At 44.1% G+C, this 144,179-nt stretch overlaps 2 protein-coding genes across 2 annotated transcripts in view; one reads left to right on the top strand and one right to left on the bottom strand.

The window, feature by feature from the left end:
• The window catches only part of fgd1 (FYVE, RhoGEF and PH domain containing 1), a 121,210-nt gene extending 101,200 nt beyond the window's left edge, over positions 1–20,010 (bottom strand). Inside the window, exon 1 of the mRNA XM_084333909.1 lies at positions 19,681–20,010. Coding sequence (XP_084190035.1) covers positions 19,681–19,843 — 163 coding nt within the window. The 5' untranslated portion in view covers positions 19,844–20,010. The remainder of the gene's footprint in view (positions 1–19,680) is intronic.
• Positions 20,011–76,015: 56,005 nt separating this feature from the next.
• On the top strand, positions 76,016–136,114 carry mecp2 (methyl CpG binding protein 2). Its single transcript, XM_084333404.1, has 6 exons — positions 76,016–76,037; positions 107,567–107,750; positions 110,403–110,650; positions 113,072–113,265; positions 133,113–133,249; positions 133,781–136,114. The coding sequence occupies exons 2-6, from the start codon at positions 107,697–107,699 to the stop codon at positions 136,067–136,069; spliced, it is 2,922 nt and encodes a 973-aa protein (XP_084189530.1). The 5' UTR covers positions 76,016–76,037; positions 107,567–107,696; the 3' UTR covers positions 136,070–136,114.
• Positions 136,115–144,179: the final 8,065 nt, after the last annotated feature.

Below are 144,179 nucleotides of genomic sequence, written 5' to 3'. Positions count from 1 at the left end.
TGAAAGGCGCCTTATAAATAGAATGCATTATTATTATTATTATTATTATTATTATTATTATTATTATTATTATTATTATTATTATTATTATTATTATTATTATTATTATTATTATTATTATTATTATTATTTGACATTACCAACCGCCGCACCAAACACCAGTAGAAATGATTTTTTTCAATAATAATGATGAATCAAGTTTTTACTTTTTCACACAAACACACACAGCCTGTGTTCCCTGTGAATATGAATAATGGTAAATTAGTTTGGTTCTGTGACCTCATCAACACATTGTATTTTAATTTAGCTGCTGCAATAATCCAATACAAGTGTCCAAGTTCAAGTTTCAAGTTTCTTTAATAGTTGTCATACAGAAGTACAGAATACTTTTATACAAAATGCTTCTTACTGTTACGCTCCAGAGACTGTGCAAGACAAGATAAGTATGAAATAAAATAACATAGTATAGCATGTAAATTAGAAGTAAAAAAAAATGAGGTCACAGTGTTCAGTATAGACATATGTACAATGTTCGATGCAGAATAGACGTAACTGAGTTACCATATAATATACAATACTGTGCAGTGTACTAATACAATACTATATAGTGCAAGGCAGAAATGGGATGAGGTGCAATTTAGGTACAATTTACAGTGGGTGTACGAGTTGTAGTGCAAATCCTTTATCAATCAATATAAAGTGTGTTTGTGTGGTTTAAGTGAGTGTGTGCGTGTGGGTGTGTGTGCTGTGTGCATTTGATGGTTGTTGCATAGTGTTTATTGTTCGTTTAGCAGCCTGATGGCCTGGGGATAGAAGCTTCTTCTGAGTCTTTCTGTGCTCGCCTTAAGACTCCGGTATCGCTTGCCTGACCGCAGCAGTTCAAAGAGGCAGTTGTTCGGGTGGCTCGAGTCCTTAATAATTCTCTTAGCCTTCCCCCTGCACCGCTTGTTGTAAATGTTCTGGAGGGTGGGAAGCCCCCCTCCAATTGTGCGTTCGGCTGAACGTGTCACTCTTTGTAGTCTGCTACGGTCTTGTGCAGTGCTATTCCCAAACCAGGAGGTGATGTTGCCAGTCAGGATGCTCTCTATTGTACAGGATGCTCTCTATTGTACATGAGTCCGTGTGCATGTCTGTGTGTGAGTGCATGTGCATATGCGTGTGTGTGTGTGTGTGTGTGTGTGTGTGTGTGTGTGTGTGTGTGTGTGTGTGTGTGTGTGTGTGTGTGTGTGTGTGTGTGTGCGTGCACGTATGTGCGTGCGGGTGTAAACCGTTATGGAGTGTGTGTGTGTGTGGGGGGGGGGGGGGGGGGGGGGGTGTTTTCCTTCAGAGAACAGATGTTTAAAAACCATTACCACACACACACATGGTCTCCCTTTCTCTAGTTCTTTATTCTTGGGAGGATTATTATTTATATCAGTTTATGTCATAATAATATATTCTAATCTAATCCTTTAATGGTCATCTGGAGTCTTTTTCTTACCCCCATCACACACACACATTGACTAAGCCTTCAAACTAATGTAGTAGATAATGGTGGCGATTGTTATTAACAGAGATTATCATCCTGCACTGCTCTGTGTGTGTGCGTGTGCGTGTGTGTGTGTGTGTGTGTGTGTGTGTGTGTGTGTGTGTGTGTGTTTGTTTGTTTGTATTATTGTAAGGTATTAACAGAAGCAGCTTTGAATGGAGCTGATAGTAAACAGATGATACATTTACATTTACATTTAGTTATTTAGCTGGCACTTCCAAAGCCACTTCCAAATTGTGAAAAACAAGTGAGCAGGAGGGGTTCACATCTGGCAGTGTTGAACTTGAGTGTTACACTCTGAGTGCATAGTAGTATAGACATGTTAGCATAGGAGATAGTAGTATAGGTATAGAAGCATAGTAGGTATATACATAATTAGCATAGTAGATAGTAGTATAGACATATTAGCATAGTAGGTAGTAGTATAGGTATAGAAGCATAGTAGGTATAGACATAATTAGCATAGTACATAGTAGATGGTAGTATAGACATATTAGCATAGTGGGTAGTAGTATATGTATAGTAGCATAGTAGGTAGTAGTATAGACATATTTGCATAGTAGGTAGTAATATAGGCATAGTAGCATAGTACATGGTAGATAGTAGTATAGACATAGTAGCATAGTAGGTAGTAGTATATGCATAGTAGCAAAGTACATAGTAGGTAGTAGTATAGACATAGTAGCATAGTACATAGTAGATAGTAGTATAGACATAGTAGCATAGTAGGTAGTAGTATAATGCATAGTAGCAAAGTACATAGTAGGTAGTAGTATAGACATAGTATGGGCTGGTTATTTCCCAGATGTCCACCCATCCCCTTATTAAAATGTCCGAGACACCCTAAACACAGCAGGGTCATTGAACATTGCAAAAGTTGTAACAGTTAAATAATTTTCTTCAGACAAGACAGCTTTTAAATGTACAGTTTTTCAACTAAACTCTTTCAACAAAATTTTGTAACTCAACCACAGAATAGTCTCTCTCTCTCTCTCTCTCTCTCTCTCATTTCTTGCGCTCTCATTGGCTGCAGCTCATTGCCTGATATTTAATAACAGATATTTAACATGCTAGATATCTGTCGGGCGTCTGTAACACATTGGTGAGTCACTCGGTAGTGTCTTGGAACATTTCACACATAGCGATCGAGCGTCAACATGCACACACCGAGCGAACACCGAGTTGCCTCTGATCTGGGGCTTTTTGTCGGTGACCTCCAAAAATCTTCTATAATCGTGTAGTTTGACCTTGGCATTAGTGGCTCCACTTATGTAACCTCCCCCCTCTCTCTCTCTCACACACACATTCAGACAACATAGGCTACATCTGGTATGTCATAAATGTCTAGATGTAACAGTACTGTCTATCCGTATGTCATGTATGTCATATATGTTATGATGAATTGAAAATGGGGGACCCTGATGTAAACAAGACGAAAGTCTTGAGCTGTACAGTATTGTACCCATTATGCAATCTGTTAATACAATTTTCAATCAATCAAACACACAGCAAGCATCCATGATTTAACACTGTTCCTCATTATCACAACAATGCTTGCTAATACATGTTAGCCAACTACAAAAATACAGCACACCTGCATGACAACTGTCATTTACTCAACATTAGTAGCGACACTTGTAAAACTGAGTGAAACTTTCTGAGAACAACACCGCTGCATTCCTCCCAACTGCTCTCTCTCTCTGATGGGAACAAAACAGACTGTTGATGCAGCATAATACTGTTCTCCAAGACTGGTAAACCAGAAGCAATGCCACCAACAAGTGATGCTCTCCAGTTCCATTTGATGCAAGTACACTATCAAGCAATGGTTTGGAGAAATGCTCACTGTGCCGTACCTGAGCGTCCTGCACCTGTGGACTTGGGATGGAAACATGGTGATTCAGGACTACAGCCCATTCTGATGTCATTGAGTCCAATCCCAGAAGGTTGCCTCAAAATTATTTTGACGCATCGTTGCAAATGCCGCAAATCCGGGTTATGATGCACAGTAATGTGTGGGTCAAAAATAGAGTCATGATCTAACTCCTTGCATGAATATGTTATAGTCCAACAAAGTTTATTCTACCAGATATCAGGATGAGGCATTTTGGGAACAAGACCAAGTCATAATTTCAGCTCTGAGTCAGTAAAACTCTTGAGCTCACAGCTCTGCTTATTTGTATTCATTGAACTGTTTACCAATGTGTCTCAAACTATAAATCGCATATAGACTACAACCAACTCTCTTTCATGGTAGTGTTTACTTTTTATCCACTTTTTGAATTAATCAAAACCATGACCTCAATAGTCATTGTGTGTTTCAATAGCCATTTGGAGGGATTGACATAACATATTGCCCTGTCATGTCTGAATAAGCATCAAGGAGTATTTTGGGGGTAAAGTTGGGAACCTGTGCATTGAGCATTGTTACACGGATTGTGTAATTCATTGGTACCTCATTTGCATAATTAAGCATCTGGCTGGCTTATCACTGATCACATCTCAGACCATCAAAACATATAGTGGGTATATATATCTCATGTTTGCTTGTCTAGTTACAGAGATATTGGAGAAAAAATATTTCTTCTGTAATGGGCGGACGCTAGGATTACCACTGATTACTTTAGAAATGTCTTAATCAGGTATTACGTTACCATTGACTGAAGGAGTGGTCGTCGTCGTATCAATGTAACATAATTAGGAAACGGTAGCCAAAGTAACCAAAAGAAGATATTTAATTATATTTACCATGGGTTTTGTAACCAAAAGGAATAATATAAAATAACGACAGACAAAACACAGGACTGTACAAACAGGATCAGCAACTCACACAGGGAGAACAGAACAGTTATACACGAGGGGATGACGAGACAAGACACACCTGGGCTGATTACAAATGGGTACACCTGGGAGGGAAACGATAAGGAACTACAAGACCAGGACAGGGAACTACAACTAGACATTACACATCACACTGGGAACAAACACACCAAACACGTAACACCCCCACACCCAAATGTATGTACATAACCCCAAAGCATAATGGGGGAATGAACATAAAAAAAGATAAAAAAGAAGATAAAAAAAAAATATTATCATCAATATAAATATTAGCCAGGCGGCTGGGTGGCGGCGTAACGGAGATTGCGCTCGTCACCAATGCAAGAGACTCCGGTATCGAATCCCAGTCTCAGCCTTCGACTTGGGCCGGCCGTCGTACTGGCTCATTTGGCAGAGTCAGCAGGGTGGAAGTTGATGGGTGGGGATTGGACGTTGTGGACAGCGACTCCTACAGGCGTCCTATGGGTGACGCCTGCACAGCAGAGACCGGAAGTATCGGGGGCAGCGTGAGCCTCCCACGCGTAACTCCTCGCCACTGAGAGTCCGCGCTGTCTGGTGAAAAGATGCAACAGGCTACCTCCTCGTGTACCGGAGGGGACATGTGATGCAAGGCTTCTATCCTCACTACAACCGACCAGTGGGAGGCATAGTCTAGCAACGACAGGGGAGGGGATGGGAGAAAAAAAAATATTAGGAGAAAAAGTGGATAAAAAAAATATATTAGCCCCTCATAGGATTGCCAATAGCTGCAAACCTACAGCATCTCACACTGTTCATCATCCCAATTATGTGTGTCCGTGTGCAAGCCCTTCCCGGACCCACACGCTGGAGACGCACACGTTCCACAACAAACCCCAAACTCCTTTAACATGAGTTACAGGAGTCTTACAAAAAAAATTAAAAATATGACAGTAAAAAGTAAACAAGGCCATTATCAATCGGAAGTGGGCAGCATCAATCCGAAGTCCAACGGACCCGGAGACTTCCAGATTATTTCTCGCCCAGGCCAAACCATGATCTCTGAAAAATGAATGAATGAAGTTTATTTTACGGTCTTGTTTACAGACAAATCAAACACACCCGTGTGGACTTGCAAAAAAAATTCAATCACAAATGTACATATTCAAGGCAAGCTCACACACAAAATCCAAAATCAACAACCGAAAAAAAGGAATAGGCTGAAGCACATGCTTATTTTTGCCTATCCTTTACAAATTCTTTAAAACTAAATATATCTTAATATAAGAAAGAAAGATATAAAGGCGGCTGGGTGGTGCAGCGGACATTGCGCTCGTCACCAACGCAAGAGACACCGGGTTTGACTCCGGCTGTCGCCGTTGCCTCCGGCTTGGGCCAGCCGTCATACTAACTCAATTGGCAGAGTTGGCGGGTGGAAGTCGATGGTTGGTAATCTGGACGTTGTGGACAGCGACTCCTACAGGTCGGTTGGGGACGCCTGCACAGCAGAGACAGGAAATGGCGGGGGTAGTGTGAGCCTCCCTCACGTTACACCTAGCCAATGAGAGTCCGCGCTGGCAGGTGAAAAGATGTGACAGGCTGCCTCCTCGTGTATCGGAGGGGACACGTGATGCAAGGCTTCTATCCTCCCTACAACCGGCCAGTTATAACCAGCCAGCATATGCGAGCAACATTCAAGACAGGGAGGGAAGAATTGGCACAGTGGAATTGAGATGGGAGAAAAAGAGAAAAATAGAAGAAAAAGTGGAGAAAAAAAAGAAAGAAAGATATAATTTTTTCTTTTTTAGAAAAATACAAATGTTTGATGTTTTACTCAAAACTGTACTCCTGAATTCTTTTATCCTTTAAGGCTTTTTTTTATCTCCCCTGAGAAGTACACAACTTCAACCCGTCACTAAGGCTATTCCATAATTTAACTCCCAAAATTGAAACACATCTACAGTAGCTTTTACATTAGTTCTTACCTTTTTACATGTTTTAAGAATACACAACCCTCTTAAATTATACTTTCCTTCTCTTGGTTGAAAGAGACATTGAATACAAACTGGTAGGCTTTACTCTTAGCACGAAAAATTATTTCCAAGGTTTTTATGTACACCATATCTACACATTTTAATGTGCAGGACTTTATGAATAATGGATTTGTCGATTCAAGGTAACTAGCTTTGTTTATTATTCTAATTATTATTATTCTAATTCTAAGCTCTTTTCTGTAATTTAATAATAGGATCTATATTTGTTTTATAAACATTCCCCCAGACCTCAACACAATATGACATGTATGGCACAACAAGTGAAAAATACAATATATGCAAACATTTCTGATTTAATAGCTCCCTTGTTTTGTACAGAATGCACAGATTTGGCTAATTTACCTTTGATATATTGTATATGTGGCTTCCAACAGAGTTTGTGATCTATAATCACACCTAAGAATTTTGTTTCATATACTCTTTCAATTTCGGTTCCATTTAGATTCAGTTTAATTTCACAGTCGGTAGGAATACCACCAAATACCATACATTTAGTTTTGTTTTCATTAAGAGACAACTTATTCCTATCAAACCATTTCTTTAACTTCATCATATCAATCCCATTTCTACTGTTTTCAATCATTCTTGTATGTCCTCCCCTGAACAAAGTAAATTAGTATCATCAGCAAACTTAACAATTTTCAAAATATTCGATACTGTAAAAATATTATTTAAATAGTATAAATAACTTGGGTCCCAATACGGAACCCTGTGGAACACCACAAGTTACTCTTCTAAGATGTGATTCTGTATTATTAATGTTTACATATTGAAACCGATTATTTAAATAACGTCTTAACCAATGATGAGTGACACCTCTTATTCCATACCCATTCCATTGTGTCAAATGCTTTACGTAAGTCAATAAATACACCTATTGAGGGTTGTTTTTCATTAATTGCTGTTGATATATTTCCCACAAAATCTATCACTGCTAAGGATGTTGATCTATTGCTCCTAAAACCATATTGATCACAAATCAATATTAATATCCAGCAGAATCATTACGGTATATCGCCAAGGCCCCTAAGGACAAAAAACAAACCCCCAAACGTATGCACCCACCCCAGAGTACAATGAAGAACAACACTCTTCTGGGTTCAAGAGAGAAAGACTATATACGTTCTGGGCACTTTAACACATTGACCGCCATAAACGGCTTACGACGGGTTTGCTGGTCATGCAAATTTTGCCAAACCACGCCGTACGACGTTATTGAGATCATATTTCATTTTTTCGCCCTGGTATTCATAATTCCGCCACCCAGCCTCTGCTGAGACAGTGGGACTCTGCACAACAGTGCAACGCTTCAATACCGCCGCTGGATGATCGGGCGAGTTACAACCGGAAATGGATCTGGTGATCTCTGTGCATCTGGGAAATCCGTCCGGCAGTCACATATTGTTGCGGGACTCTAGACACACATCCGTGTATATGGATCGCTACCATAACTCAATAATCGATATGATTTGGGCGTTTATTGCGCCATACAAACCGGAAATGGATCTAGTCGATCGACGTCAAATAAGTGGGATCTTTTTCCTCCAGTCTCATCGGCGAACGGTAAGAGGACAGTAACGTTATTTTCAAGGCGATTGTACATTTCTTTATTTACAAACCATCTGATCAATAAATCAACCCATGACTTCCGGTTTAACGTACTATGGAGTGACACGCAGATTTAAGAGCTCCGGCAGAATTGCCTAATTATATAATCTAAAGGCACCCTTTCAAGAAGACGTTTTTACTAGTATTGAATATAATACACCCGTGAACTAGACAGTTTTTGTTTGGGCTTCAAAATGCCTCCAAAAGTTACTAAAATACCGTGTATAATATCTCAGTCGCAGCAGAAAATAACGCAATGTGGTGCGGCCCCGCTCTCACGTGAGCCTTCGATCCACTCTCTCCCAGTGGATACCAGGGAGTCAGAAGCCGCGGCCTTCAAGTTGGACATTCTTGCAACTGTGCGCAATGATATTGCTGAAATCTTTAAAGCTGAGTTGCACTCGGCTCTGGGAAATGACCTAGTAACCATCAAATCCGAACTACAAGCCATGAACACTGAATGGTCAGCCAAGATAACAACTTTACAATCTGAGGTAACGTTGATAAAAGGCACAGTGGCAGGAGTGGAAGACGCGCTAACCACATGCACCGACGACGTCGCCATTTTGAAGGAGAAAGTTGAACATCTTGTCAAAGAACTGATTAAAACAGAAAATAAATGTGAAGATCTCGAATCTAGGTCTCGTCGCAACAACATACGGATTGTTGGCGTTCCTGAAGGTACAGGCTCCCCCCTCACGACTGCAGCCGTCTCCAGGCTGCTTAAGGAGGCTTTCAACATGGAGAAGGAACCTGTGTTGGACAGGGCGCACCGTACACTCCAGGCCAAACCCCGACCAGGGGAGCGACTCCGACCGGGGGAGCGACCTCGCACGATTGTGGCCAGACTACACTACTTTTCAGACTGTGTCGACATCCTAAAGAAAGCAAGAGAGACGAAGAGGATCATGTACGAGGGGGTGTCCATCTCCGTTTTTCCAGACCACACCGCCAAGATAGCACGGGCGCGTGCAGCGTTTAACGAGGTGAGAAGCCAGCTCCGAGAGGTGGAGGGGCTCCGTTTTGGAATTCGCCATCCAGCCCGCCTCATCGTTACCTATCGCGGCAAAGAGAGTCAGTTCGACACACCTGAGGAGGCTGCAACTTTTGTCAAATCGTTGAACAGAAACGGGGACTAGACTGAATTAAAGATGGGACTGTTTTCTATTAGTTTCCACGGACTGATTGGTGAGTCAACGACATATTCGGGCCGACTATTTAAGTTGTATAAAAGAAGAAAAATGAAAGCCTCAACTTGTGCTCGCTACACATAATAGGATGTCAGTCAACTGCTATTTTATTTTTTAGATTTGAAAATTCCCCACGTTGCATTTTTAGATTTGAGTGGTACAGTGTTTATCATTACTGTGTAGCTGCTGCCACCGCGACCAGGTATGGTGTAGGTCAATACAACAGTCATTTTCTAAACATTAGAGTTGGGTGGTACAGTGTGTATTTTTATTTTTGTTGTTATTATTGTTCTATGGCTGTTCGGGCCGTGGGTGCGCTGTCCTTCGTGTGCGCTCTGGCCGCGGTCCGTCGCGGTCCGCGGGGGGAGACACTCCTCCGCCTGCGGGTGGTGTGGGGCCGTGCCGTACGAGGGCGATCAAGATACCACTTATTCCCTTATATCTGAAAATGTACCACGTTTATTTAAGTTGTAGGGTGTTTTCATCATTACTTTCTGTAGCTGCCGTCCCCACGACACACATAGTGTGATGTCGGTTAGTGCCAGATGTTTTTTGTATCTGGGAACTGACCACGTTTAATTTACATTTATAGCACATGGCCAAGGGGGTCGGGGGTAAACACTAGATTTAAGATGCCCTATAACTGTGAAGGGAACACGTTCTATATCTGAAAATTGACCATGTTTAATTTACATTTATATCATATAGCCATAAAGCCGTAGGTTGAACAATAGAATTAAGTTGTAATAAGATCTTATCATTACTCTTTGTAGCTGTTGTTCCCACTACACATAGGCGAGAGGTTGGTCAATACACCATTTATTCACTATACCTGAAAATTGACCATGTTTGATTTACATTTATATCATATGGCCATAAAGTCATAGGTTAAATACTGGATTTAAGTTGCACTGTACTCTTATCATTGCTCTTAGTAACAGTTGTGCCCCTAATCGTATGGTTTGAGGTTGGTCAATATACCATATATATATATGTATAATTTGTTTTATACCTAATCACGCCTGATTTAAACATCTACCAATTTTCTCCTATTTTTGAAAATTGGCAGGTTCAATCTGCATTTATACCCTATGACCATACATGTTGTAGGTTAAGCACTAGATCTAAGTTGCACTGTATTCTATGTTTAATGAGGTTGACATTGGGAGGGGGGATATTCCAGAGCCTGAATATTCTTTGTAATGGGTGTACCCACTACATATAAGGTCTGGTGTCGGTCAATAACCAGTGGTTTTCTATTTTTGAAAGTTGACCATGTTTAATTTGCATTTACATCCAAGGACCATAAAGTCATAGACTAAACATTAGATAAAATGATCCTTTATTTTGACTCAGGTTGCACTGTATTCTAGGTGCCTAATATTTACATATAACCCTGCTGAGCTCTTTTTTTTTGTTTTTGTTAGCCATGGTTATAGCCGTAAGTATCACTGAAGGGAAAGGCTCCTGTTGGAGTCAGCACGGTTGTTCCCATCATTCGGGGATGGAACACTTGATGTGCGGGGGGAGGGGGGAGGGGGGTGGGAGGGTTTGCTTTTGTTTTTGTTTTATGGTACTCTGTTATTCTTATACACTCTGTCTGTTTGCTGTGATTGACATTTTAGCGTGTGCTCTTCTAGGTCCGATGCACGGCAGTCTAGGTTGGTACCCTTCCCTGGTTGGGATACTATTATACACTCTGCAACTATTATTATGTATGATGTCTGACCCACTAACAACTGACAATGACTAACGCAAAGGTTTCGGTGGGACTGGGGAATACAGTCAGATTCTTCTCATGGAATGTGGGGGGAATAAATGGGCCGGTCAAAAGGGCTAGGGTCTTCTCCCACATAAAAAAATTGAAAGGCGATATTATATTTCTTCAAGAAACACATTTACGTACCACTGACCAGGGGAGACTCGCTAGACCATGGATCGGTCAGATTTTCCACTCTAAATTTGAAATTAAAACACGAGGGACAGCCATACTGATAGGCAAGAAAGTACAGTTCACTCCCGTTAAGACTGTTTCAGACCCCAATGGTCGCTATATAATAGTAACTGGCTCACTATATCAGACCCCAGTGGTCCTTGTGAGTGTGTATGCACCTAACTGGGATGATGTTAACTTTATAAAGAAACTGCTGTCCTCACTTCCCGACTTAGACACACATCACTTAATACTGGGAGGAGATATCAACTGTGTAATGGACCCCCACCTTGATAGATCGAGTACCAGGACTGCTGTGCCCTCAAAGATGTCTCAAACATTGTCCACTTTTATGAATAACAATGGCTACATTGACCCGTGGCGATTTCTGTATCCTACAGATAAACAATTCTCTTTTTTTTCTCATGTGCATCACTCCTACACACGCATAGACTATTTTTTCTTTGATAAGGCCTTATTACCGTCTTTGTCCTCAGCTAGCTATTCTGCTATAACTATTTCAGACCACGCCCCCGTAACCTTTGAACTTATTTTCAAATCTAAACCCAAAGAGGCCCGTTTCTGGAGACTGGACTCTACCCTACTAGCATCTGATGAATTCTGTAACGTGGTATCTCAAGCGATTGACCTATTTCTCGAGACAAATAAAAATGACGAAACCTCACCCTCATTATTATGGGAGACACTAAAGGCAAATGTTAGGGGCACAATTATTTCATACACCGCACATGCTAACAAACAGCGTCTCGAAAGGCAACAACAATTGGAGACTCTGATTACAGATCTTGATCGTCGCTATGCCGTGGCTCCAACTCCGGAACTTTATAAGGACCGGCTTGGCTTTCAGACGGAACATAATCTTTTATCCACCAAAGAGGCAGAACGACTGTTGCTTAGAACAAGGGGTGCCCTATATGAGAGTGGGGACAAGGCGGGTCGACTTCTGGCCCAACAGCTGAAGAGCAGATCAGCCTCACAACTAATACCACAGATTCGCGATAGTTCAGATTCACTAACAACGGATCCTAAACAAATTAATGACGCATTTGTGTCATTCTATTCACAGCTCTACACATCTGAAGCGCCCAAAGACACCTCTGTAATGCTAGATTTCTTTTCAGGCCAAGTTATTCCCAAAATTTCTCCAGAAGATTGTCAGGACTTAGACCGATCGCTACAACTAAGTGAGGTTGCTGCAGCTATTAAAAAGATGCAGAGCGGAAAATCTCCAGGCCCAGATGGCTACCCTGTAGAATTCTTTAAGAAATTTTCAAATCAATTGGCCCCTTTATTATTAGAGATGTTTGATGACTCATTACAGAAGGGTACTCTGCCACCTACTCTCACGCAGGCCTCCATCTCTTTACTCCTTAAGAAGGATAAAGACCCCATAAACTGCTCCTCTTATCGAGCTGTGTCTCTTCTTAATGTGGACAATAAAATATTAGCTAAAGCGTTGGCATGTAGACTAGAGGCTGTTCTCCCCACAGTAATATCTGAGGACCAGACAGGCTTTATAAAGAACCGCCATTCCTTTACAAATATTCGTAGACTGTTGAGCATTATTGGACTACCAAGCTCTCAAATAGTCCCGGAGGTAGTGGTTTCTCTGGACGCGGAAAAAGCCTTCGATAGAGTGGAGTGGGACTATTTGTTCTTTACATTAAAACAGTTTGGATTTGGGGAAGAAATGTTGGCGTGGATACGCTTACTGTACACCGCCCCCCAGGCATGTGTCACAACTAATGGCTTCAGTTCTAAGCCCTTCCCACTCACACGTGGGACACGCCAAGGGTGCCCGCTGTCTCCATTGATTTTTGCGGCGGCCATTGAACCCCTGTCCATAGCTCTTAGAGCTGAATCCTTGTTCTCTGGCATTAGGAGGGGAGGTAGCGAGCATAAAGTATCTCTTTATGCAGACGATCTATTGCTCTACATATCAGACCCAATGGCCGGTATCCCAAATATTTTGTCTCTTCTAAAGGTTTTTGGAAGCTTTTCTGGCTACAAATTAAACGTACAGAAAAGTGAATGCGTCCCAATTAATGATCTCGCCCGGAATATTTCCCATCGCCTTCCATCTTTCCAGATAGCGGATACTGGTTTTAAGTCCCTGGGCATTAACATCTCCCAATCTCTTTGCTCTCTTCGAAAACAAAACTTTACCACATTAACAACAAAGGTAAAGGCTGACTTACAGAGGTGGAATGGCTTACCCCTGTCCTTAGCTGGCAGAGTACATTCCATTAAAATGAATGTATTACCCAGATATTTATACTTATTCCAAAGTCTTCCCTTATTTCTCCCCAAAGCATTTTTTCTTGATCTGGATAAGATGATCTCTTCATTTATCTGGGAGGGCAAAACACCAAGAATAAAATTATCCTTGCTGCAAAGGGATAGGAGTCAGGGAGGAATGGGCCTACCAAATTTCATGTTCTATTACTGGGCCGCCAATCTTCACAAAATTGTCTTGTGGACGAGTGAACCGGACAGCAGCTGGGGTCAACTTGAGGCCAGTTCTTGCCCAACATCTTCCCTTCAAGCTTTAGCTTGTGGTGAAATGCCACTATCACCAACAAAATATAGTAAGAACCCAATTGTTGTTTCCACATTAAAGATATGGGCCCAGATGAGAAAGATATGCGGGTGGACTAAGCTCACTATGTCAGCACCCATCTGTAATAACCACCTTTTCTTACCTGCTACACTGGACTCTGGGTTCGCTAGATGGAAGAAAGAGGGACTAATCACTTTGAGTGACTTATACATAGATGGTGTATTTGCAGAATTTGGGGACCTATGTGACACATATAACTTACCTCACTCTGACCGGTTTAGATATTTCCAGATTCGGCATTTTGTGAGGACCCATTCCCCTACGTTTCCACAGTTGCCCCCTCCATCAGGTGTGGAGCGTTTTCGACACTCGGCTAGTATGGATAGGGGCCATGTTTCATATCTCTATGATACCATACCTAGAAAAGACACAGCCATAAACAGGATTAGGTCGGGGTGGGAGACTGAACTAGGGGTAGCCTTCTCGGATGAATGGTGGGGGGACGCACTAGAGGGAGTTAATACCTCTTCCTCCTGTGCCAGACTTGGCCTTATTCAGTTTAAGGTCCTTCACAGAGTCCATTATAGCAATGCCAGATTGGCTAAAATATATCCCAATGTGACGGACAACTGTAACAGATGTGCACAGTCACCAGGGGATCTAACCCACATGTTCTGGTCCTGCTCGAAATTGATAACATTCTGGAAGTTCTTTTTTGATACCATCTCGGAGGTACTGGAGATTACTATAGTGCCCTGCCCCCAAATTGCTATCTTTGGGATCCCCGAGGAGGATGTGATCTTGACCAAAAAACAATACAATGTAGTGTCCTTTGCCTCACTGATTGCCCGCAGGAGGATACTCTTGCATTGGAAAGCAGAACCTCCCCCATCATCCAGATTATGGCTGAATGATGTGATGTCATTCCTAAAACTGGAAAAAATTAAATTTACAATTCGAGGATCAGCTGATAAATTCTACACACATTGGCAACCGCTAATCTCATATGTAGATAGAATAGATCCGTTTCCTCCTGACTGAAGTTATGTCGAGTGCCATGTAGGGGGGGGGACAGTTTTCACTGAGTGGGCTTACCTGTTGATTGGGGTTGTTGGGGACAGTAGGCGTGTATTTATTTAATCTCCCACCTCACGTATTTAGGGTCATACGACCTGGCTGGTGTATCGGACCTGGAGTTGCACTTATGTTTCATTATATCCATAGCAAATATACTTATCCTTTAAGAGTACCATATTGCTGTTAAAGTGGATCCTAATGTCACATTTTGTATTTGTCTTGTTTTATTTTGTATGTATTTATTTACTTTTGTACTGTCTTTTTTATTTTTCTGGGTGGGGCGGGAGGGAGGGATATTCAGTAAGGAAACAACAAAGGACATGACATCTGTATGCAGGATATGAATGTAAATGTAATCTTTGAATAAAAAACTTTGTTTATAAATAAATCAACCCATACTACATAAAGCATTTACTGACGATCACGGAATTATAAACGACCCCCCCCCCCGTTCATCCGCGCATGATGAGTCATAACATTTAGGATCATGTACAGTTGAAATTTTTAATATAGCGTGTATCTGCAATAAACGGCAGTTGATAATCTATATATGCGTTTATGCCTATAACTCACGTTCAAGGAATTACTGCAGAAAATGTTAAAAACATACTTATATTCTAGACGGTATTTTTGGAAGAATCTATGAATGAAAAAGTATAACGTTCCTACATCCTGAACGATAGATAATCGATGTTGAATGGGCCATAGTAATGTCAATTTAGCAATACAATTTAAAAAGTTATAGCCCTGCAAAGAAGGTGAACATCTCCATAGGCTTAGACTGGTGGCAGTGATCATACATTGATGGATAGAAGCGTGGCAGTCAATGTGTTAGAGCTAATTAATATTAACACTGCGGGAAACTAAGCCCAGACAATTGAGGTTTATTCAAATACTGGGCTAGAAATTATTCAGAACATAAAACATGCTTGTACATGTATTCCAAAATGCCCTGTACAGTGCAGGTGAAACGCTGCCGGCGATCAACTTGGGTCTCTTCAGTTGGCTTGACGGAAAAGTAACATGAGGAAACTGCCCCCCCCCCCCCTTCATCAGTCTAAACTAATGGGGTGCAGTTACACAGGGAAAGACGATAGGGGGAAGTATCTTCCCAATTGAGCTCAGAGAGACTCTGCAACACTAGCGTGAGGCTCGATTGATGAAATATGAATACAAATCGGCAATAAAAAAAAATACGACAAACAAACGCTATATGCCGTTGGCGGCACTCAACTGGAGGCATGAACTAACGACTTATAGCGTCGTTGGCATCCAAAGTGTTAATCACTATTCAACTACAGTACACACTCCCTAAATAACAAAGAGACATTGGTACAACCTTCCTAAGCATCCACATTCCAAAATATTCGCAACCAATTAACAAATATCGTGTGTTTTACTACAAACCTAGAGCCCATCCCTTTAATGTTTCCATCCCTCACTATGAACCCCTATATAACTACCACTGACACACGCCGGCCTAGGAGACGGCTCCTGACAGGGTCTTCTAACACCCTGACCAGCCTCTGGCATGCCTACCGGACGAAGGAAGGAAATTCCTGCTCTGTTCTACTCTGTTCTGTTCTACTCTGTTGTTCTCTACCAAACCATTCTGTAGTTGTAGCTGATTACTCCTTTATCACATTGATCATGAGGTTCATCATATTTTGATCACACACACACACAGCCTCTCCCTGAACGTCAGCAAAACAAAGGAGATGATTGTGGACTTTAGGAGGTCGGGGGTCAGGGACTACAGCCCCCTCAGCATCGACGGGGCACCGGTTGAGAGAGTGAACAGTTTTAAGTACCTTGGACTCTGGAGTCCACATAACCGAGGACTTGACTTGGACCACACACATTGACAGTGTTGTGAGGAAGGCACGGCAACGCCTCTACTTCCTCAGGCGCCTAAGGAAGTTCCAAGTCAGTCAGAAGATCCTTATGAACTTCTACTCATGTACAATAGAGAGCATCCTGACTGGCAATATCACCTCCTGGTTTGGGAATAGCACTGCACAAGACCGTAGCAGACTACAGAGAGTGGCCCGTTCAGCCGAACGCACAATTGGAGGAGGGCTTCCCACTCTCCAAGGCATTTACAACAAGCGGTGCATGGGTAAGGCTAAGAGAATTATCAAAGACTCCAGCCACCCAAACAACTGCCTCTTTGAACTGCTGCGGTCAGGCAAGCGATACCGGAGTCTTAAGGCGAGCACAGAAAGACTCAGAAGAAGCTTCTATCCCCAGGCCATCAGGTTGCTCAACGAACAATAACACTATGTAACAACCATCAGATGCACTCACAGCACACACAACCACTTTAAACAAACAACTCACTGCAGCACCCACTTACACACTTTAGAACACCTAAACACACTTTATATTTATTGGCAAAGAATTTGCACTACAACCCATGCCTCAGTACACCTTACTGTAAATTGTACCTAAATTGTACCTCATCCCATTTCTGCGTTGCACTATATAGTATTGTATATTAGGATATTGCATAGTATATTGTATGGTAACTCAGTTACTTCTACACAGTAAATTTCGCAGAGTAAATCTTACTCAAACTGAGTACATTTGACTCAAACTGAGTAAAATTGTACTCAGTTTGAGTAAAATTGACTCTGCGAAATTTACTGTGTACTTGCATTGAACATTGTACATATGTACATATTGAACACTTGTGTCTATGTACGTGACTTCTATTTTATACTGCTATACTTATTTTATTTTATACTTATCTTTTTTGTCTAGCACAGTCTCTGGAGCGTAACAGAAAGAAGCATTTTGTATAAAAGTATTCTGTACTTCTGTATGACAACTAATAAAGAAACTTGAACTTGAACACACACATCAGTGTTTACATAGAGGGTCTATTGTGGAGTGATTGAAAGATCACACACAACTCATGATGTTTCCAGGTTTAGAAGGAGAGAGAGAAAGAGGAAGAGCAAGAGCCAGCAGAAGAGAGAGGAAGAGAGAAAAACAGAGAAAATAAGAGAGAGACTGAGAGAGAGATAAGAGACACTTGAGTGAGAGCCATAGACAGAGAGAAAGAGTCTCATGATTTATCCATGTTTAGAAGCATGGCCCCTTCTGCAGAATCAATTGGATTGAAAAGGTATGTGTGTGCGTGTGCATGTGTGTGTGTGTGTGTGAGTCTGAGAACCTCATGATCAATGTGATAAAGGAGTAATCAGAATGGTTTTCAGATAGCAGAACAGAACAGAGTATCAACAGAGTATACAACAGAATAGAACAGAACATAGTAGAATATAGAATAGCATAGAACAGAACCGAGTAGAGTAGAGTAGAACAGAACAGAGTAGAACAGAACAGAACGGAGTAGAACAGAACAGAACAGGAAGTTATAACAAGTACTCTAGCGGGATTCCTGAAAAATTATATTTTTGGGGGTAAAAGTTGGGAACCAGACTTTAGCATAATTCAGGCTGAATCCAATAAAGCCAAACTTGAATTTTTGACCTTCAAATTTGCATGACAAAATGGCCACCACATCTCCAATTTTTCCCAATAACTCCAGGAAAGAAAAAATAACAAAGAAAGAAAACATACCTATGTTTTGAGGGTCAGATAACCTGATTAGGACTTTTTTTAAGTAATCAGTGGTAATCCTACTCTTAAAATATGCAAATTAGTGTCCGCCATAATAGAAAACTATTTGTTCTCCAATATCTCTGTAACTATATGTTTTGAGGGTCTGAGATGTGATCAGTGATAAGCCAGATGCTTAATTGTGCAAATTAGCTACCAATGAATTACACAATCCATGTAACAATGCTCAATGCACAGGTTCCCAACTTTACCCCCAAATACTCGTTGGTGCTTTTTATTCAGGCATATTCAGACATGACAGGGCAATATGTTATGTCAATCCCTCCCAATGGCCATTAAAACACACAAGGACTATTAAGGTCATGGTTTTGATTCATTCTAAAAGTGGATCAAAAGTAAACAGTACCATGAAAGAGAGTTGGTTGTAGTCTATATGCGATTTATAGTTTGAGACACATTTTGTAAACAGTTCAATGAATACAAATAAGCAGAGTGAGCTCAAGAGTTTTACTGACACAGAGCTGAAATTATGACTTGGTCTCGTTCCAAAAATGCCTCATCCTGATATCTGGTAGAATAAACTTTGTTGGACTATAACATATTCATGCAAGGAGTTTGATGAATGAATGAATGAATGAATGAAAACTTTATTTAACAGTTTGCAGAATGGGTACAATACAGTACGGCTCAATACACACAATTGTTAAGGGGATGCAGACCAGAGAAAGACGTTTGTCTTGTTTACATCAGGGTCCGCCTGTTTACATCAGGGTCCCCCCTGATCATCACTCTATTTTTGCCCCACACATTACTGTGCCTCATAAGCCGGATTTGCGGCAACAATGTGTCTTGCATTGCTTCTGGCATGCCCACAAAATAATTTTGAGGCAACCTTCTGGGATTGGACTCAATGACATCAGAATGGGCTGTAGTCCTGAATCACCATGTTTCCATCCCATGTCCACAGGTGCAGGACGCTCAGGTACGGCACAGTGAGCATTTCTCCAAACCATTGCTTGATAGTGTACTTGCATCAAACGGAAGTGAGTGATAGAGAGAGGGAGGTCAGGGCTGAGGGAGACAGGCAGACAGGGACGGACACACACACACACAACAGCTGAGATAGGGATGTTTCTGACATTATATGACTGAATCCTGAAGCAATACATCGACTTCACCATCTAGAACAGAATAGAATAGAATGGAATATGAGTTGTCTGGGGGGATGCCTGAACCACATCGACATCCTATCCAGAGAAAAACACCTCGAGAAAGAGTAGAGAGAAGAGAAGAGCAGAGAAAAGAAAAGAAGAGAATAGACAAACCTGTCTTCCTGAGCCCAGGGTGCGGGCTGTTTGGGGGCATCCCAGTGGTGATGTGGTAACTGAACCTCAGGGTCCTGAACTGTGCCGAGAAGCTGGGGGGTTCGGCGGGCAGCGGGGGAGGACTGTAGCTGACCAGGGCGCTCCTCGGCCGGTTGAGCTGCATGCCTGCGCCCGGTGGTCTCCCACAGGCATAGAGGCGGAGCGGGACAGGATGTGGGGCTGAGAGAGAGTCTAATTCCTCAGTATGAAAAAACACTCTGAATTCTCCGACGGATAAATCCACAGATTAGAATAGAGATGGGAGAGTTGGTCCATGTGTCAGTCTGTCAGTCTCTCGGATGACGGCCTGTGTATCGCATGTCATCTCCTCTCCGTCTCATCTCTCCAATATGTCTAATAGCTCAGACAACAAACAGTAGAACTATATGAGAAGCGACAGTGACTCGGGGTGTCCGATCCTTCTCTCTCTCCCTCTCTCTCTCTCTCTCTCCCTCTCTCTCTCACACACAGACGTCAAACGCCATCAAATTACTACTGATCCTATTTCAAATGATTCACTGACAGGCAGAAAACACAGCGGGCGGCGGGTAAAGAGCTGACATGTCTTAGTTAGGATTAGGAGTCACCCACCGTTATCATAATGCTTCTCAAACAGGACTAAGAATGTGACAGAATCACTGGAAATACATATCTACTCCTGTAACCAAAAACATTTATAAAAAAAATACCAACGCAAAAGTAAAGGTCTGAGTAAATACAAAAAAAATACTAAAATACAAAAAGAAATAATAAAATAAATAACGGTATACAATTATACCAGGTACCACGACTGGAGTAGTAATTAGGCCTAGTTACTTTCCACCACTGGTAGGCAAATATGTACAATACTGGAACACTTTAGAAAGGTATTATTGGAATGAAGAAAACATCCTAATAAAGATGTTACATTATTGACCTGGAAGCGTGGAAACGAAAGCAGCCACAAAGTATAGCTGCGGTTCTGTTACTGACCTGCAACTATGTGTATCCAGTTCAGAAAATACAATCAACTCCGTCCTGGCGGCCGTTAGAACGTTTTAAACATCAACGTTGCTCTGTGCTAAAACAATCCCCCCGTTGTGGAAATAATGTCCTTCACATCTGAAAAGTGCATTGAACCATCTCCTCACATTGCCCCCCCCCCCTCTCTCTCTTTCTCTCTCTCTCTCTTTCCTCCCGAAAAACGTTAATCCAAAATATGCAAACTCAGCTTTCTCCTTCAAACTCCTAGACTCCACACTTCTTCAGACCCGTTGTTATTGTGATATTCTGCATCTCAGAATGCCAGTGTCTCGTCTCCTCTTCAGTCTGGATCCGCTTGTTTGGTTTCGGGGGCAGTTATTATTGTCGTCAGTAATCCCAGGTCTGGTTGCTCTCAGAAGAAGGGTCCTGCCCGCGGTGGTCGCTCGGTAGATCTATTCTTTGTGTGAAAACTTTTCGACAACGACGCGTCAGGCTGCGACTCCTAATCTTGGTTGAACTCACAAACCGCCTCCCCTCCGCCTCCTCCTCCTCCTCTCTTCCTCTCTCCCTCTGCTCCTGTGTGTGCAGCGCACTCCTCCGACATCTGAAACCATTCCTTCAACACACCACCACCCTCCCTCCATCCCTCCTCTTCAAGTCTGTTTCTCATTTTCTCTCCGTTTTCTTGAGGCTGAAATTTGAAGCACAGTCAAAACTTTGGGAAGATTCCTGGATTCTTTCCTCCCCCCCCCCCTAGTCACTCCAACAGGTCACCTAGTCACTCCAACAGGTCACCTAGTCACTCCAACAGGTCACCTAGTCACTCCAACAGGTCACCTAGTCACTCCAACAGGTCACCTAGTCACTCCAACAGGTCATCTAGTCACTCCAACAGGTCACCTAGTCACTCCAACAGGTCACTCCAACAGGTCACCTAGTCACTCCAGCAGGTCACCTAGTCACTCCAACAGGTCACCTAGTCACTCCAACAGGTCACTCCAACAGGTCACCTAGTCACTCCAACAGGTCACCTAGTCACTCCAACAGGTCACCTAGTCACTCCAACAGGTCACCTAGTCACTCCAACAGGTCACTCCAACAGGTCATCTAGTCACTCCAACAGGTCATCTAGTCACTCCAGCAGGTCACCTAGTCACTCCAACAGGTCACCTAGTCACTCCAACAGGTCACCTAGTCACTCCAACAGGTCACCTAGTCACTCCAACAGGTCACCTAGTCACTCCAACAGGTCACCTAGTCACTCCAACAGGTCACCTAGTCACTCCAACAGGTCACCTAGTCACTCCAACAGGTCATCTAGTCACTCCAACAGGTCACCTAGTCACTCCAACAGGTCACCTAGTCACTCCAACAGGTCACCTAGTCACTCCAACAGGTCATCTAGTCACTCCAACAGGTCACCTAGTCACTCCAACAGGTCATCTAGTCACTCCAACAGGTCACCTAGTCACTCCAACAGGTCACCTAGTCACTCCAACAGGTCACCTAGTCACTCCAACAGGTCACCTAGTCACTCCAACAGGTCATCTAGTCACTCCAACAGGTCACCTAGTCACTCCAACAGGTCACCTAGTCACTCCAACAGGTCACCTAGTCACTCCAACAGGTCACCTAGTCACTCCAACAGACACCCAGTAAAAGCTCAGGTTCTGTTGATGTAGCAGCTCCTCTTCACATCATGGATATATAGAGATCCTGCTTCTAACCTGTATTACTATTAGTACTACAGTGGTAACCATGGCAACATCACACCATCCTGCATCTAACCTGTATTACTATTAGTACTACAGTGGTAACCATGGCAACATCACACCATCCTGCATCTAACCTGTATTACTATTAGTACTACAGTGGTAACCGTGGCAACATCACACCATCCTGCATCTAACCTGTATTACTATTAGTACTACAGTGGTAACATCACACAATCCTGCATCTAACCTGTATTACTATTAGTACTACAGTGGTAACCATGGCAACATCACACCATCCTGCATCTAACCTGTATTACTATTAGTACTACAGTGGTAACATCACACAATCCTGCATCTAACCTGTATCACTATTAGTACTAGTGGTAACCATGGTAACATCACACAATCCTGCATCTAACCTGTATTTCTATTAGTACTACAGTGGTAACCATGGTAGCTAATATTTTTTCATTGACATTTTTTCTATTCGTGGTAATGCAGTTCCATAATAGTTTCAGTTTAAACTTTATTTGAACAGGGACAGCACACATTAATGAACATAAATGTAAATGTGTTAGACAGTGTTAGCCTAAGCTAATTTTCAACTGTTGTCCCTGGGCCTGGTGGTAAAAAGCAGCTAAAAAATAAAGCATAACATACAGTATGGCATACGGGTAATTAAGAACAGGTTAAAAACACATCATGCTAAATATTTACATCAGACATGTACAGACAATGTACAAACAAACAATAATTCTACATATTAGGTACATGCAAGCATATGGGGTTAGAGTTCTGCAGGGCTGTTATGTTCACATGTGTAGTTATTTCTTATAACCATGTTTTGAAAGTGTGTTTGAATGATCTGTATGTTTCTATATTGCGGATGTAACTTGTCTTGGCAGCTCTCACGGAGAGGGCTGATTTGCTAAATGTACTTGTCCTTAATGGAACAGCCAAGTCACCCGGTACAACAGTTCTGGTGAACCTTCTGCTGGTGGTGAAAAAATCGGAAAGTGGGGGTGGGGCTAGACCATGGAGGATTTTGAAGACCAGAATGGTATCGGTTAGTTTGATGATGTTGTCCCAGCTCAAGAGGGCATGCTTGTTTATATTGCAGTGGTGGTGACGGATACGTTTCTGGTCCAGAAGCTTCAGAGCCTGTTTGTATGCAGATTGAATGGGTGCTAAAGTTGTTTTGCAGGTCTGGGTCCAGCTGGTAATACAGTATGTGATTGATTGATTGATTGAAAAGTTTATTAACAGATTGCAGAATGGGTACAGTACAACACAGCTCAATACATACAATTGTTAAGGGGATGCAGACCAGAGAAAGACTTTCGTCTTGTTTACATCAGGGTCCCCCATTTTCAATTCATCATAACATATATGACATACATGACATAGATAGACAGTACTGCTACATCTATACATTTATGACATATCAGATTTGCAAAAACAGTACCGTTTGTGATACAAAAGTGTCCAGAAAAAGAGTGTATATACATTTGACATAGAAACTGTACATTGGAGGAGGTTGGGTGGGTGGGGTTGGGTGGGTGGGTGTGGGCTGTACATTGGAGGTGGGGGGGGGGGGGTTGGGTAGGGGGGGGGACACTGTACACTGTACATTGGAATACTGACTAAGCCATACTTGGTCATTTACTGTGCAACTGGGTTAGGACATTTGTAGGGGCCAGTTTCGAATTGCAGTCTCCCGTAGGTGTTTTTTGAGAGTGTTTTTGAAAGTGGGTAGTGATTCACATTCCTTTACAGCTTTGGGTAGGGTGTTCCACATTGATGTGGCATAATTGCGAAACGTGTTTAGTCCCTTGTTTGAGCCGAATCTGGGTTCAACATGATTTGTGGAGCTCCCTCTGGTGTTGTGATCGTGGTATTCACTGACCTTTGGGAAGTATTTTGACATGTACATGGGTACCTTGGTCGCGTAGTGTATCTTGTAGACCAGGCCCATTGTAAGGTGTGACATGATGATGGCATTGAAGTACAGTGTTGCTGCTTCAATGTTCAGACAGTTTCTGATGTATCGGAAGTTAGATATATTGAATTTGACTGTTCTCATGACTTTTTTGACCTGTTTTTTGAATGTGAGGTTGCGGTCTAGGATGATTCCAAAGTATTTGCATTCGGTCACCACTTGGAGCTTCTCTCCAGCAGCAAAGACATCTGGATCAGGTGTGTTTGTTGATCTTTTTTCAAAGAACATGCAGATAGTCTTCTTTGCATTTAAGTGGAGGCAACAGTCAGTGAGCCCTTGAGCTACCTGTATCATGGTTGTATTAAGTACTCTTGCCGCTTCCGTTTTGGCATGCCATGTACATAAATGACTGTGTCGTCCGCGTACATCTGGACTAGGGAGCCAGAGCAGACATAAGGCAGGTCATTTATGTACAGGCTGAACAGGAGGGGGCCCAAGTTTGACCCCTGTGGCACACCCACATCGTATTCCAGGGGGAGATAGATCACCATTTAGGCCCAGTCCACACGATCACAGGTATTTTTGACACTGAGGTTTTCAAAAAAATTAAGTCTGTAGTGTTTAAAAAAAAAAAAAAAACGCATACTCACGGCAACTGTAAAACTGATGTAATATACATGTAGTACAATGCCAAAGCAATAGGTGGCGATGTAGTTCAAACATGAAGGCCATTTCAACCAATCAGAAGGGTAGAACGCATCACTACGTTATAACGTCCTGTCCACAAAACAGAAACCTGCCACCTTTAAATTGCTTGCATTAACATTAACATTAATAATTTGTTTGCAGCTAGAACAAAGTGCAATAAACAAAAACGGATACATTCACTGTGTGTTCTGCTCCATTTGTTGATGAAACAAAACCAACATCAACACAATTTACCACCAAGAGCGGAGAGTTTAGTCTCACAAAAAGATCGCCGATTTTGTTAGCTTACGTGCTAATGTGATTTGCCATTATAATAGTTAGCATTGCGCCTAGCGTACATTAGCGTAGTAACGTTACACATGGGAGACTATCTTGCTGGACACAATGTTGATATAGCAGTCTGGTTAATGTTATATCGCTCGCTATTGATTGCACTAGTAATGTTAACGCTAGTAGAATGAATGGATGAAAACTTATTGCAGAATGGGTACAATACTATACGGCTCAATACAAACAATTGTTTTTTTTTTATCCACTTTTTCTCCCATTTTTCTATATTTTTCTCCCATCCCAATTTCGTATCATCCAATTCAACCCTCCCCTGTCACGAACGCCGTTTCTTGCCTCCCACAAGCCGGCTGCAATGTGGACTAAGTCATACATAGCACAAGTCCCCTCCGGTACTTGAGGTAACAGCAGTCGCATCTTTTCACCTGCGCAGCTCGATCCCTCAGTGGCGAGGAGTAACGCGTGGGAGGCTCACGCTGCCCCCGACACTTCCTGATTCTACTGCGCAGGCGCACCAACCGACCTGTAGGAGTCGCTGTCCACAACGCCCGATCCCCACCCATCAGTTTCCCACCCCCTAATACGGCCAATGTGTATTAGTACGGACGACCAGCTAAACTGAAAGCAAATGTGGAGCGCTGGGCTCGAACAGGCGAGCCCAGCGTCTCCAGATTTCGTGGCGAGCGCCTTGCCCACTACGCCACGTAGCCGCCCTAATACAAACAATTGTTAAGGGGATGCAGACCAGAAAAATACTTTCATCTTGTTTACATCAGGGACCCCCGATATCGTTTGTTACAATCATTTTCATATAACGCGACTTGCGACAGCTCTGCCATAAACACTGGAAATAATCTCGGTTACTATGTCCACACGCAACCACTGAAACCGGGATGCGCAAAAAACTTCACCCTGGACTCCAGTTTTAAATGAGCGCGGTTGCAGTGTTCCAAAAACCCGGTTGCGTGTGGATGAACAGTGCAACTGTGCACATTAAATCCCGGTTACATAAAACCCAGCGTTCGTGTGGACAGGGCCTTATTTTGACACATTGTGTCCTACCCTCAAGATAAGATCTCATCCATTTTAGGGCGTGAGAAGAAAAATTAAACATGGATAGCTTAGTGATGAGCACATCGTGGCTGATGGTATCAAAGGCCTTTTTCAGGTCTAAAAACACGGCTCCAGTCATGCCTCCCTTGTTCATCTTCGCTTTTACCGCCTCTAAAAAGAAGTAGTTTGCGGTTTCGGTGGAATGATTGGCTCTGAACCCAAACTGCATGGGGTGAAGTGGATAGGGACTGTTGTTCAGATGGGTAATTCGTTGTTCAGCTATACTCTTCTCAGCAATCTTTGAGATTATCGGGAGGATGCTGATGGGTCTGTAGTTGCTAACCTCATTTACACTTCCTGATATAAAAATTGGTGTGATGATGGCTGACTTCCAGACCTGTGGAAACACAGCCTCTCTAATAGAGGCATTAACCATTTTTGTAATGGGCCCTGAGAGTGACTCCCTAAGAGGAGTCCAACCCAAAAACATCCTTGGCTTTAGAGCTTTTGAGTGAACTTAATATTTTTGTCACTTTGGACTCTGAGATTTCATTTATGGTAAAGACAGGTCTAAAGTATAAGTATGTTTTTATCGTTTTCTGCAGCTTTCTTCAGAACGTGATTTATAGCCCCAAATGCATTATATGCATGATGAAATACAGTTTGATAGCGATCTGTGCCAGATAATAAATTTCAACTGGAGGTACTTCTAGAAGTTACTACGTATCATCTGATGATGACCGGATGGGCGGGGGGTCGTTTATAATTCCGTGGGCAGCGTTAGATGATTCATCCAGTGTGGGTCATATGATCATCATAGCAGTTTATATGGAACACGTTAGAATATAACGCTGCAACTCACCGTGGCTTCCTCGCGCCGCTGGCAGATGAGCGTGGAACAGAATTTTTTCTATTATGGGATGGAGAAATGCCCGATCCATTTCCAGGTTGTATAATAGTATATACGTCCAAATCATGTTGTTTTTTCGAGTTATTTGCACCGATCGATGTTCACTGTGTCAAGACGGAGTCTCTCTAACGATAGCGAGTGCCCGGACGACATATGGATGAGCACTTCCGGTTCGACGAGTCATTTCCTGTTGGCGATCTGCCGATCGGCCACCAGATGGCGCTCTTGAACCGCTAGAGTTGAGTGGAGCTTTGCAGTATATCTCAGGGCCCCGGAGGGGAAATATGATTTCGATCACAGATTTTTGAAATATTGATATCAAAGACGAGTTACGGCGTCTTCGGCAGAATGAGCATGGCTAGGAATGACGTCTAAACACGTCATCGGCGATTAAAGTGTTTTAACAGAGTCCACAAAGTAGCTGTTAAAAGCTGTTGCGACTTGTAGTGGGTCTTGTATTAGGCAGCCGTTTACATTCATTTCCGGTTTGTATGGTGCAATAAACGCCCAAATCATATCGATTATTGAGTTATGGCAGCGATCCATATACGCCGTGGCTTGGCAGAATTCGCATGACCAGCAAACCCGTCGTACAACGTGATTGGCGGTCATTGTGTTAAGGTCAGTCATTGAGAATAGCTTTAAGCTGGTAGAAAAATATGGCTTTTGAGTTAGGTGGTCGGTACAGCCCCAAGACGGTAAAGGACATTTGGGGAGACAAAGTGATTTTCAAACGAATGCAATCCAGTTCATTATCTGAGGACCAGTGAATCTGGGTGCAGTGAATGTGGTCTTTAACATAAAACATCAGACCTCGGGGAGCTCCCGTAGCTCACCGCATATCTCTGCGCTATTTCTGCGTCGGGGAAAACCGTGCTCGTCACGGATCTGGGGTACACGAGTTCGATTCCCGGACCCGCCGTATTTTCTCAGAGTGTCTTCCCCTGCTCTACATCCCATTTCAACCTGTTTCTGTCGGTCATGCTTGACCAGAAAAAGCGATAAACGCAAAAAAATAAAGGTTTAAAAAATAAAAAAAAACATCAGACCTCCCCCTTTCCTTCAGATCTATCAGACATGGGCCCATCCAAGTTCTCCTGTCAGTCTTCGTCAGGGACGCGACAGCGTTAGCGATCTGTTCTGCATATTTTTCCATTGGGTTTATCTTATCGGGAGGGGAAACCCTTGCGAGCACAGGGAGAACATGCAAACTCCACACAGAAAGGCCTGGGAGATACTCCACCTGGGTAACTGGCAACGCGGCAACCTGGTCCTCAAGTGGGAATCGAACCCTGGACTTTCTAGCTGTGAGGCGACAGTGTTAACAACTACACCACCGTGCCGCCGGCTACCCATTAACTTCATATGAACTGATTGTTCTTTGTTTTTTAACTGAAAGATATTTATACAAATAAAATGTGAGGATCAAATTGTAAAGCGCTTTGGATAAAAGTGCTATATAAATGCACCATTTAACATTTCTCAACTTCAACACTGCTAGATGAACAATATCACTTACCCTTAGCTGCCAGAGGTGTACCCATCCTGTTGACTTGTTGTACACAATTTTGGATAAAGGTGTCAGCTAAATTACTAATGTCCTATTCAGTCATGTCTCATTTGCTTACTTCACCTATACCAGTTCAGGGACCTTGATCGCAGGTCTGATGGCTTTAGCAGTCAGATACAACCAGGCTAAAATAGGAACACTTTTATTCATCCAAAACATTCACATTAAAATCTATAAAGTGTAATCATCATATTAGAGAGAGAGCGACACAAAGAGGGGGAGAAAGACAGAAACAGAGAGATACAGAGGGAGAGAGTGTGTTGATTCAGGTGTCTTGGTGTGTTTCAGGCAGAGATATTCTGCTCCTCAAACTGTAACGAGGCTGGAGACCACGACCACGATGAAGACGATGTTGATGACGGTGTTGATGTCCAAACATAAAGAAGTAGAGGAGAATTGTTAAGGGCTGTGAAAACTGTCCTATTCTACAGGACAGAGATAAACTGTCCTATTATATAGGACAGAGATTAACCGTCCTATTCTACAGGACAGAGATAAACTGTCCTATTCTACAGGACAGAGATAAACTGTCCTATTCTACAGGACAGAGTTTTACTTCACATACATACACACCTACCTGTCTGTCCGCTACCAGTATGCAATGGACAAGTGGAGAGGAAGAGGAGGGGAGGAGGGAGGAAGAGGAGCGACGCAGCCGTCTGCCTGGACTCACAGAGGCATGCTGGGTACTGGAGCTGGGCCCCAATGCATTCTGGGATCTAGGAGTCTGGAACACAGAATTATTATATAGTTATTATAGGAAGACTAAAGAACATAGTTATTATAGGAAGACTAGAGTATAGTTATTATAGGAAGACTGGATAAGTTATTATAGGAAGACTAGAGTATAGTTATTATAGGAAGACTAGATAAGTTATTATAGGAAGACTAGAGAACATAGTTATTATAGGAAAAGTAGAAAGTATAGTTATTATAGGAAGACTAGATAATACAGTTATACTATGTACTAAGGTTCTCATCATGGTATATTGGTACTAAGGTTCTCACCATGGTATGATGGGTGTGTGGAGAGAGCAGTATACTGAGGTCTTCTGTAGAAGAGATGACAGTACTGCTCAGAATGCTGTCATCATTCCAATCTGGCAACACAAAGAGAGAAACACAACACTATGTCAGCTTACTGGTGGTTGAAGATATTCTTTCATATAAATAATGAGGTTGTGTCCGTTCATTATCATTATTATTATTATTAAGACCGGTATTAAGGTTACAGTAAGTGATTGCAAGGTGCAATTTGTGGGAGAGGGGATGTTTACTTTTTGTTTTACTGTAGGCCATAACAAATTATATAGTTACATCCACATAAAACTGACACATCTCAAAACAATGCAACACAAAGTAATTTTAACTTGCAAAGAGATTAAATTAACGTAGTCAAGGTTTTATTTTCAAACTGATTAAATATAATGCAATGCTTTTCTGCTCCTTTTCATTTTATAGGGTTGTGAGCAAATGCAGGACAGCATGTCGAGACATAAGACATTATAACTGACCACTGTGTTGAGACATTGTAAGAAATTATAACTGACCACTGGGTTTTAGGGCTGACCCCTATTAATCGATTAGTCGACTAATCGGTCGAAAGGGGCCGTAGTCGACTGGCCAACCTCTTAGTCGAATATAATAATAAAAATTAAAAAAACGCTAATGGCACGCATACCAGAGGCTAACTGCCTACGAAAACAGGCACAGAGGCACTTAAAGAGGATTTCACCCATCTAATGAACACACTATACTAGACAAATATCAAGATGTATCCATCAGTGGACCAATTGCATGCTTATGCAGAGGACAAGAAGCCTTCAGTCGACTCCTTCAGACATTAAGCACCCCCCACAGCCCAAATGGAATGATAAAAAAAATTAAAAAAAAATTACAATTTTTTTTTGTCGACCAATAGTCGACTAACGGCAAATTTTGGCCAATCCTAGTCGACCATCCAAATCCTTAGTCGGGGACAGCCCTACTGTGTTTAAACATTATAACTGACCACGTTGGGTGGTTTTCTCAGATAGCTCTGGAGCCACCATGGAAGGACAAAGAGACATTCTGTCCTCTCCTCCTCCTCTCTTCTTTCTGCTCTGTTGCTCCACTGATCCTCTCTCGTTCTCCTTCCAGAGGGACAGAGACAGAGGTCACAGAAAGAACCCGCTGTTTACATTCATTTTAGGGATGTTCGATATTGGCTTTTTTACCGATATATTTTCAAACTCTTACATTTCAGATACCGATAACGATATATGCTGGGTTTCCCTGCCCAAAGAAATAAATAATTTCAGGTAACTAACATCACATATCTCTTGTCGTGGAATTAACACAACATTATGCAAACTTTTGACAATAGAAGTATGCATTCATTTCACTGGATGCATTCAACAAGGCATTCTAAATGTAAACATTATCTGTGCATCTCCCCTTTTCTTCCCTCTCTCTCCCTCTGGTTCTCTCTCCCTTATTTATTGTAATTTTCCAGCCACTCCATAACCCACCCTTCTCTCAATCCCCCTCTACTTTACTTACTCCCCTCTCTGCCCCCCCCCCTTTCCCTTGTCATGTGTATTCGTTGTTGTCCTTCATTGTCCTTAGTTGTAATTTGTTTGTCAATATCTAGTCTGAGGGCAATGAAATATATATTTTTTAAATATTTTTCGTATTTTACAATACTTTTTATTTAATTTTGTACTGTAAATAATTAAAACGTATAATAAATAATAAAGTTGTCCCCCGAAGAGGGGGGGGGGGGGGGGGGGGGGGGGGGTGGAGTACCCTCAAAAAAGGGCAAAAAAAAAAAAAAAAAAAAAAAAAAAAGGGAATTTTCCTTGTATACTATTTCTACTGTAATTTGCATTTTATTTACTTGTATGCATGTACTTAGCTTTTTGGTCAGGCTGCTTTTGTATATAATTTGTTCTTACTTGCTTGCCTGGGTAAATAAAATGTTAAAAAAAAAAACGATACCGATAATTTCCGATATAAAATTTGAATGCCAATATCGGCCAATAATATTGGACATCTCATGTATTTTCATCTCAAACCACTGAAGTTCCCATTAGTGTTTCAGGGCTCAAATGATTCAACTAACAGAAACAAAAGCAAACAAAACTTGCTTTTCAGCAAACTGTTTCTAGGTTGAGATGACAACCTGCTCATAACAGAATCTCTTAGGATTTTAATTGTGAAGAAAATTCACGTTGAGAATAGAAAGAGAATTCATCAAGGCTCTGAAAAAGGACATTAGCCTACAACACACACCATCAATCAAATTAAATTGTATTTGTCATTAATGTGCACATATGAAAACGGAAGGAGGAGCGTATTTTGGGAGATAGGCGGGCGCTCCTCAGCCTCTTCAAGAAATGCAGGCACTGTTGGGCCTTCTTCACAAGGAAGCGGGTATTAGATGTTCTGGAGAGGTCCTCGCTGATGTGGTCATGCTTAGCTTTTACATCCATCCATTTTAGCCATTTTCTTTGCTCTGGCAATGTTTAAATTCCATCCATTTTAAGTTTAACTTTTGGTTTTGTCCAACCTCCTTTGATTGACAGGCAGTTTGCTTGTTAGATGTTCAAGGAACATCTCTAGACCAATCAAATTGAAGCACAAGGGCACGTTATTGTTGATGAAGGCCTTACATGGAAAAATTATATTGAGCTAGTTTGAAAAAAGGTTATGAAATCATATGGCATTATTAGAAGGATTTCTTCTCTTGTGAATCGCTCCTGTCTTTTGACACTTTATTATAGTTTGATATACCCATATTTATCGTATTGTAATATTATTTGGGCTAGTACTTTTCCTACTTCTCTTCATAAACTTTTTATATTGCAAAGGAAATGCACAAGGCTTGCCACTACTTCTAATAACCTTGAACCACCTGCTGCTCTTTTTAGGCAACTTAAAATACTATCAATCTTTGATATTAATGTATACCAGATATGTATTTTTATGTTTAACTGCACTTTTAATTTAGATTTATTTCCTATTGTTTTCCATAGTTTATGTAAAACTCCAGTATTATTATTCATATCCAACAAGGCAATCAAATAATATTCATTGTCATTTATTCCACACAACATTAGGTCAGTTCAGTATAAGATTTAGAGGTCCTACAATTTGAAATCCAAAAGCCTCTATAATAAATAATTGCTCATCCATTTCATCACTCAAATCCAGGCTTAAATATACATTGTTAAATTAATAGATTCACTCTTATAAAACCATTAATGTCACTTTGTTTTACAGTTTCATGTTCATTTGTTTTGACAAATTATTGATGTTTGTTATTATTATTAACTCATTGGACGCCACTCACAAATAAAGTCAGGTTAACTCGCCGACGCTTGAGCGCCAAACCTGAGAAAAGTCAGGTTTTCTATCGTTATTTCTTTTATTCGATATTCTCATTCATAATCCATCGAGGGAGCCTGTGTTATCATTGGGAATGAGTCTGAGATCGCAAACGTCCAATACCGCCGCCTGCTGCCTTGCGGCCGGTATTGCACATCCTTTGAAACTGTCTGTCTTGGGCTGTGTGTCGATCTAAAGTGTCCGGCGGGGCTTTCCTTGTCGGGCAGGACAAGCGTTTAAAACGCATGGATTGAGGAGAATCAAGCACTCCCGGCTCATGTTCTTTGGTGGATTATGTTGGCAACACGATCAACATCAATACTTGGAATGGCGATCAGATAATTGGAATATTCTTTTTGGAGTACATCCTAGTCAAGGTAAGGGCTATATGGTATCAATCTTGCGTTGATCCAAGAATTCCTTCACTGCGATCCGAGCGTATGTGTGTGTAACGTATTCCGTTGGCGACATTAAAAGCATAGAAAAATGACCCCGCCCCCCCCACCCTTTCATGCATTCATGATGAAACATAATACCGATAATCAGTGTTGGGACTAACACGTTACAAAGTAATCCGTTGATCAACTTGAGTTTCAGTGAACAGTGAACACATTGCACTCACCAAAGTCTGCGGTGGTCGAGATGTAGTAACGTTAGTCCAATTGACTCCAGCAGTGCCTCAAACATGTTCTTTATCTCGTTTCCATGTTGTATATTAATTATCTCTCCAAGTAGTTGCTAAATGGTTTGTTAGTTCGTTACTACTGTTTTGTTTACAATAGAGAGTGTCTATTTCTTTCCGTAGCCCCATTTCTGGTTTTCGCATTTCTGATTGGCCACTGACTGACGTTCTCTGACGTTCTCTGACCAGAGAGCGTCAGTCAGTGGCCACTGGCCAATCAGAAATGCGCAAACCAGAAATGCGGCTACGGAAAGAAATAGACCCTCTCTATTGTAAACAAAACAGTAGTAACGAACTAACAAACCATTTAGCAACTACTTGGAGAGATAATTAATATACAACATGGAAACGAGATAAAGAACATGTTTGAGGCGCTGCTGGAGTCAATTGGACTAACGTTACTACATCTCGACCACCGCAGACTTTGGTGAGTGCAATGTGTTCACTGTTCACTGAAACTCAAGTTGATCAACGGATTTTGACTGTACGAAATCTGCCAGGGAATCTCATAATACTAATCAAACAATATAAATATAGTCCTTTCATGCACAATTGATATCCTAACTATTCTAACGTTGCAATGCTTTGATTGATATCTTAAACAACGTTGCAACTTGCAAGATGGTGAATGAATGAATGAATGAAAACTTTATTTAACAGATTGCAGAATGGGTACAATACAGTACGGCTCAATACATACAATTGTTAAGGGGATGCAGACCAGAGAAAGACGTTTGTCTCGTTTCCATCAGGGTCCCCCATTTTCAATTCATATAGACATTTATGACATACACAACATACATGACATTTATGGCATAGGGACATATAGGTATTTAGTACAGATACATTTGTGACATAAACGGTATTCAAATATACAGTACTGTTACCCCTAGCTTTGGGTAGGGCGTTCCACATTGTTGTGGCATAATTGCGAAACGTGTTTAGTCCCTTGTTTGAGCCGAATCTGGGTTTTACATGATTTGTTGAGCTTCCTCTGGTGTAGTGGTTGTGGTATTCAATGACCTTTGGGAAGTATTTTGACATGTACATGGGTACCTTAGTCGTATAGTGTATCTTGTAGACCAGGCCCATTGCAAGTTGCTGTACTCTGTCGTCTACTCTAAGCCATCCTAGGTTGTCAAAGTGGGCAGGGGTGAGGTGGGTTCTGGGGTTCAGGTCAAGTAGTAGTCTGACCAGTTTGTTTTGTGATGTTTGTAATTTTGTTTTAAGCGCCTTTGAGGTGCTTTGGTACCATGAGGTGCACGCATAGTCGTAGTACCCTTGAATTATAATGGTTATAATGAAACGCTCCGGCGACATCAAGGCTGTTCCTTCAACCGGCGCACTTCTTATTATATCGACTCGGGACAACATTTGTTTGTGTTTTTTTTTTTAAATAACTAAATAGTTACTTTTCACAGTAACTCATTACTTTTGGGTGTAAGTAACTAGTACAGTAACGAAGTTACTTTGAAATGAAGTAACTAGTAAAGTAACTGAGTTACTATTTTTCAGTAACTAGCACAACACTGCCGATAATATAGCGTTGATTTAGAAATAGTAGCGTATACAGGCAAGAAACTGCACGGTTTTTAGTGAAATGCACGTATTGCTGCATAGCGTAGTTTTCTGGGATTAGACAGGATCACTCTAAAACTATACTCATATTCACCACGGTATAAAACGGGAATGTATGGATGAAAAAAAAATCTTTTTCACAAATTGAACGATAGATACTCTATGTCAAATGGGCAATAGTATTATATCCATAGCTATGATATATAATATAGTTTGAGACCTGCAAACACAGCCACGTATTCCTATACTTTAAAGCGGTGGCCTTCTTACCACACAGTACACACACAGCCCTCTGGCGCTGATTGGGTTTATATTACTTTGATTATTATTATCTTACTATTATGAAAATTGTTTTTATTAACTTATTTCACTTTACTTCTATATATATATATATATATATATTTATTTTTATCCAATGATTTAATTCAAGAGTTGAGGCCCTGTATAGGCACATCTGGGTCTCTTGCCTCTAATCAGCACCGTTATATACACTTTCTGTCATGGTCAATGTTTGAATTTTTACTGTTTTGCTGAAATGGTGTGAAATGTTTACACGCCTCCAGTTATTAGCCATCCCCGTGCTCGTGCTGGAAGAACACATGATCCATACATTTCAGGGACCCCTTTCCTCCAACTGTGCTTTATAGCGGCAATTACAACAACTAGTAGTGAAAGACTCAAATAGTAGGATATGAAATACCCCAGACAGGTCAAGTACTATACCTAGGGAACTTGACACAGAAAGAAATTCAGGGAGAAGACAAATATATGATTAAGATACTATTAGTAGCAGCCAAGAAAGTATTGACTAAACTGTGGGTTAGACAGGGTAGAAACACAGACAAAGGAAAAATGGATAGAGATAATAGAGGGGATACAGGAAATGGAGAATCACACATTATGCTGAGGCTACAAGAGGAGACATTTTAGTCAAAATGGGAAAAGTGGGAGGAATATAGGAAGAAAGGAAACGACATCACAGAAGAATGAAAAGGAAACAAGAAAAGAAATTGAAATGTAAATAAACAATGTATGGACCGATGAACCCATGTCACTCCTTTTTTTATTAATTTTTGTCCCCCTTTTATTTGTTTTTTGATATTATGTCTTTATAATTTGGTCTGTAACTGTATTGTCTTTGATGTTTAAAAACTGCAAATACAAATTTAAGTAAAAAAATTTAATCAAAAAAGACTCCATGGGACACCTTTAAATTAGCACTGATCGTCCTCCTCTGAAGCTCCAGGCTCTGAGGCCTACCACGACTCCGCCGTTTGTTCCCTGATGAAGACAGACTCTCTGCATGATCAGACAGACAAACAGACAGTTAGACAGAGACAGTGATGCTAACTAAGATCCTTGGTGCAGACTGAGCTAGAGTTTGGTCCTCTGAAACCACAGCACCAGATCACATCCAGAGTACGGCTCGGTCCACATTGGTTACCTCAGCAGTGTGTGTGCAGCTGTGGAATGTCTTGCTTTACATTTCAGTGCCCATGTTAAGAGGTTAGAGTAGCTACACAGTCTGCATGAGCAGATTCAGTGTCGAGCCTATTTTCTCACGTGAGACGAGAGCTATTCTAATCAATAATCTGTGAAAATGCTCTGTTGACCAGGCCGTCTCTGTGGAGCCATTGCAGGTCAGTGAGGCAGCCATGAGGTGGTGTGTACCAAGAGAAACATGCATCCAGTGAGGCAGCCCTGAGGTAACGGTGTGTACCAAGAGAAACATGCATCCAGTGAGGCAGCCCTGAGGTAACAGTGTGTACCAAGAGAAACATGCATCCAGTGAGGCAGCCCAGAGATAACGGTGTGTACCAAGAGAAACATGCATCCAGTGAGGCAGCCCTGAGGTAACAGTGTGTACCAAGAGAAACATGCATCCAGTGAGGCAGCCCAGAGATAACGGTGTGTACCAAGAGAAACATGCATCCAGTGAGGCAGCCCTGAGGTAACGGTGTGTACCAAGAGAAACATGCATCCAGTGAGGCAGCCCTGAGGTAACGGTGTGTATCAAGAGAAACATGCATCCAGTGAGGCAGCCCAGAGGTAACGGTGTGTACCAAGAGAAACATGCGTCCAACAACACACCTCCAACTAGTAGCTGAAATACACCACCAATAACAACACAACATTTAGTAGTTATAATGAATATTTAGGGCTTACAAGATATTTCTATTTGCTAGGAGTACATTGCTAAAAGATGCAATCTACCAGTGTGTAGGCTGCTCTGCGTCTCTTTCAGTAGGGTTAGGATGTCCAGGGTCTCTTTGGTGAGGTCGCGGTACCTCAGTGCCACACAGACCAGGATCACCAAACCCACAACCACCATGACACGTCTCAGCAGGCTCACATACTGGTTCACTAATTCCTAGAGAGAGTGTGAGAGAGAAAGACAGCGGCATGGTCATGCTGGACCTACAAAAGGCCTTTGACACAACAAATGTATGCAAATGACATGTCGTCAGCTTGTGACTGCAACTTGTTCCTGTTCGAGGACGACTCAGCCCTGCTAGACTCTGACAAGAACAAGTTACAGGTTGAAAAAACCCTCAGCTCGGAACTCGGCAGAATCTGCACCTGGCTCGCTGATAAACTATCATTACACCTGGGTAAAACAGAGTCCATTCTCTTCGGTTCAAAAAACAAACTCAGCAAGACCGACGGCTTCTCAGTCACAGGGTGACAATATTGTCACAAGGAAAGATGAAATTACATACCTGGGTTCCATCCTAGAGACAAATCTTTCCTACAAAATGGCATCCAATGTAATTAAAAAAAAGTCAACCAACAAACTAGATTCTTGTACCGGATCTCCTCTATGGTAAACAAGAATACCCTGAAGACTCTGGCAGGAGCACTCATTCAAGGGTACTATGACTATGCTTGCACCTCATGGTACCAAAGCACCTCAAAGGCGCTAAAAACTAAATTACAAACATCACAAAACAAACTGGTCAGACTACTGCTTGACCTTACTCCTAAAACACACCTCACCCCAGCCCATTTTGACAACCAAGGATGGCTTAGAGTAGACAACCGAGTACAGCAACTTGCAATGGACCTGGTCTACAAGATACAATGCACCACTAAGGTACCCATGTACATGTCGAGGTACTTCCCAAAGGTCAGTGAATACCACAACACCAGAGGGAGCTCCACAAATCATGTTAAACCCAGATTTGGCTCAAACAAGCGACTAAACACGTTTCGCAATTATGCCACATCAATGTGGAACGCCCTACCCACAGCTGTAAAGGAATGTGAATCACTAACCACCTTCAAAATCACTCTCAAAGAGCACCTACGGGAGACTGCAATTTGAAACTGGCCCCTGTAAATGTCCAAACCCAACCCCCTCCAATGTACAGTTCCCCCCGCCCCCCACCTACCCAACCTCCTCCAATGTACAGTTTCTTCCCCCTCAAATGTATATACTCTTTTTAGACTCTTTTTGTACTCACAAACAGTACTGTATATTTGTAGATCTGGTATGTCATAAATGTCTAGATGTAACAGTACTGTCTATCTGTATGTCATATATGTTATGATTAATTGAAAATGGGGGACCCTGATGTAAACAAGACGAAAGTCTCTCTCTGGTCTGCATCCCCTTAACAAGTGTGTATTGAGCTGTACCGTGTTGTACCCATTCTGCAATCTGTTAATAAAATGTTCAATCAATCAATCAAACAGCAACTAGATTACTAGAGCACTAGAGTACCAGCATGTAATTTATCCTATCAGGTGCATTCCACGTGGGGAAATGGGAAGTAGGGACTGGGAGGTGATACATGCACGCAACATGTAAACATTCATTTTGGAATTTAAATGGTAAATTCATTAATCAATCATTTATTTGGGGGAAAAACAATACTTATTCTGCACCTTTCTAAAAAAGGTAAATGTATTGTGAAAAAAATAAAAATATGTTTCCTTATTATTTATAGCACTGTTAAAACATAATTCATCTTATTTTATGGTTGTAATCTCTTAACCCTTTCAGTGCCACGGACGACATATCTCGTTTTATCAGCCCCCCCATTGAGTGCCCACGACGACAAATATCGTTTTATTAGCGATCTGAATTTATTTCATCAACCGAGTCTCCCGTTGGTACACCAGCCCCTACAGGAGCTCAGATTGGAAAAAAGCGCCCCTATCGTCTATCCATGTGTAACTGCAGGTCAGTCGCTTCTTAGACTGACCTGGGATCTGTAGATATGTAGGGGTGGAGCCAACTGGCTCCTTGTGCTGGCGAGCAGTCTGCTCAAGAGGGATCTGATCGTGGGACGGAAATCGGCCTGGAATATATATTTACAGCAGCCAATAATCAATAAGCGTGATCGATATTTGGAATGGCGATCAGGAATTGGAATAATCTTTTTGGAGAACATCTGATCTCAGGTAAGGAATCTATTTTACCAGTCTTAGGATAATCAGACCTGTTTTCACAGAGATTTCATGTGTGATGTGGCTGTTTGGCTGTGATCGCTGATGAGGAAATAAGAGAATCGATTTTTCAGCTCGCGTCTATATCGTGCATACGTACACATATACTATCGATAATCTAGCGTTTATTTGAAAACGATTCATAAATAGGGCGAAAAATGACAACGTTTTTGTGTATTCTAGAATATTCCAGTAAATGTCTTTTATCATGGAATCTTTATATTTTCCTTGAAAACGAGGGCTTTTCAAAATGCTATAAAACGAAAATGAACCGATAAAAAAACAATCCGTTTCGACAATGTTGACTGCAAACGAGTCATTGATAAGCGACAGGCAGATTAGACACATAGCCATAATTTAAAACATAGATTAGGCGTTTTTAAAGCTAATATTGAAGTGGATGGTGGCATTCAACGGGGTAAATCAACGTTAATCAAAGGCACTGAAAGTGTTAACAATCATACTGACTGACAACATACTCAAGCCAGTAGTCTGAACACCCTGTAACGAACAGGTTGAAAACCTGCGATGTCCACATTTAATCTACAAACCACAAATCAACTGGCTGTCATCAGGCTGGATGGAATCATGCTAGAATGTTTACCCATGAATCAACTGGCTAGTAGTAATGAGACCATCTCACCATCTGCACGTATCCAGGTCTGTCAGAGTCCAGCAGCGTCCCGTAGATCCTCCGCTCGAGGTATCCGTTCACAAACACCAGACCAAACAATATTAACCTGGACACACACACAGACGCACAGTAGCCCTAAATATATCTCTGCTACAGAAGACTTGTCCACAGTCTTGAAGGACCACATGGTCCAAGTAGAGATCTAAGGGCCAGATTGATAACTTGGAGAAGCATCTGAGGCCTGAGCAGGCAGTGGTAGGAATTACAACATTTTATCTGCACCCCCCTTTTTAAAAAAAGGGACCAAAAGTAATTGGACTAACAATGCATAAATAAAATGGTAAATTTTAATACTTGGTTGCAAATCCTTTGCAGTCAATGACTGGAGTCTGGAACCCACATCACCAGACATTTAAATTCTGTCATTTAGCTGACGCTTTTATCCAAATCGACTTACACGTTCTGTATGACAAGTCACCAGGAAGGGTACAAGTCTTTCAGCTGAGTAACAATGTTCCATCAAACAGTGTTGAAACTTGGGGTGCTGCAGTGGTGAGTGCATAGTAGTAGAGACATATATTAGTATAGTAGGAAGTAATATAGGCAAGGAAGATTATTTAGTGGAAGAGTGCATGATAGAAGACAGTAAGAACGTTACGTATTTTTTTTCCCCTTCAAATCTCCTCTTTCCAATGGCAGTGATCGATCTGGATTTAGTATCACCAGGCGTGCAGCAAGAACCGTGAATGAAATCTACTGTAAATAGTTACTTTTTTATTATGGAGATTCCTCCATAATTTTGAATAGGATTGCAACAAGGTTTTTTGCTAGACGTTCCCAGAAAGGTAGATAAACTAACTGCGTAATTTATGCCAATAACGTTCAGATTTGTGGTAGATAATCCAGAAAAAGAAAAAGATTTATCCACAAGTAATTTGATTGACAGGAGCTGGCTTGAGCTGGGTTTCTACAATTATTTCCTATAATTTCTCCATCTACTCCAGTGTGCTCCGCAGATTGGGCCGTCAGACAGACACATGCTGCTCGCACGTAATGGAGGATAGAGAAAGGCTTGTGTGGAGAGAGCTATATGATGGAGGGACCTTCTGTGTGTGTGGAGGGGGAGGGTAAATTGCAGGGAGATATTGGTCCAAATATGAAGGCAACATCAAAATGTTTATTCTCTCTCCCCCTCTGTGTGTGAGTTTTTATAGTCGAAACTTACAAGTTCAGTCTAGTTTATTTTATTTAACGTTCTGCCGTGATCCCTTTTTCCTCCAACATAATAATCACCTCTTTTGTCATTGTCAGCTTTTTTGTATATTTTGATTTTTTTTACGATACAAAAGCCTCTGTTCTTCTCCTTCCTTTAACCCCTCCGGTACGAGATTGATATCATGCCATAAATAGATGAATACAGAACGTATCAACTCATTCAACGCCAGTCACAAGTAAAGTCTGGTTAACTCGCCAACCGCTCAGCGCCAATCACGAGTAAAGTCGGGTTTTAATCGTTATTTTTTCTTTTATTACCGGTAGCTATATCCATTCAGTTTCATCCATCCAGCCTGATGTTATCATTGGGAATGGGTCTGAGCTCGCAAAAGGGCAAATACCGCCGCCTACGCCTTCCAGCCCGTATTGCACTCTATTAGAAATGGTGTAGTTTCTTTTCAGGGCCGATCTGAGCCGTGCGGGCAGGTTTAAATACTCCGGCAGGACGAGCGTTTACAACTATACATCTGCGAGGCTGGCCCCCCCGCCCCTTCATAAGCAATGCCGGGCAATGTGAGACGGACTTCCACGAGCAGTATTTGGAATGGCGATCAGATAATTGGATTCTTTCTTTTGCATTACATCAGAGACCAGGTAAGGACTCTATATATAAAATCTTTTTTTGTATCTACTTTTTCTCCGTATTTTTCTCCCATCCCAATTTAGTCGTTATGCCAATTCCCTTCCTGGTCGTTGCACACTTTTGCCCCCTACTGTCGGCCTGGGGAGGGAGAAGACTAACGTCACGGTGACCAATCGCAGCCACTCTTATTGTCTGGGACCAAATACGGCCACGCCCCATTCCCAGTAAAAAGTGGGAATCTCTAGAATGGGTTTCGGGCGACGCTGTATACGGAAGTGACGATAGACAACACTTTCTGTTGTCAGTAGATGGCAGCATTGTTTTAAAATTAAAAGGTGAAAATGTTGAAAACTACATGAATACATTTCCCAAGATCCTTAGCACAGGTCACAGGTCACTGGGATGTGTCTATTCTTCGCCGTGATCTGAACAGCGGTAAACTATTACTGCGACCTCGGTATAGCGACCGCGAATGGTAAACTAATTATCTTAACAAAAGTGCGCTGGTAGCGTTACATATGTTGTCTAAAGGGGGACATATGGTACAATTTAAGATTTTAATGATAATCGGCATATAAAGGACAACATAAAGCATCGTTAATTTGTAAGAAACCTCAATGAAAACGGTAATATTAGCTATTGTTATGAAAATGTGCTAGAATCCTATAAAAATGTGGACGCATTTGGTCTACGTTCCGTTACCACATGTCTTCCTCCGATACATGTGGAGTCAGCCAGCCGCTTCTTTTCACCCGACAGTGAGGACTCTCACCGGGGGAGTGTAACACGTGGGAGGATCACACTCAGATCCCTTCCCTGCTGAACAGGCGCCCGGACCGACCAGTAGGAGTCGCTGTTTACAACTACCAGGATACATACCCCACCGGCTTCCCACCTGCTAACACTGCCAATTGTGTTAGTAGGGACAACTGACCAAGCCGGAGGTACCGCTGACAGCTGGATTCGATCCCAGAGTCTCTGCGGTGGTAGGCGAGCACTTAAGTCTGCTGAGCTACCCAGCCGCGCCCCTCTATATATAAAATCTTGCGTTGATCTGATATTTCTTTCTACCGCGATTGAAGCTATCCGTGTGTGTGTGTGGCTGTTTACCGTTGAGTGCAGGAGGTGGCGGGGGGAGCGCCGCGCTACGAGGGCCATTTCATGTATGCATGAGGAAGGATAATGATAATCTAGCGTTGATTTCAGGAAGATTCGATAATCAGGCGAAAAATTACGTGTTTAGTGTATTCCACTAAAGGGCTATTATCGCGTATTACTAAGAATCACCAAAACTATACTCATATTCAAAACGGTATAAAACAGAAATGTACGGATGAAAAAACAATCCGTTTTGTGCATGTTGACTGGAAGAAACTCACTGACAATCGACAGGTGTATTAGACCCATAATATAAGATATATTTAAGCACTCGCAAATCTCGCAGTCCCCCCATTAATTAAAGCGATGGCGTTCTAGCGCATTAAGCGACACATTTGTTTTACAGTTGGGTTATAAGATCACAATAAGAGAGCTCTCTCTCTCATCATCACATCATAATAACAAAGCCCTGTATAATATATGATCTGCTCCTGCAGATCACCTGGAGGGTGTTATGTGGGCGAGGGGTTATGTGTATTGCAATGGCCCTTGGGTAAAGTATGCATTGTTAATAGAAACAGCTCCAAGCTGGGCGGCTACGTGGCGTAGTGGGCAAGGCGCTCGCCACGAATGACGGAGACGCTGGGCTTGCCTGTTCGAGCCCAGCGCTCCACATTGCTTTCAGTTTAGCTGGTCGTTCATACTAATACACATTGGCCGTATTAGGGGGTGGGAAACTGATGGGTGGGGATCGGGCGTTGTGGACAGCGACTCCTACAGGTCGGTTGGTGCGCCTGCGCAGTAGAATCAGGAAGTGTCGGGGGCAGCGTGAGCCTCCCACGCGTTACTCCTCGCCACTGAGAGATCGAGCTGCGCAGGTGAAAAGATGCGACTGCTGTTACCTCAAGTACCGGAGGGGACTTGTGCTATGTATGACTTAGTCCACATTGCAGCCGGCTTGTGGGAGGCAAGAAACCGCGTTCGTGACAGGGGAGGGTTGAATTGGATGATACGAAATTGGGATGGGAGAAAATATAGAAAATGGGAGAAAAAGTGGATAAAAAAAAAGAAACAGCTCCAAGCTGCGATTGAATTGAATTGATTGATTGAAAACTTAAATGAACAGATTGCAGAATGGGTACAGTACAACTCAATAGTTAAGGGGATGCAGACCAGAGAAAGACTTTAGTCTCGTTTACATCAGGGTCCCCCATTTTCAATTCATAATGACACACAACATACAGAAATCTAATCTAATCATGACATACATGACATACAGATATACAGTACTGTTACATTTGTGACATACAAGATATGCAAATATACAGTACTGTTAAACAGAGATCCTAACAGAAAATATATACATATGAGGGTGAGGGAAATGTACATTAGGAGGGGGTGGGTGGGTCGGAGGATATTCTGACAATTACGGGGGCCAGTTTCGAATTGCAGCCTTTCGTAGGTGCTCTTTGAGAGCAGTTTTGAAGGAGGGTAGGGATTCATTTTTTTACGGCTGTGGGTAGGGCGTTCCACATTGATGTGGCATAATTGCTAAACGTGTTTAGTCCCTTGTTTGAGCCGAATCTGGGTTGCACATGATTTGTGGAACTCCCTCTAGTGTTGTGGTCATGGTATTCACTGACCTTTGGGAAGTACCTCGACATGCACATGGGTATCTTAGTGGTGTAGTGTATCTTGTAGACCAGGCCCATTGCAAGTTGCTGTACTCTGTCGTCTACTATAAGCCATCCTTGGTTGTCAAAATGGGCTGGGGTGAGGTGTGTTTTAGGAGTAAGGTCAAGCAGTAGTCTGATCAGTTTGTTTTGTGATGTTTGTAATCTTTTTTTTAGTGCCTTTGAGGTGCTTTGGTACCATGAGGTGCAAGCATAGTCGTAGTACCCTTGAATGAGTGCTCCTGTTAGAGTCTTCAGGGTATTCTTGTTTACCAGAGAGGAGATCCGGTACAAGAATCTTGTTTGTTGGATGGCGGCTGGGTGGCGCAGCGGACATTGTACTTGTCACCAACGCAAGAGACACCGGGTTCGAATCCGGCTGTCGGCGTTGCCTCCGGCTTGGGCCGGCCGTCATACCAACTCAATTGGCAGAGTTAGCGGGTGGGAAGTCGAAGAGTGGTAGTCTGGTCGTTGTGAACAGCGACTCCTACAGGTCGGTTGGGGCGCCTGCACAGCAAAGTCAGGAAAATGGCGGGGCAGTGTGAGCCTCCTACACGTTACTCCTCGCCAAATTAGTCCGCGCTGGCAGGTGAAAAGATGTGACAGGCTGCCTCCACATGTATCGGAGGGGACATGTGATGCAAGGCTTCTATCCTCCCTACAACCGGCCAGTGGGGGGCATATGCGAGCAACGATCAGGACAGGGGAGGGAGAATTGGCACGAGAGGTAAATTGGTATGGGGAGAAAAAATTTTAATCACAGAAAAAAGGAGGAGAAAAAGTAGATAAAAAAAAAAGTATCTTGTTCATTGGTTGACCTTTGGTTGACCTTTGGTTGACCTTTTTGATTACATTGTTTGCCATTTTGTCACAGGAAAGATTTGCCTCTAGGATGGACCCCAGGTATGTAATTTCATATTTCCTTGTGACAATATTGTCACCCACTGTAACAGAGAAGCCGTTTGTATTGCAGAGTTTGTTATTTGATCCGAAGAGAAAGGACTCTGTTTTACCCAGATGTAATGATAGTTTGTTATCTGCGAGCCAGGTGCAGATTCTGCAGAGTTCCGAGCTGAGGGATTTTTCAACCTGCAACGTGTTCTTGTCAGAGACCAGCAGGGCTGAATCATCCGTGTGAAGGTCTCTGACTCAAAACGAGCTATTGTGATATCATCATGCATCATAAGACATAGATTGAAATATATCTGTACGATTTGTAGAAGTGATGGCTTATTTTGAAGGTATGAACTTTGATATGTAAAAAAGACAAATTTAAGACAAATACCCTCAAATTAAAGCTGTAAGTCTACACTTAAAGCACATCTTGATTATTTCATTTAAAATCCATTGTGGTGGTGTACAGAGCCAAATTGATGAAAAATATTTATGGACTCGACTGTACATAGGCCCTCACAATATCTGATTTTTTTCTGTCACACACACACCTGGCCTTAGCGGTGCGTTGTGTAGCGCTGAGCAGGAAGGCGGCACACAGTGCCAGGCTGTTATAGAACACACAGCCCAGAGTGTGAGACTCCGACAGGATGAAGCTCTGGAGGAAAGCCACACGGTTGAACATCTCCGACAGCGCCACCTGCTGCTCATGAGATGACACGCGCATCTCTGAAAATATATCTCTAAGACCTAGAGACAGAAAGAGAGATATACTGTATATAGAGAGAGATGTAGATAAAGAGAGAGAGACACACATACACACACACACACACACACACAGAGAGAGATAGACAAACAGAACACTCAAAACAGTAGCCTTTCAAAAGCGTGCATTACCCTGTGTAGCATGCCAGCTGGAGTGTGTGTGTGTGTGTGTGTGTATATCACACCCTGTGTAGAGTCTTGTAGTGTGTGTTGGAGTTGCTCTCCGTTGCGCAGTATCTCCTCCTGGGCCAGCAGGGCAGCGCTCTGGGCCTCAACCAGGTCCTCAGCAATGCGGCGCGTCGACTCCAGCTGCTCCGCTACCCCTGCTGAGCTCTCAGTCAGTCTGACACACACACACACACACGTCTCTGTGAGCTCAGACAGATGGATACAGACATTGACATGTCTGGCTTTAGTTTGGAGGTTAAACCATGGTGCGATGACCACCTTCTCATTGGAAACAAGAAAACAGAAGACATGACTTTCACCCAGGTTCATACTACTGGTCCATAATGCTTGTATTACCCAGGTTCATACTACTGGTCCATAATGCTTGTATTACCCAGGTTCATACTACTGGTCCATAATGCTTGTATTACCCAGGTTCATACTACTGGTCCATAATGCTTGTATTACGCAGGTTCATACTACTGGTCCATAATGCTTGTATTACGCAGGTTCATACTACTGGTCCATAATGCTTGTATTACGCAGGTTCATACTACTGGTCCATAATGCTTGTATTACGCAGATTCATACTACTGGTCCATAATGCTTATACCCAGGTCCATACTACTAGTACTACTGCAGTCTGTAAGTCCAGAGAAACAGTTCTAGTTGTTTTGTCTCTGTACTCCAGCACATACCTGTATATATATAGAGAGAGATTATTATACCTGTGTATGGTGTTCTGTGCGTGGTGTTGCCAGGCCTCACTCTGCAGATAGTGGCAGATGGACTGAGCGTGTGTGAAGAACTCTGTGTAGGCGTTAAAAGCCACGTCGTCCATGTTTGTAGTACATTGGCTGACCTCTGACCCTTCAGGGCATGATGGGAAGGTACGGCCTGACCTGGAGACAAACAGAGACAGACGGGTTTTTTTTACTTCAAGATGTCAGCCCCCAGTAAACAGACTCCATTTAAATGACAAATAAATGGTCCGGATTTTATGTTTAGGTAATATAAAATGCTTCCGAGTAAGTCCAATTAAATTACAGTTTACAACAACATGTAGCTAATATATGTACAAATGTACTCCTAAAATGCGTAATAACAACATTAACGTTTATACGATATGCATGGCCATGTTGAAACGATGTCAAATGACAGGCTTGAACCGGGGGTTGAGAAATCATACACGAGTTTGCGACAAGGAACTCCAAGTTTACGTACCGTTTTATTTGAATTTCTGAACTCCTGAGTTATAATCAAATGCAGCAGATGTTAATTTGCCCGGGTAAATATGAAGCAAGCAAAGCATAGCGTACATACTGTATACAGCTGTAATATTAAGCAAGCAAAGTGTAGTGGTACATGTACAGCTGTGATATGAAGCTAGAAAGTGGTACATGTAGTGGTACATGAAGGTATGCTTTGATATGAAGCTAGCAAAGCGTACATATACAGCTTACATACGAGAGAGCCATGTGTAACATACATTATACATTCATAATTGATCAAACAGAGCTTTCTTGTAAACAGCTCTCTTTCGTTTATATTAAAATGTCCACCCTAATAGACAAGAGTTTTCTATTGTTGTTCTATAGTCTACAAGGTGAATACAGTTCCTACGTCATATAACCTTTGCCAAGTTTACTGGAAACGTCTCCTGAGTGTGTGTGTGTGTGTGTAGTGGTAATCCATCAACAAAAATAGCCACTTGAGGAAACTTTAGGGCATTTCCAATGCATGGTGGTACAAAAACTGAGATCTGCCATGACATATGCATTGCACCATTTATTTACATGTAGAGTTAAAAACACTACAAAAGACCGGGTACAAAGAATAAATGTGGACGAGCTTGTATAGAAAAAACATGAAAAATACTAAACACTACATGACCAAACAGCACAAGCACACGAACCATTGAAAAACTGTGTGGCTTCCCAAAATCAAAGGCCCTGATTCCATACATCTGTGATTCCCTTTTGTATGAGACTACTATTGTGATTACCTGCCTACGCCCCCTAGTGTGCAGGTAGAGTAACAACAAAAACACTTACCATACAAACACACAACCTGTATGATGAATTGGCTAGAACAGTGTGTGTGTATTACCTCTCTAGGCGACAAGTGTATAAATCTCAGAGCCATCCTACTCTGTGTATCTGCTGTCAGTGTGTGCATGTGCATGTCTATATTACCTCTCCAGGTAACCTCGTTCCCAGTTTTATCTCCTCCGTGAGATAAAGCCTGGTAATGAACTACGGTCGAAAGTGTGTATGGGGTAGAATTTCCGGTGAATGTACTTCCCCTGGAAGCTGCCTCCGAACGGACCAAACTTTTCCCAAATCCTGTCGGCAAACAAGCTAGAACGTCCCGGTCATGTAGTAAATTCTTCAGGCAAAGCCGTTACAGTCGCTTAAACAGGGAAATATTGTGCACTTACTTCACACGTTTCTATAATTGTTTTATCGAAACGGGAAAGCCTGTAGCCTGTACTTCCGTTTACACACTTTAGGGGGCATATCTTGTCCAGCCTACCTCTCCAGGTGACAGTGTGTGTAGAAGCCTATTGTTGCTGGACAAATACTTACCAATTAGCCATGAGTCTCCTTGCTGCACACCTACAGAGCTGTTTTGTAAAATGTAGGAGTCATGTGCACCTCCCGGGGAGCAGGAGACCACGTTGAGCAGGTGGTTCTGGGCGTCAGATGTTTTGAACATTGATGGAGTGGTATTGCTTTCTGTTGAGATATGGAATCGCATCAGGGGAGGGTGTATTTATGTGCACGTGCGTGCAGTCAATTGTGCCGATGGTGTTGGGCAGACAAGCAATGGCATGGAATACTCTCTTGACTGGGATCGGTTGTTGTTCAATATACAGGAATTGGATATATTGTGTGGCCAGTTGTATGATTCCATCCACGACTCGCTGGAGGCCGCGGCTGATGGATGCCGGCGATATGTCCACCCCGTCTCCTAGCTCCCTCTGGAATGTCCCAGGCAGTGGCTAAAAAGCCCAAGGTGGACAGTAACTGGACGTGTGGTGGCACAGGGTTTGAGCATCTGGTCCTCAGTACTGGCTCCAGGGTATTTCACAGCTCCATTAGGACAGGTCTTGGTAGCCTGAACGAAGCATCCCACGATCAGCGATATCTTCCAGCAGCAGTAGATATGGCATATGTTGTGTGTAGGCCTAGGGTGCAGACTTGGTCCTTTTAAATAGTGCGATTGATCACTGATTATTGGATGGCATGGTTCAATTCACATGAATGATGTTCAAGTCCACATGCAAAATCCAGGTTTTATTTGTCACATGCATCATCATACCAGTAAGATGAGCAGTGTGCACAGTCAGCCCATACATATTTAGATATTGACACAATTGTGGCTCTGTCATTTAGCTGTCTTTAGTTCCTGCTTGTTCTTGGGGCACCCTTCAGTTGTCTTCAGCAAGTTAAATGCATGCTCAACTGGATTCAGGTAAAGTGATTGACATAACATTCCACTTCTTTGCCTTAAAAACTGGTTACTCGCAGTATGCTTCGGGTCATCATTGTCCATCTACACTGAAGCACCGTCCAATGGGTTCTGAAGCATTTAGCTGAATATGAGCAGATATTACCTGAAACACTTCAGAATTCCTCCTGCTGCTTTTGTCAGCAGTCACATCATCAATAAATACAAGGGTATTTTGGTGTTGCTGAGCTCACCAGTGCGTTCACCTAACGTTTTTGCCATCTCTCTGATGGGCTTGCTTCACTGATAGTGACAGCTCTTTGGACCTCATATGGAGAGTTGACGGCAACATATTCCAAATGCAAATACTACTCTTGAAATTAACTCTAGACCTTGTATCTTCTTCTTGTAAATGAAATAATACACACCTGGCCATGGAACAGCTGAACAGCCAAGTGTCGAATTACTTTTGGTAGAGGTAAGGAGGAGGTAAATATATAAATTGTTGTCAGTCCTACACCATTCACCTGATTTGGATGTAAATACCCTCAAATTAAAGGTGAAATATTTATGGACCCGACTGTTGATAATGTCCAAATATTTATGGACCCGACTGTTGATGATGTCCAAATATTTATGGACCCGACGTATAGCTGACAGTGTGTGTGTTGTGTGTGTTAACTTACCTCTCTAGGTGAAGGTGTGTAAACTTCAGTGCCATTCTACTCTGTCTCTGCTGACGGTGTGTGCGCAGTGGCGTCCTTTCAGTAAAAGGCTAGGTATGGTGAGGAGAAGGGGGGGGGGGGTGAAGGAGGGGTTGCCCCCCCTTGGTGGATTTTTTTGTCAAATCAGTTGTGCAATAGTCACTTTTGGTGAGTCGTTTCTATACAATTCAGTTATATGACATTTAGGTATGACACAGAACTACACAAGCATTTTTAGTATAGAAATGTGTCAACAGACTAAAGCAGGGAACCACAATATTTTGCATACGAATTATGCAGAATGTAATATCATAACTGTCTATTACTTTTCTTGCAATTGAGCCAATTTTCCTTAGGTACGGTTTTGAGGTGTGTGTTCTACAGAATGTAGTATCAAAAACACATTCACAAAAAGTATGGGTTACTGAATGCTGAACTGCACTATTATAATCACTAAGCCAGACCTTACCTGTGTCCCTGTATCACTTGTCTCTGCTGCCCTTTGATAAAAAAAACGTCCCTATGTCCATTTTCCTTTTTTTTTGGGCATATTTCAGTTAGTCACAGTAAAAGTCACCTAGTAAAAGTGAGACAATTGACTATATCAAAACATGCTAGGGCTGTACCGAATAGTTCGAAGCTTCGTTCATAATGTTGACATTCGAATTCTAAATCAACATAAAAAATTGTAAACAATTTTTTTTTTTTTTTTTTTTTTTTTGCCAAGGTATGGCGAGTGCCATACCTTGCCATACCAAATGGACGCCCCTGTGTGTGCGTGTGTATGTGTGTGTGTGTGTTACCTCTCTAGGTGACAGTGTGTGAACCTCACTGCTATCCTACTCTGTGTCTCGGCTGTCAGGTCCTTGCAGCGCGTGTCCAGCTCCTCCAGGGCTCGAGACCAGCACTCCCCGTATCGAGGCTGCGTCGCGAGGCTGCGCACGCGGCGCAGCTCCTCTTCGCCTTTAGCCGACAAACTGTCGATAAAGCCGTCGGTTAAGGTTAACAGGTGGAAGAAGAGGAGCGACAGGGCGCTCGGGATCGGCATCGTTTCGTTTAGAGACCAAACACACGGGAGATGTTTCCCCCCGGTCACGCTGGATGATTTGATTTCAACCAATCACCGTGACGCTTTCACCTGTGTGAGCAGGGTCAGAGGTCACTGGCAGGTCAATTATCTATGTCAATTACAGGCTGAATACCAAACCTAGCCGCATTTCTGGCAGACGCTCTCTGATTGGCCGACGCCAGTTTCTACACTGGTTAAGCTTAGGCACTCTTCGAAGTTGGTTAAGGTTAGAGTTTGTCTTAGAGCGTGACGGCAAGTTCTTTCGACGGTTAAGCTAAGCTAAGGCACTCTTTCGAAGTTGGTTAAGGTTAGAGTTTGTCTTAGAGCATGGCGATAGAACGCCAGGTAGTTTGCAGGCTGTTGATTGATTGATTGATTGAAAACTTTATTAACAGATTGCAGAATGGGTACAATACAGTACAGCTCAATACACACAATTGTTAAGGGGATGCAGACCAGAGAAAGACTTTCGTCTTGTTTACATCAGGGTCCCCCATTTTCAATTCATCAGGACATATATGACATACAGATAGTCAGTACTGCTACATCTATACATTTATGACATACCAGATTTGCAAATACAGTACTGTTTGTGATACAGAAGGAGTCAAGAAAAGGGAGTATATACATTTGACGTAGAAACTGTACATTGGAGGAGTGGGGGGGTTGGGTACATTGGGATATTGACAACCATACTGGGTAATTTACATTGGAGGTGGTTGGGGGGGGGGGGGCACACTGTATAAACAAGCAAAACTGTACATTGAGGGGGGGGGGGGGAGGAGACACTGTACAAACAAACAAAATTGTACATTGGACTATTGACAAAACCATACTAGGTAAATGACTGTACATTGGAGGGGGTTCGACGCGGAAATGGGCAAAGACACAGCTCGTACATGTCAGTGGCCAATCAGAGAGCATCACTTTACAAAAGGAAAGGTCACTTTAAGAATAGTATAACTTGAGATTGTATAATATAGCATTGGCATTGTATAGCAGTGTACATAAAGACTCAGTGCCTCATCCGTAGCTAACAGTGTATTGCACTACCACAGGACCTAGCATGTCCTACCATGCTCTGTAAATAACTCATGTACATATACCGATATGCCCTACTCTGTTTACTTGTTTTATTGCACAATGTCGTTCTATTGGATTCTATTATATATTACTATTGTATTATGCACATCGTTGCGGGCAAGACCCCCCGCATTTCATTGTATACTTGTATGCCGTGACAAATAAAACTCTTGACTTGACTCTAACACAAAACAGGCTCGCAGACAGAAAAAGGGATTGTTCACAATTCAGGGTAGTCGTCCAGTCCAGGGTCAGTACACAAGGGGGTATCTCAGCCAGTCCAGGGTCCAGTACACAAATAACACCTACTCGCCTTTACCTCTCCTCTTACTACCTCTCACCTTCACAACTCTGAATATAACAATCTCTTTCTCTCTCAATACAACAACTCCAACCTCACCTCCGCTCACTCCTCTCTAACCTAGTGGTTATGTAGTGTGTGGGACTGGGTGTGGGTGGACTAATGATGCGCAGGTGTGTTCTATCAGTACTAATCAGCTACCTAATTGACTCTATCTCCCATCCTTCACATATCCATGGGAGGGGGGGTGAGATCTGCCACATATATTATATATTCCGGTGTAGCTCAGCAGACCAGAACATCACGGGAGTGCCCACCCACCCCTGCTATCCAACCCAGAAAATGGGACCCCCACAGATCACCGGCCCACCACACATAAACGGAACATCCTGAGCCCCCAACAGCCACGGCTCCCGACCCATGAGAACCCCTGAATCCAACATCCCAGAGAACCTGAGCATCACGCCTCAATGACACTCCACCTCCCAGAGACCCCGAATCCGAGGCCCCAAAGCCAAGGCCATCAAAACCACAGCAACCGGGGACCCAAAACACCCCACCCCACGTGCAGTGATTCCACAACCCACAAGACCCCCCCTTCCCAAGCCGAACCACCGAAATGATGGCCTCCCCTCCAATACTCCACCCCACCAAGGCACACCTGCATAATGGAGAATAGAAAAATAAACTATTTATATATATATTTACATATCTATAAAGTGAAACATCCCGAACCCCCATCTGCCCCAGCCCCGACAGCCACAGTTTCCACCCCATGAGGACCCCGAATCTGGCATCCCAGCGAACCAGAACATCATGCTTCAATAACATTCCGACTCCCCGAGACCCTGAACCAGGGGCCCCAACCAGCCTGAGGCCGTGACCATCAAACCCACAACATCAAGGGCCCAAAACACCCCACCCCGCATATACAAGTATATATATATATATATATATATATAAATAAAAATTAAAATAAAAGTACAATTATAATAATAAAATTATATTGCTAAAAGTGTAACGTTCTGGGTTTCTAGGACTAGGAACCCTACTGTCTTTCTGGAGTACTTCACGTTGTTGTTGGTATTTGCACTTATTGATGGTCACCTCTGGTTCGCTGTCACTACACTGATTGACTGTCACCACTGGTTGCTGTCACTGGCTGTCACTTATGCTGTCACTAATTGATGCCTGTGGAATGTCAGGAATGTGGCTTTATATTGACCTCCTGTTTCCTTTCTCCCTGTCGGATCTTCATACAGCCCTGCGTGCAGACGGAGTCAGAACGAGTGCTGACCTTCTCGTTGCTGTTTATTTATATTTTGTATTTTACCTAAAGGTCTGTTTCTCAGTTGACGCCCGGCGTCTTTCTTGTGCATTACTTGCATTGCTCCTGTGATTCTCGCTCCGTGATCTTACTATTAAAAGACACACTACTGAAGAATAGCAAACCACATCTCTGTCTCATTCCTTCCTCTACTATTGGAACTCAAATTTCCTACCTGCACCGTAACATAAAAGACATTTCTAAAAGACATTTCTTCCCCCACTCCCACCCCAGGACCCCTCAGGACCAACGATCCCGATCTTGCTCCGCTGCTAGATCATTGACTTTACTCTCTCAGCTGCCGATAAACAAATGTTAGATTATATGACTCCAATTACCCGAGCTGTGGCGATCTCTAAATAAATTACATCTAAGAATGTTAAAGCCCAATTGATTATTGTAAGTTTGTCGGGTTGTTTCCATCTCATAGCTATACATTTTTTGGCTGCTGTAAGTCCCGCTAAAACGAGTATTTTCTTGCTGTATAGGGGCCGGCAGCTGGGAGATATCATTCAGGAGTAGTGTTGTTGCGGATAGTGGTATTGTCAAAGCACATACTGTATGTCCGAAAGCTTAGCGGTTATGGTATTCCAACATTTTGTGACCGGTGGACATTCCCAGAACATGTGCAGGTAAGTGCCAGTGGCCCCCAGGACGTGTGTATGCTTTTACCAACCCAGTTGTGTTTCCGGGTTCCCGTTTTGCGCTCTGATTGGCCACTGACCTACACGCGTACGCCCCCCCTCGCTATCGCCTTTGGGGCGTGAGATATGAAGACAGATTTAACTGGGTATAGGAAGGCAGTAATAATAAACACACTCGAAACAGCTATTACCAGACAATTACAACAGCAGTGGTGCCTGCTTCAAATGTCACGTATTATAGGCTATAAGCCCGTGTAGATCTATTCGGAATAATAAACATCGCCACCCTCTAGCAAAACATGACACAATGTGATCCTATCTCCGATAGAGCGGCTGGTCGCAGAGACGCGAGTTGAACGAACACATCAGGAGGAGAATGAATGAATGAATGAACCTGATGTAAACAAGACAAAAGTCTTTCTCTGGTCTGCATCCCCTTAACAATTGTGTGTATTGAGCCGTACTGTATTGTACCCATTCTGAAATCTGTTAAATAAAGTTTTCATTCATTCATTCATTCTCCTCCCGATGTGTTCGTTCAACTCGCGTCTCTGAGACCAGCCGCTCTATCGTACAATACAGTATGGCTCAATACACACAATTGTTAAGGGGATGCAGACCAGAGAAAGACTTTTGTCTTGTTTACATCAGGTTCATTCATTCATTCATTCTCCTCCCGATGTGTTCGTTCAACTCGCGTCTCTGCGACCAGCCGCTCTATCGGAGATAGGATCACATTGTGTCATGTTTTGTTTGCTAGAGGGTGGCGATGTTTATTATTCCGAATAGATCTACACAGGCTTATAGCCTATAATACGTGACATTTGAAGCAGGCATCACTGCTGTAATTGTCTGGTAATAGCTGTTTCGAGTGTGTTTATTATTACTGCCTTCCTATATCTCACGCCCCAAAGGCGATAGCAAGGGGGGGCGTACACGTGTAGGTCAATGAAAAGAAAGGAGAGAGAGCAAGTCTCCAAAACATGCAAAATGATAATAATAACGCTACACAGTAAACAGGGAAAACAAAGGGGAGAAGGCAAGTCTCCAAAAACGTACTAAATAATAAACACGTCACACGACGATGCTGCATAATACTCGCAGTAGATACACTTTAAATAACAAATGCAAAAACAAACAATAGCGAGACGTAGTCGTGGGGAAAGCTACACTTTCCAAAACACGTTAAACGCGGCACGCCGACACGGTATCAATGACACAATAACTTTGAGCAAACACATATCCTACTTATCAACGAGGGACGATAAGACTCATGAATGCATAGTAGTTACTCATGGCAAGGTTCAGTGATCGACTGACGATCTGAATAGTAACCAGGAAGAACATTTAAAGCCAACCTAACTATACACACCAGGTGCCAATGAATGCAATCAGGGCAGATAGGCTTTTGCTCCCAGAAGTTACAGTATCCCCCCTGATGAACGGCACCTGACGTTCACCTAGGTGCCTCAGGGTGTAGTTGATGGAAGTCTCTAATAAGACTATGGTCTAAAATGTCCCTCTGAGGCATCGGAGGGCATCGTTCTTCCAGTCCGTACCCCTCCCAGTCCACTAAAAATTTAAACCCCCTACCCCTCCGCCTGCAACCCACGATCCTCCGTACCGTGTAGACGTTTGTCCATCAATGATGCGGTGCGGAGGAACAGCAGGAACTGGCGGGGACATGGGCGAGGTAAGGAAGGGTTTTAGGAGTGATACATGGAACGTTGGGTGAACCCGCATGGAGGTCGGGAGCAGCTGCCTGTACGCCACCGGGTTCACCCGCCGCACCACCTTAAATGGACCCACAAACCGGGGAGCCAATTTCCTGGACTCGATCCGGAGGGGAAGGTCCCGGGTCGAGAGCCAGACCTTCTGTCCCGGACGGAAGATCGGAGCAGGACGGCGCTTGTGGTTGGCCTGATGCTGGGACCTCACTGAAGCCCTCTGCAGCGCCGCTCGAACCCGCCTCCAGGTCCGGCGACAGCGACCAATGTGAGCCTGGACGGAGGGCACCTCTGCTTCCTTCTCCTGCTCTGGAAACAGGGGGGGGGGGGTTGATAGCCATATTGGCACTGAAATGGGGACAGACCAGTGGATGAGCATAGGAGGGTGTTGTGAGCATACTTTGCCCACGCCAGCCACCGACTCCACGTCGCCGGATTGCTGGAGACGTAGCACCTCAGCACACCCTCCAGATCCTGGTTGACACACTCTGTCTGCCCATTGGATTGCGGATGAAACCCGGACAACAGGCTGACGGAGGCACAGAGATTGGTCGCAAACGCTTTCCAGAACCTGGAGGTGAACTGGGGACCTCGATCAGAGACTGTGCACCCGAAACACGTGCTGCACCATAAGGTCAGCTGTTTCCCGGGCCGAGGGGAGTTTGAGGAGAGCGGTGAAATGGGCCGCTTTAGAAAAGCGGTCCACCACCACCAAGATGGTAGTGAGACCATCGGAGGGCGGGAGACTTGAGATAAAGTCTAAGGATATGTGAGACCAAGGCCGTTTGGGGATGGGAAGAGGCCGGACAAGCCCCGCTGCGGAGGTCTTGCTGCACGCACACACAGGGCAGGCTGCCACAAAGGTACGTGTATCCCCCTCCGATGTGGGCCACCAGAACCTCCTGCGGATGAAATCCAGGGCTGTTAGAGGGGCAGCTAGGGTGCTAAAATTGCATATAAACCGCCTATAAAAGTTAGCGAATCCTAGGAAGCGTTGTAACTGTTTAAGCGAGGAAGGGCGAGGCCAGTCTAAAACTGCACTCACCTTGGCCGGATCCATGCGCAAATCGCCCCGCGTCAACACAAACCCCCAAAAAGACACAGTGTCAGTGTGAAACACACATTTATCTGCTTCGACAAAAAGCTGGTGTTGGAGGAGGTGTAGCCAGGCCAAAGGGCATGACCAGATACTCATAGTGGCCATTGGGTGTGTTAAAGGCAGTCTTCCACTCATCCCCCTCCCTAATCCTGACCAAATTGTATGCGTTCCGTAAGTCCAGTTTGGAGAACACTTGAGCCCCCTGCAGAGACTCAAAAGGGTTGTCCATGAGGGGAAGGGGGTAGCGGTTCTTGACGGAAACAGCATTCAAGCCGCGATAGTCTATGCAGGGACACTGTCCTCCGTCTTTCTTAGCTACAAAGAAGAAGCCTGCGCCAGCGGGTCAGGTGGAGGGACGTATATGACCCGCGGCTAGTGCTTTTTCAATGTAGCTATTCATAGACAGTGTCTCTGGGTGAGAGAGGGAGAACAGAGCCCCGAGGTGGAGAGGTACCTGGCAATAAGTCAATAGTGCAGTCATACAACCTATGGGGAGGCAATGCTTTAGCACAGGCTTTACTAAATACCTCCCCCAGGTCCCAATACGTGCTGGGCACCCCTGTCAGGCCAGGACTGGGCAGAGGATAGGGCCCTGCAGACCCAGCTGCTAGCTTGGGATGTGAGGGAAATGGGAATATGGTGGGTGAACCCTCGATGGAGACTGGCAGGGAGCCCTTCTCCAGTGAGAGCCTACCTGTCGACCAGTTAATGCTGGGGTTACTAGCCGCCAACCAAGGGTGACCTAACACAATAGGGCATGCTGTTGAGGTAACGATAAAAAGAATGTATAGGTTCCCACTGTCCCCCTCCTACTTGAAGAAGCAGTAGCGCTGTGCGGTGCGTAATGGTACCTGTACCCAAGGGTCGGCCGTCCAAAGCCTGGACCGGGACTGGTTCCTTCAAATCCTCTAACGGAACCTCCCACCCCCAGGCCAAGCCCTCATCCATTAAATTACCAGCCGCTCCTGAGTCCACCAAGGCCTGTACCTGTCTGATACCATGCCCCCACTGTATACTGACGTGACATTTTTTTTGGGGGCCATTAACCCCAGAGGCTAAGTCCATACCCGCTAGCGCGCCTCCCGATACTAATGGGCTGACCCGTTTCCCGAGGTCCCTGGACATGTGGCATAGTGGTGACTGCGGCGTCCACAACGGAAGCAGCGTTTCTCCTCCAGACGTTGCCGCCTCTCAACGCTGGAGAGCTGTGCTGCGCCTAGTTTCATGGGTTCATGGGTTCCCCTCCGGAAACCAGTCAACTGTCTCTCTGCTGGAAGGAAGCCAGAACGGTGCACGCTGCGCTGCACGCTGCAGTGAGTCTCTCTCTCGTGACCGCTCTCGGCGACAATTGTCCACTCGCACCGTGAGCTCTACAATGCCATCCAAGTGCTCCGGGAGCTCCCAGAGAGCCAGCTCGTCCTTCATTCTCTCCGAAAGTGAAGTGTCTTTTCTTCATTCATGTATCTCTATCTAAGTTCATTGATCGTATAGTGTTCTATATCCCCCTTTCCCTCTGCATTGGTTTAGGTATTTTCAGATGTTCGGTTTCAAGTAAGAGGAGACTGACGATATGGTCAAAATCAACGGGCGGCGGTTGTTTATTAATAAAACAGCTTTAGGAATTAAAACAGTACATCGTCTCTTTGGTTCAATCTAATTGTCTCTTTCATTTGGCTGTTGTCGTCTCTCGGTGCTGTTCGCTGTCTCAGTTTGTCCATGGCCAAACACGCGTTCTCTCTAGTGGTCCGTGGTCTGGTTGCCACGGCAACCTTTTCTTTCGGATCCTGGGAGGTTTGGGAGCGCTTTCATCTACCCTCGGTGGAGTCTGGATATGAGCCTCGGCTCAGTCATCTGGTCTCAATTTGCTCTCTGTCTCATCGGCTCTTCAGTAGCCTGAGTGGCGAGTCTCCCTCTGTCGGTGGAGGTTTTCAGCGCTCCAGCTGCGATGCGATCTCTGTCATCGTCTGTCCCCATGTCTCTGGGTCTTCAGGTCCTTTCTGGTGTGTCAGCGCTTCTCCTGATGCGAAGCGATTTCGTCTGTCATCGGGTCTCAGTCCCTCTGTGTCACGGCTTGGCTCTGCAGGGATCCTTCTCCGTCTCCTCTGAGTGTCACCGTGTGTGTGTGTCTCTGTCCGTCGCCATCCGCCCTTTTTATCAGGGGGAGAGAGAGAGAGAGAGAGGGAGGGGGAGACAGAGAGCGAGAGGGAGGGGGAGACCCTGCCTATTCCTGTCACATTCCAGCAGAACTTGTCTTGATGGTGTCCTGTGACCACATGTTACACAATTTCTTCTGCTGACACAACCTCCTGGGTCCTCTGACAACGGTTTTCACAGTTTGAATCTGCTGACACTTTAATCATTACTTAATGAGAGGGTAGTTTTTCACTGAGTAATACAACATCATGCTTGTGACTAAAAGGTTTACATAGTCTAGATAAGAACCAGACTACTTTTTCAGACAGTGCCCAGATAACAAACCATATGCCTATTGGGTTCTTTAATAGAACACCTTATTTACTGATTAAATAATGTGACCAATAGTTGTATAGTTTTACCTTCTAATATTTAAGAGTTTTTATTCTTTACTGTGACTAAGTTATTCTAATAGTTTATGCCTACATGTAACCTATGAAATTGCTAAATCTTTTAGTATATATTTCCAAATAGCCTGTGTCACCTTTCTGACCTCTGGGTTAGTCAGCAGCTGCCGTGTTGTAACTTGAAAGTCCTTACTTAGGGTAAATATGACCTTTTATGATCTCACCGGTTATTCTGAGTTTTTAGTTCCTGTTTCAACGAGAATGATCTCCTCGCTTTTCAGTTGGAGGTGGCCTAAACCACAGCTGCTAACCAGTGGAATGTGCATTAACATCATAAACAGTCTTTTGCCCTCCAGATTGTCGGTGCATTGGCTGAGTGCGGGGTGATCTCCCTCTCAAGCTTCACTATAGCCAATTTTGTCTTTCTAATCATTACCTTGTACATTTTCACTTGCATTTATTCATGTTTTCATTTAGAAATATACGACAATCCACCCTTAGGGGGTTTAATAACCTCCTATACAACATTAATATTCTAAATTAAACATGTTTAAAATCATTCTCATAATTTTTGCTAATATTTTCTAAAATTTTCAAAAAAATCCAAAATTTACCCAAATCGAACTACAACCCCTTTTCCATCTGTATAGTTACAAAATCATCATTTCACCTACCTTTCCCTCCTTTCACAGTTTATATACTTTTATCAGTTATTATTATGACATCCAGTCTAGGTCCGTCTCTCTATGCAAAGAGATGATCGTACCATTCTCAGCTTCTTTTCGTTTAAGACTATATTTATCCATGTACTTAGCTTAAATGTCTATTTTGTGTAATGGACTCTGCAAGAAAAGATTAATACATCACACCACTAAAGTATTAACACTCTAAACATTTGAGGGAAATTCAAACAAGCAACATAAATCATTTTTACTCCTTAAAAAGACCACTGAGGCCTCAATTATCCTTTGCTTTCATCCCTGTCAGTTATCCCTGTTTAAACCTCCTAAGGCCTTTACTGCTAACTCGTTTTTGACCGTTTTCTTCTTGTTGTATCTTGTGCTAATCACCGCCTCTCCTTCGTTGTATGCAGGTCTCTGGTACTGCTCCGATTTTCCACAGAAGGAAAAGATTTTCCCTCTGTCCTTTTTGCATTTTGGATTATTATTTACAAAACACACAATAGATTGGAAACAGTTATTTTCGCAGATACCTTCTCTACTGTTCTGCATTTTGACAATACATTTTTCTCCAATTCATTATCTATGTATTTCACAGCTTCTTACGTTAGCATTCAATCAAATCATCTTTGTCTCATTTCTCTTTGTGCTGTACTGTTTTACTAGATCAAATATCTTAAGATCAACACAACTACCTCCACCCTTGACAGTGGAATAACCATTATTTCACTTTCAAATACCTCGTTTCCCGACAGCTCCTCGGTCCGGACAGTCAGCTCTAGACGAGGCCAATCACCAACAGAACCTATGTGCATGGTCAACAAACCACAGTCCCCTTAAACACACATCACACACACTCCGCCAGCTTTCAACAAGCCGGTGCAGAGTCTTCCATAAGTCAATCATCAAATTCACATGTCTGCACCCTACATGAACACTAACTGGCCAAATTGCGACCAACAACCTACAGAGCTTTCTTATAGACAGAGAAATATGTTTCCCCAACACTTATCATAACCCAAAAAGTGACACAACCCTCCAGATTCTACATCTGGAGCCTTAATGAGCGGAAAACAAACCATGAACCAGCTCCCGTCCATTCTCAGTTTCCAGCTCATTATATCAGACCTCCTACCAGTCTCGCTGTGTCACCACCACCTGCTATCCCTGACCGGCGAGAGAACCCTCCCAGCCAGCCAGTTCCTATAACTATCAGAGTACCAAACAAAAACAAAGAAAATCGTAAATAAACAAAAAAATTGTGAGTGCCTACATGCTACACACCCATCCAACAGAATTAAACTATCATCTAGAGGCATAAATACCCCCGCAAAAACTTAAGACAGCAAAATTAAAAATCCAAAAAGAAACAAAATAAGTAATGAAATAATAATTTTTTTTTTTTTTTTTTTTTTTTAATTCAAACTTGACCACCCTTTGATCAAGTATGTAATCACTACTATAAATAGTCCTTTGTTTCTAACCCTGTCTAACATTAAATGTTCCATTGTTCCTGTCTAAAACCAACTGTTTAACCCTTCTCTGACACCGTCTGGTTCAGAGTTCACATGACCACAAGAGCCATTGCGGTGACCATTTTTCTCTCCCTCTCCAATCTGTGCAGCCGGGCCAGGCTTTGTAACATGACCGAGCGAAATGGCCAACCTCCCCACAACCCCAGCACACAGCCGACGCCGGCCATCCCAGGGGTTCCAGTTCACCCAGTTTACCACGACTCCCACAGTCTCTCGGCTGGCCCTCCACAGTCCTCGCCAGGTCCACCCCTCTCCTGTCCTCTGGTCGCATGTCCTGTTGCCTGGAGGAGAGAGGGGCATACCTGTCCTTTTCTGCTGCCTCTCCTCGGGCCTTCTCTTGTTGGGAGGGGCCTGGAAACTCACCCCTCCTGCGGTCCTGTCCACCCTGTCGCGGCCCAGCTCCCTGTCCGGGCAACGGAGCACAGGGCACTCTTTGATCACAGCGGCCTAGGTCAGACGCCCGAAGCATGATCTCAACAGCTGTCGCTTCTAGTAGCACAGTCTTTCTCGCCAGTTCTCGTCCCAGTCTCTGAGTCTCGTGTGCGGCTTGACCGATCTCCAGCTGTGTCTTCATCAGATCTCGATGAACTGCCTCGTTTTGTTCGAACGCTGTCACAAACGCTCTCTGTTGTCTATAGTATGCTGCCTCTTCCCCCATCTCAGCACGGGCGGTTTGACGTCCCATCGTTGGGCTCCGCCTCTCATCTTGGCTTTGGTGCTGAGGGCAGGGTGGATGTGGGAAACGGGTGGGCTGTAGAAACTGTTCGTGTATTCCATACCTGCTGTCGGTCTCAGTTCCAGCCATCCGGCCAGAGTGGACTTCGTGGGACGGCTGTAACCTCAGTCTCTTTTTCTGCCCCTTGGTTAAACCGCAGTCGCCTGCAATGGACACTCCAGCTTGAATAGTCAACATTTCAAGTCCTTCTGTCGTACTGGTCACATGAGAGAAGTCCATATTCAAATCAATCAGATCATTATCACTGGTAAAGTCTATCTGGGAAATGTCTGCAGAGGCTCTCGGCCTACTCCCCCCAATGGCCCGATCACTAAGGCCCTCTTCCATATTGTCGTTGTTGTTATTCTATTGTTATTGCATCTAACGCTTCAGTTGTTCCTATCAATTTTCCTCTAAGGTGAACTTCCTATGTTACTGTCATTCATTCCACTTTCAACACACTCTTATAATCACCGTTTGAAAAAACAAGTTTCTCTGTCTTCCACTACTTCTACTTACTTGAGTTAAAACACTCACACTGTCAAATTTTTACTGTGCAGACACGGATTGATAACTGGCTTATCATTCATACTTATACCAAGGCGCATTAAAGCCGTTTTCCCTAGATGGTTATGGAAGTCGTTAGAGCACCTGTCCGGCCGAGCACCTGTACAGAAAGAAAGCAGAAATATCCAGCACTTAATACAGTGGCATTTCCCTTATTATTTCCACTCTTCGTTATGCATTGGAAATGTCGGGCAACACTATACTAATATATTTAAAGAGACACAGTGTGATTTGCTTGAAAAAATAACGATACAGCTTATCTTGTTTTTTGTCCGTTCCTTCAACAGGAACACTGGAGGTTTTCCAATCCCCTGTGTGCTCTCTCCACCTGATTTCCTGGGAAATATAATCATTAATCCCCTTCCTATCCATTGTCTAATAATCCTTTGTAAACCTGGTCCTTCATCTGATTCTAATCTCTCTTTGCTTGATGAATCTGTTCATCCTAACCTTATTTCTTACTTTTAAATGCCCGATTAGCGTATCGACTAAATGTATTATTCGCTTTCGCTTCACTTCTCATACTACATCCATTTCATTCATCCTTACACACAACCATTACCCCCCACAACACTTAATAAAAATTAATCAGTGTTGCTACTGCTACCAACCACCTAATCAGGGAAAACAATAAACTTTTAGCAACTTAGATCACTAAAACCCTGACCGTCACATAGTACAGCTGGCCACGTTAATAATTTCATGGACACCCGCACTATGCCACCGCAATATCCACCCAGTTCTCTGAATATACAAAGAACCGTCAACTCACAGCCCAAAGCGTCCTCCCTTCAGTTTCGAACCTGAACGGAAACACCCCAAGCTTTTACCACACCAAGAATATCACAAATCATCCTACCACCACCTGCACCTAGACAGGCCAGCGCCCATCCGGTACCTACTTCACATACATAATACCAACGCAGTACAAATAAACCTACAACCAAATGCCCACAACACACGCCGCAATCTAGGGATGGCGAAATACAAGGAGAGACAGGGAAGGGAAAAGAAAAAAGGAGGGAGGGATACAGGGATCCAGGGACTAAGGGGAGGAAAGGGGGGGGGGGGGGTCACACAATGCAACATTAACTACTACCAAAACCGTCTAAATCAACCTTAACTTTAATCAGACCAAAAAAATGACCATGAATATTCCATCTATCCTTATGTAATCCTATTTTAGCAAGTAACACTATTTTAATATAACCAACACTCCAAGCCCATGATGAATTGAAAATGGGGGACCCTGATGTAAACAAGACGAAAGTCCTTCTCCGGTCTGCATCCCCTTAACAATTGTGTGTATTGAGCTGTACCGTATTGTACCCATTAAACAATCCGTTAATAAAAATGTTCAATCAATCAATCAATCAGGCAATCTATCCTAAACAAAACCCCCTTTGTGCACCTGTCATCCCACAAAGTTAAGCTGGGAGATAGGGATGGAGCGGAGGGGGGCGGGGGGGGGAGGAGGGAGGGAGGGAGGGAGGGAGGGAGGGAGGGAGGGAGGGAGGGAGGGAAGGAGGGAGAGAGGGAGGGAGGGAGGGAGGGAGGGAGGGAGGGAGGGAAGGAGGGAGGGAGAGAGTGTGAACGAGGGAGGAAGAGACAGAGGAAAAAAGGGGGGGGGGGGGGGGGGTTTCACGCAACCAAAGTCACAAACAAACTCACACATCTATCCCATACTATCCCACCAGCGCCATTACCCCTGGCCCATAACAAATACAGACCTATAATCAAACCAGTAAACACACCCATCATCAACAACAGAAAAAACCTAATTTACAAATCCCCACAAATGGTCGCTTACTCAAAACCTATAATAATCACAAACCCTTCTCTACTGCCTACTGCACCTCGTTCCACCTGTAAAGGCGAAACTATAAAAGAGGCAACAGCGCCCTCCGCTGGAACGTCTTGTCCATCACCAACGCACTACAGCACTCACCACCTCCTGTAGGAGGCGCCACGCCTCCCCCGCAAGTGCGTCATTACGTAAACCACCCCAAGACGTCAACTCGACGTTCTACCTCAACCACAAAACTACAATTCCCAGAACCCTCTACACCGGAAGTCCCTGTCCACCGCCTCTCTAAGATCCCGCACTAGCAAAGAGTAGCAACACGCGAGATTCCCCGAGAGTTCAATCATGCTATATTGTTAGCACAGGTAGCTTAGCATCTTAGCTTCGTTAGCTCAGTACCGCTCGCACCAGCTTAGCTTAGCATCCAACATCACTCCTCCCAAACGGCCCAGTCCTGTTGACTCGAGCGGCACAACACATCGCAACGTCCACACAACCCCTGCTTTCCCCCGCAACATAACTTTAATCCTATTAAGCCCCTGTTCACAGAACATATATCATTATCCTTATTCTAGCACGCACGCCCGATTGGCCCCGGCCGGCTCCGTATTTTAAATCTAACGCCCCCGATCCAGCCCCGTATTTCAAATCTAACGCACCCCAAGCTCCGACGCTTCCAGTGACGTCACTAGCTCCAAAATCCCCGTTTTCTTTGATCTTTACTACATTACTTTTAGACTTCTACAGCCCCGATTTGAAAAATTTCAACGAACATTACACATCTCCTAGGTTCCATCTCACATGTCATTCATTCAATTTACTCGAAAACGCAACACAGCGTCCACACGCTAGTCCCGTCGCGCTCAGCTAATGCTGGCAGGACAGGGGTGTGGTTTCTCCGTTGCAGCCTTGGCCACCAGCTGGTTCATAATAATACAAAAAATACCTTGACATCTACTCAGAGCTCCTAACATTCATCCATTTAAACACATATACTTAGCAAATTAATGTCTCATTTATAAGCATACCATTCATTTGTACACATCCATTCCAAACGCATTTGCTGCTCTTTTCACACAATATCCACCTATGTTCTAATCCCCCGTGCAGTATTTACTTCCAAAGTGCTTCATATATCTACTGAGTCCGACTTGCTATACCCCTGAGAAACCCACTCCATTCATGTATTGTAGCCCGTGAAAGTTTCAGCAGCGCCCTATGTTGGCTTGTATCGGAGTTTATATGGCCAAATCGTGTGTTCGACCGTACTCCCCGCCACCCGTAGAGCCCCTTGCATTCATCCACGCGGCTTGATGTTCTTCAGATATCGACCTTAGCCAATCTGAGCCTAAATGACGTCGGATTAGAAGTGGTAATTCGCTTATGGAACGTCTTCCAAAGTCTATTACTCCGTCGCACCGATTCTAAGTGTGGTTTCTACAGCATTCTAGCCCGAACCCTTAACCTCTCCTCATCTCCCTGTTCTCTGTCTCTCTTCGCGGAACCAGGCTACCCCGTACTTCACCACGGTTCCCTTATACTACTCTACACTCCGTTTTCTGTTCTCTTTTCTCTTCGTGGAACCAGGCTGCCCTGTGCTACACCACGGTTTATCTCTTTAAACTTTTTACCTTCTCTCTAATGAACCACTCCGTCACTCACAGTCCCACGTCCCGCTATCTGTGACTAATCTCCGTTCTACTGCTCCTACGCCGGTCCCCTCAAATATTTCACCTAATCCCTAGCCTATCCCCTAAGCTGATATAACTAAATACAGACATCTATTTCCTCTCCTCACTTGGCCTTGTACCAATTATAGGCATCCTAACTGAACATAAGTGCAGCGCCGGTGTGTGGCTGAGACCAGAGCCAGGTTGTGAAACCTGGACCCCGGTACCCCTCCAACACCAACATTATCCTGGTCCATTTACAACTCATTTCTACCTAATGCAATAGCAACCCCAAAATGCGAGACTGCTTCGACCATTTCTAATCTTAAACACCATCATCACTACTTACCTAGTCCCGCTGGCCTTGGCTGAAGTGGACGATCATTCAGTCGCAGAGGGCTTCGATGATGGGGAGAGAACCTCTCTGTGGTTCAACCGGTTCTGGTCGAATGCAGGACGGGTCACGGACCAATTGAAGTGTCTTTTCTTCATTCATGTATCTCTATCTAAGTTCATTGATCGTATAGTGTTCTATATCCCCCTTTCCCTCTGCATTGGTTTAGGTATTTTCAGATGTTCGGTTTCAAGTAAGAGGAGACTGACGATATGGTCAAAATCAACGGGCGGCGGTTGTTTATTAATAAAACAGCTTTAGGAATTAAAACAGTACATCGTCTCTTTGGTTCAATCTAATTGTCTCTTTCATTTGGCTGTTGTCGTCTCTCGGTGCTGTTCGCTGTCTCAGTTTGTCCATGGCCAAACACGCGTTCTCTCTAGTGGTCCGTGGTCTGGTTGCCACGGCAACCTTTTCTTTCGGATCCTGGGAGGTTTGGGAGCGCTTTCATCTACCCTCGGTGGAGTCTGGATATGAGCCTCGGCTCAGTCATCTGGTCTCAATTTGCTCTCTGTCTCATCGGCTCTTCAGTAGCCTGAGTGGCGAGTCTCCCTCTGTCGGTGGAGGTTTTCAGCGCTCCAGCTGCGATGCGATCTCTGTCATCGTCTGTCCCCATGTCTCTGGGTCTTCAGGTCCTTTCTGGTGTGTCAGCGCTTCTCCTGATGCGAAGCGATTTCGTCTGTCATCGGGTCTCAGTCCCTCTGTGTCACGGCTTGGCTCTGCAGGGATCCTTCTCCGTCTCCTCTGAGTGTCACCGGGTGTGTGTGTCTCTGTCCGTCGCCATCCGCCCTTTTTATCAGGGGGAGAGAGAGAGAGAGAGAGGGAGGGGGAGACAGAGAGCGAGAGGGAGGGGGAGACCCTGCCTATTCCTGTCACATTCCAGCAGAACTTGTCTTGATGGTGTCCTGTGACCACATGTTACACAATTTCTTCTGCTGACACAACCTCCTGGGTCCTCTGACAACGGTTTTCACAGTTTGAATCTGCTGACACTTTAATCATTACTTAATGAGAGGGTAGTTTTTCACTGAGTAATACAACATCATGCTTGTGACTAAAAGGTTTACATAGTCTAGATAAGAACCAGACTACTTTTTCAGACAGTGCCCAGATAACAAACCATATGCCTATTGGGTTCTTTAATAGAACACCTTATTTACTGATTAAATAATGTGACCAATAGTTGTATAGTTTTACCTTCTAATATTTAAGAGTTTTTATTCTTTACTGTGACTAAGTTATTCTAATAGTTTATGCCTACATGTAACCTATGAAATTGCTAAATCTTTTAGTATATATTTCCAAATAGCCTGTGTCACCTTTCTGACCTCTGGGTTAGTCAGCAGCTGCCGTGTTGTAACTTGAAAGTCCTTACTTAGGGTAAATATGACCTTTTATGATCTCACCGGTTATTCTGAGTTTTTAGTTCCTGTTTCAACGAGAATGATCTCCTCGCTTTTCAGTTGGAGGTGGCCTAAACCACAGCTGCTAACCAGTGGAATGTGCATTAACATCATAAACAGTCTTTTGCCCTCCAGATTGTCGGTGCATTGGCTGAGTGCGGGGTGATCTCCCTCTCAAGCTTCACTATAGCCAATTTTGTCTTTCTAATCATTACCTTGTACATTTTCACTTGCATTTATTCATGTTTTCATTTAGAAATATACGACAAAAGCCCCTGAGCAAAGAGGATGACTACGGGGCTCTCCTCCCAACCCGCCTCCTTGGCTATGGTGCGAAACTCGATGGCATAGTCAGCCACCAAACGGTTCCCCTGATGACAAGCCGTGAGCTGCCGACCGACCCGTGCAGCGATATCACCCGGGAGGTGTCGAAAATCTTGCATAACTCCTGGGTAAATGTGGCAACGCTGTCAGAGGCCTCCGTCTGGGTCTCCCACTCGGCCGTGGCCCAGGAAAGGGCGCTGCCCGTCAGCAGTGTGATGATGTAGGCCACTCAAGACTGCTCGTGGGAAACGGCAGAGGCTGCAGATGGAAGATCAGCAAACACTGGTTGAGGAATTCTCTGCAGCCCTCTGGAACCCCATTGTAGCGCTCTGGAGGAGGAAGTCGGGGAGAAGACACCGCTCCTACTGCTGCCGACGCTGCTGGTGATGTATGGCTGGTCTGGGCAATTGTGAGTTCGGTGACGACAGAGTTGAGACGCTGAATCTCGGCGATCATCGCCTGGTGGTACATGCTGGGCAGATAGACAGTTTAATTACCATCAGATAACGCTAGGGTTTTTGCTCCCAGAAGAGAGCAAAACCCCAAACGTTACAGTAAGAGTGTATAAAAGTCTGAAACGAAGTGCCTTGTGGTTTTTCTGTCTCAGATGAGTCTAAAAAAGGGGTGTCAATGTAGTGGCTGACCCCATGGGACCCCATGTGCCCTGAGCGCCGCTCTCAGTTGTAAATAAAAGAAAAAGGAGGCACCGGGAAGGTCATAGAACTCTCAGGTCTTGAAACGCATGAAGGCCGGATTTATCATAAACATCCCCCAGGGTGTGGATTCCCTTCCTCTCCCATTGAGAGTTGTTAATGGGTTTATGCCCAATAAGTAATTGTTGGCTATGAAATATTGGGGAGTCAAGGTGCTATGGGAATTTGATGGTACAAGATCTCTGTGCGTTACGCCATGTCTGAATCACATGGGAGATGATAGGACCAAATCGTAATTGCCACTTTTTAATCGAAGTGTTGGAATAGATTATGTCTTGTAGTCTTAGTGGGGAGACTGTTGCTTCCTCCCAGGTGTACCACGATATGGCAACCTCGGGGTCAAACCAGTTAATCAAGGGCCTCAGTGAGAAGTACCAGAAGTATAATTCTAAATCGGGGATTACTAGACCCCCATCCCGTTTCCTGCACTGAGCAGTGGTTCTTTTGAAAAAAGTTGCAATGCAGAGGTATTTGAAATGTTCAACTATGGGGATGTCTGCTGGGAGGTCGATAGCTCTGGCTGACTCATTAAGGGGCAGGCATGCAGATTTTGGCCAGTTGATTTTGAAGCCTGATAGTTCACCAAATTCATCTATTATCTTAAGCATAGATATGTAAAATATGTAGTTTATCTAATAAACATATATATGTAGTTTATCTAAGAAACATAGATATGTAAAATATGTAGTTTATCTAAGGAAGAACAGCTGGTATCTCAGCACAATATATGCTTATAAAGTGCATTACTAGCATTACTACTAGTACACTGGTATTGTGTAACTGCCTGTAACTATTGATAACCACTTTCAAAAGAAAATGCCTAATAATGTCTATGTAGTGGTATTGATTGATTGATTGAAAACGTTATTAACAGATTGCAGAATGGGTACAATACAGTACAGTGTAGAGTACGGTAGAGTGGGTAAAACATTGGAAAAGCATGTATCACTGTTTAACTGTGACTTTTCTTTTTTTTATCCACTTTTTCTCCTCCTGTTTTTCTGTGTTTTTTCTCCCATCCCGCGGACTCGCTCGCTTCCTCAATTTATACGCATGGAAGTATTGACTGAATGAATGAATGAATGAATGAAAACTTTATTTAACAGATTGCAGAATGGGTACAATACAGTACGGCTCAATACACACAATTGTTAAGGGGATGCAGACCTGAGAAAGACGTTTGTCTTGTTTACATCAGGGTCCCCCACTTTCAATTCATATAGAACGACTACGCCGTAACAAATCATTAAAAAAATATACCGTTAACTGGAATATGTTGTGCCTTTACACATATGTTGGATTATGTAATTGGTTTGTCATGACAAACAAATAAAAAAATCGCGATTTACCCGCTGGTTACGCCAACACACAGTGACTGCATGTAGTCACTGTGCGTTGATGTTGTAGCCACCTCCTCCGCGGCAGGAATACTAAGCTCCCCCTTAAGCTCCAGGAGAGAGGGGAGAGGCTGAAAACCCGCAGTTCTTGCCCGCCTGATGGGAGCCGAATCCCCGCATCCGATTTGTCTGATGAATACCCCCAAACATGGAGGTCCCGAATGCATGGAAGTATTGATTGCGCCGTAACAAATCATTAAAAAAAGATACCGTTAACTGGAATATGTTGTGCCTTTACACATATGTTGGATTATGTAATTGGTTTGTCATGACAAACAAATAAAATATCGCGTCGTTCTATATGAAATGAAAATGGGGGACCCTGATGTAAACAAGACAAACGTCTTTCTCAGGTCTGCATCCCCTTAACAATTGTGTGTATTGAGCCGTACTGTATTGTACCCATTCTGCAATCTGTTAAATAAAGTTTTCATTCATTCATTCATTCAGTCAATACTTCCATGCGTATAAATTGAGGAAGCGAGCGAGTCAGCGGCAGAGCGGTGGATAGGGGGGCGGGTCACGTGGGGGTCGCGGCCAATCAGAGGAACCCGGAAACCGAATTCCGTTGCGGAAGCGATACACGCGGCCCAGCCCTCTGTGGGGCTGTGATGAGAAACATTGGTCTCCTACCTCCCTTCAGTGGTCTCATGGCGCCCTCTAGTGGGCACCATCAGATGGTGCAGGCTTGCATATTGCCTGTGCTGACAAATATAATTAGTGTAATTAATAGTATGATTAATGTGATTTCATTGTGTGTGTTGTTGTTGACTTTCCCTTCCCTGGTGTGATGTTGTTCCCCTGTCTGGTTGTGTTTTGGTAATAATGCTTTTGTGTCTTTGTGGTTGATTCTCTGTTTTAGACTGGCTTGCCAGCTGTTGTCCATTTGTAATTAGTCTGATACTTAAGTGTGGGTTTGTCCTCACCTTGTTGTGGCGTCATACCTCCGGTTACCCCTTGTTCCTGTCCATGTCGTCTTGCACTGTTGTCATTCGTCCTAAGTAAGTGTTATTAGTGTTTCATTTTGTTGACTTTTATTTTCCGTGTTCACAGTTCGCTGTTATTAGTGCCAGCTCGGCTGCACCGTTTATGTTCTTTTTTGTATCGTGTAGTTGTCCCAGTAAAGTCTTTTTCTACACGTATCCTGCCGTCTCTGCCTCCTTCCATTCCTTTCCTGCAAATTGGGTTCTACTCTCCTTCCCTCACTATCCTCAATCCTAACATCATCATCTCCCTCCCTCGCTGTGCAGGCGCCCTGACCGACCTGTAGGAGTCGCTGTTTACAACGACCAGAATACCACCCTACCGGCTTCCCTCCCGCTGAGTCTGCCAATTGAGCCAGTATGACGGCCGGCAAAGCCGGAGGCAACGCTGACAGCCGGATTCGATACCAGTGTCTCTCGCGTTGGTGACGAGCGCTTAGTCCGCTGCGCCACCCAGCCGCCTCACTGTGACTTTATTATAAGATCCATTAATAAGACACAAAAGTATTGTTTTTGCTGATATATTTCTCAAAAATGAACACATAGCAACCTTTGTTTAGCACATACAGTAGCATAACTGTTGTCTCTTCCATTGCCGTGTACAAAAGAACGGTTGCTATGTTACAGGCAGCCATGTTGGAAGACAGAGAACTACACAAACATTCCATGCAAGGCCTCTATCGTCTTATAATTCAAACAATGTTGTTCACAGTTTATAGTGTGAACTATAATCATACGTCACTACGGACTCAACTTTCACTGCTACGCTGATGATACTCAGCTCTATCTCAGCACCTTACCATCCTCCCAGCTCCCCCCACAGTATTTAGTCAACTGCCTCCACGCCATAAAAACCTGGATGTCAACCAAATTACTGAAACTCAACAGCAAAAAGACAGAGCTCATGGTTGTGGCCCCCAAGGCACTGCTCCAGAAGGCTGGAGTTCTCCTCCTCCATGTTGACGGCTGTTCCATCTCCCCGTCTCTCGAAGTCCGTAACCTGGGCGTCACCCTCGAGTCCACACTTTCATTTCACTCCCACATCAAATCCGTTACCAAGTCTGCCTTCTACCACCTCAAAAACATCTCCCGTCTCCGACCCTCACTCTCAGATTCTGTGGCTGAGACCCTGATCCACTCATTCATCACCTCCCGGTTGGACTACTGCAACTGAGTCCTGTTCGGGGTACAAAGCCCTGGACAGGCTCCAATATGTACAGAACTCAGCTGCCAGGGTTCTCACTCACACCAAGCCCTGGCAGCACATCACCCCCACCCTCATCCACCTCCACTGGCTCCCAGTCAAGTTCAGCATCTCTTTCAAACTCCTGCTCCTCACCTACAAGTCCCTCCATGCCCCCTGATACCCGTCTGATCTCCTCTACCAGCACACTCCATCCCGGAACCTACAGTACGATCCTCCGATCTGGGTCTCCTCTCCATCCCTCGCACCAGGTTGCGGACTTTTGGTGACAGAGCCTTCAGCGTGGCGTCCCCTACCCTCTGGAACTCTCTCCCCCCTGAAATCCGCAACGCCCCAACCCTGGACACTGCTCTCAAAACACACCTCTTCACCAAGGCTTTTCCCCATTAGTTTGTTTAGATTAGATTAGGTTCATTATCCCTTACCTGCCCACATCCTCCCCTTTTTCCCTTTTCCCCTATTGCCCCCTTTCCCTAGCCCTCTTGATCTATTTTTTTCTGTACTGTTTCTACTCTGCTCCTGTTTTGGATTAGTTATAGACACACAGTGTTTGCTCTGTACCTGTATTCCAATGTGGATTCGTCCATACATGGCAAATAAAATCTCTGACTGACTCTGATTGTCAAGCGACCTTGTGTTTCATGAAAGGCGCTATAGAAATTTGATTTATTATTATTATTATAGTGTATGCCGCTGTTAACAGAATTCGGCTATAGGGCGACAATAATGTGGTCAAGAGGCATGGTTTCTATCTTGAGCCTTAACTGGCGTGGTTTAGAAGAGCAGTAACACTACAGGTCTTCTCTCACTGAGAGACTGGGGGAAAGAGAAAGAAGTGGGAGGAGACACCTCTATTTATACTCGCCACCTGGTGGTGTTCCTGAGTGTCTCCGCCTAGAGCGCCCTCTAGTGGAAACAGTTATATATGCAGTTAGACAGTTACTAGTGTAAACCGTTATATATGCAGTTAGACAGTTACTAACAATCCTACACAGAACCTCTGCCTTCAACAGCCGCCATGTTGAAATTACATCAGCTGAATCTCGTGAAGGTTGGATTGAAAATCCCTCCCAGAGTTTCCTTCTTGGAATTCAGACTTCGAGGGCTGTTCCACTGCATTTCTCCTAGTAGGAGGTAGAATATTTTCTAGTTCCCTCTTCAGTGGAATGCACCATTAGTGACAGTGATGTCATTCTCAGTGGGAATTTCCAACATCCAAGTTCAGGCTCAAATTATGCAGAAACGTCTCTGTTCATAAATAATAACAGCTAAACAAACAATATCATAATAATATGAAAAAGAGAATTGGCTGTGGTTATATAAAACATTATACAGTCACATTCAAACGTCTTAATTACTTTGTTTAAACGTCAAATGTTGTCTTTTCCTTCTCGATGCTCTTCACCAGTTCTGAATTTCCCTGAACGTAGCCCCCGAGCTTCAGTATAACAGTTTCACCAGATATCGCGTTACTACGAAAACTCCCGAGTCTCGTCTCAAATCAACGTCCACACGTCTCGCGTTACTTACTACGCCACACTGACGGCGTTGTAAACGGAGCGCGAGGGGGCGGGGTGCTGTAGGAGCAGGGATGTTTGGAGGCTTTTTATATCAAATTATTTATTTAAATAAAAATGGCCGCCGTAGAGAGCGGAGAGGAGAGACTGTAAGTGTGAATTTCCATGTTATTAGACGTTCAACGGTCGCCCGCAGAGGCCCGAGAGGCTCGCTGAATTTTCTGATGCGTGTTTAGTGAAATATTGTGCGTTGATATTTGTCACGGCCTGTCCCGCTGGCCGGTGTAGAGACGGGCTGTGGAATACGTCACCAAGTTACTGCTAAGTATTTCCCTACTTTAACAGATCGAGGATGAGGAGGGAGAGGCGGCTTCATATTCTGCCTGTAACGGGATGTGTTTATTTATCTTCCTCAACTCTCTGGGGGAGTCGGGTTTGACGGCAGGTTGTGTTTTTAGCACGTTGTATAGTATATGTGCCAGTGCCAGGGCAGACTGTGTGTGTGTGGGCGTGTGCGCGCGCGCGTGTGTTTGTTTAGCTAGCTTACATCCTTCAGACTGATCATCCATCCCGTTAGCCAGGATGACCAGGCTACTTAGCCAGTGTGCCAGTCTGGTGCCATCATGCTGCATGGAGGTATGATGAATTGAAAATGGGGGACCCTGATGTAAACAAGACGAAAGTCTTTCTCTGGTCTGCATCCCCTTAGCAATTGTGTGTATTGAGCTGTACTGTATTGTACCCATTCTGCAATCTGTTAATAAAGTTTTCAATCAATCAATCAATCAATCAATCAATCTGGCTCCTATATACACGCACGCGCACACACGCACACGCATGTGGGGATCCATTCTGCTTTGCTCCGATTTGACCCCAGAACGTAAATATTTAGATCTTCAGGATTTTTTTTTAATGTCCTATAGTGTTACTGAACCAGAACCAAACACCACTATGCTAGAAGACATGTCACCGTCCAGAACTGACCTCAGACCAGCTGAACTCCATGTTGGTGCTTTGATTGATTGATTGAAAACTTTATTAACAGATTGCAGAATGGGTACAGTACTGTACAGCTCAATACATACAATTGTTAAGGGGATGCAGACCAGTGAAAGACTTTCGTCTTGTTTACATCAGGGTCCCCCATTTTCAATTCATCATAATAAGCGGGTTGTAACACTGACAGTGAGGTGTCCCAGTTTAACATGTAAAACCACGGCACGTCCTGGCTCTGCTGTGAACACAGTGGAGAGGTGGTGGTATGCTGCTGCTTACAGTAACAGTAACCCTGCAGTCAAATTGTTCTAGTTGTTTTGTCAGCACATTGTTAGGGTTTGTTTAGGTTTGTGCTCAGCACATTGATAGGGTTTGTTTCGTCTCTGTACTCACCACATTGATAGGGTTTGTTTCGTCTCTACTCACCACATTGATAGGGTTTGTTTCGTCTCTACTCACCACATTGATAGGGTTTGTTTCGTCTCTACTCACCACATTGATAGGGTTTGTTTTGTCTCTGTACTCACCACATTGATAGGGTTTGTTTTGTCTCTGTACTCAGCACATTGTTAGGGTTTGTTTTGGTTTATGTACTCTCCAGCACATTGTTAGGGTTTGTTTAGGTTTGTGCTCACCACATTGATAGGGTTTGTTTTGTCTCTGTACTCAGCACATTGTTAGGGTTTGTTTTGGTTTATGTACTCTCCAGCACATTGTTAGGGTTTGTTTAGGTTTGTACTCACCACATTGATAGGGTTTGTTTCGTCTTTGTACTCAGCACATTGTTAGGGTTTGTTTAGGTTTGTACTCACCACATTGATAGGGTTTGTTTCGTCTCTACTCACCACATTGATAGGGTTTGTTTCGTCTCTACTCACCACATTGATAGGGTTTGTTTCGTCTCTACTCACCACATTGATAGGGTTTGTTTTGTCTCTGTACTCAGCACATTGTTAGGGTTTGTTTCGTCTCTGTACTCACCACATTGATAGGGTTTGTTTCGTCTCTGTACTCACCACATTGATAGGGTTTGTTTCATCTCTGTACTCAGCACACTGATAGGGTTTGTTTCGTCTCTGTACTCAGCACATTGTTAGGGTTTGTTTTGGTTTTCCATAAGTACAACTGCCATGATGAGAGTTCTCAATGAAACAGCTGCAGAAGTTGAGAACTATTAGGAATGTCTGACCACAAAGTGTGTCTGACTCTTAAACACAAGAACCTGCACGGACTACAACGTATGACGTAGGCCTAATGCCTATATCATGCCAGTTAGGGTACCTTGTGTATACTATTTACCTTTAATCTTACTTATAGTAGCCTATATATTCAGATACAAATAAATGTATTTCCTATATTTATTGTAACATATTATGTAACTGTAATTATATTGTTTACACTGTTTTTCTCATATTTCTCTATTCAGATCAAATTTTATTGCCTATATTTAGACCTATACTACTACCCTACCTGTACCTCCCCGGCTCCCCCCTCCCCATGCTACTATGACACCCGAATTTCCCCAAGGGGATCAATAAAGGAATATCTTATCTTATCTTAAACTGTTCACAACAAGGTCTGTGGATTATCTTTAGCGACTGTGTCATAATTTTTCTCTTTACTTACCCAGGGTAGGTTGTCTGAGCACGGATGCTCTTTTTCAGCAACTCCCTGCCTGCTTCACATTCACAGTTACTGTACATCAGGGGTCTCAAACTCAAATTGGCTTGGGGCCACTGCTGGTATTGTCATCTCATAGGAGGGCCACTTCAACATTCAAGTACTACTAACTACAAGAAAGCACAATATCTTTTCTTTGTTATTTTAATAATCGAGCGTCACGGCGTATGCAGTGAACGCTCTAGCTTTGTTGCGTATCTGATCGTAAATGTTACCAGATAACTCGCCAATCCGCCCTGCCATTGTGTTCGGTGATAGGGAGATATTTTGGAACAAACTCTTTTTAAATTTTTTCTGACTTTCAACATGCAATCATTGAGAAACTGTCCTTCCGTGAACGGCTTTGGTGATTAAACCAGACAGCGCAGTATCGGGCCGGGATTTATTTGACATCATAAATAGATCAATACAGTCCGTATTAAGGGGTTCACTCACCACATAACTTGCTTCAACTGCAGCATCAGCATCCTTCGTGGCCTTTTTTTTTTTTTTATCCACTTATTCTCCTCCTGTTTTCTGTATTTTCCTCCCATCCCAATTTAGTTGTTATGCCAATTCCCCCCTCCCCTTCCTGGTCGTTGCGCGCATGTGCCCCCCACTGGTCGGTCTAGGGAGCCCTGAAGTCTATCACATGTTTCCTCCGATACATAGGAGACAGCCAGCAACCTCTTTTCACCTGGCAGCGTCAGTACTCTCATTGGTGAAGTGTAACGCGTGGGAGGTCACACTACCCTCACCATCTCCCTCCCTCGCTGTGGAGGCGCCCTGACCGACCTGTAGGAGTTGCTGTTTACAACGACCAGATTACCACCCACCGGCTTCCCTCCCGCTGACACAGCCAATTGTGTCAGTATGACGACCGGCCAAGCTGGAGGCACCGCTGACAGCCGGATTCGATACCAGTGTCAATGGCGGTGGTGACGAGCGCTTAGTCCGCTGCGCCAACCAGCCGCCCGTCCTTTGTGGCTTTTCTAAAAATACTTTGCATTAGTGATCTCTGTAGCTGCGTGACTAGTTTTTTCCTCTCGTCTCCGTCATACTTTCATACTGTTCTCCCATGTTTAGTCGAGTAATGACGCTTGAGATTATATTCCTTTAGAACGGCAACTTTTTCATTGCATATCAGGCACGTAGCATTTCCATTGAACTCTACGGAAAAATACTGTGATGTCTATCTCTTTAAACTGCCTGTTTTCCTCGTCTACTTTCCTTTTTGCCTTGGAAAGAGACATTGTTGTTAAATTTCAAGTCCAAACGATAGATAGATAATAACAGGCAAATAAAATGTGCCACTCTCTGAATTTGACGCTCTCTTCTTGCCTGCCGGCGCCGTATAGGTCGACCAGATAAAGATTTGCAGGCCGGATTACATAATATTTTTGATATCAAGTTGCGGGCCAGACGGTGGGGTGGGGCGGGCCACAAATGGCCCGTGGGCCACGAGTTTGATACATCTGCTGTACATACATTCACACTTGGGAGCTGCCCAATAAAACCACAGTCTGACATTGTTGACCACTAGGAGCTGCCCAGTACAACCACAGTCTGACACTGTTGACCACTAGCAGTTGCTATTGAGGGAGAGGAGAGTGTTATTCATTCACTTCTCTGCCCCAGATATTTCCCATCAGTCCGGGGGATTGAACTGGCGACCTTCTGGTAAGAAGCTTTAGGCCTTTAGGCCACCACTGCCCCCAAACATGGTTGAGTTTTTAAAATGTATTTTTTTGGCACCTGGAGCATCACAAATCCAATACTGTTCAGCTCCCCGGTACCAATCAATGATTACAATTATTTAGTTTTTCCTGCTAACAAAGCAAATACCAATGCCCGGCCTCAATACATTTGAATGGGACTTAATGTGATTTTAGGTGTAGAGTTGACTCTCCAGAATACTCTAACACATATCGTAATATAGTTGACTTCTGAGTGTCCTGTTATTCAGTCCCTCAGTGTACAAACACAGTATGATATGTAGTTGACTTCTGAGTGTTATGTTGTTCAGTCCCTGAGGGCAGTCGATTCAGATTCACAAGGTCCCATTTCGATTCAAATTGGATTCAGTTAAAATACCAATTTTGCTTGGATATGAAAGAGATTCTCAGAGAACTAATGCTCTAAATTGTAAGGCTGTAAACGAACTATGGTGCATTGTTAAAATAGTTTACCACAAAGCAGTTACATTAATGTACTTTTTATTTAACAGAGCTGAGTACAGCCTACTCTGTATTATAGGACAGGGCTGAATATAGCCTACTCTGTGTATTATAGGACATGGTTGAATATAGCCTACTCTGTGTATTCTAGGACAGGGTTGAATATAGCCTACTCTGTGTATTCTAGGACAGGGCTGAATACAGCCTACTCTCTGTATTCTAGGACAGGGCTGAGTACAGCCTACTCTGTGTATTATAGGACAGGGTTGAATATAGCCTACTCTGTGTATTCTAGGACAGGGTTGAATATAGCCTACTCTGTGTATTCTAGGACAGGGCTGAATACAGCCTACTCTGTGTATTCTAGGACAGGGCTGAGTACAGCCTATAGATACTCTGTATTCTAGGACAGGGCGCTCATTCAATATTATTGTTTACTTTTACTTTTATGTCAATGGGTGGGATCATATTGTGATTATGAGATACAGTGATATTGTGGTACATGTTGGTTGTCTAAAATAAATTAATGATATCAAGTATGAACTTTCTATGCCGGTCTGCTTCCTGTGTGTTTCCATCCTCTGTCAGACAGACTATGTCTCTAGAGACGGGAGCTGGAGGGAGACCGACCCGTGTCTCTACAGTCTTTACTGTCTCTGTGTTTCTTCTGTGTGAGTGTCTACTGCTCTGTGTCTCAACTGTCTACTGTTCTGTCTCTACTGTCTCAATCTCTACTATATCTGTGTCTATTGTTTCGACTGCTTTGTGTCTACTGTTCTGTTCTGTCTGCTGTTTCTACTGTCTCTGTATTTCTACTTCGCTGTCTTAATTGCTCTGTCTCGATTGCTGTGTCATGCTGTGTGTCTGTGTCAGACTGTGTGTCTGTGTCAGGCTGTGTGTTTCTGTGTCAGACTGTCACTGTGTCAGACTGTGTGTCTGTGTCAGGCTGTGTGTCTCTGTGTCAGACTGTCACTGTGTTAGTTAGACTGTGACATCTCTGTGTGTCTGTGTCAGGCTGTGTGTCTGTGTCAGGCTGTGTCTGTGTCAGACTGTGTTTCTGTGTCAGACTGTCTCTGTTAGAGTTGTTCCGATACCGATACCAGTATCGGAAATGCCTCCGATACTGCCCTAAAATGCTGGTTTTATTAGGATTATAAAATGAACGTGTTTTAAAGTGTGATGCTGTTTGTCATTTTAACAGCAGATACACTTTCTTAAATTCCTTTGTCCCGACAGAGCGGTGTGACGGGGAGCTCGGATGTGTTTCGCTTGCTGGTGTTATTATACTGTAGCATTAACAGCTGAAAAGCTAGCTAGTTGGAACAACATCCGCTTTAACGTTACATCAAATCAGATGATCGCCTGTCCTTTCTCCAGGACCTGACACTGTCCGTCTATCAACAATAATGCACCCACGGTGAATTGTATTTAAGTCAAGTAGCTACTGACTAGCGTTAGCCGACTAACGTTATCAAATGTCAATGTGAAAACCTTGCGGGAAAGACAAGCTAGGTCAGCTAGCTTAGCTTGATAACGGTACCTTGGCTAAAGTTGGTGCTATTCATAATCCAGCAATAATGGCTGCAGACCTGCAAGCAAAGTACAGCAAGTTCCAAGTGCCAAAGGATAAGTGTAACTGAGGGGTACAATTCCCTGACTGTATTAATCAAGTATTGATATCATTAAATCACTACCGTCTTGTACATTACTGGCCAATACCGTACAAAGGTATATTAGATGACAACACTTCCACAATAACAGGTTTCCACTCAAATACTCATTTAGAATATTTATTACATCAAAATAGTATTACATTATATACTTTGTTCACTTTAGATGCGCTTATAAGGCAAAGAATGTGCAGGCAAATCAATAATGAATATTAAGTAATTAGATCTAGGGATATTCTGGGAAGGGGGGGTGTACTACCGGTTGTAAGCCAGCAGGGGGGGGCAAAGCTCTATGCAAGTCAATGGTTCACGGAGGCGATATCACCCCTGGAGCAGCGGGGAAAGCAGCCTGGTCCCAGGGTGCGCGTCGTGCAGGTGAAAGCCGTGGTGCCTCTGGTACGACAGAGACGGGCTTGAGTGATGTCCCCACGGGCACGTAGATCCCACAGCAGTGGGTGTAGACGGTTCTCTGCTTCCAGCAGCTTGGTGAAGAATGAAGAATAATAATCCTTGCCGGAAAGTGGCACTGCTGGCGGGGTGTAAATCCTCCGTGGTGCTGCTGGTCCGGTGTAAATCCTCCGGTTGGTCCGTGGTTCACAGTTGAACTTGACGTTACTCTATCCTATCTGCACGCGGCTATAAGTGCTCTATGTAGACGCACAATTACCCACTTCACGTGGTCTTTGACTCATAATGAAGGTTTACTAATAAATAGCGAACGATACATTGAACAAATGTATTAGGATAACACGAGACTCTATCTTGGGGCAATGCGAGCCCTGCTCTGCCCACGTTGCGTAGTGGGTGAGACGTTGCTTGGATAACTGGAACTGAACGAGACTGAACGGGACAAAGGACTAAGAGAGAGTTCTACTTTACTTGCGCCATATATATATGCGCTGTGAACAAATAGTACCATTCGTATTTTGGTAGCCGTATTCATGGGCAGAAGCTGGGCATGTACAGACATATCTCGTCGGTACCTTTGAAGTCAGCTCTAGGGGGTGAGGCAGTGGCGCCAGGGGATCGCTTCCAATAGGAGAACGAAATATTATGGGCTGTGTAACTACTAGGTTAAAGGGATATTCCGTATATATGTACAAAGAATATACAAGGGATATCAAACGATATACAAATATTATACATGGGATCTCAGGCAATAAATATATATATTCGGTTTAATCTGACCCTTTGTAACAATAAGAGTCTGAGGCGGAGTCTCAAAAGAGAATGTTGAATATTTATTTTGCATCGAAAATCACAACATGAACGTTACTACTAGCCAGAGACTCTGCTACCCGAGCAGACTGGGTAGCAAGTGCAACAACGTCTAACGTCCGTGCGGATCCGTGGGTGAACTCATTGGAGTAGGGTATATCTGCAGTGCCGCAGGCCCGCAGCCCCATACTCATTGAGCATAGTTGTAAATTGATGATACTAATACTAATCTATAAAATCACCTGTTGAATAAATACCATTACTTTCTAGTTATTCCAAAAAAACAGTATATATAAAGCAGTATCTGTAGCTGTAAAAAAAAAATTATAATTGATATAATATATATATATATATTTTTTTTTATGTATGCACTGGTATCGGTTCAGTATCGGTATCGGCCGATACCAAAAGCTTAGGTATTGGAATCGGATCGGGAAGGAAAAAATGGTATCGGATAGGGATGTCCAGATCCGATCACGTGATCGGGATCAGGGGCAGATCACGTGATTTTCAGAAGATCGGGGAAACATTTTTAAATAATTTTATTTTAATTTTTTAATTTTTTTATTCAACAAACATGACCATGTTCACGTCTTAAACTCATACTGAGGCCTTAGTTTTGGTTTTAAATTGCATATCATTCATTTATTTATTGTCACACACAGCAGAAGAATTTTGCCGAAACAAACGCATTTCCTTTGATTTAATTATACATCAAATGATTTATGTCAAGGATGAGGGACATCCATTAGTTGCAGAACTTGCAGTCACCTGATTTTTACAGACGATGGCGCCATTGCTCTCATGAAGCAGCAGGTTGGAGGCGGAGTTTTTAGATTACTCCGGTTGCAATGCCTCGCTTGAATGAAGTTAACTTTTCAGTTTTCACCTGGATAACGTCAACATTCAGGGTGAATGTAATGTGAGAAATTGGGATGGGAGGGCGGCTAGGTGGTGTAGTGGGCAAGGCGCTCGCCACCAATGCAGGAGACGCTGGGTTCGAGCCCAGCTCTCCGCATTGCTATCAGCTTGGCTGGTCGTTCATACTAACACAAATTGGCAGTGTTAGGGGTGGGAAAGCTGATGGGTGGGGATCGGACGTTGTGGACAGCGACTCCTACAGGTCGGTTGGTGCGCCTGCACAGCAGAATCAGGAAGCGACAGGGGCGGCGTGTCCCTCCCAGGCAGATCCCCGCCGCTGAGAGATTGCGCTGTGCAGGTGAAAAGATGCGACGGCTGCTTCCTCGAGTACCGGAGGGGACACGTGATGTAAGGCTTTGTCCACATTGCAGCCGGCTTGTGGGAGGCATGGCCTAACAGCGTTCGAGACAGGGGAGGGTAGAATTGGACGATACGAAATTGGGATGGGAGAAAAAAAGAAAATGGGAGAAAAAAGTAGATAAAAAAAAAATTGGGATGGGAGAAAAAAAATATATATATATTATTTTTTTTATAATTTTCTTTTTTTGATCGGATCGGGAAAGATCGGTATCGGTAGATACTCAAAATCACATGATCGGGATCGGATCGGGAGCAAAAAAATGTGATCGGGACATCCCTAGTATCGGAACATCTCCAGTCTCTGTGTCAGACTGTGTCTCTGTGTCAGACTGTCACTGTGTGTTAGACTGTGACATCTCTGTGTGACTGTCAGACTGCCTCTGTGTTAGAATGTCTCTGTGTTAGAATGTCTCTGTGTCAGACTGTCTCTGTGTCACTGACTGTCTCTGTGTCACTTAGGGCTGCAACTAACGATTATTTTGGTAGTCGACTAATCTGTCGATAATTTTTTCGATTAGTCGACTAATCTAACGATTATTTTTGTCACACCCTCCATCTCTGCCTCCTGTGGGTGCGGCTCCTTTTCCGGGCTCCAGTGCATGTTTTACCTCACATGCTCAAGTCTGCACACCTGTGAATGTCACCCTGTTGTCCAGTCCCTCTGCCTTAACAGTTAACTTATATATACATAACATGATCCCATAGCAAATTAAAATAATGACTCATGAAACATTTGAATTTGGATCTTAAGCAACTTGCTTAAATCAAAATGTATTTTTAAATAACGTAAATACAATACAACAATCAATCATAACAAAATAAATAAATTAAATAATACAAATGAACCCTTTCTCTGCCACGCTTATGTACATCCTTATACCATCCTCTGCCAGCTCTATTTGTCTATGGAGAAGTTCCCCTTCTTTGCAGGGCTATAACTTTTTAAATTGTATTGCTAAATTGACATTACTATGGCCCATTCAACGTCAATTATCTATCGTTTAGGATGTAGCAACGTTCTACTTTTTCATTCACATATTCATACTAAAATACGGTCTAAAGTATAAATATGTTTTTATCGTTTTCTGCAGCATTCTGCAGAACGTGATTTATAGCCCTAAATGCATTATATTGATGATCAAATACAGTTTGATAGCGATCGGCGCCAGATAAAAAATTTCAAATGTACGTGCTTCTAGAAGTTACTACTCATCATCTGATGTTGACCGGATGGGGGGGGGGGGGTCGTTTATAATTCCGTGGCCAACGTTAGATGATTCATGTAGTGTGGGTGATATGATCATCAGAGCAGTTTGTATCGAACACGGTAATAATAAACGCTGAAACTTACCCCAGTCTCCTCGGGCCGTTGGGCGATGAGCGTGGAGCAAAAAGATTGCTATTATGGGATGTTGAAATATGCGATCCATTTCCAGGTTGTATAATAGTATATACGTCCAAATCATGTTGTTTATCGAGTTATTGGTAACGGATCGCTATCCATTGTGTCGAGCTCGAGTCCCGTGAGTGACCGGACCGAATATGGATGAGCACCAGTTCCTGCCGCTCATTTCCTGTTTGGGCGATCCGCCGATCGGCCACCAGATGGCGTAGGGCTGGGCGATATAACGATAACGATAAATATTGCGATATATTTTAATAATCGATATCTAATATTGAAAAATTAAATAAATAGATTTTTTTTTGTGACCTGCAACAGGGCGGTTTTAAAACCAGAGACAGTGGAAAGACTTGTCTTTCTTGCCTGCAACTTAAAGTAATGGCTTTGCTTGTCCAAATGACAATACTGACCAAATTGAGATTTATTTTTCTCTTGTCCATTTATTTTGTTTGCTTTCTAATTTAAATTACAGTTTGAAACCGTCTGTACACAGTAGGCTATGTGTGCTAGCAGAGCTAGACTCCAGTCACGAGTCACGGTGCACATGTGCGGTGGTTTGTCCACCAAAAAAGCGCCAAAAGATCGAAAATAAACTAGCAGAGCCAGAACTGTTCAACTCCCCTGGAGCCCCAGCCAGCAGAGAAGCCGGTTTACTTTCGCTTTTAAACCGGCTGCAGCCTGAGAACTGGAGTGTGAGGGGCTGTAACACTAAAGATGGCGGCAACGACAAAGAATTGTTGCAAAATAAACATACGTCTGTTGTTTAAATTTATTAAATTTTTTTTATTAATTCTTTTTTTAACTTATAACAATTTCGATAATTATCGATATCGAGAAATATGATAACATTATCATATCGTTATCGCGATATGATTTTTTGCCATATCGCCCAGCCCTAAGATGGCGCTCTTGAACCGTTGGAGAGTTGAGAGGAGATCAACAGGGGATCTCAAGCAGGGCTGTACGCTAAGCTTTTTCACTAGGGGCACACTTGCCCCTAAATGAGAAATTTAGGGGCAAAAAATATTTTTTAGGGGCAAATTTTTTAATAACAATTTTACCATTATAGTGAAAAAAAATATGTTCCTCCTGCCTCATTACTGTGGTCCTTTTATTTAACATTTAAGTGCTTTTGTTGTCGGGTTTGTATCTTTTATAATGAACCAACTGAACTTCGTATTACCACAGCTGCAAACATTTCTTTCATTGATAACGGTGTATTAGTGTTCATAGTCAGTATCTGCTGCACACTGCAACACAGCTCTAAGACATACACTAAATCATGCTCTCTGTTTCTCTTTCTCCCTCTCTCTTCCACACACACAGTCACACACACACACACACACACACACACACACACACACACACACACACACACACACACACACACACACACACACACACACACACACAGAGCTCCCTCCCCGGGCCCCTGTCCTGTAAGGTATTGGCTTGTGTTGCTACACGGACACATTTGTATGTTGCACCATGGTACTTCCTGGCTTACAGAGTACAGACTAGTAAACAAACACTCCGTCTCTTATTATATGTGAACTAAAGAGTACAAGGTTTACACAACAGCCCCCACCCCTTGTTTTATTGTATTTGTACCTGTACTACCTGCTGTCAGCTGTTTATCTCTCTCTGTGAGCTTGATTAGCTAGCTCCGCGGCTAACCCTGAACTAAATCAATGACTAGGTTCTAAAGCATTTCGAGTAGTTTTCACTGCACATAGAAGTAGCCAAACAGCGGGAGCATTTCGGGAGTATATAACCAAAACCTAGAGCCATATGAAATCCGCGTTCACGGAATCGCGGACGGAATCGCGGAATTAACCAATAAAAATGGAATCAACTGCAAAACGTGGAATATTGCAGAATTTGGCCTAATCTGGACTGAAATTTCGTTTTTGGGTGGAACGTTTGGTGCACACACGACACAGCCGCGGTGCTCAAGCGTCTGGCTGCTTCAGTGTTAACATCGTCAAGAAGCTAAACTATTCCACAATAAGCCCTCAATTCAGAGCAGAACAGTATCCTAATGACTTTTATGCCTCCGGTGATAAGGTGTTTTGCTAATTCTGTCAACGTTCCGTGGACTGGACCCGCAAAAACACTTGCGACACTATTGTGATTAAATAGCTATAACGTTAGGACGTTTAGCTTCTAGCTAAATCTAGTGCACCCATCCATTTGTTTAATGCAAACGATTGTCATTATACACTGCCCTTTATAAACTAAATACACTTAAATAGCTATGTAACGTTATAGGACTATCTATGGAAATGATAGCTTCTAGAAGTTCTAGCTAAATCTGGTGCACCCATCCATTTGTTTAATGCAAACGATTGTCATTATACACTGCCCTTTATAATCTAAATAAACTTAAATAGCTATGAAACGTTACAGTACATAGGACTATAGATGGAAATGATAGCTTCTTGCTAAATCTAGTGCACCCATCCATTTGTTTAATGCAAACGATTGCCATTATACACTGTCCTTTATAAACGAAATAAACTAAACTAAAGGTGCCTAAATTATGCATTACTATATTTCATCACAATATAATAGATATAGCTAGGTTACTGACATTGTCATTGTGATAATGTCAGTAGTAGCTAGCTGTATCTATTGTTTACACTTGAAATATGTATTTTTATTTTGTCACAATATTAATTGAAAAATATTGTGTAAAATTGAACTGTATTTCTGAGTTGCAGCACTTAAAAACATTAAATGGACTGTTATATCTTATTCAATTGTGGACATTTATTCATTCCCACTTATTAGACACTATTTCTGATGGTAAAATGAGCATAAAAGGCAAAATACAGAATTCTGAAATATTAAAACGGAAAAAATGGAATTTGGGAAAAAATAAAATGGAATTTGGAAAATAATAAAACGGATTTCATATGGCTCTACCAAAACCCAGGCAATTTCGAGCCCTTGGCTTGCCTTAAGGAATCAAATAGTCTGCCATTAGCTACATGCTAACGTTATAACGGTCGGGAAAACCTGGCAGCGATAAGGGAATTGAAAGTCACAGGCACGCGATTCCAGGTGCCTGTGACTTTCTATGAAGAAATGAGCTATGAAGAAACTTTACTTTTCGTCATAGCTAAATCAGACAGTCAGCCAGTCTATCAGAGTGAGTGCTCAGCCTTTAGGAGTGAAATGCGAATGCAAGGCTTGAAATCACTACTCGCAAGCCCGCCCCCAAATATTATTTACCAATCGCAACGGCCAATTAAAGGGGCAATTCGCGATAATCTCATCGCAGTGTACAGCCCTGTCAAGACTCCGCGGGTGAAATATGATTGCCATCACAGATTTTTGAAATATTGATCTCAATGACGTGTTACGGCTTCATTGGCAGATTACGCATGGCGGAGAATGACGTGTTAACTCGTCCTTGGCGATTAAAGGGTTAAAGTGCAAGTGTTTCAATGTAAACAAAGAAAAAAAAAGTAGCAGCATCTGCCCCCAGCACCGCGGCTGATGGGGCTGTAACTTGGTCCAGGAGGGTGACGTGGAACAGCTGTAGGGGGAGAGGAGAGGAGGATGACAGATCAGACAGACTTCTAGGTCTTTTGTTTGCTGTGTGAGAGGAGTGTGTGTGTCTTACTCTGATCGCTGTGTGTGAGTGAGAGGAGACTTGGAACTTGGCTGGCTACAGACTGCTCACGTTAGCACAGTGTCGTGTTTTTGCAGACTGACTATAGCTAAGTAAGATTGTGACACACACTGCCACATTGAGTATGTGTATATAAAAGCAGCAACGCTATTTTTTAATAAATTTTGCTTTTGTTGCTGGTTGATTCTCCTCAGCTTCTCTTTGGTACTATAAGAGAAGATAAATATAACACTTTTAAAACCCTTTGTTTATCTTTAGATCACACATTTAAAAATAACTTCATCTCACTTCAATAATATTTATTGCAGAACATGGTATTTTCTCAAGCAGACAGATGTAAACACTGTAATCTGTGTTGCATGTACCTGACAAACTGAACTGTTTGTATTACAGTCATATTCCGATTTACTGTACTATTACAGGTATTGAAATGAACAATGCAACTTCCTTATACAAAAAAAATAAGGGTTTTTTATGAATAATTAAATATCGATATTTCGGTAAATGAGTATTGAAACCGTTTTAAATATTCAGAATCGATATGTATCGATTTTTCGATATTTTTGACAACACTAGAAGCAGCAGGTTGGAGGCGGAGTTACATTTGCGATTATAATATATATTTTTTAAGCAGCCCCACAGAGGTTTATTGTAAAATGCGGCTTGCATCTGGCCTACGCGGTGGGTCTTTTCAGGACACAGAACCTGAAAATTTATCTTTTTACCTGGGAATTGATACCGGTACCCAACGGTACCTTTTTTTCTGTACTTTACTCTCCCTCTCTGAAGTCTAAACTTCACAACACACAATCTAAAACCCCTTACCTCCCTCTCCCAAACCGATCTTGTATCTCAATGGGACTTCCTGGTTAAATACATTTAAAAAAAAAAGTATATTGCGATTTGATAATTGCATCATTCCAAATCGTGATTTCGATTTAAAATTAGGGATGCCCCGATCACGTTTTTTGATACCGATCACTGATCGTCGTGAGCCATATCGGCCGATACCGATCCGATACCGATCGTTTTTTATTTTAAAAAAATAAAAAATTATTTTATATAATTTTTTTTATAAAATATATATATTATATAATTAGACTTGTACTTGTATTATCTGCGAGACATCGCCACCACGCAACAAGCTCCACTGTCTGTGTGTACTCTAGTAGCCTCCAGCTACGGCCAGGATTCTCCGGAGCTGCAGCTGGACCCTATACTCAAGTAGCCTCGAGCTACGGCCAGGATTCTCCCTCAGCTCGAATACGTGTTGAATCAGTGTTATAAGACATTGATATCAGGAGCTATCTGTAGCTACTGCTAGCCGGATATATAACGTTAATATTTAGTATATTTTAGTTCAATGGGACATTTCGTTTTGAACAGTGAACCAACTTGCGCTAACGTGAGCTAACAGAGCTATCGTACACGTCTCTACTAGACTATTGCTGGAGCATTTGTTGATATCATGAGCTATCAGTAGCTAGCCGGCTAGATACCGTTCGGTTAGACCAGTGCTTCTCAAACTTTTTCTGTCAGGCCCCCCTTTGGCGGACCAAAATATTTTGGGCCCCCCTCGCCCCAACAAAATAGTCATGAAATGGGCCATGTTTAAATTTATTGAAATAACACCAATATCGTGACCTTTCAAATTGGCCCTATATTTTGTTTTCAGAGCTGTCATGGATGAAAAGCCAGCTTCACACAGATACTGTATGTGGTGCTGAATGGTATCAACACCTTAACTGCTGCATCATGAGATACTTGGTGGGCCATGAGATGAGATACTTGGTACTCAGCACCACACTCTGAAACTAGCTCTCTAGGTGGTATCAGATGAGATTTCAAAGAGTTCTTCCAAGAGTTTGGATGGAGATGTGTCAGGAAGCTTTGTCTCAATGTTGCCTGTAAAGGTTTTTTTTATCCAGAGTAACTTGGTGTTTTATTAAATAATGATTTTCAGATTTTGAGAAATGGTATTTTCATGGAAAACAGTGCAGCTGCAACAGATAGCACTTTAGTGATAATTGTCTGTAATCCAATTTTTTTTTTCTTTTTTTTTATAAATCTCAAGCCCCCCCTGTCATGCCTCTGCGCCCCCCCTGGGGGGCGCGCCCCCCACTTTGAGAAACACTGGGTTAGACAATGCCTCATCATGTATTAAACTAAAAGTGAATAGTTGACTGGGTCATTTTGTAATGGTAGCTAACATTAGCTCATGGAGGTCCCGTCCCAATAGACTAGACTAGACCCGTGTTTACATGCGTGCGGGAGGGGCTGGACTCGAGAGCAGACGCGCAGCACTGTGTGCAGCTCCCGGTGTGATCGGTTTTGACGATCGGCGAAAATAAAGCATTATCACCGATCACCGATCGCATATTTATACTGATTATCGGCCGATAACGATCGGTGGCCGATCGATCGGGGCATCCCTATTTAAAATCGATTAATCGTGCAGCCCTACTCCGGTTGCATTGCCTCGCTTGAATGAAGTTAACTTTTCACCTGGATAACGTCAACATTCAGGGTGAATGTAATGTGAGAAATTGGGATGGGAGAATTTTTTTTTTTATCGGATCGGGAAAGATCAGTATATCGGTAGATACTCAAAATCACATGATCGGGATCGGATCGGGAGCAAAAAAATGTGATCGGGACATCCCTAGTCTCAGGTTACATGGGTCAGAAGTAAAATGTGGAATCCGGAGGTTTTTTTTCTCATGCATTTTCATTGACTCCAATCCAATGGGTGCAATACCATCCGGGAGACGATAGGGGGCGGTATTTGCCCTTTTCGAGATCAGAGCCAGTCCCAATGATAACGTGAGGCTAGATTGATGAAAAATTAATGGATATCGCTAATAAAAGAAATAACGATTAAATAACGAGATTTCTCGTCATTGGCACTCAACGCATGGCGGCCAACAACGAGATATCTCGTTGCTGGCACCCAATGTGTTAACACTTTTATTAGCGATATCCCTTCATTTTTCATCAATCTAGCCTCCTTGGCCCAATCCTGTTCTCTCTTTACATGCTACCCCTTGGTTCAATCATTGAGAAGCGCAACATCTCTTTTCATTGTTATGCTGACGACACACAGCTTTATGTCTCTCTGAAACCTAACAACCAGTCTTTACTTAACAGTCTCATGTCCTGCCTTGATGACGTTAAATGTTGGATGGCACAAAACATTTGACAACTAAATGAAAACAAATGTGAAATAATCCTCTTCGGTCCCCCAGACGCTGTCACCACCCTTACCAACAGTCTTGGCAACCTGTCCTCCCTGGTCAAGTCTTTATGTCAAGAACCTAGGTGTCATTTTTGATCCCCAATTTAAATTCGACAGACAAGTTAACTCAGTAGGGGTGTAACGATTTGACCTCACAGCGATTCGATTAGATTACGATTCTTCGGGCAACGATTCAATGCATCATGAAATCTCTTCATTTGACCACGATTCGATTCATTTTTTTTCCGATTCATTTAGATTGTAATCGATTCTAACATATTCAAATCGATGCATCGAATCAAACACATTAGAATCGATGCATTTCGATTAATCGATGCATCGTTACACCCCTAGAACTCAGTGGTGAAGGCATGTTTTTTCCAATTACGCACCATTGCTAAACTCAAAGCCCTTCTCCCCCTGCAGACCTTCAGAGAGTTATCCACGCTTTCATTTAATCTAGATTAGATTACTGCAACTCCCTCTATATAGGCATCAACCAGTCTTCCCTGTCCCGCCTACAGCTAGTACAAAACGCCACTGCCAGACTGTTGACCAGAACCTGTAAGAGAGACCACATCACCCCTGTCCTTGCCTCCCTTCATTGGCTTCCAGTACGCTACAGGATTGATTGATTGATTTTATTTTACATACTCAAATACAATACACAGGTGCATACAGTATAAAGGATTGCGCAAGAAAGACCTTAGACTTATTTCCATTGCGGTCCCAGGATAAGGCAGGCCAGGCAGAGAAAAAAGAGGGACATGCACAGTATGCTACTCCTCCTACTTGACTGGAGTCAATCACACACCTACTCAATTAACCGTAACAATTACAATAATAATATAAAAGTACATAAAAAACACATCATCTTAATATCAGACTCAAAGCTACAGGCTACACTACCCCATTTTTCCAGTCCTGTGCCTTTGCTGTCGCAGCCCCTGAACTGTGGAACAGCATCCCCACCTCCATTAGGCTCGCCCCCTCGATAGATGCCTTCAAATCTAGGCTCAAAACCAACTTCTACCTATTAGCTTTTCCCGTTCACTGACTCATGCCCTGTTTTCCTGTGTGCTTGCCTGTGTGCCCTCCCGTAAAACTTGTGTTGTGATTGTTGTCTATATGTATATATGTATCCTGGTCGTTGTAAACAGCGACTCCTACAGTTCGGTCGGGGCGCCTGCACAGCGAGGGAATGATCTGGGGGAGGTAGTGTGACCCTTCCACACGTTACACTCCCCCAGTGAGAGTCCGCGCTGCCAGGTGAAAAGAAGCGGTGGGCTGGCTACAGATGTGTCGGAGGAAGCATGTGATAGTCCGACGGTAGGGGGTAGAGTGCGCAACGACCAGGAAGGGGATTGGGAATTGGCATAACGACTAACAAAAAAACGGAAAAAGGAGGGAGAAAAAAAGATAATACAAAAAAATATAATATAGCCTAATATTACATTATAATAATTATATAATACAATATGATATATTAATATTACATTAAATAAAATAATCTAATGTTAAATGTTATAGTTTGATTTCTTTGGACATGAAATACTTGTTAGTAGTATGGTTGATGCAATGTCATTAATTTATTCCTGTGGTCACTGTAGTCAGGGTTTTGGCCTGGTTCCGAGCGAATCAGGAATGAATGAATGAATGAATGAAAACTTTATTTAACAGATTGCAGAATGGGTACAATACAGTACGGCTCAATACACACAATTGTTAACACTTTAACTGCCGGAGGTTAAATTCATGACCATGCATGGGTTGCCAGCTCTATTTGTCTATGGAGAAGTTCCCCTTCTTTGCAGGGCTATAACTTTTTAGATTATATTGCTAGATTGCCATTATTAGGGCCCATTCAATGTCCTATATGTAATGTTCAGGGTGAAGCAACGTTAAACTTTTTCATTCACATATTCATACTAAAGTATGGTCTAAAGTATAAGTATGTTTTCATCTCTTTCTGCAGCTTTCTCCAGAACGTGATCTATAGCCCCAAATGCATTATATTGATGATGAAATACAGTTTGATGGCAATCGGCGCGATATAAAAAATTCCAACTGGACATGGTTCTAGAAGTTACTACACGTCATCTGATGTTGACCGGATGGCCGAGGGGGCGTTTATAATTCCGTGGGCAGCGTTATACCATTCATCTAATGTGGGTCATATGTTCATCAGATCAGTTAGTATAGAAGACATTGAAAAATAACGCTGAATCTTACCGTATCTTCCTCGCGCCGTTGGGCGATGAGCGTGGAGTATACATTTTCCTATTATGGGATGTTGAAATACCCGGTCCATTTCCAGGTTGTATAATGGTATATACGTCCAAATCATGTTGTTTATCGAGTTATTGGCAACGGATCGCTATGTATTGTGACGAGCTAGAGTGCCGGGACCTATACCGAGTGCCCGGAAGTAATATGGGTGAACAGCACATCGTCCAAGTAACTTCCTGTTTGGCGATTGCGCCGATCGGCCACCAGATGGCGCTCTTGAACCGCTAGAGGGTTCAGTGGGGCTTTTTGGTGGGTCTCAGGCCAGCGGATGGGAAATATGAATCCGATCACAGATTTTTGAAATATTGATATCAAAGACGAGTTACGGCGTCTTCGGCAACTTGAGCATGGCGGGGAAGGACGCCTAAACACGTCTTTCGGCACTTAAAGTGTTAAGGGGATGCAGACCAGAGAAAGACGTTTGTCTTGTTTACATCAGGGTCCCCCATTTTCATTTCATATTGACATTTAAGACATACTCAACATACATGACATTTATGGCATAGGGACATATAGGTATTTAGTACCGATACATTTGTGACATATACAGTATTCAAATATACAGTACTGTTACTCATAGATCCTGACAGAGTATATACATATGATGGGGAGGGGACTGTACATTAGGAGGGGGTGGGTGCGTGGGAGAGAAGCTTCAGACAGGCAGCAAATCCACACCATAACATGCACGTTGCAACTATATACAAACAGAAAAACACGGTTATTTGAGCATTTCCTATGTTACAGAACGACACAACTAGTTGGAACTAGTCCATTGATTAGTCAATACATGCTGGGCCTTGTTACAACATGAATCAACTTCCCGTTAAAGCTGCGAATCGTACTCTATTATGCCGGCATGCCTTTCTGTGTGAAAGGAACAAACACGGAATGGGGGGTGTGATGGGAATGTTATCTATACATCTGTGCTGTGTGAAAATACATATTCTATCTTTGTACAGCTTGACTGGTTCAATATGACCAACTAGTATAATGTGTGTGTCTCTTTAAGGACTCCAGTGTGGGAGCTGTAGCTAAGGTTATATATCTCCCTAGCTAAGCCATAACATTGAACATTGTTGCTCAGCTGATAGAGTTGTGCCCTTCCTGATGGCTTGTCGTACAGAACTTGTAAGTCGCTTTGGATAAAAGCGTCAGCTAAATGACTAAATGTAAATGTAAATGTAAATAACAAAGGATTTCCCTAACTGGGCCCATTTTGTTTACCTTTCAGTCATATCTGAATGTCTAGTGTTATGTCTTTCAATTGTGTATTAATGTACGTCTGACCAGACCTCTTGGTCACTTTTTGGTCAGACGCTTGTGTGTTAACATGTTGTGTCGCTCTACAAACTGATCTCTGTGGAAGCACAGATATTAAACCATGTTCTATGTTTTTATAAACAAATGACTCGATCTGATTTCTACAGTTCACTGTCGATGGCTCATTTGAAATATTCCACAACAGGGGTCAAATTCGATGCAGCATTCTGCCGCCTTCAGGTATAGAGAAATTGTCGGGGTAGTTTTGCCCCAGCTTCTGTAAGTGACATCCCGACATTGTGGGATAGGGGGTTGATGTTTTCATGATGTGGTTAATTCTATGGTGGTTAGCTTGCCAACCCATGCACATGAAATAATAATAATAATAGGGTACATGTTTTAACACTATGGTCGCCAAAAACGCCGTACCACGTCATTCCCCGCCATGCTCATTCTGCCAAAGACGCCGTACCACGTCTTTGATATCAATATTTAAAAAATCTGTGATCGAAATCATATTTCTCCCCCGGAGACATGAGATCTACTGTTGATCCCCTCTCAACTCTCCAACGGTTCAAGAGCGCCATCTGGTGGCCGATCGGCGGATCGCCCAGAGCGGAAACAGGAAATGGAAGCTGGTGCTCATTCCAATTCGGTCCGATCACTCGGTAATAGTCCCAGGACTCGAGCTAGACACAACGGATAGCAATCCGTTACCAATAACTCGATAAACAACATGATTTGGACGTATATACTATTATACAACCTGGAAATGGATCGCATATTTCTACATCCCATAATAGGAATATTTCTGTTCCACGCTCATCGCCCAACGCTATGAGGAAGCTACGGTAAGATTCAGCGTTATTTTTTAACGTTTTCGATACTAACTGCTCTAATGATCATATCACCCACACTAGATGAATCATCTAACGTTGGCCACGGAATTATAAACGACCCCCCCCCCCCCCCCCATCCGGTCAACATCAGATGATAAGTAGTAACTTCTAGAAGCACATCCATTTGAAATTTTTTATCTTGCGCAGATTCCTATCAAACTGTATTTGATCATCAATATCAGGGTTAGAAATAAAAAAAAAAATCAAGGGCTTTTTTTTGCCCCCCTTAATTGATTTTCGGGGGCTTTTTTTGTATTTCGGGGGCACTGAATTTTTATGATGAAAATTAACATAAGGATTATAAAACATTGTTGACACTTTTTTTTACAGTCTTCGTCCCTATGTTTGATAATGTAATGTTAATGTCTCCATATATAGGGCTCTACGCTAACCTTTTTCCCAAGGAGCACATGTGCTCCTAAATAAAATGTTAATAAATAAAATCTAAATAAAGATTTAGGAGCACACAAAGAAATTTAGGAGCACAGTGAAAATTGTTCAAGTAACACAGAGTTTATTAACTATTTATCACATGCATATTATACTGTGTGTGTGCACACTATGAATTGAAAATGGGGGACCCTGATGTAAACAAGATGAAAGTCTTTCTCTGGTCTGCACCCCCTTAACAATTGTGTGTATTGAGCTGTACTGTATTGTACCCATTCTGCAATCTGTTAATAAAGTTTTCAATCAATCAAACGCAAAGGATATCGGTTGTCAAGCTGCTTTTGTATGTTGTAGTGTTGTTATGATACCAACATTTTGACTTTGATACAGATAGGAAAGGTAATGGAATATATTATTAGATGACAGAACATTGAAAATTCTTTATAAAATTCTTTAATTCATTATGAAATAGAAATTCCGTTTTTGGGTGGAACGGTTGTTGCAAGGAGCTAGGGAGGCGGGGACCGCTGCGTGTTACACACAACACGGAGAAATGTCCAAGCGTCTAGCTGCTTCGGTGCGTCGTTAACGTTAACGTCGGAAGAAATTCCCCACTAAGCCCTAAATTCAGAGCAGAGCAGTATCCTAATGACTTTTATGCTTCAGTCGATAAGGTGTTTTGCGAATTCTGTCAACATACCGTGGGGACTGGACCCGCAAAAACACGTGCGAATATCACTTCAAAAAACCATGTCAGCCGGATTCCTCTTTCTCCTCGTCTCTCTTTTGCTCAAAATAAAAATGAATGGGCTTCATGGCTGGCTGATTTTTTTGCGTTGTCTGATTCTGAATGTATAACTTGCCTAAGCCGGTACCGTGACTTTGTTTTCGGGCGCTACTGTGATTGGACGTTTATGCGCCTTGTGTAATGTGGGACTATTAACAGCGGAGCTGTTTTGTAATAGTCACTCGTCTCGAGTAAATGATTTTTCCGGGTCGCGCACACACACATATTATTAGGGGCAAATACAAGGGAAATGCTCGCACTGTAGATCATATATATAATTATTAGTGCTGTCAAACGATTAAAATATTTAACTCGATTAATCACATGATTGTCCATAGTTAACTCACGATTAATCGCAAATTAATCAAATTTTTTTTATACCTTAAACAGATCTTTTTCAAGTTCCAAGTTTTAATACTCTTATCAACATGCGAGTCAACAAATGCTTGCTTTATGCAGCCATTTAACACAAAAGGATGACCCTCATGCATTGCAAATTTGCATCAAATTCAAAACAGAGTGATGCACAAAATAACTTAAAAGAAAATAATAATTTAAAACAATGAATAAAGTGTGCATGAAATAATAGGGGAAAGAAAACGTTAGGAACTTGTTACATTCACACACACAAGGGCTGATTAATCACACACCCCCCTCTCTCCCTCACACACACTCTCCCAGCTCTCTTTCTCTCTTGCCCCTTCCTCATCTCTCACCCCTCTCTCTCTATATCTCACACACACACACACACACACACACACACACACACACACACACACACACACACACACACACACACACACACTTCAGAAACAAACATAGTATCAATGAGAGCATCAATAATACACCTGAGTGAAGTCTAGTAAAAAAAATATATATATATATATTTAATTTTTTTTTAGTTAATCTTGAGTTAAAAAAAATTGTGGCATTAATAGAATCGGGAGTTAACGCGTTAATATCGCGTTAACTTCGACAGCCTTAATAATTATATATATAATTAGTAAACTGTCGGGGGCATTTTCTGCCCCCCTTAACTGATTTTCGAGGGCATTTTGTCCATTTTCAAGGGCATTTTGCCCCGAGCCCCCGTTAATTTCGAACCCTGATCAATATAATGCATTTGGGGCTATAAATCACGTTCTGGAGAAAGCTGCAGAAAACGATAAAAACATACTTATACTTTAGACCGTATTTTAGTATGAATATGTGAATGAAAAAGTATAACGTTGCTACACCCTGAACAATAGATACTTGATGTTGAATGGGCCATAGTAATGTCAATTTAGCAATACAATTTAAAAAGTTATAGCCCTGCAAAGAAGGGGAACTTCTCCATAGACAAATAGAGCTGGCGGAGGATGGTATATTAAGAATATAAGCCTGGCGACCAAAGTGTTAATATGTATGTATTATGTATATAATCAAAATAATAGGCAATGTGAGAAAATGCTAAAACTACCAACCTGTGGGAATATTGCTTAGTCTAACTATCAGTTGTTGCATGAACAGAACAAACACTGACCACATTATATAATAATAATAATAATAATAATAATAATAATAATAATAATAATAATAATAATAATAATAATAATAATAATAATAATAATAATAATAATAATAATAATAATAATAATAGGCTAGGCTACATGTTTTATGTCTAAAAGGGGTCTAAAGGGGGTCAATGTCAGACTTTGCAATCAAAAGTTAGGGGGCTAATAACCCTTGCCATAATTTCAGTGCGCCCCCTAACTTTTGATTGCAAGGTCTGACATTGACCCCCTTTTCAGGAGTTGACCTAGAGCCCACCAAGGTCATGCATATCAAATTTGGTCAATGTCAGACCTTGCAATACACTGTAAGGCACTGTAAGGCTACTGTCCTGCCTCACTTCCAGTGATGAAGCTAAGCTATGCTAACGGAGCGTCTATAAAGCTAAAATGCACGCACAGAGACAAAAAAGGTATGTATCTTCTTGTCTAACTCCAGGGAAGATGTTAAATAAGCTAATTTCCCAAAATGTTGGAGTTCCCCTTAAAATGCAACGTGAAAAGACAAAAAAAAGTAAACAGGCTGCCCTGGACTAGTAAAAAAAGACCCGCGATTTGGAGGTTCCTCTCTTATGGTCTGCTCCGTTACCAGCAAGGTCTCTCCTACATTTTCAAAAGCCTAAAGAAAGCTTGTCTTAACTAATTGTGAGTTATGCACGTCAATTTGATAATGTCTTTCATTGCGTGTGTGCGCCTTTGGAGACCTATTTCAGAACGTGCTGCGTCTATTCTATCTGCGCTGCGTCTATTCTATCCATGCTGCGTCACCATCTATCTGACTGATCTATCACTTTTGTCTGAACAACCCAAAGCCGCCAGATTGGGGGGAAAAAGAGAATCCATATTGTGGTATAATGCCGTGAGTTCTGTGTGAAAAGGGCTAACCATAGGCAATGCTTGAGGACCATGGTTTAAAATGTCAGATTGACATGAGAGACAGCAGTACTCTGTCTTGTAGTCTGGCTCTGGCCATGTGCCTAGCTGCCAGGCTGTGTCTCTGAACTGGTTGGTGGCTGACAGACAGTGGTTGCACTTGACAGCTCCTAAGCTGTACTGTCACTCAAGCGCCGCATTTGACTTGAGAATTTGCATTTATGGGAACATTATACTTTAAAGGTTTGTATTTACATTCCACCCAAATAGACAAACTTCTTTGTTGTTGTTCTATAGTAGTCTACAAGCTGAATACAGTTCCTACCTCATATAATATCTACAAAGTAAATTATTTTAGTTTTCTTTGCTCTTGCAATGTCTACATCCATCTGTGTTTAATTTCACTTTCAGTTTTGGCGAAGTTGTAATGAGTCCAACCTCCTTTGATTGACAGGCAGTCAGCTTATTATTTCAAGGAAGATCATATAGACCGATCAAATGGAAGCACAAGGGCATGTTTACATGTTTTTGTGTTCTATGTCACCCCCGGTGCTCGTGGTGTGCTTGTGTCCTCGTGTTGGAAGAACATGTGATACACAATTTTCGGGGACCACTTTACTGTGCTCTATAGTGCCAATTTCATCAACTAGTGGTCAAAGATTCGATTGGACACCTTTAATTCCAACACATTTCTGGTAAAAAAAAATTTAAAAACATTGTGGACCTATGGTCTCTGGGGGCAGGATCTCTTAGTTCTATAGCTTAACTTCTTTCGCTATCATCCTGATGAGTAAAACCCACAAAAAGAAAGAGAACCCACTGGCACACTAGCATTGTCTTTTACTGTGGTTTTATTGTCCCTTACTATATTGTCCCTTGGAGCAGTGGTTCCCAAACTTTTCAGGCCGCTCACCCCCGAAATAACAGTGTCAGAGAGCCGCGACCCCCACTATTATAGGAGGTAATTTTGTTTTGGAAATGTATGGTTCAAACGCACACACACAAGCATTGGAGGCTTTTAACCAGGGCCGGACTGGGGAAATCATTCAGGCCAGGAAATATAGTGCGAAATATAGCCCCAGTCAGGCCACTTTTTAAGCGGGGGTCCCCACCAGGACATTTAGTTACAAAGACTTCATTTCCTGCATTCTGGTGTAGGCATTTTTTTTAAATTTGTATCCTTTAAATGCCAGTGTTTGTGATGGCATCACAAATTATTGTTAAAAAACAGGCTAGCATATGTATGATTAGCAACAACACTGATTTTGATGGATTTTTTGTTTTTTGTAAGGGTCCCGCCTCCACCAATCACATAGATAGATAGATAGATAGATAGATAGATAGATAGATAGATAGATAGGTACTTTATTGATCCCCTTGGGGAAATTCCAGTGACATACACATACAGCTCATCGTCTCATTAACATCATATCACAATCATTACATTTTTACAGTAACAACGGCACAACATAAATTCAAACAGGCATGTACATTTGTTGACACATGTCGACTACAGAATGCCTGAGACACCATATGCGATTGCCGGCTGCAGCAACACCGGGGTGTCGTTGCGCCAGGCGGGAGGGAAGGAGGAAAGATTGTCAACGGGAGGGGCAGGGATTTGGGGGATAGCACTTTGGTGATGAGACAGTCTTAGGGCTTGGATCCACCTGCCGCATATTTCTGGGCGCAATTGTCTTTTGTCAATAGATCCCAATGGGGAGGGAGCGTATGCGCTGCAGTCGGCTTCTTTTTTCAGTGCTTTTGTGCGGCCGCACCCAGCGTTTAAAGTTGAAACTTTCTGAACTTTTCAGAGTGATGCGCTGGGCGTCTTTTCAGACAACCAATCATAGCCTATCATATCTACCACTCTGTTTGTAACCCGACACCGGAGTTGCCTGCCTGTCTACCCACAAGAGACGGCACAAATACACTAATAATAACTACACGAATACACTAATAAAAAGCTAATAAAAAGCAAAGGGCGAACTGTGGTGTCAGGCAATAACTATATATATAATTAATATACAATAAAGTGTAGTAAAATATGCTATATGTGCAAAACCGTGGCAGTAAAACACGATAAAAAGATGGCTGTCGCTAGATTTATTTCTCTCTATTATCTCGCTACAAGATGTGCTTCATCCCAAAACTACCGGCGCACTGCCAGCGTTTTTCAGCTGGAAATGTGAGGTAGGTGGACGCATGCCCTTAGGCTCCCCCTCGCCAGCACACGTACTAGTCGGCTGCTGTCATAGGCGCCAGGCGTACACGCGGGAGGGGGGTTGGGTATAGGGATTGGGGGTGGGGGGGGCCACTTGCCACTCTTATCTCCCAGAGGGAGCGGCTCCCTTTGTGTGTGTGTGAGCAAGAGAGATAGAGAGAGACAGTTCTCCAACTTGTGTGGATTGCAGTGATCTCCTGGTTGTTCCCCACCTAGGTTATCTAACTATTGGCCTGGCCTGATTCTAAGTGCAGTGGCCTGGCTGCAAAAAAATAAAAAATAAAAAACTTTTTTTAATCATCTGGCGACCCCCCCCCCCCCCCCCCCCCCCACGGCGGCTCATCATCGCGACCCCCACTTTGGGAACCCCTGCCTTGGAGCATTCTACTGTTGTCTAGCTCTTAGCATTGTATCGTTGTCATTTCTAGTATATTTAGCATTGTATTTATTATCTTGTGTAGACCCTTTTACTGTTTGGAAACAATGATGAGGTTTTGGCAACCGAAACCTCCAGGGACAACAACCTATCCGCGCATTCAGTTTCCTTTTCTTAGTCGAATGCTTTCATCCAGAATGTCTCTGGAGTGTTCCTGTATAAATACTGCATAGTGCAATAACAAAGATCCTGACCCAGCTCCACGGCTCCCTGCAGCAGACAGTGAGAGCCACTGGCAATTGCCACCCCTGGTGCCCCCACGGTTGAAAAACGTCATGCTAAAGTGCCCTATTGACTGTCGAAAATGAGAGGACGTGCCCTATTGGCTGCCCTTCACATGGGAAAACATAGCAAGAAAATTAAATAACATGCTTTGTTAGTGGATAAAATGTAATGCAGCTTACTAGGGCAGGCTTTCCCAAAGTGGATGCCATGATGACGACAGTCTAGGGGTCTTGCCAAATAGTTAAACCCTGCTTATTTTCAAAACACATTATATGGCCATTAGCAAAAAAAAGTACGCTTTTGCAAGGGACCAATGGGCTAATATCTAGCTAAATTATTTTTTTTTATCCACTTTTTCTCCCATTTTCAATTTTTCTCCCATCCCAATTTCGTATCATCCAATTCAACCCTCCCCTGTCTCGAACGCTGTTTCTTGCCTCCCACAAGCCGCCCTTCTAGCTAACATTTTTGATGTTTCTCGGTCTGCACTCTCAATCAATCAATCAAATCCTTTATTTAACCAGATAAGCATCATTGAGATTAAAATCTCTTTTTCAAGAGCGATCTGGCCAAGCAAGGCAGCAGAAAGTTTCAACATAAAAAAGAACATCACAATAAAATACAGATAAAACATTTACATCAAGCTCCAATTTCAGGCAAGTTATCAAACAGGCAAATGATCAAACACAGTTGCACTGACCAAGGGAACTGAGTTTGTAGGATTTTAAAATGGCTTTGAATTCTCCGAGGGTGACCAGTCCTGGTAATTTTAGGTCCTCCTGTATCTTGTTCCAAGATGAAGGAGCAGCATATTTAAAAGCCCTTTTTCCCAATTCAGTTCTCATATGGGGAACTTCCAGTGTTAGAACAGCTTGAGAACGAAGGGCATACTTATATTGCTTTGTGCACAGAAGCACACTTAGGTACGAGGGAACCAGTTTAAGCAGAGCTTTGTGCACCAGAGAGAGCCATCGAGAAAATCGTCGTATTTGTAGAGATGGATAACTTGCAATGGTATATAGGGTGCAATGGTGCACTCGATTTCCACATCCCGTGACAAAGCGTAAGGCAGAATGGTACACAGTATCAAGCTTTCTAAGGTACTGATCAGGTGCATACATATAGAGTAAGTCACCATAATCGAGTAGTGGTAAGAAGGTGGTCGAGATCAGGTGACTTCTCACTTTAAGTGAAAAACAGGACCTGTTTCTGAAAAAGAAGCTGAGTTTAAGCTTCAGCTTTGACACAAGTTTGTCTATGTGAGATTTAAACGTAAGGTTCTCGTCCACTGTAATGCCTAGATATTTGTAGGAAGCAACCCTTTCGATGTCAGTCCCTCCAGCAGTAACAAGTGTGGGAAGATCAGCTGGGAGTCTCTTCCCATTTGAGAAGAGCATAAACTTTGATTTGCCAGCATTTAACACTAGCTTAACTCTGCACTGTCCCTATTTTTTTTCAATGTATCCTTTAGGTTAGGTTAGAGTAAGTTAATTTAACTGTATTTGAAAGTAAAAGACTAAATAAATTGTTGCCAATGATGAAACAATAACGTTTAAAATATTCATTCCCAATCCCATTGTTGAAAACATACTCTGGCGATCTGTGAAGAATGAGGCAGTTTGACTTCTCTTCAGGCACTTTATTGACCGACAATTATTCTTAACAGAAAGTTACCACTGGGTTATAATAAAAACAACAACAAACCGCTGGCTAACACTAACACTCACTTTGTATGACAAGTTAACTACTACTGAATTTACACATTAGCTCCCCTAAGTAACTAGCTAGTTCTCAGTAACTAGTATAGTGCCCAGGTCCTAAAGCTGCGCTGAACTAAATACACCGGCTTAAACTAATATGTGCCTTTAATGGACATGCAGAGTTGTTTTCAAATGAGAACACTTTTCAGTTACAGTAATCTAATGTTGGGTCTTAAAATCATATTTTTTCATATATACGCAAGTGTATCTGTGTATGTGTAGCTTAACATATAGCATGAAATTAACCAACATATTTGCTTTGGAGGTGTTTATGAAATAAACTTTTTAGATGTGTATTGTTCCCTCTGTTTTTATCATAGAGGTGTGGTTATACTTTTAATCTGGATTGCCTAGACCAGGGGTTCTCAAACTTTTTTATACCACGACCTAGTAATGCACCGATGTGAAAATTGTGGCCGATACCGATATTAATATTGCTGTTCTGGCCGATACCGATATTTACCGATGTCGATATCTCTGTATAGAAAACACTTTTTTATGATAATCAAATAAAGAGCTATTTTCCAAAACACAATTTATTTTTACTTTTGTAATTTATTTTCAGGAATTACTGATATTTAGACCAAAACATGTTAAATAAAAAATATTAAAAAATATATATATATTTTTTTAATATCGGCCCGATACCGATATTACGACCCCACACTTAATGTATCGCGTAATTTCAACGTAAGGAATATCAAAATAAAAGCACATGTTGTTTAGAAAATGAAATTACAGCACTATTATCAATGAAATGAATGAATATATAGGGAGCTCCAGTAGCTCACCGCTTACCTCGAACGCTATTTCGGCGTCGGGGACAACCGTGCGCGTCACGGATCTGGGGTAGCGAGTTCGACTCCCGGACAAGCCGTACTTTCTCAGAGTGTCTTTCCCCCCATCTATACCCCCATTCAACCTGTTTCTGTCGGTCATACTTGACCAGAAAAAGCGATAAACGCGAAAAAATCAGCTGACTGGTCAAAGTTAAAAAAAAAAAAAAAATGAATGAATATTATCAACAAAAGCAATGGAATTGTTTCACATTTATAAAACGAGGCATATTTAGCCAAAATATGTTGCCAGAACATGAAAAGAAAATGCGCTCACGTCACGTGCGCTTGCAGAGATCCGCTTCTACTCTGAAAATCCACCCTCACAGAGGTATGTTGATGCAAAGGGGACAAGCTTTATCAGCGCAGCATTACACAACACTGGATACTCGTTCCGGACTGATATCCAGAACTTTGCGAGGGCCTGTCCAGTGAACTTGACTTTCAGTAGCTCGTCGCACAAAAGATCATTGAGCGCCTCCTGCATTATGTTCCTACAAAAAGCCATCAAGCTGAGTAAATACCCCCATATCTCCACTGATTATCCTGGAGTGCCACTAACGGAGTTTACAGCTCATCATCAGCACATTTCTCTGCCAATGTGTTGTTTTACGTGTGTCGGCCTCCATTGATGAAGGGGCGAGACATGGCAAATACACACAGCTGCCGGGTGGAAAACTCGATCTGATTTTTGTTTTTTTTGCCAATGTACTAATTAGTCACCTACCCGCGACCCCACTTTGGGTCGCGACCCATAGTTTGTAGCTTGTTTGTCCGGCTGCCACCAACATGGACTTCCAGACAGTGTGGTTAGATGAGATATGGATTGTAATTATAACCTGTTAATGTGTTGATCTGTTCCTAGAGAGGAACAGAGCGATGAGGAGGAGGGGCCAGCCCGGCCCAGAGAGAGACAAAAGTCCCACAGTAAATCCAAGAAGGCTCGCAAAGAGCGCCGTCATGCAGAGAGAGGGGCGGAGCCTACAGCTTCAGCCATGCCCCCTTTCACAGGGCTGCAGACACAGCCAGGGGCGGAGCCACCGACACAGGTATTCACCACAAGATGGAGCTGCGTATGGCTGCCGTGACTTGTACTCCTCAACCATCTACTGTAGCAGCTTTTTGCCTATTTCTGTGTCTTTTTGTATAGTTTTCACCTCTAGTAGCCTGCTACATTAGATATGACAGAGACTCACTACTGAATAGGGCTGTCCCCGACTAAGGATTTGTATAGTCGATTTGTAGTCGCCAAAATTTGTCGACTATGAAAAAAAAGAAGAAAGAAAAGTATAATATATATATATTTTTTTATCATTCCACTTGGGCTGTGGGGGTGCTTAATGTCTGAAGGAGTCGACGGAAGGCTTCTTCTGCGAAAGCATGCAATTGGTCCACTGATGGATCCTCTTTCAGTGCCTCTGTGCCTGTTTTCTTAGGCAGTTAGCCTCTGGTATGCGTGCCATTAGTGTTAGCCACGATTCTAGGCCTCTTTTCTTTTGGAAATTAAATAAAAAATTAAATATATATATATATATATATATATTTTGCATTCGACTAAGATGTTGGCAGTCGACTACGGCTCCTTTCGATCGATTAGTCGACTATTCGACTAATAGGGGTCAGCCCTAGCTGACGACATTCAACGCTTCTCCTTTTTCTTTTTTTTTTAAGATTTTTTTTTAGCGTTTATCGCTTTATTCTACTGGGCAGTCCAGTAGAGAGAGGTGAAACGGGAGACAGAGTGGGGGGAAGACATTCGACAAATAACGACGGGTTCGGGAATCGAACCCGGGTCGGCCGTGCCGCGACTCAGCGCGTTATGTGGTTCGCCACTGGGGCGCCCCCTTCCTCTCCTTCTTAACACATTTTGTGCCACACAGTATGCCCATCTTATACCACTCTCTGCCAGTGCTGTAAGCCTATGGAGTCGTTCACCTTCTTTGCAGGGCTATAACTTTTTAAATATTATAGCTATATCGACATTGCTATGGCCCATTCAACATCGGCTATCTATCGTTCCGGATGTGGGAACGTTATATTTTTCCATTCATACATTGTTGTGTTAGTACCGTCGTGAATATAAGTATGTTTTTGGAGTGTATAGCAGTAATTCCTAGAACGCGAGTTATAGGCCCGACGCATATTACACATAATCGATTGGCGTTTCGTTCCTATACACACTATATTAAAGGTTCAAATGCATATGCTCGGTATACATTATGCTCCATCATGCGTGAAGGAAAAGGGGGGGGGGGGTCATTTATGATTCCTTGATTGTCAGTAACGGCTTTCCAGTACCAAATCAGTGGTGTATCTAGGGTGTACTTTAGAAAACACACTCTCAGGGGAAAGCATGGTGAAAAAAGTTATAGCCAAGGTCAACAACAGAATAAAATTCCTAGCTAGAAACTCAAAATACCTAGACAGAAAAGCTCTTAGAGCACTTGCAGGGGCACTGGTTCAGTGTCATTTTGACTATGCTTGCTTGACCTGGTATGACAGTGCCCCCAGCAACTAGACTTCAAACTGCCCAGAACAATCTAGTTAGGATAGTCCTGCAGCTCCCCACTTGTACTCACCTAGACCAGCCCCACTTCAACAGCCTGGGGTGGCTCAGGGTGGAAAAAAAGAGTATCAATGATAAAGCTATGCCTAGTATATAGAATTTATAAAGGGGAGGTGCCAAGTTACCTTCAAAATTACTTTCAGTATGTAAAAAACAACCATAGCCATGAAACCAGAGGTAGAGACACAAACATAGTTCCATTTAGATTTAAACTCATTTCCTACGGCCAGCAGACCTTCCTTTACTCAGCTGCAGTTCTGTGGAACAGCCTGCCCAGCAGCATTAAACAGGCCCCCGGGTTAACTGGCTTCAAAAAGCATGTACGATCATGGCTATCGGCATAGGAAAGAGAGTGCATATTTATTTATTATTCTTTTATCTTCAACTGTATATGCATATTGTATCTTAATGTTTTATGATGCTGTTTTATGTTGATGTTTTTATGATGTTTTATGTTGATGTATGTCCTGTTTTTTAATACCAGGGACCATGATGGAAATAAGTGCTTGCATTTTATCATGTTTTTATCCCTTGGATGATGTCTCTAATCCACAATAAAATCAATCAATCCTTAGTAAGACATCATACGTTGAGCAGATGGATTGCAATGAAATAAATGGACAATCAAGCTGGAATTAACGTTAGATTCCTCTTACCTGTGGCCGATGCGTCTGGAGAAAAGAAATTCCAATTATTTGATGTCGATCTGCTATATTCACTTTCCGTTTGTATGACGCAATAAACGCCGAAAGCATATTGATTCTTGCGTCTCGAAAGCGATCAAATGTACTCTAGTGTTTGTCTTGATCAACATAACAAGATATCTCTGCCGGAGGATTTTCCCCGATGCACAGAGCACCACATCCGGTTTAGAGTGGAGTGCAACTCGCCCGAAATCCACCAGGCGGCGGTATTGAGGCGTTGAAATATCAGACAGGGTCCAGCTGGCTCCCGGAGCCTTCCCGGATGAATTATGAATGCCAATAGCGAATAAAGGAAATAACGATCATAAAAACGAGTAAACTCGTTGTTGGCGTTATTAGATTGGCGGCTAATAATGAGTAAACTCGTTTTTGGTGCAGGATGTGTTAATAAATCTGGACCCTCCCTTAAATTAGTGATTTTGTCCTTGTAGGTGTCGGAGCCGGCAGCAGGCCCCTCAGAGCCCAGTGCAGGCCCCTCAGAGCCCAGTGCAGACCCCTCCGTTAGCGGGGAGAGCTCGGGCCTGGCGGAGGCGGCCGGTTCATCCAAACAGCGGCGGTCGGTCATCCGGGACAGAGGCCCACTGTACGATGACCCCTCGCTGCCCGAGGGCTGGACACGCAAACTCAAACAGAGGAAATCTGGACGCTCCGCTGGAAAGTTTGATGTCTACCTGATCAAGTTAGTAGAACAGACACAATAATCACAAATTACTGATGTGCTGATACAGTTGCTCTTAACACTTTGATCGCCGGGGTTAAATTCATAATTTACCATCCCTTGCCAGCCATATTTAACATGGAGAAGTTCCCCTTCTTTGCAGGGCTATAACTTTTTAAATTGTATTGCTAAATTGACATTACCATGGCCCATTCAAAGTCCTATATCTATTGTTCAGGGTGTAGCAACGTTATACTTTTTCATTCACATATTCATACTAAAATACAGTCTAAAGTATAAGTATGTTTTTATCGTTTTCTGCAGCTTTCTCCAGAACGTGATTTATAGCCCTAAATGCATTATATTGATGATTGTATACAGTTTGATAGCAATCGGCGCGAGATAAAACATTTCAACTGCACGTACTTCTAGAAGTTACTATGTATGATCTGATGTTGACCGGATGGGCGGGGGGTCGTTTATAATTCCGTGGGCAACGTTATATCATTCATCTAGTGTGGGTGATATGATCATTAGAGCAGTTAGTATAGAAGACATTACAAAATAACGCTGAAACTCACCGTAGCTTCCGTGGAACAGAATTTTTTCTATTATGGGATGTCGAAATATCCGATCCATTTCCAGGTTGTATAATAGTATATACGTCCAAATCATGTTGTTTATCGAGTTATTGGTAACGGATCACTATCCGTCGTGATCAGCTCGAGTCCTGGGACTATTACCGAGTGATCGGACCAAATTGAAATGAGCACCAGCTTTCACTTCCTGTTTCTTCCCTGGGCGCTCCGCCGATCGGCCACCAGATGGCGCTCTTGAACCATTAGAGAGTTGATAGGGGCTCACCAGTACATCTCATGTCTCCGGGGGAGAAATATGATTTCGATCACAGATTTTTTAAATATTGATATCAAAGACGCTGTCCAGCGTCATCGGCAGAATGAGCATGGCGGGGAATGACGTGTCCAGCGTCAACGGCGATTAAAGTGTTAAAGGTAGAATCTGTAATGCAGTCAAACGACGACCTCTAGGCAAAAGAGTCCCGCTTGGTATTGCATCTGTTTTGGTCTGATGTGTGGGTTGGATACTGATAATAAGATGATGATAATATAATAATGATAATGTGTTGATAGTAGGGGTGTAAAAGGTACACGTATCCGTACCGAACCAAACCGTTTCAGTGTGTACCGTACTGTACCGAACGGCTGTGTAGTGTACCGAACGAATACAACTGTATGTTAACGACTAACGACCGCCCACCGGGGGCTGTTTTTTTCACAATCTAATATATCTATTATAATTTAAAAAAAAATTACAAGTCGATTATTAATTTCAATATAGAATATTCGTTGACAGCCCTACAAGTACAATTAGTTACTGCACACTACATCACCCCTGAGTAGAACATGGAAAGCCAAACTTTCCCCCACTGTACCGAAAACCCGTACCGAACCTTGACTTCAAAACCGAGGTACGTACCGTACCGTGGTTTTTGTGTACCGTTACACCCCTAGTTGATAGTGATAATATCATGATGATAATGTGGTGATAATGATAATATCATGATAATGTTGTGATAAGTCTTGTCGAATGTAATGTTTTGTGTGGACCCCAGGAAGACTAGTTGTTGTCATGCAACAGCTAATGGGGATCCTAATAAACTCAATAAACTCAATAATGATAATATCATAATGATAATGTGGTGATAATGATAATATGACGATAATGTGGTCATAATGATGATATAATAATAATAATGTGGTGATGATGATAATATCATAATTATAATGTGGTAATAATGATAATATCAGGATGATAATGTGGTGATAAAGATAATATCATGATAATGTGGTTATAATAATGATATTGTGTGGCTGGGTGGCGTAGCGGAGATTGCGCTCGTCACCAATGCAAGAGACTCCGGTATCGAATCCCAGTCTCAGCATTGCCTTCGGCTTGGGCCGGCCGTCGTACTGGCTCATTTGGCAGAGTCAGCGGGTGGAAGTCGATGGGTGGGGATTGGACATTGTGGACAGCGACCCCTACAGGTCGGTTGGGAGACGTCTGCACAGCAGAGACAGGAAGTGGCGAGGGTAGAATGAATGAATGACTTTATTTGACAATATAAAAAATAAACATGTGACAGAAGAGCACAGTCAGGATATACTGCCAAGGATGACACACAAAAAGCTCAGAGCTTATTTCCATTGTGGTCCTTGTAGGGGGGTAGGGGAGTGTGATGCTTAATACATGCATCATACAAAACGTGACATGACATCACAACACATCACATATACCATTTAACATTTATATACATAACAGACTCATACAACATGCAAGGGTGCCTAAATAATGTGGTGATAAAGATAATATGATGATGATAATGTGATGATGATAATTCTGTGTTCTGTGTTGTTCTTCCAGTTCTGAGGGGAAGGCATTTCGTTCAAAGGTGGAGCTCATTGCCTACTTTCATAAGGTTGGAAACACTACCACCGACCCAAATGACTTTGACTTCACCGTCACTGGGCGTGGCAGCCCCTCCCGCCGTGAGAAACGTCCCCCCAAGAAACCCAAGGTGGTGAAACCATCGGGACGAGGGCGTGGCCGGCCAAAAGGTAGGCATTAGTGAAACTAAACATTACAGTATATCAGTTATTCACTTCATATAGACTATTATTCACCTGTCATATAGACTACTATTCACCTGTCATATATTATTATTCACCTGTCATATAGACTATTATTACATGGCGTTTTAACATTCGCCAAAATGCTTGATTGTGATTGGTCAGCTGCACTACATCAGGTGCAATCAAGTCCACACACCTGCCGGCGATGACAGAGGAGCAACAGAACAACTGCGTCTGCATTTGATCTCGTCTTGTCGATGGTGTAAAATGAATTATGTATATTGTTAGTAAGTTAGCCCTGTAATAAGTGGGATAATGTATAGCTATACTCGGTCATTGTCGCAAAATAATTGACCTTCACTGCGTTTAGAACACCTTTGCTGCGCCCTTACTTATTCACCTGTCATATAGACTTATTATTCAGCTGTCATACAGACTATTATTCACCTGTCATATAAACTAATATTCACCTGTCATATAGCCTATTATTCACATATCATAGACTATTATATATTATATATATATATATATCATATATTAGCATAACCCCTCCCCTAACACTATATCAAATCTACAGTGCATTAGCATAACCCCTCTCCTAACATTATATAAAAACTACAGTGCATTAGCATAACCCCTCCCCTAACTATATAAACACTACAGCGCAGTTCAATGTTGGCCTGTCCCACTTCAATTACCTGTGCAGTAGAGATTTTTGTCTGCTAGTTAGCCGATTAGTCAAGATAACTAGCAGACTATTGGGGTTGTTGATAATAAGCTCAAATGTTTTGCATAGAAAAGCTAATGCTAACCATTTCATGTATGTAAATAGAAAATGCTAAAATGATTAGCGCCATACTCGTGTACTGAAAATAATCTAAACAGAGTTAATTGTGTAAAGTTATGAAATAAATGAATAACAGTTAGCCAGCCTGTGTTAACGCTTTTGAGAGCATGGTCTTGAGTTAAGAGAAATGTACCAAAGCAATAGACAACTAGAATTAAAGTAGACTATTTACTGATTTGATGGAGATAGGAGATATAGATAAGAGATAGAGGTAGGAGATGGAGATATGAGGTAGGAGATAGACATAGAGGTAGGGGATAGAGATAGAGATAAGAGATATGAGATGGAGATAGAGATCGGAGGTAGAAGATGGAGGTAGGAAGTAGAAGATAGGAGATGGAGATAGGAGGTAGGAGATGGAGGTAGGAAGTAGAAGATAGGAGATGGAGATAGGAGGTAGGAGATGGAGGTAGGAAGTAGAAGATAGGAGATGGAGATAGGAGGTAGGAGATGGAGTTAGGAAGTAGAAGATAGGAGATGGAGATAGGAGGTAGGAGATGGTGATAGGAGGTTGGAGATGGAGATTGGAGGTAGGGGGACTCAAAAGTTGAGTTAGACCGCGCTCACAATATCTTGACACTGGGTGCTGAAATCCCGTAGATTAAGTTGAAGAAAGCAGGAAGCCGGACCAGCACTCTCAGATTCAAAAGTTTTAATGGCAGCCTGAAACATACATGTTTCGGAACTGATTTGTTCCTTCGTCAGTGTTTGGCTAGCAGTGTTCAATGAGACAAAATGGTGGTTATATACCAGGGTAGGCAGGAAATGACATCAAAACACAGGTGTGCCTGGGATTGCTGGTCAACTATGACTGTTGTGAAGGATCAGATTAAACCGAATATGTATATTTATTTATATATATATATTTAATTGTATTTGTATATCGTTTGATATCCCCTGTGTTGTGAAGGGCCAGATTAAACCGAATATATATATTTATTATATATATATATTTAATTGTATTTGTATATTCTCTAATATTCCCTGATATCCCTTGTATATTCCTTGTACAATATGCATTGAATATCCATTCTAGCCTACTGAACATCCCATAATAGTCTCCATTCTACTATTGGTCGAGACCTTGGTGCCAGGCTGCCATACCCCCCAGACCCAGTTCAAACGTACCGCTCAACATGTACGAACAAGTCCTAGTTCCGCGTAGGAATCTGGCTACCGCACCACTAACGGTACTATTTGTTCATAGTGCGTATATATACTGCGCTACTAAAGTAGGACTTCCTTTTCAGTCCAGTTTCTTACCCTCCAATAGAGTGACAGACGTAAAGCCTCCCCGCGACTCCACGTGTGGGAGTAAGGCCAAGTTCGGCCTACCATCGGTATTGAGACATCGTGTATATTAATATTTGAATAGTCATATTTGGCACTATATCGTCGAGTTGGACGTAGTCTATTAAGCTAATAATAGTCTGTTAATATATAGTGCTTCGTGCGGTGAGAATACTACCGTAGTCAGCACCCCATCGTTTCGGGCAGAAAACTGGCTGCTTATCAAGGATGATCGACCCCATGTGAGATTGCACCCGAGGAGCCCCAGAGCCGACGAGCGAGTGGACCTGTATACCGGATTATTCTACCGACGACAGCCCGCCTTCCCAGGCACGGATTATGCTTTGTATACGTTGATTATTCCATGGATAAAGACCCCCGACACCGCCGTGTGTTGGAACCCCCCCCCTGGAGAGGACGCAAGGTGAGGAGACGCTCTGCAAGACGAGGTCGCTTCACGTCTCTCCTCCGTGGACCGGAGGACGCCGGCCCACAAAGAGTCCATCTGCTTTCATCTGCGGTCCAAGGATCGCCGGCGCATTGAACGGCACTACAGTGGGTTCACCTGGGATACCCTTGGCCGGATGAGGCAGCCGGACTCTACCCCCCCCCCCTTCCTACTGCTGTCGGCTTACAAGCGACCGGATTAACCCCCCCTAGTGTATCCAGCCTATAATCATTAAAGTATCATTGCTGTTATTCCTTAACTATTCCAGGTCGTATATGTACCACCTGCGCCTTCAGAGATTGGACATTCTCTATTGATATACCGACGAATACTCTTGCCATAAAAGTGCATACTAATTCCCATTCATAAATGTGATTGATTTGATTAAGTGCTTGCTCTACACACCATCGCTGTGTAGAAATAAAGACCTATTTCTAATTCGTACATTTGTGTTGGATCCGTTTCATCTACGTGACAGTGTTCATCATAATATATTTATGCCGAGTACTGGGTGGCCGAATATTAAGTACAAAGGTAGTGGTAGTAAGTATCATATCTAGTAATACAGTCAGGGAATTGTACCCCTCAGTTAGAATTGGTCCTTCGAGCCGGAGGGTAATTAGTGTAATATTAATATAGTGTTATTAATATTGAAATGGCCTATGATGAACACTCCACGAAACGATCCTCCTAACCAACGCCCGCAGCGCGAACGACGGCTCCCTCAGTACTTAGAGGCTTACGCTGTCAGTCAACAACCTAGTCTTCTACTAACAGTAAACGCGGTAAAACTAGAAAGTAAAAGTATGTCTAACCCCAACGCCCAGACTACCCCGACCATAGAGGCCCCTACGGGTTCTAATGTAACTGACCAAGTTCACGGTGGGGACCAGTGGGAACCAGACATGACTTCACACCCCGCCAGTACTGAAGAAGTAGTCCCCGATGAGTCCCGGGAGGAATACAACGCTACCGAGAGAGAACTCGGCACGGAAGAAGACGGGGAGAGCACCGTGGAGATAGAGCTCCAAGGCTCCGCAAGGAGTACCCCGAGGGAAGGCTCCCCTATACAACCGCCTTCTCCCAGCGAGGCAGAGAGGACCCTACAGCAGGCCTTCCTCATCAGCCTGAACGCCGCTGCTGAACGCGACCGACTGCAGATCCAGCAGCGGAGCGAAGAAGAGCATATACGTCTAGAAATAAGACGCATTCAGAGGGAAGAGAATGTGGCCCGAGACCGAGCAGACAGCCAGCGAGCAGCTGCTGGTGCTCTACGGGACGCAGAGCGCGACAGACAGCAAGCGCAACTAATAGAACAGCTGATCAGACGGACAACACCCTCTCCCTCCGCCAGAGGCTCCAGGAACTCGTCTAGACACACCTCCAGGGCGGCATCCCCTAGCCGAGTAAACAACCCTGAACTTGACCAACAGACGAGGTCTATACCCCCCACAGACCACCTCCCCCCCACCGGTCCAAGCGAGACCTAGCAACCGGGAAGGAGCAGCATATCCTGTGGAGAGGCTAAACCAGAGACTACAAGCACTGGATGACCTAACTGAAGACGAAGAGGAAGAGGAGGAGAACCACGCCCGACGACAGCACAGTACTCTACCGGACCAGGAGGTCCGGTACAGCCCAGGCTATACTCCCGCGGAGCTGCGCTACAGACCCCCGACTCTATACCCGGGTGAGCACGACGCACGACCCGCACCGAGGAACAGCACCTGGACAAGCGGGCCATGGTACACTGCCGGTACCAGCCCATACCAAGGTGCGGGAGGAGACTCGCCTAGGAGGCCTCTCCCCCAACGCTCGCCGATGTATCCACAGTCAGCGTCATACATTGGCACGCCTATGGTACCCGACTTCACCCAAGAGAACCGGGCCCAGTATACAGAACTCCGCATGTGTCTGGAGACCATGTTGGTGGATGTATTTGATGAACGCCACAAATACGCCATCCTACTGAAGCACTTAAAGGTACCCCGCGCACATAATATAGCGCTCGCCTACGCGACTTCCACCACCCCATACACAGCAGCGCTGGTAGCATTGGACCAGAGGTATGGGCGCATATGGGATTACGTGATCCAGGAGATCCGACACATCGACCGCTTACCCCCAGCAATAGACAATCGAGCACTGGACGACCTGTCCATCAGAGTGCAGTCCCTGGTAGGGATGTTGGGAGCGCAGAGAGAGAAGGGGAGGCATGAACTTTACGCCAACTCAAATGTGGAAAGGATCTTGGAGAAGCTGCCGCCCGCTCGACAGGAGCGTTTTAGGCGGCAGAGAGACCACCGAGACCCGAATGGCCCCGAACCGAACCTCCTCGATCTAGCAGACTTCCTGGCGAGAGAAGTCAGCAGCCTACGGCTAGATACATTCGGACGGAGCACCCCTGGCTCCAGAGAAGGAACCAGACGACTAAATGATGGAAGAAGATCGGTGACTGTGATGCACCAATCGGAGTCAGTACCGAGCAGCAGGAGCCACAGTACCCCCTCCAGAACGGAGAAGTGGAAGATAGTGTGCCCCTACTGTGAGAAAGAACACTGGCTAGCGCAATGTGACTCCTTCCCCAAGCTGAACGCGGAGGAAGCAAGTCAATGGATAAAGTCCAACAAGCGCTGTTTTCGCTGTGCGCGCTCACACATGGCAGCCGAATGCCGCTTAAAGAAAAGGTGCACCAAGTGCGATGGAGCCCATCTGGACATACTTCACGACAGTAACAGACGGCGCCCTTCACCCGCACCATCCAGCAGCAAAGCGAGCGTCATGTACATCGATCCCGCCAGCAGCAGTGGAGCCCGAGTACTCCTAAAAGTAGTGCGTGTGACACTAAGCTACCAGAATAAAGTCCTGGACACTTACGCCGTCCTCGATGACGGGTCAGAGAAGACCCTTCTGCTCGCCTCCGCTGCGGCCCAGCTAGGGCTGCGGGGAAGCGAAACCCAAATGACAATTCGGACAATAAGACGAGATTTGAAGACGATAAAGGGCGAGAATGTCTCATTCTCTATCGCAGCAAGCGGCCAGCCTGAGCGACGGTACCAGATTACAGACGCTTTCACCAGCCAAGAAATAGGACTGTCGCGGTACACATACCCCGTCGCCAAGCTGATGGAGAAATATGCACATCTGCGCAAGTTACCGATCCCGCTCATAGACAATGCTATGCCGACCCTGTTGATAGGCTCCGACCATGCAGACCTCATTGTCCCGATAGACCGGGTTCATACCGGACCCCGAGGCTGTCCTGCAGCAGTCGAGACCCGTTTGGGATGGACTCTCCAAGGCCCGCTCGCCAAATCTCTCAACCGAAGTACAGCCACTAGATGTCTCCACTCCCGAGTCACAGAGGGAGAAACCGCACTCCTGCAACACGTAGAGCGGTTATGGACCTTGGAACAAATGCCCTTTAAGAACGGAAAGAAAGACATTCGCTCTAAAGACGACATTTACGCCATTCACCTCCTCGAGACAGGGACCAAGAGAGTCCCGGTCAACGGCGTGTTGAGATACGCCACGCCACTCCTGCGGCGAGAAGGAATGCCTACTTTCCACGCCAAGACAGACGCCACAGAACGGTACCTGCTGAACACGGAGCGGCGCTTAGCCAAGAACCCCGCCCAAGAGAGTGTATACCGCGCTGAGATTGAGAAGCTCATCACAGCGGGACACGTCACAAAGATGGACATTAAAGAGGCTGACCAGACCACTGAATCGTGGTACGTGCCTCACCACAAGGTCCATCACAACGGTAAAGACCGCATAGTATTTAACTGCAGCTACCAGATCGGATCCCAAATTCTGAATAAAGAGTTACTGCCCGGTCCCACACTCGGCCCCTCCCTACTCGGCGTTCTACTCCGCTTCCGCCAGGAAAAGGTGGCCATCAGCGGGGACATTAAAGGAATGTTCCTGCAGGTGAGATTAGTAGAGGAGGACAAGCCCCTGTTACGGTTCCTATGGAGAGAGAAGCCAGGAGATGAGCACCCAGCCATCTACCAATGGGAAGTCCCCCCCTTCGGAACGACGTGCAGCCCCTGCTGTGCTACATTTGCACTACAGAAACATGTAGCAGAGGACCCAGCAGCGGACGAAGAGGTCCGACACAGCGTAAAGAACAGCTTCTACGTAGACAACTGTCTACAAAGCCTTTCAACCCAGGAAGAAGCCGAGGCTCTCCTGATTAAACTCCGCGCCTCATTGATCAAAGGCGGCTTTGATCTCAGGCAGTGGGCCAGCAGCGATCCGCAAGTACTGCGCAGCCTCTCCTCCGAGGACAAGGCAGCCAGCAGCGAGACCTGGATGGCTACAATCCCGGGAGAAGCCCAGGAGATGACCCTGGGATTGGTGTGGCGATTCAAAACAGATTCGCTTCACTACAGACACAAGCCCCTGACTACGGAGCAGGGAAGGCCGGCGGCGGCGCCGACCACCAGACGGAGTGTGTACACAACACTCGCCCGACAATATGACCCGCTAGGATGTATTCTACCGTACACCACCAGGGCAAAAATGATTGTACGAGCATTGTGGGACAAGGACCAGGGCTGGGACGACCCCATTCCCGCACACCTTGCATCCACCTGAAGAGAGTGGGAGATGGAGCTCCACTCACTCCCAGGCGTTAATATGCGCCGAAGCTACTTCCCACCCACGGTGAGGCCAGAGACATGTAAAATGGACTTACACGTCTTCAGTGACGCCTCAGAGGTCGCATACGGATCAGTAGCCTACTTGCGGGCCCAAGAAAAGGGGGGAGAGATCTACACAGCATTTGTCCTCGCCCGCTCGAGAATAGCCCCACGCAAGCAACAATCTATCCCACGTCTAGAGCTCTGCGCAGCCCTAGCCGGAGCGCACCTAGCCACGCTCATCCAACGTGAGCTCACCATACCGGTGTCTAGAACAATCCTGTGGTCAGATTCCACGACAGTACTCGCCTGGATCAAATCGGACTCATGCAAGTACAAAGTCTTCGTGGGAGTCAGAGTCACCGAGATTCAAGACTTAACCGAAGAGTTAACCGGAGAAACTGAGTGGCGCTACGTTGATACAAAACAGAACCCAGCTGACGTCATCACCCGGGGAATGCCCCTAGATGACCTCACCCGTCGCAATGTCTACAGTGACGGCCCCGCATCCCTAAGACTCCCGGAAGGACAGTGGCCCATGCCTATCCCGAGGGAAGCAAGTCCAGAGGAGGTGGAAAATAAGAAGTCTGTGTTCTGTGGATTGAGCACCGTAGCCTCCACCGACCCTAACATAGACGATTGCACGTCCATAGAGAGTGCACAACAAAGAACATTCCTGCGGTACCACCCGGAGTGCAAGTCCCCCGCTGATATGTCAGCAGCTAACTACGAGGAAGCAGAATTGCTTCTACTGCAGCGAGCCCAGAGAGACTCGTTCCCCGATGAATTGGCCTGTCTACAGGGAGGAAAGCCCGTCCCATCCGACAGCAGATTAATTCATCTGGCCCCCGAGAGCGACGCTCATACCCTCATCAGAGTGGGTGGTCGCCTACGCAGAGCCCCCAATCTACCGGATGACATTAAATACCCGATCGTATTGAACAGCCGACACAAGGTCACAGAGCTGATTATAAAGAAATACGATGAGGATGTACATCACGCAGGAGCAGAAAGAGTCTTCGTCGTTACTGGATCCTACAAGGAAGAGAGGCGGTACGACGCTTCCAGCGAACATGTCTAGACTGCCGCAAGTGGCGCGCGCAGCCCAGCATACCAAGGATGGCTGACCTTCCTCCATGTCGCCTCCGAATCGGTGACAAGCCATTCCACTCAACGGGTATGGACTGCTTTGGCCCGCTGCACATAAAGAAAGGAAGAGGAACCGAGAAGCGGTCGGGTATTGTATTCAAATGCATGACCACCAGAGCGATACACATCGAGCTTCTCCCGACCATGAGCACAGACTCATTCCTTATGGCCTTCCGTAGATTCACATCACGGAAAGGAAGACCGTCTACCCTATTGTCCGATCATGGGACAAACTTCAAAGGCGGCGAAAGAGAGCTGAGAGAGAGCTTCCAAGCTATGGGCCCAGAACTTAAGACCCACCTCGCTCCAGCACAGGTTGATTTCCAATTCAACCCCCCAAACGCACCCCACTTCGGTGGCACTTGGGAACGAGAAGTGCGCTCCATAAAGACAGCCCTGTACGCAGTACTTGGGGCCCAGACTGTGGCGGAAGAAGTCCTAATGACAGTCCTCACGGAGATTGAGGGAGTACTTAACTCGAAGCCCCTCGGATATGTCTCCAGTGATGTGGCGGATATCGACCCAGTTACCCCCAACACACTCCTGATGGGGCGGCTAGATCCCGCATTACCCCAGACAATGTACCGGCCTGAAGAAGCGAACGGCCGACGAATGTGGAGGTACAGCCAAGTATTAGCCGACAAGTTTTGGAGCAGTTTCCTACTGCACTACCTACCGTCTCTACAGACCCGCCAGAAGTGGGTAAAGGAGAGAGACAATTTGACAGAAGGAACAGTCGTCATGATTATTGATCAATCACTGCCCAGAGCTATGTGGCCGGCCGGCCGCGTAAGCAAAGTGATCACCGGTGCCGACGGCAAGGTCCGAGCAGCTGAAGTGCTTGTCCAGGGTCGCACTTACACCCGTCCCGTGGCGAGGCTCATAGAACTGCCCCGACTCCCAGACACAATCGATGATGACCATGACCCTATAACCCTATGACTTTGTGAAGTTGACTGACCCCTACAGCAAACCCTTATGTGTAAATAGACAACGCGATTAATCTGTCTCTGCTTAACTGATTAGGTCTGGGACCAATCAGGGGGTGGCTGTTGTGAAGGGCCAGATTAAACCGAATATATATATTTATTATATATATATATTTAATTGTATTTGTATATTCTCTAATATTCCCTGATATCCCTTGTATATTCCTTGTACAATATGCATTGAATATCCATTCTAGCCTACTGAACATCCCATAATAGTCTCCATTCTACTATTGGTCGAGACCTTGGTGCCAGGCTGCCATACCCCCCAGACCCAGTTCAAACGTACCGCTCAACATGTACGAACAAGTCCTAGTTCCGCGTAGGAATCTGGCTACCGCACCACTAACGGTACTATTTGTTCATAGTGCGTATATATACTGCGCTACTAAAGTAGGACTTCCTTTTCAGTCCAGTTTCTTACCCTCCAATAGAGTGACAGACGTAAAGCCTCCCCGCGACGCCACGTGTGGGAGTAAGGCCAAGTTCGGCCTACCATCGGTATTGAGACATCGTGTATATTAATATTTGAATAGTCATATTTGGCACTATATCGTCGAGTTGGACGTAGTCTATTAAGCTAATAATAGTCTGTTAATATATAGTGCTTCGTGCGGTGAGAATACTACCGTAGTCAGCACCCCATCGTTTCGGGCAGAAAACTGGCTGCTTATCAAGGATGATCGACCCCATGTGAGATTGCACCCGAGGAGCCCCAGAGCCGACGAGCGAGTGGACCTGTATACCGGATTATTCTACCGACGACAGCCCGCCTTCCCAGGCACGGATTATGCTTTGTATACGTTGATTATTCCATGGATAAAGACCCCCGACACCGCCGTGTGTTGGAACCCCCCCCCCCTGGAGAGGACGCAAGGTGAGGAGACGCTCTGCAAGACGAGGTCGCTTCACGTCTCTCCTCCGTGGACCGGAGGACGCCGGCCCACAAAGAGTCCATCTGCTTTCATCTGCGGTCCAAGGATCGCCGGCGCATTGAACGGCACTACAGTGGGTTCACCTGGGATACCCTTGGCCGGATGAGGCAGCCGGACTCTACCCCCCCCCCCCCTTCCTACTCCTGTCGGCTTACAAGCGACCGGATTAACCCCCCCTAGTGTATCCAGCCTATAATCATTAAAGTATCATTGCTGTTATTCCTTAACTATTCCAGGTCGTATATGTACCACCTGCGCCTTCAGAGATTGGACATTCTCTATTGATATACCGATGAATACTCTTGCCATAAAAGTGCATACTAATTCCCATTCATAAATGTGATTGATTTGATTAAGTGCTTGCTCTACACACCATCGCTGTGTAGAAATAAAGACCTATTTCTAATTCGTACATTTGTGTTGGATCCGTTTCATCTACGTGACAGTGTTCATCATAATATATTTATGCCGAGTACTGGGTGGCCGAATATTAAGTACAAAGGTAGTGGTAGTAAGTATCATATCTAGTAATACAGTCAGGGAATTGTACCCCTCAGTTACACCCTGTATATTCCTTGTACAATATGCATTGAATATCCCTTTAGTCTACTAAACAGCCCATAATAGTTTCATTCTACCATTGGACGAGAACCTGGCGCCAGGTTGCCATACCCCTAGGTCCAAGTTCAATCGTGCCGCCTAACATGTCGTGGCAAGCCCCGGTTCCGCGCAGGAATATGTCGGGCGAAATACGAATGGTACTATTTGTTCATAGCGCATATATATATGGCGCAAGTAAAGTAGAACTTTCTTTTAGTCCAGTTCTTTACCCTCCAACAGAGTGACAGACGCAAAGCCTCCCCACGACGCACGTGTGGTGTAGTAAGGCCTACTTGGCCCAGAATAGGCATTGAGATATCGTGTAGATTAATAGTTGAATAGTCATAGTTTGGCACTATACCGTCGAGTTGGACGTATTCTATTAAGCTAATAATAGTCTATTTATGTATGGTGCATCGTTCGGTTAGAGTTCTAAAGTTATCAGTACCCCCATCGTTCCTGACGTTATCTGGACGCTTAACCAGGCTGGTCAGACCCCTAGTGGTGATTGCATCCGAGGAGCTCCGGGCCAAGAGCGACTGGACCTGTATATTGGATTACTCTACCCGGACGACGGCGAGCCTTCCACGGCTTGGATTATGCTTTGTGTGCTTTGATTATTCCATGGATAAAGGCCAACACTGCGGAGTGTTGGAACTACCCCCCGGAGAGGACTCCAGGTGAGACGGCGCTCGACACCAGTGAGGTCGCCTCACGTCTCTCCGTTGTGGACCGGCAGCTACCGTCCACAGAGGGTCCAGCTGTATTCGTCTGCGGTCCGAGGTTCTGTGGGCACCGTGTCCAAGACTTTGGATTCTCCCAAGACACCGTCGGCCAGATGGGATACCGCCAGCGGCTTCTCTAACCCCCCCCTCCTACTGTCTTACAACCAGCGGGACCCCCCCCCCCCCTTAGTGTATCCAGCTATAATCATTTAAGTACCATCGCTATCGTTTCCTAAATATTCCAGGTTGTATACTTACTCCCTGCGTAACCAGAGATTGGACATTCAATGTTGATTTACCTACGAATACTCATTTGCCATAAAAGTGCATATTTCATATTTCAAATCATAAATGTAATTAAGTGATCGTTGTATACACCTTTTGCTGTATTAAACCTTCGATTTGGTACATTTGTGTGGATTCGTTTCATCAGGTGGGAAAGTGTTCATCATACTTATATCTTGTACTGGGTGGCCAGAAGTTAAAGTACATGAGGTAGTGGTATTAAATATCATATCTAACAATACAGTCAGGGAATTGTACCCCTCAGTTACAATTGGTCCTTCGAGCCGGATGGTAACTAGTGTAATATTAATATAGTGTTATTAATATCGAAATGGCCTATGATGAACACTCCACGAAACGATCCTCCTAACCTAGAACGCCCGCGGCGCAGACGACAGACACCTCAGTACTTAGAGGCTTACACTGTCAGTCAACTACCTAGCCTTCGACAAACGGTAAACGCGGTAAAAGTAGAAAGTAAAATTATGTCTGACCTTAACGACCAGGTTTCCCCGACCACAGAGGCCCTAGTAGGTCCTAATGTAACTGACCAAGCTCACGGTGGGGACCAGGAGGGAATTGACATGCCTTTACCCCCCGCCACTACCCAAGAAGTAGTCCCCGACCAGCCCCGGGAGGAAGACAACCCTACAGAGAGAGAACTCTGTACGGAAGAAGAGGAGGAGAGCGCCGAGGAACTAGAGCTCCAGGACTCCCCAACGAGTACCCCCAGGAGCGGCTCACGCAGGAGCGGCTCACCTCCACAACCGCCTTCCCCCAGCGAAGCGGAGAGGATACTACAACAGGCGTTCCTCGTCAGCCTGACAGCCTCTACCGAACGCGACCGACTCCAAGCGCAGATGCTTAGCGAGCGCGAACACCTCCAAGCACAGCAACGGAGCGAAGAACAGCGCACACGCCTGGAGATGAGACGCTTCCAGACAGAAGAGAATATGGCAAGAGACCGGGCCGACGCCCAGCGTGCCGCTGCCGGTGCCCAAAGAGACGCAGAGCGCGACAGACTACAAGCGCAACTAATAGAGCAGCTGATCAAAAGGACAACTCCCTCTCCCTCCGCCAGGGGTTCAAGGAACTCGTCGAGACAACAGTCAAGGGCAGCGTCACCACAACGAGCAAGCGACCCTGAACTTGACCAACAGACCGAGTCTAGACCCCCCGCAGACCCCCTTCCCATACCGGTCCAAGCGAGACCCAGCTACAAGGAAGGAGCGGCATACACTGCGGAGAAGCTAAATAAATGATTACAGGATCTGGAGGATCTGATAGAGGAAGAAGAGGGAGAGGAGGAGAACCAAGCCCGACGACAGCACAGTACTCCACCGGACCAGGAGGTCCCATACAGTCCAGGCTATACCCCCGCGGCGCTGCGCTACAGACCCCCCGACTCTATTCACGGGTGAGCACGACGCACGACCAGCCCCGAGGAACAGCACCTGGACCAGCGGGCCATGGTACCCTGCCAGTACCAGCCCACAGCGAGGCGCAAGAGGGGACTCGCCCAGGAGGTCTCTCCCCCAACGCTCGCCGATGTATCAGCCATCCACGGCGTCATACAATGCCACGCCGTCATTCCCAGACTTCGCCTATGAGAGTCGAGCACAGTACATGGAGCTCCGGATGTGCTTAGAGACAATGATGGTGGATGTCGCTGATGAACGCCACAAGTATGCAATATTACTGAAGCACCTGAAAGTACCGCGAGCGCACAATATAGCGCTAGCCTATGCTACCTCTTCGACTCCATACACAGCGGCCCTTGCAGCGCTGGATCAGAGATATGGACGTATATGGGATTACGTAATCCAAGAGATAAGGCATATTGACCGCCTACCCCCAGCCACAGACAATCGCTCACTAGACGACCTGTCAATCAAAGTGCAGTCCCTGGTAGGGATGCTGGGAGCGCAACGGGAGAAGGGCATGCATGAGCTATACGCCAACTCTAACGTCGAGAGGATTTTGGAGAAGCTGCCACCCGCAAGACAGGAGCGCTTTAGGTGGCAAGAGGGATTACCGGGATCCCAACGGCCCCGAGCCATCCCTCCTTGATCTAGCCGACTTCCTGGCGAGAGAAGTCAGCAGCTTACGACTGGACACCTTCGGGCGGAGCACGCCAAGCTCCAGAGAGGGACCCAGGAGAATAAATGATGGAAGAAGATCGGTGACTGTCATGCACCAATCAGAGTCAGTACCGAGCAGTAAGAGTCACAGCACCCCCTCGAGAAAAGAGAAGTGGAAGATAGCGTGTCCCTACTGTGAGAAAGAACACTGGCTGTCACAATGTGACCTATTCACAAAGATGAATGCAGAAGAAGTGAGTCAATGGATAAAGTCCAACCGGCGCTGTTATCGATGTGCGCGGCCCCACATGGCAGCCGAATGCCGCCTAAAGAAAAGGTGCAGCCGGTGCGATGGAGCCCATCTAGATATACTACACGAAAGTAACGGAAGACGGCCTATACCTGCACCACGGAGCGGCACCAAGGCAAGTGTCATGTACATTGACCCCGCCAGCAGCAGCGGAGCCCAAGTGCTCTTAAAGGTAGTCCGTGTGACATTGAGCTACCAAGATAAAGTCATGGACACTTACGCCGTCCTTGATGACGGGTCAGAGAAGACCCTTCTGCTCGCCTCCGCTGCGACCCAGTTGGGACTGCGGGGGAGCAAGAACGAAATGACTTCGGACAATAAGAAGAGATTTAAAGACGATAAAGGGCGAGAATGTCTCCTTCACCATCGCAGCCAACGGGCAGCCAGAGCGACGGTACAAGATCACAAATGCTTTCACCAGCCAAGAAATAGGACTATCGCAGTACACCTACCCTGTCACCAAGTTGATGGATAAATATGTGCACCTGCGCCAATTACCTATCCCGCTCATAGACGGCGCTACCCCGACCCTGTTGATAGGCTCCGACCATGCAGAACTCATAGTCCCGATTGACCGGGTCCATACAGGCCCCCGAGGCTGTCCTGCAGCAGTCGAGACCCGCCTAGGGTGGACCCTACAAGGCCCCCTCGCTAAATCTCTCAACCGAACAGCAGCCACTAGCTGCTTCCACTCCAGAACGACAGAAGAAGACACCACTCTCCTGCAGCATGTCGAGAGGCTATGGACCCTAGAGACAATGCCCTTTAAGAACGAAAAGAAAGATATTCGCTCTAAAGAAGACATTTACGCCATCAACCTACTCGAGCAGGGGACAAAGAGAGTCACAGTCGGCGGAGTGATGAGATACGCAACTCCACTCCTGAGGCGAGAGGGAATGCCCACCTTTCACGCAAAGAAAGACGCCACGGAGCGCTATCTACTGAACACAGAGCGGCGCCTAGCCAAAGACCCCGCTCAAGAGAGTGTGTACCGAGCTGAGATTGAGAAGCTAATCACAGCGGGACACGTAACAAAGATTGACATTGAAGAGGTCCAACACAGTGTGAAGAACAGTTTCTACGTGGACAACTGTTTACAAAGCGTCTCGACTCAAGAAGAAGCCGAGGCTCTCCTAATCAAGTTACGCGCCTCCCTGATCAAAGGCAGCTTTGATCTCAGGCAGTGGGCCAGCAGTGACCCGCACGTATTGCGCAGCCTCTCCTCTGCGGACAAGGCTGCCAGCAGCGAGACCTGGATGGCGACAATCCCAGGAGAAGCCCAAGAAATGACACTAGGACTAGTCTGGCGCTTCAAAACAGACTCGCTCCACTATAGACACAAACCCTTGGCTCCAGAGCAGGGAAGGTCGGCGGCGATACCGACCACCAGACGGAGTGTGTACAGAACACTCGCCAGACAATATGACCCGTTGGGATGTATTCTACCTTACACCACCAGGGCAAAGATGATTGTACGAGCACTATGGGACAAGGACCAGGGCTGGGACGACCCAATACCCGCACACCTTGCCTCAACATGGAGAGAGTGGGAGACGGAACTCCGCTCACTCCCAGGTGTCAATATACGCCGCAGCTACTTCCCATCCACAGTGAGGCCAGAGACATGCGAGATTGAGCTACACGTCTTCAGCGACGCCTCCGAAGTAGCCTACGGATCGGTGGCCTACTTGCGTGCCCAAGAGATGGGAGGAAAGATACACACTGCTTTCATCCTGGCCCGCTCAAGAATAGCCCCACGTAAGCAACAATCTATCCCACGTCTAGAGCTCTGCGCAGCCCTCGCAGGAGCGCATCTAGCCACGTTAATCCAACGTGAACTCACCATCCCGGTGCATAGAACAATCTTGTGGTCAGATTCCACGACAGTACTCACATGGATCAAGTCCGATTCATGCAGATACAAAGTCTTCGTGGGAGTCAGAGTCACAGAGATTCAAGAGTTAACAGAAGAAGCAAGCTGGCGGTATGTGGACACCAAACACAACCCAGCTGACGTCATCACCCGGGGAATGTCTCTGGATGACCTAACCCGTCGCAACATCTACAGTGACGGACCAGCATTCCTCAAGCTCCCGGAAGGAGATTGGCCTACGCCCACCCCGAGGGAAGCAAGTAACGAGGAGGCTGAGAACAAGAAACCTATGTTCTGTGGACTGAGCACTGTCGCCTCCACAGACCCCAACATAGATGACTGCATTACCCTAGAGAGTGCGCAGCAAAGAACATTCCTGCGGCACCACCCAGAGATTCAGTCCACCACTGACATGTCAGCAGCTGACTACGAAGAAGCAGAACTTCTTCTACTACAACGAGCCCAGAGAGACTCGTTCCCCGATGAGCTAGACTGTCTACAGGGAGGAAACCCCGTCCCATCAGACAGCAGACTGATTCACCTGGCACCAGAGAGTGACGCCCATAATCTCATCAGAGTGGGTGGTCGCCTGCGGAGAGCCCCCGATCTACCAGATGACATTAAGTACCCGATCGTCTTGAACAGCCGACACAAGGTCACAGAGCTGATCATAAAGAAATACGACGAGGATGTACACCACGCAGGAGCAGAGAGAGTCTTTGCGGAGATCAGACGTCGTTATTGGATATTGCAAGGGAGAGAAGCAGTACGGCGCTTCCAGCGAACCTGTCTAGACTGCCGTAAGTGGCGCGCGCAGCCTAGCATACCACGGATGGCTGACTTACCCCCCTGTCGCCTCCGAATCGGCGACAAGCCATTCCACTCCACAGGCATGGACTGCTTTGGCCCGTTGTATATAAAGAGAGGAAGAGGCACCGAGAAGCGGTGGGGTATTGTATTCAAATGCATGACCACCAGAGCGATACATATCGAGCTCCTTCCGACCATGAGCACAGACTCATTCCTTATGGCCTTCCGGAGATTCACATCACGGAAAGGAAAACCGTCTACATTGTTGTCTGATCACGGGACCAACTTCAAAGGCGGAGAAAGAGAGCTGAGAGAGAGCTTCCAAGCTATGGGCCCAGAACTTAAGACCCACCTCGCTCCAGCCCAGATTGACTTCCAGTTTAATCCCCCGAACGCACCCCACTTCGGTGGAACCTGGGAACGAGAAGTACGTTCTATAAAGACAGCCCTGTACGCCGTACTCGGAGCCCAGACTGTGGCGGAGGAAGTCCTAATGACAGTCCTCACGGAGATCGAGGGAGTATTGAACTCAAAGCCCCTCGGTTACGTCTCCAGTGATGTAGCAGATGTCGACCCAGTCACCCCCAACACACTCCTAATGGGGCGGCTGGACCCCGCGCTACCCCAGACAATGTACAGGCCCGAAGAAGCGAACGGCCGAAGAATGTGGAGGTACAGCCAAGTACTAGCTGACAAGTTTTGGAGCAGCTTCCTACTTCACTACCTACCGTCTCTACAGACCCGCCAGAAGTGGGTAAAAGAGAGAGACAATTTGACAGAAGGAACAGTCGTCATGATTATTGACCAGTCACTACCCAGAGCTATGTGGCCGGCTGGCCGCGTAAGCAAAGTGATCACCGGTGCCGATGGCAAGGTCCGAGCAGCTGAAGTACTCGTCCAAGGGCGCACCTACACACGTCCCGTGGCGAGGCTCATAGAACTGCCCCGACTCCCAGATACTATCGATGATGACCATGACCCTATGACTTTGTGAGTTGACTGACCCTTACAGCGGACCTTGAGTGGTAGACAGTGCGGTTAATCTGTCTCTGCTTAGCTAATTAGGTGGGACTAATTAGGGGGCGGCTGTTGTGAAGGATCAGATTAAACCGAATATGTATATTTATTTATATATATATATTTAATTGTATTTGTATATCGTTTGATATCCCCTGTATATTCCTTGTACAATATGCATTGAATATCCCTTTAGTCTACTAAACAGCCCATAATAGTTTCATTCTACCATTGGACGAGAACCTGGCGCCAGGTTGCCATACCCCTAGGTCCAAGTTCAATCGTGCCGCCTAACATGTCGTGGCAAGCCCCGGTTCCGCGCAGGAATATGTCGGGCGAAATACGAATGGTACTATTTGTTCATAGCGCATATATATATGGCGCAAGTAAAGTAGAACTTTCTTTTAGTCCAGTTCTTTACCCTCCAACAGAGTGACAGACGCAAAGCCTCCCCACGACGCACGTGTGGTGTAGTAAGGCCTACTTGGCCCAGAATAGGCATTGAGATATCGTGTAGATTAATAGTTGAATAGTCATAGTTTGGCACTATACCGTCGAGTTGGACGTATTCTATTAAGCTAATAATAGTCTATTTATGTATGGTGCATCGTTCGGTTAGAGTTCTAAAGTTATCAGTACCCCCATCGTTCCTGACGTTATCTGGACGCTTAACCAGGCTGGTCAGACCCCTAGTGGTGATTGCATCCGAGGAGCTCCGGGCCAAGAGCGACTGGACCTGTATATTGGATTACTCTACCCGGACGACGGCGAGCCTTCCACGGCTTGGATTATGCTTTGTGTGCTTTGATTATTCCATGGATAAAGGCCAACACTGCGGAGTGTTGGAACTACCCCCCGGAGAGGACTCCAGGTGAGACGGCGCTCGACACCAGTGAGGTCGCCTCACGTCTCTCCGTTGTGGACCGGCAGCTACCGTCCACAGAGGGTCCAGCTGTATTCGTCTGCGGTCCGAGGTTCTGTGGGCACCGTGTCCAAGACTTTGGATTCTCCCAAGACACCGTCGGCCAGATGGGATACCGCCAGCGGCTTCTCTAACCCCCCCCCCTCCTACTGTCTTACAACCAGCGGGACCCCCCCCCCCCCCTTAGTGTATCCAGCTATAATCATTTAAGTACCATCGCTATCGTTTCCTAAATATTCCAGGTTGTATACTTACTCCCTGCGTAACCAGAGATTGGACATTCAATGTTGATTTACCTACGAATACTCATTTGCCATAAAAGTGCATATTTCATATTTCAAATCATAAATGTAATTAAGTGATCGTTGTATACACCTTTTGCTGTATTAAACCTTCGATTTGGTACATTTGTGTGGATTCGTTTCATCAGGTGGGAAAGTGTTCATCATACTTATATCTTGTACTGGGTGGCCAGAAGTTAAAGTACATGAGGTAGTGGTATTAAATATCATATCTAACAATACAGTCAGGGAATTGTACCCCTCAGTTACAATGACCCTAGGAAGGACATTTAAATATAAATATAAAGTCTATTCCTAAATACCAAAAAATACATATATACCAAAATTACAAAATTACCAGAAACAAAACACATCTTGCCCCTAGTTTCTAGGGCTAAATAGATAAGCCCCTTACCGTATTTACAAAACAAAAATTCTCATATGAGCAATCTTGGAAAACCATACCTCTTACATAAAAACAATCATAATTAATCATGAAATAATGATGGTGAAAGGCACTCAAAGGAAACAGGTTAACACGTTCTCTTCATTCATTCCTCTTGGTTCAATGCAATTGAACCAAGGGGGACTCAAAATGAAAGGCAGGTGTTTGTGTTTCTGTAGGTAGTGGGAAGCTATGTCGCGGTACAGAGGGTGTGGCCATGAAGCGAGTGGTCGAGAAGAGCCCTGGAAAACTGCTGGTCAAGATGCCCTTTGGCAAGGGAGAGTCCAGTGTTGCAGCTGCAACCACATCCTCTACGGTAGGATTAGTTGATTTGGTTTGTTTTTCTTTCCTTCCTCTGTAGTTTTCTCTACTTTGGTTGCTAAATGTTGATGATGATCATGTATAAATGAATGATGATGATGATGTAGAGGCTTGCACAATCATCATATTAAAAATAACTAGGAGGGCATACCCATCTGGTTAAGATTGGCTATATACACACATAATATGAACCTTGTGTTAGGGATATATATATAGGGATATATTTCATTCCTGTGATGGAGCTATGACACCTCACTAGAATTTACCTCAACTTTGGAATTGCTGTCTGATAGCTGTGCACACTGCTCACTCACTGAACCACTGGAATGTGTCTGTTTATGACAGCCTACAATAGCCTACAAATAGCCTGCTGTTCTGTGTGGGAGAGTGGGTCAGATTGGAACATAAAGGAGGGTCATTGATCTCCAGGGGGCTAAGCACCACAGAGTGACTTACTGATGGAGTGAGTTAATTAGTGGTAATGATGATGATGATAATTGTTTTCATTCTGATTATTCCACTCTAGGCACAAGTAGTAGTTGCTACTAAGTCCCCCCCTGGCCGGAAGAGGAAGTCCGAGCAGCAACTTCCTGCCACATCACAGACCGCTCCCAAGAAGCGTGGCAGAAAGCCGGCCTCCACCTCAACAACGCCCTCGTCTGCTGCTGCTGCTGCTGCTGCTGCTGCTGCTGCTGCTGCTGCTGCTGCTGCTGCTGCTACTGCTGCTGCTGCTGCTGCATCACCATCATCCACAGCGGCAACAGGAGTGTCTGGAAGCTCGTCTGCCAGTAGCTATGCAGCGGCAGCCATCTTGGCGGCGGAAGCAAAGAGGAGGGCAGTAAAGGAGGCTACCAAACCTGTCATCCACGAAACAGCCCTGCCAATCAAAAAACGCAAAACCAGAGAGACACTGGAAGAAACGGAGACTCCGGTTATAATCTCTGCTCCACCTGTGGATCTACCCGTGGCTCCACCTGAGGCTGGGGGACGGGCTGGAGGAGAGGGGGAGGGGCGAGGAGGAGGAGCCTTAGAGGTAGCAGGGGGAGGAGGGGTGAAGGCATGGTTGAGTGAGCCTCATCCCACCACCTCCTTGGAGCAGAGCCAGGCACAATCACATAAGCAGCTTCCTGGTTCAGAAGAAAGCCAATCAAAAGGGCATAAGCAGCTTCCTGGTTCAGAAGAAAGCCAATCAAAAGGGCATAAGCAGCTTCCTGGTTCAGAAGAAAGCCCATCAAAAGGACACAAACAACTTCCTGGTTCAGACGAGAGCCAATCACATGGACACAAGCTGCATAAAGGCTGGAAGCACAAGGAGAAACCAGTGATCCAAGCCGGGGAGGGAAGAGTAGGGGAGAGAGAGGGAGGAGGAGGGGAGAGAGAGGGAGGAGAGGAAGGGAGCAGCAGCAGCCCCTCAAAAAGCCACAAGAGGAAAGAGCACATTCCACACAAACACCCTCACCACCACCATCATCACCACCACCATCGCCATCAACAGCCCTCTTTTCCTTCCTCCTCAGATCAGCCTCCTTTTCCTTCTCCTCTGACCTCCAGACACCCAACACCCTCAGCCCAATCACACCCCAGGCCTGAGACCCAGCTCCGCCCCCAAACCCAGCCCCGCCCCCAGTCTCCTCCCCAGTCTCTGCCCCAGCAACGGCTCCAACATACCCAGCAAGTATCAGCCAAGCCCCAGTCCGTACCCCAGTCTAGACAAGCCCAGCCCCTCTCTCAGCCTCAGGCACAGCTTCCCCTGGTCCAACAACCATCCCAGCAACGTCCTCAACCAACCCAACCCCAGCTGCAGCCTCAAACTCACCATGTCCCGGTTCAGGCCCAGGCCCAGTCTCGGTACCCAGCAGTCCTGCCACAACCCTCCCTGCACAGGCTCCCTCAACTATCCCCATCCCACACCCAGCTCAGAGAGTCTCAACCCCACACCCAGCTCAGAGAGTCTCAACCCCACACCCAGCTCAGAGAGTCTCAACCCCACACCCAGCTCAGAGAGTCTCAACCCCACACCCAGCTCAGAGAGCCCCAGCCCCAACCCCACACCCACCCTATGCAGCCCCAGAGAGCCCAGCTCCAGCCTATACATCAATCCCGACCCCAAGCCCAGCCCCACCAAGCAGCACCTCCACCCCAGTCCCAACCACAGCCTCAACGGCTCCAGATATATCCTCAGCCCTCCCAGTTAAGAAACCCACCACCACCCCAGTCCTCCCAACCCCAAACACACCCACCAACCCAAGCCCAACCCCAAGCAAGATACCCATCACCTCCCCCCACTCAGCCTCCTCAACCTCAATATAAGCCCCAACTGATGCACTCTCTTCCCCAACTTACACCCTCCCAGCCCAGGCCTCAGCACCCACAACCCCCCTTCCAGCCTCCTCAAACCCACGCCTCTCCCTGCCTAACCAGAACAACCACATCCCCGGCTCCAGGCCACCACCAGAGTGAGCAGCCCCAGGATCTCAGCACCTCGCGGCCCAGCCGAGGAAGCCTGCCATCGGGCAGGGAAGGCTTCAGAGAGGGGGTGAGGGTGGATGTAGTGAGAGGAGGGGAGGCTCCAGGGGCAGCAGACAGCAGAGAATCATTAGGAGGGTCTAATAATGCCTCCAGAGCCCCCACAACCACCACAGTGTCTGGGCCCACTGGGCCTGGTATTGAAGGCAGAGTGAGGCACTGGGCTGAGGTGGAGGCAGCAGGGGACAGCAGGGATCTCAGAGACATCGTGCCCTCGTCAGCCGTGCCCCGGCCCAGCCGAGAGGAGACCGTTGAGTCACGGACTGTCGTCAGCGAGAGGATCAGCTGATCTGCTGATGGACAGGCTGGCAAACCGATTGACTGATTGATTGGATCTGATTTTAAGAGGAGTTGGGTGGGGGGTGGGGTTTGTGGAGGTAAAGCATTTTACGTTTTCAGAAGGAAGGGTTGTAGCATGGATCCGATAGAACTGTCGATGCTTCTAGAGAGATATCGTTCATGTTTGTTCTACTCTATCTATTTCTATCTGAATGTAGTGTCAAGCCTTCCTGAACAGGTTCCACCAGGCAGGAAGAGACAGTCTGGGGAGGTGGGGATGTCTTTTTATAGGAAAATTATAAAAACGTGTGTATGTATATAATCAAAAGGCAGCTGTTGTGTCCTGTTTGTTTGTGTGGGTGGGCTAGTTTGGAGCTAAATAACTGTTTAATAACAACACATACCCTGAACCAAACGTTGCTTCCGGAGATATTTACCTTTTTTAATTTTAACATTTTGATTGAATGTTTATTTCTGTTGTATAGCTTTAAACCCCAAAATGTACTGACAGTCCCTTTCTAAAAGAGTCCCTTACTCTTGCTATTATTCAGTGATGGTCACTTATTCAAAGCCCAGCTTTTGTTGTTGACGGTCCCTTTTTAAAACCACAGCAATTATTGAGTGACAGTCCCTCATTCAAAGCTTTAAGGAGATTGGAAAGACAGCAGTTTCAACTGATGCTTGGCTCAGTTCCAGTCTTGTGTTTAGTGCTACTGTATGTTTGGAAAGTTGGGACCCATGACTTTTCTCCTGACAAATAATGTTGTCCTCTCCCAGAGTCCACCAGAGGTACACAACCACAGGTAGTGTAAGACTAGAGCCAGAGGAACGCAACCTAGAGAGACCAGTAAGACTAGAGCCAGAGGAACGCAGCCTAGAGAGACCAGTAAGACTAGAGCCAGAGGAACGCAGCCTAGAGAGACCAGTAAGACTAGAGCCAGAGGAACGCAGCCTAGAGAGACCAGTAAGACTAGAGCCAGAGGAACGCAGCCTAGAGAGACCAGTAAGACTAGAGCCAGAGGAACGCAGCCTAGAGAGACCAGTAAGACTAGAGCCAGAGGAACGCAACCTAGAGAGACCAGTAAGACTAGAGCCAGAGGAACGCAACCTAGAGAGACCAGTAAGACTAGAGCCAGAGGAACGCAACCTAGAGAGACCAGTAAGACTAGAGCCAGAGGAACGCAGCCTAGAGAGACCAGTAAGACTAGAGCCAGAGGAACGCAGCCTAGAGAGACCAGTAAGACTAGAGCCAGATGAACGCAACCTAGAGGGACCAGTAAGACTAGAGCCAGAGGAACGCAACCTAGAGAGACCAGTAAGACTAGAGCCAGAGGAACGCAACCTAGAGGGACCAGTAAGACTAGAGCCAGAGGAACGCAACCTAGAGAGACCAGTAAGACTAGAGCCAGAGGAACGCAACCTAGAGGGACCAGTAAGACTAGAGCCAGAGGAACGCAGCCTAGAGAGACCAGTAAGACTAGAGCTAGTCACAGTTTGAAAAATGAATCGTTGAAAATATATTAGAACGTATTAGAACAAATATATTAAAATGCTTTGCCAACGCTGTTGATGATACATTCATGCCAATAAAATGTAGTGCATGGGGGGGGGGGGCGGTAATGAGAGCTGTGTTCTCTGTATGATTCACCTGAAACGGAGTTGTGTTCTCTGTAAGATAGCCTGGTGTTGTAAGGTAGCCTGGTGTGTCGTAAGCTAGCGTGGCGTGTCGTAAGGTAGCCTGGTGTCATAAGCTAGCCTGGTGTGTCTTAAGCTAGAAGGTAGCCTGGTGTGTCATAATCTAGCCTGATGGTATCGCTTTAGAGCCTTTTCTGCCTAATTCCATAGAGATGGTTAATATAGAACAGTAGGTGATAAGACAGAGGTATTGGTTTATGTATAGATAGCCGAGGAGGATTGGTAGGTGAGACACTATCCATGCGGTCTGAGGAGGATCCAGTAGGAGTGGTAGGTGAGGCAGACTATCCACATGGTCTGAGGAGCCAGTAGGAGTGGTAGGTGAGACAGACTATCCATGCGGTCTGAGGAGGATCCAGTAGGAGTGGTAGGTGAGGCAGACTATCCATGTGGTCTGAGGAGGATCCAGTAGGAGTGGTAGGTGAGGCAGACTATCCATGTGGTCTGAGGAGGATCCAGTAGGAGTGGTAGGTGAGACAGACTATCCATGTGGTCTGAGGAGCCAGTAGGAGTGGTAGGTGAGGCAGACTATCCATGTGGTCTGAGGAGGAGCCAGTAGGAGTGGTAGGTGAGACAGACTATCCATGTGGTCTGAGGAGGATCCAGTAGGAGTGGTAGGTGAGGCAGACTATCCATGTGGTCTGAGGAGGAGCCAGTAGGAGTGGTAGGTGAGACAGACTATCCATGTGGTCTGAGGAGGATCCAGTAGGAGTGGTAGGTGAGGCAGACTATCCATGTGGTCTGAGGAGCCAGTAGGAGTGGTAGGTGAGACAGACTATCCATGTGGTCTGAGGAGGATCCAGTAGGAGTGGTAGGTGAGGCAGACTATCCATGTGGTCTGAGGAGCCAGTAGGAGTGGTAGGTGAGGCAGACTATCCATTTATTGAACACAGAATAAAGTAAACGTCAGTAGTCTGAATCAGTGCAGTTGACGCAAACAAAATCACCAGCCAGTAGTGTCACCAGACCTTTTGTAGTAGTGCTCAAGTTAAATTCCTTTAGCCCCCGTAGAAATCCCCCCCCCCCCCCTCCCCAATGCAATTCTTACAGAAATGTAAAAAGTGGTCAAAAATTGTTTGATTTTGCACCAAATCTGTCTACCAAATGGTATCAACAACAAAATTGCTACAACAACTTATGAGACATACCGGTAATTGAACATGGCAATGGCTATCATTATACATGGATATAATGTCACAAGCTTTATAGATATAATAATCTGAATAGGCAAGATTCAAAACATGTTTATTGCACATTAATAAACATAAAACATACAGTGCTGCATCTTAAAATGATTCCTTAGGGTCCCATCTTTCCAATGCTGTATGGCACTTGCATGTGACCCCTACTGCTGACTTTGACCTTAACCATGGAACCACCTTGAAAAAGTCTTGGTTAATGAGCCCTTTAATGAGCTTTTGTTAGTACATTTCCCACTCTCTGAAGATAGTTGTCCTCCCCCCCCCCCCCTAGTTAAAACTCTGGCTACGACCCTGCCATCAGCTATATTCCAATACAGACAGAATTTTGAATAGACAAATATTCTAATAACCATGCCCATCCCTACAACCAGGGGCGGTGTTTGTTTCTCAGAATGGAGAAGGATCTGTGGTCACTCTTCAGATAAGCTGTCGGGTATTTGGTTTTTTAAACCCTTGTATCAAAGTCACATGACAACACTGGTGTGGGTAGGCCTGGGCTAAATCTTTTTCAATAATGCTTTCTAATATTTAAACTTTAGGGCCGTTTGATTCATCTCACCACACACTCACAAAGCCTCAAAAGCGGCACATCGCTTGAAAACTGAGATGAATCAAATGCTAATGGGGTTTTTGTTTTCTAAATGTTCAACATGTAGTGAGCTTGTTGTTCCTACGTGAGCTCATAGAGATGCAGCCCATAATAACTTCCATATAGACTGGTTGTTTTAGTGTGGTGACCTTGGTGAAATCTACCTTCCAAAGGCACCAAACTTACTTAACACGTTGTGTCTTGTGTTTGTCAGCCGCTGTTGAGTTGTTTTCATATAGAACATTATTTCTAATACGCAGCAACATGTTTGTTTCCTAGTTGTTGTTTTTTGTTTGTTTTCAATTGTTTGTTTGTCTCCTAAACGTCCTGGTTCAGATCTGACTCTAAACGGGGCAAAAACAACAACAAAAACAACTCCCACCATATTGCATGTTCAGGAGTTTAGTGCCTAGAATATGGTTTGTCTTGCCAGAACAACCACAGCCCGGAGGTGTGGATAGACGTAGATGTGTGTGATGACGTCATAGTTGCTCATGGCGAGAATACCTTTAGTTGGTTTTTTTTCTGACCAACGTCCACTCTGGTCAGCTGGAACTCTGCAAGGGTTAACAGCTCAGACAGAAGGTGTTTGTAATTATTATTATTATTATTATTATTATTATTATTATTATTATTATTATTATTATTATTATTATTATTATTATTATTATTATTATTATCCCTTTTTGTTATTTTTTTTCTTTTTGACCCAAACGACATGAAGTCAGTTGTTAACCCCTTGATGACTCTGTGTCTGAGCAGGGGTCTGAGAGGAGAAGGTGTTTCGTGAGAAATGTCTGAATTAATTGTAGCCGACACTCAACTAACGCACAAGCACTTCCAGAAGTAACCCCCCTGCCCTCCGAACTAGAAACACTTTAGCCTGGTTTCTGCTAGAGGGCCAAACAGGGGTAACCAAGGCTTGTTTAACGTTTGTCACACAGTCTCCCCCCAAAACATGTATGGGATTATTTTGTAGTCAACAGAGATGTCTGCAAAAGTCACTCTGTGCCTGGCTCTATTAAGTTTGGTTTTATTAAGCCTGATTTTATCAAGCCTGGTTCTATTAAGCCTGGTTTTATTAAGCTTGTTTTTATTAAGCCTGGTTTTGTTGAGCCCTGGTTGGCGCTGCAGTGGATAAGTAGCTAATGTTTTTGTACTCAGTGTTTGAGTCTAAACCATGTACTCTTGCATGCCACAGTTACTGATTTGTATGTGGTAGTGTCTTTTTCTAATGTAACATGATATGATGGTATGTTATTTTAACCATGCACCAATATCTTAGACATGTAACCACCTGCTGATGTTTGGGAGTGTGTGTGTGTGTGTCTGTCTTGACCCTGTTATACCAGAATAATTGATAGCGATCTTATTTTGGTATTTTGGTACATCAGTATGTGTTGCTCCTGTATGAGTTAATACACATCTACATTGTCTTCCCATAGAAGCCCCCGCTGGCATCGGAAATGAGCGTTCTTGAGTTGCCAACTGAAATAAGGGTTAAAGCCTTACATTTTAAATATTATTCTGTTCCTGAACAGGCACTTGTCACCTTAGGAGTTTCTGGATCATTATGTCACTTAATGCCCCAGTCTCTTTCATCTAGGTCCTACCCCTATATAATATAACTCTACTCTTATATAATAGAACTCTTGGGGCACTACACATTGATGACTAGAGGAGTTTTCTTCCTATTCTAGAGGTGAATAAAGCTAAACTATCTGTGATAATGGCAACAAAACTTTTTGTGACTACAGAGTATATTGACCGTTGAAAGGGTTAAATGAGCCAGTAGATGACCTGTGTCATTCTAGAACATGTGCTGTTGATCTCCAGCAGTCAGATTGGGGCTTTAAAGTTGAAAGCGTATGTATTTTTTTCTTTCTCTTTTTTTTGTTCTGGTTGTGTGTCCAGAACAAATTGAGACCACTGGCACTTAAACACAACACTCACTTTCTCTGCTCTAGCCTCAGATGTAGGTAAGACTAGCGTAGTCAGACCGGCTCAGTCTACAACATCTGATCATTTCTTTGCGTGATTGATACAACGTGGGGTATTTTTTTTTGCAACAGATGAAAACAGATATGCAGCCACCTCAACCAGGAGACACCAAGAATTCACTCTGCAGAAAGTCTGCATGCAAAAAAATTTAAAGCACACGATTAAGACTGAGCAAAGACGCTCATGGAAAAGTGAAAACAGAGATGGTTCTATGGCGGCCAGCAGGCGTCACAATTAAACGTTATGGCTTTAAATGATCAACGGTGTGTTTGCATTATTAGCATTTTTAATGAAATCAACAGATGCAGTAGACAGCCTAATGCTAGCTGCTAGCTAGGAATGCTAACTGTGTTAGGTTTAAACGAGAAATACTAACTGCTAGCTTGGTTTAAATGCGGAATGCTAACACTGTGTTAGGTTTAAACATGGAATGCTAGCAGCATTAGGTTCAAATGAAGAATGGTAGCTTGGTTTAGATGAGTGTTGGCAGCATTAGGAAGAAATTAGGATTGCTAGCCTGGTTTAAATGAGGAATGCTAACTGCTAGCTTGGTTTGAATGAGGAATGCTAACAGTGCTAGCTTGGTTTAAACAAGGAATTCTAACAGTGCTAGCTTGGTTTAAATAAAGAATGCTAGCAGCGGAATGTTAACAGACTAGTGTAACCGAGAGATTTGAACCTGTGACCATAGGATCCACAGGCAGCCGCACTGGGAGCATGTCTATGTTCCCCGGGTCCTATGTTCTCCGGGTTCTATGTTCCCCGCTTTGATTGATTGAAAATTTTAGACCACCAGCCCTGATTCCAAACTCTAACCTTAACCAGTTCGAAAGAGGGCCTAAGCTTAACCAGTTAGAAACAATGCGGACATTAATAATTAATAAAATTATTAAAATTAATACAATTTTCAATCTATTAATCAATCAAGCGGGGAACATAGGACCCGGGGAACATGGGACCCGGGGAACATAGGGATGATCCCCACAGGGTTTAAACAAAAGATGCTAACAGTGCTAGCTTGTTTCAATGATAAATGCTAACACAGTGTTAGGTTTAAAATCCCCCCAAAAAGGGCCACATATTTTATACAACTGCATGGTGTGTATAGAATACAACTGATAACATCCACATTATTTATTGAATGCCAGTTCAGGTTGAAATAAAACAAAAAATGAAAGCTTTGATATTGATTACTGATGCCGCTCTGGGCCAGTCTACCTGTTGGTTGATCATAGTCTTGTGCCTTGAAGTTCTAGTTGTCCAGTTTCTATACTGTGGTTGGTGTATTTTTATTGTTCTGTGTTAGCCTCCTGTTTATCTGCGCTTTGAGTGTCCCCTAGATACCTGATAGATATATGATGACAAGTATTTTCTTAGCTCCATAATTTGCCTGCTTCTTTTGGGTTTTATTAGCTGTATTGAAAGGAAAAGGGGGCTGATATTACCAGGCAATAATGACTACCAGTGTTTAGTAAATCTGTATTCTCTTTATTTTAGCACTTTGGTAAACAACGTTCATTAATTAATGTCCATCAAGGATAATTCAACATAATTAATTTGTTGTTTAGAATGCCTTATATCTTTCAGAACTAATCTCCACCACTTTTTTATGGAAGACTCTTCACCCGTTAATCACAGACCGTTTTGATTAATCATATTAAATTAATGATCTGCACTTTATAAAATATGTTGCCTAAACGCTCGCTCACCTCCCTTTGTATGCATATTAACCTTTCTCCAAAGTTCTCATTTAGTTTTGATATCTATTTTGTCCATTCGGTGTTGCTGTATTACAAAGGGATGCCAAGGTGTCCAGTGAGAGAGCGGTTGTCATAATGAACACCATTTTCCAGGCCAAACTGAAAAGGCATCTTAGTTAGTTTGTGTAAATTTTTATAGTAATGTATCTGTTTGTTTGATTTTTGCCCAATGTAATAAACCTATTAGTAAAGGACATATATGATACCTGAGTTGTCTGCGGTTTGATTCATCTTCAACTGAAACACAAGACTATTATTCCACTATTGTAACTAATATAATGTTATTACACTATTATAACTAATAGACTTGTATTACAACACTAATAATAGATTAGCCTAATAGAATAGTATTATAACACTAAACCTAATGTATTATTATTACAACAGTTAACTAATGGAATATTATTGTAACACTATCCCCAATAGAATATTACAATAGTAAACCTAATAATTATTACAGTTGAGCTTATAGGACTAGATAGTACAATCCCTTAGATAATCAGCACTTGGTATTTAATGGGGTAAGGGTAAAAGCTTGTAATAGGAAAATATCATGTCATAGTTAAATACATATTTTGGACTTCAGTTCGTGTGTGAAGACGTAACAAAGCCATAGACCCATTCTTTGTTATGATTCTTCTCATCTTTATCATATCTTATGTACATCATGTAAATTATGTATTTAATGTACGTCTGACCAAGACCTCTTTCTCACTTTCTGGTCAGACATTTAGTATGTCTGATTGTAAACTGAGCTCTGTGGCCGCAGAAATAAATGTTCTATATTTTCATATATACATGACCAACCTCTCCATACTGATAGATGTTCCGATAATCCCAGTGAGTGATGGCTATACGATAGTGTCCTGCGTT

Source organism: Notolepis coatsorum, assembly GCF_963971535.1.
Source record: "Notolepis coatsorum genome assembly, chromosome: 17".
Lineage (NCBI taxonomy): Eukaryota > Metazoa > Chordata > Actinopteri > Aulopiformes > Paralepididae > Notolepis > Notolepis coatsorum.
The sequence above is the reverse complement of the archived record's forward strand: the minus strand, read 5'-3'. Positions and strand labels throughout refer to the sequence as shown.

Coding starts and splice junctions, on each gene's coding strand:
- mecp2 (XM_084333404.1), top strand. CDS start 107,697: ATGCCCCCTTTCACAGGGCTGCAGACACAGCCAGGGGCGGAGCCACCG. Junction 110,651..113,071: donor TTTGATGTCTACCTGATCAA/GTTAGTAGAACA, acceptor TTGTTCTTCCAG/TTCTGAGGGGAAGGCATTTC. Junction 133,250..133,780: donor CTGCAACCACATCCTCTACG/GTAGGATTAGTT, acceptor ATTCCACTCTAG/GCACAAGTAGTAGTTGCTAC.